The following is a 144,179-nucleotide window of genomic DNA, read 5'->3' as shown; positions in this document are numbered from 1 at the left end:
TAAGAGGATGGAAAAATATACCACGCAAACACTAAGCATAAAAGCTAAAGCACTTGAGGATACAGCAAGTAGGCAGCTATCCGTGAGCCAAGAAGAGAGGCCTCAAACCAAACCTGCCAACACCTTGATCTTGGACTTCCAGCCTCCAGAACTGTGAGAAAATAAATTTCTGTTGCTTAAGCAAAAAAAAAACAACTTAAGATGGTGACAGCAGAGCATTAAATCAAACACAGAATCATCTATGACTGCACAGGTCACACACCCACAAATTGTGTCTGCAAAGCCAGCATACCCACGGAGGCACATGTCCATGAAGGCTACTTGCAAATCATAAAAACCATTCTGCACAAGTCCTGTACATATAATTGGGGGAGAGGGATATTATAATATTCTTCCTATTACTTTGTAGTACTTCTTATGGTATTTCTCTTAGTGTGTTCAAAAATGCTTGAAAAGACCAACTCATGCCATTTTTTGTAATTGTATTGAGGCAACTAAGCTATATATATTTTAAGTATAAACTTGGCGGTTTTCAACATATGAATCCTCCCAAGAAACGACCACCACAATAAAGATAACAAATATTTATATCACGCCCCCCCAAAAGCTCACGTGACTATATTAATGTCAAACAAAGTAGACTTCAAAACAAGGACTATTTCAAGACATAAAAAGAAACAGTTCATAGCAGTAAGAGTCAATTCACAAAGAAATGACAGGGCGGCCGAAGAGCCAGGCGTAGAGCACAAGCAGCTACCAAGAGAGCCTTGGTAGCAGGGAACAAAGACATGGACAGTCCTGGCGACAGGGGCCACCTGTTGGGATACTCACTGGTGCCACTGTTTCTGCTCCCATGGCAACCAGTACACTAGCACTTCTTCCACCCCACCCCACTGTGCATAATCTCTAAGTGTCACTAGTCTCTTCAGATCCATATCTCTCTCAGATTCAAGTCCAGGGCAAGAACATCCAATTGCAAAACCTGCTTCAGATACCCACACATGTGTTGCCAGGGAGTAGAGAGGAAATACGTGTTCCTTCGTTTCTAAAGTAAGAGGCAGAGCCCCATTTATCGCCAAGATTCATACTTTTAGGGATACCCACACACACACAAAAAAGATTCAGATGCTAGTAATTTCAAAAACAGCAAATGATTACCTACAGTAGATATTTCACATCAGAAGGCAATTTGGATATATATCAATAGTTGTACATTATTTTCTTTTAATGTTTGACCAAGTAATAATGTTTTGAGAAGTTATCCTTTCATTGACTATTTATTTAAGTATAGTTGGCATATATTATCGTATTGGTTTCAGGTATATAACATCAGAAATTAGCACCAGGATCTAGGTACCAGAATGTTCAACAAAATATAATTTATGATAATGTAACCCCAGGAAATTATTGTTACATATATCAGGTTCTCAACAGGAAAAGATGACACATTCAAAATAGGGTATTCAAGTGACTACTTACTGAAGTGTATGTAGGGAAACCACAACAGATAGTGTAGTAACAGGGTGAGGGGAGAGAACAGTTACTGGATCTCAGAAGGAGAGAGCCCTGTAGAGTTGACTTGGTAGAAGGACACAGCCAAACTGAGGTGACCCGCCAGGGAGAGTCAAAGGAATAAAATACCTATGCATTATCCCCTCCTTCCTTTCTCTCCCGTTTTCTGCCAGGGCTTCCCATTGACCAAACCCAGCAGGAGCCAGAGGACACAAGAACCCCTTGATATGAGGTCTATGAGGTCAGTCTCCAGAGGCAGAGAAAAAGCTGGAGAAGGGTGGATTAGGGTAGACAGTGCATCTGGGAGGACAAATGGAAGAAAGCATGTTCCAAATGACAAAACCTTCTGCAGGCATTCATTTAAAATTATTCTAAAGAATATTTAATGGCAAGGGGGAAGGTTCCCAATGCCATGATAAGTGGAGAACAGGACCAAAACCACCTAGAAATGATACCAAATTAAAAAAACAAAAAAGCAAACCATGCTAATGTGAGAGGTTGTTTTATTTATTTATATTTAATTTTTATGTGTTTTCTATAATATCTATAAGGAATACATGTTATTTATTTTTGCCATCTGACAAGAAGATGTAGTTAACTAAAATGATATTTCAACTAATAAACCTATTAACAATGATAAGAACCAACGCCCTTATGAAAAAGGAGAAAAAGGTAAAGAGGATGTTTTAATGGATGCACCATATATTTGCATCAACAAGCAATTATTGACTCTTTGCCACGTGCCAGGCCACTCACTATTCCAGGTCCTAGGGACAGAGTGATAGAAGAACTTGTCTTCATGGAGCTTACCTTCACTAAGACAGTGAGCCTTTGGGAGTGTGAAATTGGGAGGGGAAGAGCAGTGGCCGTCCAGTGGCATTCAGTGCAAGTTATCAGTGTTTATGGTGTGTATACACCTCACAGAGACATAAACAGAGTCAGATAAAGGCTGGGAGCAGCTGGCTGGAGTGTGTACTGAGACTCTGCCTTGTGTTGCAAAAAACCATAAGGACTGAAAACATTGTCAGAGTTATTGCTATTCTGGGATCCATCCCAGAAGTGTTACATCTGATCACAGTATGATTAACAGGGAGACCAATTTTACGATAGAGATTCTTACTGAATGAGTACATGACATCTGGGGGAGAAAATGGCAGACAGGATTAAATTCATGTACTTCTCACATAAGAGGTGTTCAATACATGTGATATTGATAAAAACAGCAAATAAAAAAACTAAACCTATTACACTTGTTTTAAAAAAAAAAGGATAGTAAGTATAAATGTTGTCCTAGGATTGAGATGTCTTATAAATGTGATTAGTTACCTGAAACCTTCTTTAACACCATAAATTAGATATATTTTTATACAAATTATAGGCTACAGAACCTTTATGGCAAAAGCATCAGGAAGAAATTAAGCAATGAGTCACAGCCCTGTGTAAAAGCAATCAAGCAGAACCAATTTTCAGGCCTTTGTCAGGGCTGTATTTATGGTATGTGATAGCTGGGTCAGTCCACTTCTCATAAGGGCCATGCGCTAAGTCTTAATTACCATTCCCAAACGCCTGTTAGCAGGAACGGGATCAGAGTGGCATCAAGTGATACTGTGATTATGTTAAAGAGCTGGCGCAGTGAAGGCCTAAGGCAATGAGGGCGAGCTTGGACTTTAATGAAAGAAAAGGGGACGTGGCTGACATCCCTCCTGGGTGCTGCACATCACTTTCAGTCTATAAGTCAAGAAACCAATGACACAAGGGATATGCCTTCAGTGGAAAGGATGCTTAAATAGGCCTATAACCACACAGAGCATAAAACATCACAGGCACCTTTCCTACATTGTATGAGGGTTGTTTTCAATCTGGACTTTACACTGTTAGCAAAAAAATTCCACAAACAATACAGACTTTCATAAAGCAATGCCAGTTGATAAATATTTCTTAGTAGGCTCTAGATTTAAAATAAATAAATAAAAATAAAACATATTTTTAAATATTGAGTGCTATTGCTTGAAATATAGAATAGATATGTTACAACACTGGAGCCAAACCAGCTGAGTTTAAAGTCTATTTAACAGTAGTGGTGCAGCCTTTGGGAAATTATGACCACTCTGTGCCTCGGATTCCTTGTCTAAAAAATGAGAAGAGTAATAGCAGTCTTCATGGGGTTGTGATGAGGACTACATATGAGTGAACATACTTAAAGTTCCTGGCACACAGTAGGCACATTTTAATATTAGCAATTGCTATTATTATTTAAAAGTCATACCCCAGAGAAACCACAAGGCATCAGTATCTCAAAATCTATTTTAGTCTCCCCACCAAAAAGCATTATCTTTTGTATAACTTAGAACATTTTATAAGACCTCAGTTTACAATCAGGTTGAAATTAGCTTTCACCATCTTAAAGGGTCCAATAAATAATAATACTGTGGGCCCATGTCTAATTTTATTTGAGAAAAATAAAGGAAGAATTCTTATAATCAATGAGTTATAGGACTTTCACAATAGATTTTAAGCTGCTCCTATTCATAAGTAATAGAGATAGTAATCTATGATAAAATTTAAGAGACCTTCAAAAATCCATCTGCCTTCAAAATATCTCATACATTTATTCAAAAACATTTATACAAAACTGAAAATGATGTGGCCTTGCCCTTGAGGAAATCATGAACCAGGGCAGACTAATCTACAAAACAAATTATAATATTAAAATAATACATTTGTTAATAAAAAGGACAATATACAAACTGCCTGTTACCATCCATTGGTGCAGTATATCAGGCATTTGAAACTTACAGAACTGCAAGAACAATGAGATTGGGTAGTTATTGTCAAGGTGCATTGATGCTCCTCAGAAATAAACTAGATGCTAAGGGAAATTAACAAGCAATTGAAAACCAAGTGTGAAAGCCAGAGGACCTCTTTAGTAGCACAAAGAAGTCCTTATCTCCTATAGTGCAAGGACAGAGAAAAACCAAGAATAAAGACCAGAATTTAATGGTCCCAGTGACTGAACTTCAAAAGTTAAATGCCCAACAATGGCAAGCCTGCTATGCCAAGGTCAGGGCAAGGTTTCCATACTTAGGAAAACCTAGGACCTGACATGCAATGGAGACATTTAGTAGGGTGCCCCTAACAATTTGGACTCCCTAGAATCCTCTGAACTTTCTGAGCCCACAGAAGTGCCCCATGCCTCTTTGAAGAGCTATCATTCCTCCTTCAACTTTATCCTGGAAGACAATGCAAAGACCTTTCCTCAAGAAGGCAATAGGACCTGCCCCACATCTACTACAGGCCATTAGGCCTATAACTAGGGTTAAATCACAATATAACCCAGCTGCAAATGTGCTGGACCTGATACGAAAAGAAATGGACTATACCTTCAAAAAGCTGCAAACATAGCCCACATGAACCAGCATGTACCAGCATGTACATGGATAGTACATGTGTATGTGGGACTGGGTTCTGAGGGTGCTTAATCAAGGTGACAAGAACATAAACTTAAAATAGGGACATGTTCATTGACTTCGGGGTGGTGTCCCAAGATACTTTAATACCTGGCAAGGGCCCCCAAGAGATAGCACAAGCTTACCATGAAAATGGCTACTAGAAACACACACACACACACACAAAATGATGGTTCTCTCTAAACAACACTGCAATGCAAAACTACCATGGCAAATAGTGGAGGAAGGAGTTTAAAGACTCAGTGAAGCCTGGCCAGCATGGCTCAGTGGTTGAGCACCAACCTATGATCTAGGAGAACACAATTCGATCCTGGTCAGGGCACATGCCAGAGTTGCAGGCTCGATCCCCAGTAGGGGGCGTGCAGGAGGCAGCCGATCAATGACTCTCATCATTGATGTTTCTATGTCTCTCCCTCTCCCTTCCTCTGTCTCTGAAATATATATTAAAAATAAAAATAAAGAAGGAAAACAAGATGGCGGCGTAGGTAGCAGCTGCACCCGCCGCCTCCCACAACCACATCAAAATTACAGCTAAAATACAGAACCACCATCACTCTGAGCCTCCTGAAATCTGGCTGAACAGAAGCCCCACAACCAGGGACCTGAAGCAGCACCGAGACCGGGAGGGAGGAGGGGCAGAGACTCGGGAGGATCGGGGCTGAATCGCAGAGAAGCAGCTGCAGGCGGACACCCCGCACCACGGTTTAAACCCGGGAGGGACATCCCGGCGGTGGGGGTTTCCCGGAGGAGTGAGGGGTCCCAGCCCCACAGCAGGCCCCCAGCCCAGGGCTCCAGGGCCGGGAAGAGACGTCCCCACAACTTTGGGCTGTGAAACCAGCGGGGACTGTGGCTGAGGGTCCTGGAGGCTGCGGGAGCCCCAGCAGCTCCTCTAAAGGGCCCGGCACGGACTCACTCAGACGCTCCCTCTGAGCCCAGCGCCGGGCAGCAGCCTGAAAGGACCCGGGACACTCGGGGAGGAACTAACCTGCCTGAAGTCGGGGCGAGAGGCGGAGGGCGGCTTCCTCCCAGGCAGAAGAGCTGGCATTGCTCCTTTGGCGAGTCCTCCCGGCACACAGCCAGCAGGCAGGCGCCACATTTGAATTGCCAGCGCCTGACTCACCCCTTTGGCCCCGCCCCGTGATCCCGGAGGCCCCGCCTCTCCCCACCTGCAGCTCATCCAGGCCATTTCCAGGGGCTTTTCTATGCAAGTGGCCTCTCGAGCCTCATGCTTAGGCCTTTCCTAAAATCTCTCAAACAAGCAGCATCGTGCCCCATACGGCTTGATAAGTGGCCCCAGGCCTGGCACTAGCGGCAGCCTGCATTGGCTCATAGCTTGGCCTCTCCTGGACACCTCCAAGCCCAGCACAAGTAGCAGCCAACTACGGTTTGCTGTGCAGCTCATGCTGGGTGGCCCTGGGCAAGGCACTGGCACAGGCTGACTTTGCACCTCCCCAGAGGCCCCAGAGACAGTGCAGCTGGTGGTCAGACTTGACCATGCTGGATTACAACCCAACCACAGACACGAGTGACACTCAAGGGGCGCACTTGGTGAACACCAAAGCTCCACTAAAGTAAATCCTGCTCCATAGGGGTGTCTCCAGCACAGCAGCTGTTTGGCTGTGGTTGCAGCTGGTCCTCACATCTGATCATCCTGGGGATCAATTCCTCCCAGGGATACCAACAGCAACCAAGGCTCAACTGCAACAGGACAGTGCACACAGCCCACACAGGGGACCACCTAGAAGGCCCAGCTCAGGTGACTGGGGAGGCTGAGCCACTAGACCCTATAGGACACCTACTACACAAAGCCACTCTACAAATTCCAGGAGACACAGCAGCTCTACCTAACACACAGAAACAAACACCTGGAAGCAGCCAAAATGTGGAGGCAAAGAAACATGTCACAAAGGAAAGAACAGAAGAAATCTCTAGAAGGGGAACTAAATGAAATAGATCCAAGCAAGCTAACAGATACAGAGTTCAGAATTTTGTTTATAAGGATGTTTAAGCAGACTATTAGGGAAATAACTGAGAAAATCAATAACATAATAAAGTACCAATTTGAAATGAAGGCTACAGAAACTGAAATGAAGAATAATTTACAGGGAATCAACAGTAGAGTAGAGGACACTGAGAATCAAATCAGCAATTTGGAATATGAGGAAACAAAAAACACCCAACCAGAAGAGCAAAAAGAAAAAAGAATCCAGAAATATGAAAATAGTATAAGGAGCCTCTGAGACAACTTCAAGAGGCCCAACATTTGTATTATTGGGGTGCCAGAAGGGGAAGAAACAGACCAAGAAATTGAAAACGTATTTGAAAAAATAATTACAGAAAACTTCCCCTACCTGGGGAAAGAAATAGACCTACAAGTCCAGGAAGCACAGAGGGTCCCAAACAAGAGGAACCCAAAGAGGCCCACAGCAAGACACATCATCATTAAAATGCCAAAGGTTAAAGACAAAGAGAGAATCTTAAAAGCAGCAAGAGAAAAGCAGTTAGTTACCTACAAGGGAGCACCCATACGACTGTCAGCTGATTTCTCAAAAGAAACTTTGCAGGCCAGAAGGGAGTGGCAAGAAATATTCAAAGTGTTGAAAAACATGGAACTACAACCAAGGTTGCTCTACCCAGCAAAGCTATCATTTAGAATTGAAGGTCAGATAAAGAGCTTCACAGATAAGAAAAAGCTAAAGGAGTTCATCATCACCAGACCAGCACTACAGGAAAAGTTGAAGGGTCTTCTTTAAGAAGAAGCTAATGAACAAAAGAATCTGACAAACTAAATAGATCCAGAGACATTGATGCATGCAACAGAAGATCATATTTCAGAGGAAAGAGGGAAGGGGGGTGGAGGGTGGGAAGAGATTAACCAAAGAAGTTATATGCATATATGCATAACCCATGGACACAGTTAATAATGAGGTGAAGGCCTGGGGAGAGGATGGGAGCGAAGTGGAGGGGGTCAATTGGGCGGGAAAAAATGGGACACCTGTAATACTCTCAACAATAAAGATAAATTTTTAAAATAAATAAATAAAAAATAAATAAATAAAAATTTTAAAAATAAATACATAAATAAAATAAAAATTAAAAAAGACTCAATGAAGTGGCTAAGCTGGAATGGAGATACTATGTATACCCTGAAGCCTTGCTCAATGATTATATCCATAGAAAGGCCTAGAGGGCCTACTATTTACTGAAACTATAAAGAATGTGCTGGAGAGAGGGACACTTCTCATTGTTGCTTCTCTGTAGGCCAGAGGTGATAGTAAGAGAGCCTGTTATGGGATTTGGCTCCCTAATAGCAATGGGGCTGATGGGGTCCCAAAACAATAGAGGACAAATGGTAGCAGTGAACAGATTATAGCCACTGGATTTCAGTTATGGTAATGAATGGGCAGGGTTGGCATGGCAGTCAAGGAGCTGAACTATAGTTATACAGATGGTTGATAGAACACCAAATACCTAAAGAGAAAATAGGTGGGTACTCAGTTTATGTCAGCAGAAGAAATCAAGGACGGATGACTGGGAGACTGAGTACAGTCAACCTCAGCAAAAGGCATGATCCCTTGTGGAATTTTCAGACCCAGAACCCTGGCTGGAGAAGTTGGTCCCTGGGAGAAAGGACTCTGCAACACCACAGCAAATTTACACTGTAATGATTTTTCTGACTTGTCTCCCAAAGGGACCGTTGACCATTTATTTGGGTAAATATACACTGGGGTAAGGGGAATAGCCAAGACTATGGGACATAGGGTTTCAGTACCTGAGCAGATACCTTGAGGCCTAAAGTATTATCATGGACCCTTGTTAGCATAGCAGTATATGGAGGACAGGAAACAAATGAAGACATAGCCAAGGTCTGGCTTACAATGGGTTCATTGGGCCCACAGATTAACCTGGTGGTCATTTCCCTGGTGCCAAATTTATAGTTAGCAGTTGGCATACCCCAATACAGAAGAGGAGGCTGGGCAGGGAAAGTGGAGATTAGTGCTACTCTTAAAGACCTAAAGGATCAAGGCATAGTTGCCCACATAATAACCCCACTCTGGCTCCTACAGAAACTAGATAGATCCTGGAGGATTAATGTAAACAGGGATCAGCAAACTGTTTCTATAAAGGGCCAGATTGTAAATATTTTAGGCTGTGTGGGCCATAGTCTCTGTCACGACAATTCAACTCACCCCATTGTGCTGTGAAAGTAGCCACAGACAAAATGTGGGAGGGTGTGGCTATGTGTTCCAATAAAACTTTATTTACAAAAATAGGCAGCAGGCTGGATTTGGCCCAGAGGCTATCATTTGCTAACACTTGATGCAGGCTACCACAACCTCTACCAAATAGTAGCCCAACTGGAGCTACTATGTCAGATGTGGTCTCTGCTAGAGCAAATTAACACAGCATCGGGTATATGGTACGTGGCTATTGAGTTGGTGAATGGATCAGAAAAGAGAATCAGAAACAATATGCATTTGTGTGAAATGGACATTATTTATTTACAGTTTCCCCCCAGGACTACGTTAACTCTCTGTACTTTGTCATACTATTATCCAAAAATATCTGGACCATTTGGATATCCCATATTATATTGATCCATCACATTGGTAATATGCTGATTGTACTAGATACCCAAGATGTAGCTATCATGGACTTTGTAAGACATGCACTTTTTGAGGGTGGGAGATAAATTCTATGCAGATTCATAAAGTGGAGTCGTAATTTTAGCAAAAGTTCTAGGGTCTAGTGGCCAGGAGTTTGCTGGACATCCCTTCCAATAATATTTTTTAAAGCATTTCCCCTTGTACTTCCTACCACAAAAAATGAAGAACAACACATGCTGAGTCTTTTTGGATTCTGGAGACAGTATATTCTAGATCTGAAATATCCAGTATGGTAGCCATTAGCCATACAAGGCTACTTAAATTTAAATTTAAACTTAATTAAAATTTAGTTCCTCAGTTGTACCAGCCACATTTCAAGTGCTCAATAGCCACATGTAGCTAGTGGCTACCATATTGATAACACAAGTATAGAATATTTCCACCAGTGCAGAGAGTTCTGTTGGAAGGCACTATATACCTAGAAATAAGAAATGTTGTTTCTATCCATATACTTGGTGATCAAAGAGCAGCCAGCTTTGAATGAAGCCCAGAGCAGGAAAGAGTTCTGTAGCAGGTCCAAGCTGCAGTGAAAGTAGCCTTGGTCCTTAAGCCGTACAACCCAGTAGATGCTATAATATTGGAGGTATCAATGGTGGGCAAAGATTCCTGTGGGAGTTTGTGGCAAGCTTCAGTGAAAGAATAACAATGTAGGTCCCTGGGATTCCAAAGCAAGGTTATGCCATCTGTACTGGAGGTTAGTGGTAAGAGTCAAGTTGGGCTATGAGCCGGGAAGGCGTGCTGTTACAACACTGGTGGGGGCCATGGTCTGGGTTTCTAGGGCAAGGCCATGCTGTCTGCTCTGGAGAATTAGATGCTGTTTGAAAAACAACTCCTGGCATGCTACAGGGCCTGGAAGATCTAGGCTGCCTCTTGGTTCTGCTCATGCTCATTCCCAGATATACCACTTCCATGTTACAATAGACAGCTGGGCCCACTTGGTCTTATGTTTTGTTAGGTCTGATAGGACCCAACTCACAATGGACAAATCCAGATGCAGGGTCACTTGGTGTTTCATGGTAAGGCATTTTTTCTGTGCCAGAATTAGGAATGGTTCCATGATAACAAAGTTCACTGATCATATCCCATTCCACAATAAATAGAGCTGCAGGCCTCATGGAGTATTGGATAAGCCTACTGAAGGTATAGACACAGTGCTATCTCAGCAGCAATACTTTGACAGAATGAGATAGCATCTTCCAAAACACAGTCTAGGCATTGAATAAAATACCACTGTGTGGTACTCTGTCTCTAGTAAAAAGAATACATGGGTCTGAGAACCAGGGGATTAAAGTAGATATAACCTCATTTACCATCACTCCCAATGACCCACTTCAGAAATTTGTATTCTCTGTCCATACAACTTTGTCCTCTCTGAGGATAGAGATCTGGTCCCCAGAGAAGAAACTTCTACCAGAGGACTGGCAAAAGACCCACTGAACTAAGAGCTGTTACCTGGTCACGTGGGGATCCTTGTTTCCAAGGGCCAGAGGCAGAAAAAGGAGTCGCCATCTTAGAGTAATTATCCCTGATCATGAGAATAAAGTAGGGGGCAAGAAGGAATATGGGTGGCATTCAGGTAATTCACTTGGACACCTCTTGGTCCTCCCTTGCCCAATTATGATTGTAAATGAATATATACGACAACCCTTGCCTAAGAAGAGCATGGTTACCAAGGTCTCAGACACCTTAAGATCTAGTTCAAGCCACTAGGTAAGCCACTGAGGCTAGCAGACCTGGTCTGAAGGTGAAAGGAATCTAGGATGGAGATTAGAGGGAGACGATGACTATCAATTGCAGCCCCAAGACCAACTGCTGCAGCAGAAGCCACAGTTTGTCCCACTAACCTCCTTCCTCTAAGTTTTATATCAGCAATAGGGTCCCACTGGTATCCTGGAGGAGCTTCTCCCCAAAAATATATGGAGAAGTGGAGCCAAGGAGACTCTCGACTGTGGTCAACCAGAGATGCGGCACACAGACCCCTCTTTAGGGAAGGACTTGCTGGGCAACTTCAAAGAGAGTGAGGTCTCTTTGAACGTCAGCCTCAGATACAGAATGCTGCCTTGGCCAAGGTCATGTCTTTCACACATCCAGTGACTAAGTGAGACAGGAATACAGAATCAGCCATTTCAGCCCAACATGGAACACCTTGATGGGCAATACTCACTGCAGAGCTCCCCAGTGGGCTGGCCGAGGCTTTGTCAGGCCTGCCCCACAGTTCAACTTCTTTCTCTGCCCAATCCTGCTTCTTCCCTCTTTCTTTCTCAGGAGCTGTTCCCCAATAAACATCTTACATCACAAACTCCATGTTGGTGTTAGTTTCTAAAGAACCCAGCCTGCAACTCTGTGTATGTGTGTGTGTATGTGCGTAGGAGCCCAGGGCAAAGGTACCACCCAGATGAATGTAATAATGCAGGAAAAATACCTTCTCCTTTCCCCTCCAAGAATGTCCTGAGAAATTATTCCTAAGCTAACATGTGCATCATTCCAAAAATCACTTCAGTGGTCAATGACCACCCCAGGCTGCAGGGCCATCAGTGCCAATGGCAAGTGTGCCCACATCACTACAAATCTTTTGGCTAGTGATCAGGTATAACACTGGAGCAACATCATGTGGCAGCAAGAGCAACAGTCAAGAAAATGGGAGGTTTTCTAGTCCTTCCTCCATGGCAGGACAGTACCAAGACTGAGTCCTAAGAGTAAGTAAATACCCTTAGGTTTTTTAAACTTACTGTGTGAGCTAAAGCTCTGAGATGATGATGATGGTGATAATGATGACAACAATGATGATGACGACAATGATGACAATAGATAAAATAGATGAGAGAGAGAGAGAATAAAACAGAGATATTCTTGCCTGGCCAGCATGGCTCAGTGGTTGAGCATCAACCCATGAACCAGGAGGTCATGGTTGGATTCCCTGTCAGGGCACATGCCCAGGTTTTGGACTCGATTCCCAGCAGGGGGCGTTCAAGAGGCAGCCGATCAATGACTCTCTATCATCATTGATGCTTCCATCTCTCTCTCCCTCTCCCTTCCTCTCTGTGAAATAAATAAAAACATATTTTTTAAAAAGAGAGAGATATTCTTGTGTATTGGAGCTACAAGTTAATTTGACTTGAATATTTGAAGTAATGTGAACTCATTTTGTACCTCTAAACTGATGAAACAAAGCATACAGACAACTATTTAATGAAAAAAGCAGATTATAGAAGAGTATGCTTAGTATAAACTCACTATTATGAAATGTATATCAGCATGTTAACAGGAAAAAAGGTCAGGAAATAAAGATGTTGTTAGCAGTGATATGTCACGATGGCAGATTTTTATTGCATAATTTTTCTATCTGTATTATCTGAACTTTCTGTAATGAATTTGTATTTTGGTGAAAAAGCAAAAAGTTAATGTTTTAAATTTACTGAAGTGGTGAGACTGTTTTTCCTCAACAGCTTTAATGTCTTAAAGAGTGGTGTGTGTTCTTTTCCTAAGAAATATAAACTTTTCCCCTATCTTTCATTTTAAATAATTAGAACAGGGCTGCCAGGTTGGAAGCCATTTCAGACGTCAGTCTACAAAGTGGTCTTAAATGGCAGGAAATAAGCCATGGAGCATGTTAATTACCTTCATAACCTTGATTACAGAAAGAAGACATCTCCTTTGTGATTTCTGCTTTTGAGAGGAAGGTATTATGGCCAAGGGCTCAGATGCTCACAGAATTCACCATCCCCTTCCATGAGCATTATTTAAAAGAGGGTATCACACAGAGGAATTGTGCGAATAAACATAGCATCGTACATATGGTCTGTGAGCTCATCTAGGCCAAAGGGCCATCCCTTCTGCAAGATCACCAACAGCTGTCCACACACCGCCAGCTTGAACATCTCTGTCATGGGGAAATCAACCCCTACCGGCAGTCCCACTTGGATATACTATAGGTATCCCAAACACAATGAGTCCAAAACTAAATTCACCACCTTTTCTCTCCAACACAGTATATTTTTATATGTTTTACTGTTGCCCCTGCCCTGACCCCCACTCCTGTTGGCTGTGAGCAGGTCAGTGACCCTATCTCATTTCTCTATAGTATTACCAGTGCCTAGAACAGCACAGATAATATAGTACTCAGTACACATTGTGGAATTACTATTAAATAAATAACAGTTACCCCAATGATTTTCTTTAAAAATCCAGGTCCCTTGGTAAGCTTTTGTCTTTGGTCAGCTTGTCTGTTCAATTTCTGCTGTCCTTCTTTTGATTGTGACCCTGTGCTGTCTTGAAAGCAGTTGGTTTCTGTCAATTCTCATTTGCTAATTACCTCAATGTCCATATCCAAGGTCATCTATTTCAAGGAGCCTATTGGGTGTCAACATTCTACATATAGCCATATTCTTCTGTTAACTCTCCTAATAAGATTTGACAGACAAAGGCATTTTTGAAATTTAAAGGTGAAAGAGTAACAATACAATAACAGCTCAGTAATTTGAACTAAATGCAGGGAAGGTCAGTCTGACAGTGAAAAGTACAAACTGATGATCTATTATGGTGGGAAGAAAAAGAGAAAGGAAAGGCAATCAGAGGCAGAGAGGCAACTGGGCTGAGGCTAGGACACAGGACACCAGGAAAAGGCAACATTAAAAATACGGCTTCTCTGTAGATGTTGCTAAACTATCCAGAAAGATGACAAACAGCTTAAGAAATAGGCGGGAGGAAATGTTGCCCATGTTTTGACCTGACCTGAAGTCATGAGCAAACAGATACAGGGTTCAAGGTTAAGCAGGCATCATGCACTGCAGTGGCGAGGAGAGAGGACTGTCAATCTGCAGTGAGCATCTGCTAGACATCTCAGGTAGGCCGCTGTGCTGAGCCGGGCTCTGGAAGAACCATAAAGTTTGCAGTCATGGGACCTAGGCTGCTCACCTAGGCCCAAACTCCATGAGGACAAATACCATCGCTCAGAAAACCCTGAAAGAACTAAGCAAGGCCTGATGATAGCACATGATGGTGAGATCGAGGTGGTCTATGAAAACCAGGCCTCTGTGAACCAGCAGAAATCACCATGGAAGAAACGGATCGCAAGTGTAGTCGGATGGGCAGGATTTGGTTAGACAGAGAAGAGGGGGAAATAGGTTCAGTGGGACAACAGTGTGAGCACAGCCCAGGGCTGCGGAGGGGTGTGGACTGCTCTGGGGATGGCAGCTGAGGAGCAGGTGGAGGCCCCGTGCAGGGACTGGCAGGAAGGCCAACCAGCTGAGGCAGGAGGGGATCGCTGCGCAGTCACTACATGCCAGGCACTGCTCACAGCACCAGGCAAACAGCTGCGAACAAGACACACAAGGACCCCTGCCCCTAGGACGTATCAGGGACCACACCAGCTACCATTTAGTAGAAGCAGAGATCTTACTGAAAAACTGGTAGTGACATGAAAAGCACGCATGATAAAAAGGGGAGAGGTGCAAATAAATTCATAATACCCACCCTAAAGAAAGGAAAGTTTTGTCCAGCTGACACTGGCCAGGAAGAGGAAAGTGGATATGTAACTGGTAAAAACAACCAGCTCTGCCATTGCCCTTCTTGATAACTCTGAGACAGCTGGCAGGATAGATGAATTCAAGTTAAGGAAAGAAGGTGGTGAGGTGGAGAAGGGCTCCAAGATCATTATGCCACTTTACAGAGACTGCCAATCAAAAGAAATGTGCTACTGACTCTTTTTTTTGAGAAATGCTGACTCATGCCTTAAATTACATTTCTATTTACTTATAAAATAATATGTCAAACATTTGCAAAGCAATCTAGTTTCTAAGAAGAATTTCAGATTGAGTATTTTCTTATTTGCATGGAAAAGCTCTTCATGGGACAAAGTTGAGAATAATATATCTTTAAACATTTTCATTCCTATATATTCCTTCTCTTCTTGCGAAAACAGTCAATGACAGGTTCACCTCAATTTTCGTCTGCAAATATTATTTGAGAGAGCTACCACCAAGTGTAAACATCTTCATTCATTTTCCTTTAAATTGCATCATTTTTTTGAATAAATTACTCAAAGTCAGGAACCTGGACAGGGGACCATATTACTCAGAAAGGAGATAAAATATTGTATGAGAGACTGGCAAGCTGTCATGGCAAATTGGGCATGACCTACCACCCCTACTCTCACCTCAGCCCTTACCATGTACCTTAAGCTTCTGTGACCGAATCATAAGGCTGGAAAACTCAATTTGGTAAGTGTGGGAAGACAGATCTTAATTGAAAAGTTCATTTCTAATGAAATGTGAGGTGGTAAAAGGTTGGGCTGGCAGAGTAGATCATTTGAGTCTGTATTAATAACACCAATTCATTTTAATTCAGTGAAGCACATAATTGGCATCCAGCTTTTCAAGTTCACCACACATTCTGGTGCCTGGAATCCCTAATATTTTAAAAACTTTTCTTATTTGGTAATAGATGTTTTAATAATTTGCATTTTAACAAGAGGTTACTTGTAGCTGACTTATACTAATTATAAATGTGTTGGGTTTTACTAAGCCAGTGGTACCCACCAGCCAGCAACAAATCTTTTTAAGTCTTAACTTGAATTCCCCATATTTATTCTGCAGTCAGCTAAGACTCCAGCAAAGAGATGAATGAGGCCCCTCGAGATTACTGCACCTTAAATAATCAGAGGTGGTCAGCGGGGTCAATTGCTGTTTCAGTTTGTTCCCTAGATACTGCATGTAAATTCATTTACTAGGAGCTTAGAGAAAGCCTTGATAGCATTTGTTTGCCTTTATCTCTGCAGCTTCAGTCATTCTGTGATGCAAAACCCCAAAGGCTGGAACAGAACAGACCATCTCCCTGGGAAGAGAGGGTATTGCAGAAGGGCTCTGTTTATGAGACAAAAGAAAACTTTCCCACATTCACAGAATAGAAGGGAGACAGAATTGTTGGCTTAGTAAAAGGCCTGAGGCCTGAGAGTCCAGAGACATGAGTTTTCTATTCCTCCTTGGCTGAGATAACTAACCAGCCAATCACACCAAGACGAGTTTCTTCTGGGGCCTTGTACTTAAGGTACTGAAGCTTCAAGAACATGTTATGCAGTACTTTACAGCAAGAAATACAACATGGAGTAGCGAAGGAAAAGAGGTAGGAGGGAAAAGCAAGAGGAAGAAGTCCTACCATGAAAGTAAAAATAAGTGAACACGTTACCCATGAAATTCTCGTTACCAGTGCCTTCGTATGAGCTGAGTAAATGGACATGCTTCTGGTTTCATTGACTAACTTTTTAATACCTAATGAATGTTATTGAGGTTATAAAGATAAATAATAGCCACTGCTCTCAATCTTACAAGCGCATAGAAAAAAGACATACACAAAGACCAGTATTAGTAAGCAAATGGTGCAGATAAATGTTCACTCAAACAGAGTTCAATTATCTTGCTGGATTCAGGAAGTAAACCTTAGAACTCAGAGATTTGCGAGCCTGGCCATGCATTAGAATTATAACACAAAGCCTTTTTGAAAATACAGATGCCTGGGTCTTGATCCAAATTTCAGAGGGTAGACCCTTGGAATCTATATTTTAACCAGCCTCCTAGGTCATTCTGATTCAGTCACCCTGGCACCAGAAGTTTCCAATTCTGAAACCAATGTAGCCATTACCATAGCTTCTCCAGTTCTAAAGAAAGAAAAATCCACCTTCATCCCTCCTCTGGACAGAGAAATGAAAAAACCTCCTTAGTCAATCTAGAACCCAGAGTAACTTTATCCCAGTTCACTCCATCCAGTCTTCTGTTTGTCACAGTTTGTTTTCTTTGGGATCGGAAGCAAAAAGAAGAGGGGTCAGATTCTCAACTTTAATGGATGTTTCTGTGTATATGAGGAAGGCTCAGCAGGCAGCACTGTGGAAATGCATTTAGATCACATCTGAGGACAGCTGGAAACAGTTGGGAAGTAAAAGCAGCTGGCGCGGCCCTGAAAACCTGCCGCATAGTGTAGAGGAGAAGATAAAGGAGGAGCTCACCACGGGAGCACACCTCTGCTTGGCAATGATGACAGGACTAGATAGAAATCCTCAGGAGGTTCTCCCCACAAGAACTTCCCTGACTCCCACGTTGGCTGCTGACTGGCACTAACGGAAGTGAGGCTCACAGTCTAGTTCTCCTGCCAGAACACTTATTGACACAGGAAACAGCACATCCTCACTATGTACTTAAGATATATTGTCTCAAGGCTATTCACTTACTTATCCAAACAGAAAGCTGAAGTTCGCAGTCAGTGGCTCCATCTCCCACTTAAAAACTTGTGTGTGGCAATGAATACACACTGAAAATAGTGAGTGACTGTCCCTGGCCTCTGGACTACTGGTAGCCCTGGGGCAGGACTGTTTAGCATCCCACAGTGGGACCAATATGGAAGAAATAAACTGAAAAGTCCTTGGCCCAGCAAATCACGTAGGCAGACAGACATATATCCTAGGTCTGGGTGGTCAAGGGGGTGACAGCCAAGATGGGGAGGAGCCTCAGGGTGACAGGGCACTGTAGATCCAGGGGCATCAAATGGCTTTGCTTTTATTTTCATGTTGTGTAAACTGGAACTCTCTTACATTGCTGGTGGAGATGTGAAATGGTGCTGGTACTGTGGAAAGCAGGTTTGCAGTTCTTTAAAAGCTAAACATAGAATCGCCATATGACCCAGCAAATTCCACTCCTAGGAATAGACCCAAAAGAATTGAAAACAGGTACTCAAACAAATATTTATACACTAATATTCATATTAGCCCTATTTACTAGAGCCAAAAGGTAGAAACAGCCCAAATCCCCATCAACAGACAAATGAAAAACAAAATGCTGGGATCGGGAAGAGAATATTATACAACCATAAAAAGGAATGAAGTACTGATACATGCTACCATGTGAATGAAACCCAAACACATTATGCTAAGTAAAAAATGCCGACACAAAAGGTTACTCACATATTATATGATTCCATTTATATGAAATATTCAGAATAGGTATATCCATAGAGACAGAAAGCAGATTAGTGGTTGCTGGAGGGAGGAAGGATGCAGAATGACTGCTTTATAGGTACGGGCTTTCCTATTGAGGTGATAAAAATGTTTTGGAATTAGATAGAGATCATGGTTGCACAACAGTGTGAATGTACTGTCACTGAATTGTACACTTTAAAATAATTAATTTTATGTTATGTAAATTTTACCTCAATAAAAAAAAAAAAATAACAATCCATATGACCTGAAGGAAACCCAAGTCTGCAAGTTACTGAGTATTGGATGTGACTTGGAAATGAGGACCCAAGGGCCAGGGCCTTTGGGTGAGGGGGAGGGCAGGAGAGCAGAGGGCAGAGTTAAGGAACTGGGGGCTTTCCAGTTCCCAGGAGCCGTGTCTCTGAAACAACACATGGTCTCCACTAGAAAGATGCCTCTGTAGAAAATGACCCAAGCAGCTGACACAATCCCCCAGGGCCGCAATTGGCAGGTGGGGAAGCAGGTAAGATAACATTTCATTAAAGGTGCCAGATGGGGACAAGTATTGTTTTACTGAAGGAAGGTCTACCTTAAGGCCCTTCTGTCTTTTCACTTTTGCTTAAAAGAGTTTTAAGTGAAAGACTGTAGTCTAATCTTGCATTCCAGAATAATTAAGAACTAATCTTCGGAGGGAAATGAATAAACTTTGACTCGTTTGAAAATTTTAAGGTTACTAAAAAGATACACCCCCCCCCCAAAAAAATATGTTTTCCAATACTGATTATTGTTCCTGTTTTCCACATATTAATTAGGTGACTTTGAGCAAATGATGTCACCTCTCTGGACTCTGAAGCTAGATATCACCCAGTCCTACTTCACCAAATTACAGATAAAGAAATCAACCATCTGTGACCCCCTTATAATTCTAACATTCTGCCATAAAATACCCATTCCTTTTGGTTTTGGAGGCATTTTGTTCTAAGGAGACCATTTTAAAATGCAAATGTTCCTGGAAAGGGTTGTTATAATTATGTTTTTGTTTGTCTCAACACAGTTTTCTGACATCCAGTTGAGAGGGATGAATGTAATAGGATAGACAGATGGTAGATTCCCAGAGACAGGAGAGATGTTTGAAAGGACAAGGAATGGAAGAAGAAATATAGATACAGAGAATATGAATTTCCAGTGACTGGCTCTGATTCCATAATTTTACTTATAGCAGGAACAACTAGGAAACATCTCAGAATCAGTCTGACTTTCTGTAAGAAAAGTACCTTCAAGGAGCTTATTACCTTTTTTTAAAGATAGCAAGTAAATGCCTTTCTTCAATATGTGACAAAAACCTTTTTAAAAAATTAATATCCTCTAGAGACTAAGGTTTATAGACAAAAAATCAATGGAACAGAATAGAAAGACCAGAAACATATACACATATATATGGTCACTAATTTAAAATAAAGGTGGCACCACAGAGCAATGGGGAAAAGACAATATTGTCACTAAAGGGTCCTGAGACAATAAAATGTCCATATGGAAAACAATAAAATTTTGACTCCTGCCTCATTCTGTGCAAAACTCAAATCCAGGTAGATTGTAAGTCCAGGTGTGAAAGACCAAACAAACAGCAGAAATTTTTTTTTTTAAATATATCTTTATTGATTTCAGAGAGAGGAAAGGAGAGGGAGAGGGAGAAATAGAAACATCAATGATGAGAGAGTCATTGATCGGCTGCCTCCTGCATACCCCCTACTGGGGATCGAGCCCGCAACCCAGGCATGTGCCCTGACCGGGAATCGAACCCTGATCGCCTGGATCCTAGGTCGATGCTCAACCGCTGAGCCACGCCCGGCCGGGCAAGAAAAATATTTTTAAAGAGAATACAGTATAGCCTGCACAGCGTGGCTCAGCAGTTGAGCATCAGCCTAGGATCCAGGAGATCACGGTTTGATTCCCGGTCAGGGCACATGCCCGGGTTGCCGGCTCGATCCCCAGCAGGGGGCATGCAGGAGGCAGCCGATCAATGACTCTCTCATCATTGATGCTTCTCTCTCCCTCTCTCCCTCCTCCTTCTTCTCTCTGAATCAATAAATATATATTTTTTTTAAATATAAAAATAAAAAGAGAATATACAGTATAGGAGGTTACTGTCCTCCAAGTCCGGAAAAGTTTTCTTAAACAGAACACACAAAAAACACAAAGAGTAAAAAGGAGGAAAGATGGGTGTGATAGATTTGACTATCTTTGAATTAAGAAACTTATGTTCATAAAAAGACACTATGAAAGAATATAAAAGCAAACTGAAGTGTGGGGAAACATATTGGCAACACGTTTTTCAACAAGTGCTTTATTCGGAATATAAAGGAAGTACCTACAAATCAATTTCTTAAAAAGTCGGATAACCAGCAGAAAAATGATCAGGAGATTTGAACAAGCACCTCTGAACAGAGAACGTCCAGATGGCTCAATAAACATACGAAGTAGTGTTCAACTCCAACTTCATTGTTATTGGAGAAATACAAGTGAAACCACTGTGAATACCAGTGTGCCCACCAGAATAGCTAAGTTGTTTAAATGCCAGGTGTTAAAAAGAACGTGGAGCAACAGGATCTCTCAGGTCCTGCAGGCAGGAGTGTCAATTAGAACAATCATCTTGGAAGAGTTTGGCACTAGCGACTAAAGATGGAGACGCACATACTTTCTAATCTGGCAGGTCAGGCCTGGGAATAAATATACCCAACAGAAACGCACTCACAGACACACCGAGAAAGCACATTCACGTCTGATAATAGCAACATTATTCTTAAGAGTCCATGTGGTGATGACCCAAATTGTTCAACAACAATAAAATAGATCAATTACCTATTTATATAATGAAATAATATACATGGAAAATGAGTGTATTGTTTCTACGTTGAACAATTTTATTAACCTCACAGAATATTGAGTGGAGTAAAACAAAGCCCAAAAATGCATATGCTATGAATCCATTTATGTAAAATTCAAAAATAGGCTAATCTAAAGTATGGTGTTAAAAGTCCAGGTGGTAGTTCCCTCTGGGGAGTGGGCAGAGTTAATGACTGAGAGGGGACACAAGAGGAAGGTTTCTGGGGGCTGGCACTGTACTGTTTTCTGAGCTGGGTGGTGATTATATGAATGTTTATTGTGATTCACTAAGCTGTACACTCAGATTTTGTATACTTTTCTATATATGTTTGTCATATTTAACTATAAAAAAATTTAAGTGAATATCATTTAACCCAGCAATTTTATTTCCAAAATTTTAACCTAAAGAAACACATCGATATAAAATATAAACAACATTCATTGCAGTGTCATTGATATGGTAAAAAATTAGAAACAATCTAAAAATTCAACAATAGGGTATTGGTTCAATAAATTAGAATATATCCACACAGTTGATATGATACATCTATTAAAAGCGTTGCTGTAGATCTCTATTTCTTCATGTGGAAGCGTGTCATGTTATATTAAGTGAGGAAAATGTTTCTAGACTAGGATAAGGAATCTAACCCTAATTTTTAAAATATATGCAAAGGAAAATATGGTAAAGGAATCAATATGTCAACAGTTATTATACTATATAGTATAAATTTGGTAATTGTTTTTCTAATTTTCCTACAAACATAGATTACTAAAGTTATAAATAATCATAGCTACTATTTATTGAACACAAGCTGTGTGACAAATATTGAGAAAAATATATAAAACCTGTTTTTCTTATTTAATCTTCACAAAAACCCAGCAGAATAAATATAATTATCTGCATTTTGCAGCTAAGGAGATTAAGGAGAAAAAAGGTACAAGATCAAAGAACAGAAAGTGGTCAAAGTATTTAACCAGGGTCTGTCTGGCTCCCAGCACGCACTCCTTTCCACATCACACAGTGTGGGTGTATCAAGAGTTAGTTTCATAGCCAGGCTTTGAATCCATAGCTCTTCATTCTGTTTTAAAGCAACAATTTCTATAAGACCATAAATTAACACAAATACCAGCTTAGAAGAAAAAAAAGACCTGGATAGATGCTAGCTGTGACGTGACTAGGAAATAACAATAACAACTACCACTTATTAAATGACCTCCGTGTGCTGAGTACTTGTTCCCCCATAAGCCTCGTTATACTGCTGTTGATTGACTGCACTGATGGCCCTAACTCTTCCTCTCTCCTTGTGTCCACATTCTTTGCACACAACTGTGTAGTTCCTCCCGTTCTGACTCAAGGCTTAGCAGCAGAACCTTGGCCAACAGAGTATGAGCAACCGTAAAGCAATCAGAGGCTTGAAAAGTGCCTCTGTGTTTCTGCTTGCGGTTCTTGCTCTCTGCCATCACCGTGAGATTATGCCCAAGCCAGCCTGCTAGAGGATGAAAGATACATGGCACAGTCACTCACCCAAATCATCCCAGATTAAGCCATTTTAGATCAGCCAACACCCAGAAAAGTGATCAACACCAGTCAAGATTGGCGAGCTGCTGGCCAGTATTCATGTGACTCCAGACACATGCCACTGCTGCTCTGTGCCACTGAGGCTTTTTGGCAAAAGCTAACTGATACAAACTCAAGGAGGCAAAGAGTACTATTATGATTCCTAGTTTACGCAGAAGGAAACTGAGGTTCAGAAAAATCACACAGCTAAGTAAGTGGTGGAGCCAGGATTTGAACCCAGGCTTGTCTTAATCCAGAGGAACTGCTTCTAATTGTCATACTATATGCATTGCCTCTACAAATGCATTCCCAGCTCTGATTTTAGATGGAGCTCCAGCAACGTCGTATGCATGTGCACATACGTACATGCAGCCTCCACAGCTGCTCACTGAACATTTAAAACCTGGAAGCAGTATTTCTGGCTAACTCAAATATCTGGGCTATATTTAGCACTTTTAAAAAGCTGACTGATCAAAATTGTTTAAACCAACAATTTTGTGCATGGGGACCCTGGTGTTTTTCTCTCTCTCCTACATTTTTTCTTATGTAGTTCACAGGCATTTAATTTCTCAAAGATGCCTTCAGCGCTGACAGGTATCCCAATATTAATATGTGTGCTTCAAAGATTTATCCTAAAAATGCTGATGACACCAACAGAACATGTAAGATTTGACCTTCACTCACACAATGATTGGCATTGACTATAATTCCTTATGAGATTTCACATAATCAACATTCCGATGTGCGCAGCTAGACTACATAATCAGTTGTTCTGTTTCAAAAATCACCTTGCAGTTGGAGCAAGGAAACAAATTCTCATATTTATGGTCAGAAGAATCAGGAATTTGATATACAGCCAACTTTCAATAGTCAAAGTTAAGGATGTGCAGGAATAATAAGTGAATAAATGATATATCTACCAAAAATCTTGTTTTCTACCCAGAAATCCTCAAGATATAGGGATCAAATAGCAGAGAGCTCCCAAGTGGTTTTGGGCCAGGTGTTGTGAATGCAGATTCTCTCCCCTGTGGGAAAGCATGGAATGTGGACAAGCAATGGGAAGGGGATCTGGAGATATGACTTCCAGTCCCAACCCCACCTCAGACTGATGGGTGTGACAGACATCTTCCTTTGCTTCCCAGATCACTCTCCACACTTGTCCAACCTACTCAGTGCCAGGAGACTGACCAGTGCGAACTTCCTTGCCTCTGGCTTACAGTTGGGTTTGCTGGAGAGGGAGCACCAACAACAAATCAGCAGGATGGAGAAGAAGGAAGCTGAGGTATTTGTTCCCCTGGCTTTCCCCCTGTGGTGTCACAAAGGGGTGGCTGTGCCCCTCCACAAAGGTCTTAGCTACTTTCAGATGGCCCCCTCTGTACATCTCTGCCTATCTCTGTGTTTTGCTAATAGCTTCATGCCTTCGGACCTAGACGTAGTAACAGCCCCACTGATTATAGCTCTAGGATTCTGCACTACCTCTTATGACTTTTCCCTACACCATGTGCAAATCTTTGTAGATATGTCAACTCTTCCTTAAACCTTCCTTGAGTTATCCTGCTTTGAGTGTGCCGGCACTGAGCCACTCTGTGACCCTAGGGAGGCCCTCTCACCCTATGTGTCATCTTCCTAATCTACAGAATAAAGAAAATCTCCCCTTGCATGCACGGTGGGCAGATTTTTCTCTGTAAGATCCTAATGGCAACATCTTTGAAAGGGTTATGTGCTACAGGGTGAGCATAAAGATATTATGATGTCAAGTCGATATCTTAAAGCCTTATTGGGACTGTAAAACAAAAAGGAATTATATGCTAGAAATATGAGTCAGGATGGAAGTATGTGAAGTATTCGACTAAATATAGGGATTAAATATGAAAAAAAAAAACACATGGAAATGATGAGGAGCGTAAATTGGACTTTCTTAGAACTCCTGGCCTTTGTAGTATTGTTCTGATAAGCGAATCAGATGACCTGCCCACCTCCTTGCTTTCTGCTCCTTTTCATTACCATCTCCTACTTGGAATCTACCCAGGAAAGTCTTTGCTTTGTTGAAAATAAAGGTATGTTAAACTTTCTGACATAAAACATAAACATACTCGATGCTGAAAAAGTGAAAACTTCACTCAGGTCAGTGCTTGTTGACACTATGCCCCATACTTCTTCCCGGTACCCTCACCTCACCCAGGGGTCTGGTCCCTAATATTGTGCCCACCTGGCTTTTCACATTATGATGCTAACTCACAGGTAAGTTGTTAACTTTCAATCGTATTTATTTGTTCAGCCTTATTTATTACACATCCACCATGTGCCAGGAACTCTCCCAGGCAGTGGAGAACAAAAAGACAAGGTTCCTTTTCTCTTAAACTTAGAACTTATGGTCTAGTGCCATAGTCCATGGGATATGTAAAATTTTAAAAGAAAATCCTAGAGAGAAGAAATGAAAGCACTGGTATTGATTTATGGTATCCTTTACATGCATGCGCAAACATAAGAAACTATTGAGTGTTCAAAAATAGAATTTCAGACCACTAAATCCAACCCTCATTCGCCCACCCCACTCTCCACACAGAAATTACAAATGAGAAGACAGACTGTGTGACCCTGAACAAACATCACAACCTCTCTGTTCCTTAATAAATGGCAGAACCAGCACTAGAATCCCGGAGAGCTAATCTCTCCTGGTGTTTCCATGCTGCTGTTACCCTTACAGCAGCTGAGTGATCGTCCTCGAAAGGTATCTCCCCTTGGAGCCTTCACACCTGTTTTCTCTTCGAGGCCACCTCTCACTCCACCTTCAAGGCTCACCAGGCCTCTCTCAGAACCTTCAGACGGCCTGGTCCCCTGTCCCGAGCACCTCCAATAAACCACCCTCCCCTGTTAGCATTGCTCACCATTCGCAATTCCTAGTTCCTGACAGTCTTCCCCCACTAGACTCAGGTCTGCAAGGCCCAAACCTGTCTCTTCCCTGTGCCCAGCAGGTGGCAGGCATGTTGAAAGCATCTGTGAACAAACGAAACTCTAATCTATTAAGAAAATCAGTGAGAAAACTGTGTTGTGTTCACAGAATTTTACATGGCAGAAAACTCTTAAGAATGGAACACTTCTACACCTTAATGTTTTAGGGTAAAAATAATAAATTTGATCATGTTTTTGAGTAAGAGAAAATTCAAGGCTACCCTCTCTGGCCTTACTGGGTGAGGAATTGGGTTCTCCTTCCCACTCTTTTCTCTCATTCCCTTTTAGGGTCCTTCTCTTGTGCCAATGGTAATTAACACAAAACAGTCCCTTTCCTTCCCTTCACCCAGAGCAGTGTAGAAACCGCGGCTCCCAGATTAGAAAAAAGCAATTTCCTCCTAGAGTCTAAATGGGAGGAGAATAGACGATTCAAGGGAGGGAGCCTTTTCCCTCCAAAGCCCAAGGACTGCACCGTCCTCGGGGTGGAGAAACGACTGCAGAGAAACACAGATGGCGTGCTGGCAGTTGGATGAATTAATGTGATTGCATCCTGGTAACGTTTCAAGTGAGATATTCATGTAATTCATGCAAATTCAGAAATAATTGAGGTTCATGTTTCTAGGATAAAGTCATGGCATTTTGCTTTTACCTGAATTACCCCCAAAAAGGGTCGTTTTTATTATTCCATATTCAATTATTCATGACCACACACGCATGGATTTTAGAACCGCAAAAGGTCAGCCCTCCTTGCCGCCGCGGCTGTTTTCTCCCGAAGTGGGGAGTGGGCCATGAATATGCGCGCGCACGCCATCCTGATACTTCCCTCGCTGTTCATTAACAGTGCGCTCGCTGTATATTTCAAAGTCAAACAAATAATACCTGTCATGAACATGAATTTTTAATATCTCCTATATTTCATTTTAAATGAAATGTCAAAATGATGGAAAATATTTCCATGGAAGTTTGGAAAGGGCAGCGTCTCGCCAACGCTGCCTTGTGAAATTCGGCACTGGGGCAAAAACGTCGTTAAATCAGTACCACTGCTGCTGGAATCAGATTGGTTTTTTGGTATTTTATTGCCTTTGTCGTTCCTGGGAAATGTCAATGCGAAATCTGTTTGCCGAGTCAATATGCTTTGGGGGACTGATGGGACTGCTGTCCTCTCTTCATCTGGAAATGGAGGCTGTTTGTTTACAGCCCTTTTTCAATTCCCTGCTTTTGGTCTCAAACTGCATTTTATTTGCATGTGATGCTCCTCTTGGCTTCTATGCCCTCTGTCCCTCTTCATCTTTTAAACACTGCTACCCATTTTTAATGGCAGGAAAGTCAATGCGCTCTGACCTCCCTGTTCGCTCCCGCCCCCATCAGAATCCACCTGCACGCTGCAGCCCGGCGTGCGGGCCCTTCACACACCCTCGGGGCAGGTGCGCAGGGCCCGGCGAGGGCGCTCCCCCCAACTCCCCCCCGCGGCAGAGGTCTGTGCGGAGCCCCTGCATTTCCTCTGCCCTAATCACATCACCTAACACGGAAAGGGCGAAGTGCGGTTTATTCTGCGTGAGGAGTCGGTGTGAAAGGTAGGAAGAGATAAATACTACTTAGCAACTAGTCTTTGCAAGGAACTTGACACATGAGCCAGCACGGTCCCTAGAACGTAGCAGTGGCTCTGTAGTGATACAACTCCTGGGAAGGGTAAGTGCTGATGGATGCGCTGGAAGAGTAGATGGATGGGGAGGCGGAGAGGCAGGAACAGGGACGCATGTGGACGGAGAGGAGAGGGCACCCACAGACGGCCGGAGGAAGAAGCAGATGGTAGATAAAGATGATGAAGAAATAAGTCTAAGAGTCCTGTGGCAACAAAGCTACCGGAGGACTGACTGGCCCAAGTTCACTTAGTGAGAACCTGAATGATTAAACATTCATCAACATGAAAAATGAAAATCTTCCACTCTTCTGAAAACAAAGCCTCTCTTTTTTAAAAATTTTTATTTAGTGATTTGAGAGAGAGAATTGTTGTTCTACCTATTGGTGTATGCATTGGTTGCCTCCTGACCAAGGATCAAACCCTCAACCTTGGTGTAGCTGCAACCTTAGCATATCAGGACAACGCTCAAGCCAACTGAGCTACCTGGCCAGGGCAGGCTCCTCTTCATTTAATGATGTGAGGAACAGCTCCATCGGGAGGCAGCTGGCTGCCACCCATGTGCACAGCCCACAGAAACAGATGCCATTCAGCTGGGCAGCAAGGCACAGGGAATGACTGGCTACTCAGTTTCGGAGAGTATGAGAGACAGAATCATGTCCACGGGGCTTCCCAGACATTCCCTTAGGACTTCTTTATAAAGCCCCCCTACCCAATACTAGGTATTGGCAGTATTTTTGACCACTGAACAAACATTTGTTGGATCATTACTCATCCCACCCCCATTTTCTATTAATCATTGATACACATCAAAACTATACACAGTTTCTGATGAGTATTGGATAAACTGTTTCCACACTTACATAATAGAATCTCATGCAAAAGCACAGAGACAGGTGTTCTTGCTAGCTCATACAGCCACTTCAGAAGGAAATGCAAGACTGCCATCTGAATTTCAGAAATTCAGGAGTCCCAATACAATATACATTGACCACCAGAGTCAAAGGATCCTAGACTGGAAACCACTGATTAACTATTATTTCATCTAGAAGCAGGTTGACCCTCTGCTAAACCTGTAGAGTTGGGCCCTCCAATCCCCTATTTCTGTGGTTTTATCCCATTTTGTCATCTCCCCTCCAACCCTTCCTTAGATGTCTAGTATTTCCCCACTATATCAGAAATTAGATCAACCTATTGTTTTCCCTTTTTGATCACATTATTACATTGGACAGATAATACTACAAAATAATACAAGAGATACTCAAATTCTTAAAACTTGGATATAATTGTTTTCTGTATCATATCATTTTTTTCAGTTATAGCAATTATAGATAGTACCTCAGTCTTCAGATGCAAAGAATGTCACATTTGTTTTTCTCACAATTGGTTCACATCCAGTATCATCTTCTAGGAGCTCCCTATTCTCCCTTGGATGGTTCAAGGCCCCAGAGAACTTAACCCATAAAGGTCCTTAACCTCCTCTCTGATAAGGATGGACCCTGATGTCTGTTTCAGCAGACCTTCCTTGCCGCTGTCTTTCTCAGCCTCATAGTAATGCTGTTGAGCTTCCTTCTGTCACTACTGATCCATGTAGCTTTGCTTAAGCAGATCCCAATGCCCCTCCATCCATGATAAGTAATCTGGGCTCTAAGCACCACCATAATTAGTTACCAACCAGTTCAGAGCTCCAGGAGGTCATTGTCTGAGATCCTGCTGCCTTCGGGGCATTACGCCCGTGTGAGGCCACTCACCCATCCACCCTTATGGAACTTGCAACTGCTCCTCCTCTCCCAGGTGTCTTTTCACCCCCTGAAACCAGAGTCCTTCCATTTCCTTAATAAGACTGTGGAAACACAGAGGCCTGTTTACTCCTGTGAGGGTCAAGGGATGAAGAGAGGAAGAGAGGTTGATGGGCAAGGGGGGAATTCCTTCTACCTATCAGTAGACAGAACTTCATACTACAGAAGTGAAAAGCAAAGCACAGGTAAGTTTTTAGCAGGTCAACCTACACACACACAAGGTTTATACATCCTACTACCCCAACTTTATAAAATGTCAAGTGAAATTTTAGTACATTTTTTAAATTATAAAATATATGTTCATAGGGGTACATATATTCTTTCTGATTAGTGTTTCAGGATTCTTAGGATACATTCCTAGAAGTGGAATCACTGGGTCGAAAGGCAGCTCCATTTTTAATTTTTTGAGGAACCCCCATACTGTTTTCCATAGTGGCTGCACCAGTCTGCATTCCCACCAGCAGTGTACTAGGGTTCCCCTTTCTCCACACCCTCGCCAGCAGGAGCTGTTTGTTGATTTGTTGATGGCAGCCATTCTGACAGGCGTGAAGTGATATCTCATTGTGGTTTTAATTTGCATCTCTCTGATGATTAGCGATGTCGAGCATTTTCTCATGTGTCTCTTGGCCATCTGTGTGTCCTCTTTGGAGAAGTGTCTCTTCAGGTCCTTTGCCCATTTCTTAATTGGGTTGCTTGTCTTCCTCTTGCTGAGTAGTCTACGTTCATAGTAGCACAGTTTACAATAGCTAAGATCTGGAAACAGCCCAAGTGCCCATCAGTAGATGAGTGGATAAAAATGCTGTGGGACATTTACATCATGGAATACTACGCAGCTGTAAAGAAGAAGGATCTCGTACCCTTTGGGACAGTATGGATGGACCTGGAGAAAATTATGCTAAGCGAAATAAGCCAGGCAGAGAAAGACAAACATCACATGATCTTGCTTATATGTGGAATCTAAAGAACTTAATAAACTGATGAACAGAATAGATTCAATGACATGGAAGCATAGATCAGAATGACGAATGTCAGAGGGATGGAGGAGGGCAGGTGGGTGGAGGGGGAGAGAGTAACCAAAGAATTTATATGCATATATGCACAACCCAAGGACACGGACAATGGTGGGGAGAGGGACTGGGGAGGGGGATGGGATGGGGTGGAACAGGTCATTGGGGAGAAAAGAGACATCTGTAATATTTTAAACAAAAATAAAATTTAAAAAAATAAAATATATGTTCACTGTAGGGATTTAGAAAATACAGCAAATTCAAATAGCCCTATGTAACTCTTATGATTCAATAAAATAAGAACGCATGGATTCGTATAAAGAAGATCAGCGTGAGGTTTTCCACTGAAGCCATGCTAAGGACCAGATAGCAACAGGACTATGATTCATGTAAAGATTTATAGTCCCTCCTCCATAGTTTCTGATATCCAAACTACAGTCTTTTCTGTAGTTCATTTGGCATCAAAACCTGGCCTGGACTGCTCTGTGGCCATTTACGGTCTCTCTTTATCCTATTCAGGATGAATATCCACACATTGCTGTAGGAGCGCTGGTATATTTATTATGTGCTGCCCCAGACTGTACTGGGGATGATCCGTAGTATGTATTCCAGTCTTTGAGGAACAGCCTTTGCCAGGAGAAAGCAGGGCTAAGAACACTCATTTCTTCAAGATCTTAACCAGGATATTTTGTTTTAATATTGGGTTGTTTCACAAGGCCTAAAACTTAAACCATTAAAATACAAGATTTGTACACTATAAACATTCTTATCTCATCTCCAAACTCCTTACCTCTGGGGAGTCATGGGGATGGAGTGAGATTCAGGGATGGAGAATGATGGGGGCTTGAAAGTCAGAGATGGAGCGAGGGTTAAAGGCATCACTTGATTTTTTTAAGTTCAATAACTCTTTTTTTATGGTCATAAAATAGATGTGAATATCATTATAGCAGCCAAACGACTATATCAAAATGTCATGAACCCCATGAGAGAAAGACAGAAATCTTTATAGCTACTAAAGGAGAAATCATAGCTGCTCCCAGGAGGCCTAAGACCCCTGAGAGATAAATGGCACCCAGAAGTCTGGCCAATGAAACACCGCAAGTCCACAGGTCAGAACAGGAAAGGCACAGGCCTGCTCTGTTTAGATGGCACGACATTGATCCTCACAGGCTCCGTTCCGTTTTGTTTAATGTGAATAGCTTGCCACCATTAAAACTTGGAAGTTTTCACATAAACACTTTGGTATCTGTTTTCTCTTGAAAAATCTACAGACCTGGCAACAGTGGGCCCTCATTTGTGCTTAGCAACAACAGCCTGGAGCTGTTGCACCATTTTAGACAAGCATACCCTCTCCATCCCACCACGGTCCTCGTGTTCTCCCGGGAGCGACACGTGGCCCCTGCCACATTCAGGAGTGAGACACAGGGTTTGGCCACCCCAGGACCTCTGGGACATGCCATGGATTCTGAGACGAACTGGTGACACATGGGGGTTACACTTGACTGTGGACGAGCTGGGGAAATATCTTTCTGTGCAGAGGGCACTGACAGCTTTGCTCCAAAGCACACATTTGAGCAGCAGTGACTAGTAAAATGATCCAGGGAAGTCCCAAAGGGAAGCACTAAGAACTGAGACATCAATGAAGATTTTTGAAGAAGTAAAACAAGACTGGGGAGCAGAGGACACAGGCACTCTCAGCTGAAAAGAACCATAGGGAACAACTAATACAATTACTTTACTAATGAGCAACTTTTTGCTTTTCTCCCAGCCAGACACAAGCATCCCTAATATTTCTCGTATACCTACTAAGAATAGGTGTTTTAGATATGTTGCCTCATTTACTTTGTACAGCATCCCTGGGAAGCAAGTATTATTATGTCCAATTTAGAAATGAAGAAACTGAGCCCTAGAGATTCTAAGTAACTTACTCTTGGACACTAGCTTGTAATTGTTATAGCTAAGACTCAAACTTAGGTTTTTATAACCCCCAAATTAATTCACTTCTCATTACACCAGTAAGCAAAAGTAAATGTTTATCTTTGCCCACCAAGAAAGTAATTACTCAGATAGCTGAAGCATCCTATTTCTTCTCTCCTCTTAATAAAAATTACTCTCGGGATCTGACATAGGCCAGTTATACCTCAGTGTGCATTTAAGTCATTTTGGAGTATTAATGAACACCTGGGAGATCTTTCACTCAAATGAAAAGAGATAAATACTCTAGGGACGAAAGGCACTCCCTGGTACTGCTGAAGTCACAATAATGAATTTTTTTTAATCATTCTTAAGTGTCAGATGAGGTCATCAAGAGGACATGACCACTGATTGACCCACCAGCTGGACCCTGGTCATCAAGGGCTTTTCACTCCCTCCCCTGGTCTCAGAATGTACATTTCTGCCCACTTTTCCCACAGTGGGAGACCTGTTCAGGGCTGCAGCCTTAAGAGAGCAATGTGTTGTTGAGACCGTCTAGATGGTTTATGGGACCAAATTCAGTTAAAGCCTCTATATAAACTTTTAAGATTCTGTCAGGTGGGTGCAGAGATGTTTCAGTACCCAAGGTAAGCCTCGTACGTACGTTCCCTTGCTGATTAAACCTGCCACCACCAATCTGGAATAATCTGCCTCTTTCTTTGGTCTCTCCCTGCTCTCCATGTCCTGGGGCCAGTTTGCAAACTAACATTAAAGTCCTCGCCAAATGTGCAAATATGATCCGGGAGGCATGCTCAGGGGCCGTATGTTTAAGTTTCCTCTGATCAGTCCAGTCACAACCTGCTGGCAAGGAGACAGTTTAGAGAACAATGAAGCATTGATTTTTCAGGCAATGCAAAAATCTCTGGCGTCCAGGTACCTACCGCATGATCTCAGAAAACTCAATTATTAATATGAGTATATGAACATCATTTTGTTGTGATTAGATTTCACTTTAATTTAAATTTTGTTAAAGCCACACGGGAGCAAAGAAGCAGTCTCGTGAAATTAATGAGTCAGTCTCAGTTTTATTTCTCATGTTTGCAAGCCGAGATTATCGGCAAATCTTATCAGTCAGGCGGCAAATTACCAAGAACTCCATTAAAAATGTGTATAGTCATTTTCAGTTTTGAAAGATTCAAGACTATAAATAATTAAATGCATTAGACATCTGTTATTTATGAGCTGAAATGACAGTTTTAATTTAGTTCTTCATTTAGCTGAGCCTGACGTATTGTGACTCTAAAGGAAAACACAGGAAATATCTAAAAATGACATCTTTCAGAGCCTGCGTGACCATAGGTGCAAATCAAAACCTGCTTATTTTCACTTCCCTTCAAGGCCTGTCAAGACACAATCTTCATTCATGACCTTGCGCTGTCTGTCCCTGGAAATTCTGATTGGCTGACAGACCAGGCCTGCATCTGCTAATTACACAGTGCAAATAAGGCAGCTTAGTAGGAGCTGTGGGCATGCTCCCAATTAATTATACATGCGAAACTAAGTCACTGGATCAGATCTACAGACCACTTCAGGGAAATGCCAAAGAATTCAAACCACCTGCCCTTGCCTTTTCCCATTACCAGAGAAGGGTTGTTACTTGGATTTCCCAAAAATGTGCAAAACCTCATGGATTATGGAAAGGAAGAGGCAAAAAACAGATGCAGGAGTCATGACTTGGAAGCCGAGGGACGACATGTTAATAATTAATTAAGAAGCACTACAGTCGCTAGTAAAGTCAGGAAATGAGGCATTGTTTTTGCAAATGTAGGCTCCCTAATCACTCAGCCCAACACACACACCAGCCATGTACCCTGTGCAAGGAACCTTTGGATTCCTGGCTCAGAGGAAATGCGATTACCTGCATCTTGGAGCATTCCAGGACTCCCATGAATCCTGAAATGATCCCAGCCTCAAATGATGGGGAATCACAACACCTTGGCTTCTCTCACAGCTGCTGGAAGGGTGACAGGTCACGTTTCCTGTGCCCAGCCAGCTAATAGGTGTGCCATCTGATTGAGTACATCAATCACTGGCCACAGGCTATCGCTTGGAAATTGCAAGATTTAATGTTTGATAACTGATTCCAATCTATTGACTGATTGATTGATTGATTGATTGATTGACTGATTTGCAATTTGTTGATGTTAAACAATTTGCCTGGTGAATTTTTGTCTGTGTGTTTGTGTTTCATATATACATGGCTTGAAGCACTAGAACTCCTGAGGAAAAAGGACCAGCACAGAATTAAGTGAATTCTGAGCCCTGAAAATTGTTTAATAGTCTAACAAAATAGAAATCAGGGAGCAAACCAATGCATTCCAGGAGAAATGGTGCACATAAGGTAACAACTCCCCTGGCTCCCCACTCCTACATCTTTCCAAATTCCCAGCTGGGACCACTCTACTCTTCCTCGGGCACAGCAGCTAATCCTGTGGTCAGAGAAATCCAGGGACCATTGCACCTCTGGAACTCAGTTGTTGAGCTTGGGAGTGCTCCTGCCCAGACGTTGGATCCCAGACCCGGTGCCAGGAATCCTGCTTGCCTTGCTTCTTATAACAAACACCTGCCTTTTCTCCCAGTGTCCACATTGTCCTCAGAGCTCCTAAACACTTGTCTTCATCACCACCAATTCCTCTAGGAGATGGAATCAGACTTGCTTGACCTTCTATGTTTGTTCCCCAGAAACTAGTGTCCTGTGCTCTAACCCTACTGCCAGTGATGAGCTCAGACTCAGTGATGTGGCCAGCCTGGATGCCTGCCATGACCTTCCTGTGGCTCCCCAGCCAGGACAGCCACCAGTTGCCTCTGCTGAAAATCGCCAGGGTCTGTTTTGTCCATTTTCCTTCTCACCTGTCCCACCCAGCTGGGTCTCCGAGCCTCCAGGATGAGCCATTCTCACGGTGGCATCCCAGACCTGATAACTAGGCAGTTAGCTTTTCCCTCTGCTCCAGCAACAAGCCTGATTGACAGCTTTTCAGGGATTTCTGACTTCCCCAGCTGCTAATCCTGCTCCTCCCCCAGCTCTGTATTCCCCTGCTCAAATTAATGTAGGCAGGAGATGATTTCGCTTGTAATGTGAGGTTAATTACAGAAGTGATAACATTTCTAAATAAAAATGAGCTCCTCAATTTTAAAAATCTAAATTAAAAATAACACCAGAAGGAATCAATTTTGGTTACAAACCACAACCCTGGTTTCTGACTTGTGACTGCTTCTGCCAGCAGAACTTGTCCTTTTCAGCAGGGCCAGCTTCATGCAAGTTCAACCTGAGCAGTCACAGAGCCCTGCCTGCCCTTGGAGCGCCCTGCCTGCTCCGTTTAATTTTCTACTGTTCCTGCCCAGAAATTCCTAATTTTAGCTTTGAAATTGTATTTGGTAAGTGAAACCCAGTGGGACAATGGAGCATGCTAGTGAGCAGAGGCAACATGCTTGATATGCAAGCTCCCCGTAGCTCCTTGCTGCCCCATTAGCAGAGAGGGGTCTCATTGCCCCATGAACCTAGAATTCCTGTGAACCTACGATGCCTCTGCAAGACTCAAAAGGACAAGGTATATGTTACGTCTACAAGTGAGTCTGCAGGGGCTCTGACAGCCCCAAGAGGCCACATTTTCTGTTCAAACCAGAACCTGCTTCGAACACAGAAAGAGTTTTCTAAGAACACCTGAGGAACCCCACCACAGCCTTCCTTACTTGTCACTCAAGTTCCTGCCAGTGACTTCCTACCAATTCTATTGAAGATGGTGACATAAAAGGAAAGGAAAAGCTAGAAGAAGCCATGGTTCCCTTCCTTGCAGTCCTTCCTTCCTCCTCAGTGAGGCAAAGGTGGAGAGTGGTGGTAGAACGTGCGCATAGCAAGAAGTGAAATTAAAGCAGTTATTAGTTTTGTGCCCTGTTTCCCCTCCTCTGGTCAGAACAAAATACATATGCATGCATGCTGCATGAAATACAAGCTGTGTCATTTTGGTGATTCTACACATGCTTTGAACGGTCTTATATTGGCTTTTAAAATTGGCATGACGCAATATAAAGTTCAACAGTAAAATCCATGCTAATCATCTAAAATTTCAATTTGGCTTTTTACTTAGAAAAATTACATAGCAAATAAAAATCACCATGACAAGTTGTAAGAGAGACCATGAGAGAAAGGAAAAAGCTTTATATTTTAGTACTTTTAACATCACTTCTTCCTAGTTTTTGAACAAGGGGCCCCACATTTTCATTCTGCACGAGGTCCCCCAAGTTACATGGCTGGGATCAGGCCAGTAGGGCAAACAGGAAGGCGCTTCCCCGTGCAGCCAGACTGGTGGGCGGACAGCTGCTTCTCCAAGCCTGTGTGCTTGTCTGTCTGCATCTCCTCCTGGAACCCCAGTGCTGTGGCTCCTCTGCCCCAGAGCTGGGTTCCAACACTGACCTGAAAAACTGCCCTTGAGTCCTACACGGCTGACTCTGGTGGGGCACAATTTTAGCTACTGTGCCCTCCCCCTCGGGCCACTCAGGCCTGAGGCCCAAGCCCCACATCGCCTCTTCACCTCTACTCACCAGGATATTCCTGCTCACACGCTTCACTCTGTTCCTCCACATCCTCCAGCTCCCCCGCTTCACTCTGTAGCTCCAGCTCCCCCAACAGCCCTATCTTCCCATCAGCATCCTCTGCCCAAGCAACAGGGTCAGTTCTCGGCCATATGAAGTCCCTTATTGGTTCAACTTCTCTCTTGGGTTTCCTGTCACCAGGGATCTGCCACCAGGAATCAGGCATCACCAGACAACAAATCTTCCAGTGCCTTGGTCTTGGACTCCCAGCCTCCGGGACTATGAGAAATGAATTTTAGTTGCTTATAAGCCACCCAGCCTATGGCATTTTGTGATAGCCGCCCGAACAAATTAAGGCAGGTGGGGAAGTGGGAAGTGTGTAAGCACACAGGTGACCTGGTTCGTGTCATGAAGACACCTGGCCAGCATACTTTGCCTCACCTCTGAAAACCTCTCCAGCCTGAAAAACATTTTAATAAATGAATATGTTAGTAAGACACAAACCCAAACTTATCAGCAACATTCTCAATTATTCCTGTTACTCATTTTTTTAATTTAACCACATATTTATTCACGGAGAGATGTTTCTCAAAGCATAACAATCTCTGAAGTGGGTGAATTGCCCAATCCTGCTCTTTCATTTAAAACACTCTGGTCAAGCCCAGCTGGGCATGGCTCAGTGGTTAAGCGTCGACCTAGGATCCAGGCGATCAGGGTTCGATTCCCGGTCAGGGCACATGCCCGGGTTGCGGGCTGCAGCCGATCAATGGTTCTCTCATCATTGATGTTTCTATCTCTCTCTCTCCCTCTCCCTTCCTCTCTCTGAAATCAATAAAGATATATTTTTAAAAATAAATAAATAAATAAAACACTCTGGTCAAGAACCTTAAGGAGACTGTGAAAGTAGCGTGCCTCCTGTCTTGTCAGCAGGTTCTCAATTTTTCTCTTTATTCCCTTTTCCTCTCCCTCCCTCCCCTATTTTTCTCGTTTCAGCTTTTTCCTTTGCTTTTTCATCTTCTCTGAGCGGTTCTCATCAGGAGGGACTTTTCTAAAGGTGTCTAGTCCAATTCCTTGGCCGATGGCACTGTTCAGTGGCTCTGCTGAAAGTGATGAGCTGCCCATCTCCGGAGAGAATCCAATCGCTTCTCTCCCGTCACCAGGAGCCCCAGATGAGACAACACACAAATTTCCCTGCAGCACCTATGATATAGGCTTCTCTTTCCTCCCTGAGCATAACTGGTTCCCCCCCACTTACAGCACCCCATTTGATAGAGATTTCTGGTGTCCTTTCGTCCCTTTCTTACAACTAAACCTTGTGTCTTTGAAAGGTAGGTAGTTTTCCTCAGTGTCCTCGCCTCTCGTTTTCATGGGGCCGTTGTGGGGATGGTGAGGGTCTTGGCTCTCCCAGCCCTTCCCCAGCGGTCACCCTGTGGATCTGGCCTGATCCCTGGTTACCTCTTAAATTTGGATACCGGCAGAGTCAGGTAGTCGGGCTCAGAAATTGAAAGCAATTGCAAGGAGCAGACCCAAGGCCAGCTTTAGTCGTGGCAGGCAGTTTAAGGGATCAGCACAAAGTTTTTTCTCCCAGAAGCTGTACATCCCGAGTCAGCTCAGCCTGCCCTTGGGAAAGGATCATAGAATGATTCCTTCCCTTTTATGCCTCCAGTTGAAAATGCCAGAGGGAAGGGGGCAGAGGGGTAGTATGGGGTAAAGGGAGCCAAATACATGTAACGGAAAATGCTTTGACTGTGGGTGGTGGGCACACAATGCAGCATACAGATCATGTACCATAGAAATGTACACTTGAAACCTATATGACCCTATTAACCAATGTCACCCCAATCAATGTAATTTAAAATGAAAAATTATCAGAAAAGGCCATAGGAAGGATGCTTGCTTTTCCTGCTGTGCCTTTTTCCTAATTCACAAAACACACACACACATTCCAGATCCACATACTCTCTGTACAGGGTGCCGCAAAAGTAGGTTTATAGCTGTGAGTATGGCAAACACAGAGTTTATTCTTGTATTACTATTTATTAATTATTGTATTATTTTCCATATGAACAAACTGTAAAACCTACTTTTGCTCCATCCTGTATTTACCTTTATAATTTTTCTTCCTCAACTTCCTCTATTCCTTTTCCTTCCCATATCTCTCCTTCCTTCAGACCTCAATAAAATTAAAGTATATGCATCTTCATTAAGTAATTGGTGAAACACCTTCAGATTATTAGTTGTGGTCACTTAACTGTATCAAAGTCCACTCTTGGTTTTTAATAGACTTTATTTTTTAGAGCAGTTTTAGATTCACAGCAAAACTGAGGGAAAGGTACAGAGAGTTTCCATATGCCCCCTACCTACCCCCACACATAGACTCCCCCACTATCAATATCCCCCACCAGAGGGGCACTGATGAACCTACACTGACATACCATTGCCACCCAAAGTCCACAGTTTACATTAGGATTCACATTTGGTGTTATACACTCTGTAGGTTTGAAAAACTATATGGCATATATCTACTATTACAGTATCAGCCAGAGTAGTTTCACTGCCCTTAAATCATCTGTGCCCCACCCGTTCCTCCCTCCCCTTAACCCCTGGCAGCCACGGATCATTTTACTGTCTCCACAAGTTTTGCCTTTTTCAGAATATCACATAGTTGGAATCATGAGGTATGTAGACTTTTCAGATTGGCTTCTTTTTTTAGTAATATGTTTCCTCCATGTATTTTCATGGCTTGATAGCTCGTTTCTTTTTAGCCCTGAGTAGTAGTCCACTGTCTGAATGTACCACAGTTTATTTATCCATTCACCTGCTGAAGGACATCTTGGATGCTTCCAAATTTTGGCAATTTTACGAATAAAGCTGCTATAAACATCTGTGTGCAGGTTTTTGTGTGGACATAAGTTCTTAGTGCCTTTGAGTAAATACCAAGGAGCAGATTGCTGAATCGTATGGTAAGAATATGTTTAGTTTTGTAAGAAACTGCCCAATTGTCTTCCAAAGTGACTGTACCAATTTGCATTCCTACCAGCAATGAATGAGAGCGCCCGGAGCTCCACATCCTCACCGGCATTTGGTGCTGACAGAGTTCTGGAGTTTAATCATTCTGATCCGTCTGTAGCGATATCTCATTATTGCTTTAATTTGCATTTCCCTAATAGCTTTTTATGTGAAGCATCCTTTCTTATGCTTGTCATCTGTATATCTTCTTTGCTGAGGTGTCTGTTCAGATCTTTGGCCTCTTTTTAATTAGATTGTTTGTTTTCTTCTTGCTGAGTTTTAAGAGTTCTTTATATTTTTTGAATTATAGTCCTCTATCAGATATGTCTTCTGCAAATATTTTCAACCTGTTATGGCTTGTCTTTTCAATCTCTTGACAATGTCATTCACAGAGCAGAAATTTTTCATTTTAATAAAGTCCAGTTTATCAATTCTTACATTAATGGATCATGCCCTTCTTATCCCTGATAACTTTCCTTGCTCTAAAGTCTGCTCTGTCATGGATCCACTCCTTAAAAAAAAAAAAAGCACCATGGCCTGACCAGCAAGTCCCACCCTCGGCATTATCAAATGAGCAGTAACCGAGCTGCCTGATCATGGAGAATGACCCGGGCATGTGCACCCCTGATGGCATAACACAGGGAGTCAACTTCAGCTTGTAAACTGCAGAGAATTACACATGATCAACACTGTGGGCAGACCTGAGTCTGTTAACGCACCCTGTCCATTCTTATCTGTAGTAGAGCAAGGATTTTGTGCTCCTGCAACCTCTCCCCGTCTCACGTTATGAAACGTGAAGTCAACTCCTCATGGCGTCGCCCTTTAGTTCCTTCGTGCTAAGGACGTGGTTTACCTGTCTGGACACCAAGACTTCTGGATGTCTGACTCTTCCTGGGAAACACTGAATGAGTGACCAGGCATGGACTCTGGGGTCACAATCATGTTGCAGGACCTGAGACTGGCCTCTGTGTTCCCATCCATAAGATGAGAAAGGAGGGGGAAGCGGGAAATACAAAAGTAAACTTCTTCATAGTTTGTTAGGAAGCCTATATGAGATATAGTACGTCAAGTACCTAAAACAGCCTGGTACTTAGTAAATGCTCATAAAATGGAGGAACTATCTCCCTAAAATTGCTCAGTAATTTGCAAAGGGGAAAGATGGTAACAGTGAAAAAAACCTAAGAGACACTACCTTAACCAAGTAATCAACATTAATATCACCAACAATTTGACATCAGGTGCCTCCTGATACGATGTACTTCTATTGTATTCCTGCTAAAATGCAGAACTGAATCTAATTATGCAGAAACATCAGACAAACCCTAACTGAGGAATGTTCTACAAAATAATTGTCCTGTACTCTTCAAAAATGTCAATGTCACAAAAGGCAAAGAAAGGCCGAGGGACTGTCCCAGACTAAAGAGCTAAAGAGATATGACAACTAAATGCAATGTGTAATCCTGGACCAAAGAAAACAATAGCCATAAAAGACACGATTGGGACAATTGCTGAAATTTGAATATGGGATGTGTATTAGATTATATTGTTATTACAATGTTAAATTTTATGAATTTTATTATTGTGCTGTGGTTATATAAAAGAACATCCTTGTTCTTAGGAAATCCATGCTGAAATATTTAGAGGTAAAAGAGGCATCATGTCTGCAGCTTGCTGTTAAATGATTCAAAAAAAAAAACAACTAATCATTTTATACATGTGGGCAGATTAAGAGAGAGAGAGGGAAAGCTAACATGGCAAAATACTAACAACTTGGTGAAGTAAATACAGGAGTTATTTGTGCAACTTTCTGTTCTGTGTGTTGCAGTTTTTCTCTAGGTTTTAAATTATTTCAAAATAAAAAGGTGTTAAGTGTCAGGGAAGATTATTTCCAGCTAATTGGAAAAAGAAATCAAGGTGCCCTGCCACACTCTCCAGGAGGAGGACCCTTGGGGGAAGAACTTCCCAGGCTGAGTGTAACCCTGCTCCGGGCAGTCCCACCGGCGCAGGGCTCTGACATCTGTGCCGCTGAAGCACCTCCCTGAGCAGCAGGGGCCCTCCAGGCACACACACACACACACACACACACACACACACATGAATACACTGTGCATGCACATGCATGGATGCACACACACAGAGACACACACACAGAAACACAAACATACATTAAGATATACACAAACACACATAAGCACAAACACACAGACACAAACTGAATGTTTGGCAGTTGAACCTTAAGATCTATCTTCTTAAATTTCAGTTTATTTGTTGTTCTGCAACCTGGAGCCTTATAATAGCATCCTAACTGGTCCCCTATTTTCAGTCTTTACCTCCAATTTATCCTTTATACTATCTCCAGAGTACCAGTAAAATATAAATGTGATCACATCATTCACCTGCCTAAAAATCTTCAATGCCTCCCAAATGCTCAACAAATCCCTTCTCCTTACTTTCCTCAAACCATCTCCAACGAGAGCCAGCGGTGTATAGATTTCTCCTAAAAGATTGTAAGTAATTGAAGGGGCATTACATTGCATCGCAGAAAACCATTGTAAATTGAAAAAGATTGCCATTTCTTTTTCTTGAAGCGGAATAATTCAGCTCTTTTATGCTTAACCAGAACTACCTTGGAACACCCAAAGGGTAATTAATTCAGAGTTTCTGTCCTTTATGCAGTGATTGTCACCCTAGCTGTGCGTCTGAATGACCTGAGGCGCTGGAACCACACTCCACACCAGATATGGAATCAGAAGACCCAGGGGTGGGCTTCTCCTGCGGGGCCCTCCCACATCTGCACACCCAAAAGTTCCTATAAATGAGAGGAAAACAGCCTAGCAACCCATCCTTCTCCAGAGCAAGCCGCGGGAATCATGGGGGCTGTGTTTACGCCCGTTTCGGCCCCTCGGCATCAGAAGAACCAGGGTTAAGTGTCCGTCAGGTCCCATTAGGAGACATGGCAGGACCTCAGTAGGAAACATTACAGTTACTCTTTTTTGAGTAGCATATAAAGATTAGGCATTTTATATGTTTTACCTTATTAAACAAATTGTAATAATCCTTCAAGTTAGGTATTATTATCCCCATTTTATAGATGATGAAACTGAGACTCAGGAGAGTAAGTGATGTGCCCCAGGTCACATGCTAGTAAAATATGGTGCCTAAATTTGAACTCAGATCCACCCAACTCCCAAGTCTTTGCTATTTCTACTATTGCCTCCCATTATGCCTGTTTGTTTAGCAGATAGACTCAAAGAAGGCAAACTTTTTGCAATCTCTTTTCTTACATAATTCCCAACTCTTTTGAGCAATTAACAGGTCCTGGCTGCTGCTATGATATCTCCTTAGAACTAACATCAGAAGCAATCCTTGGATGTGGACACTGCTATGGATAACCCCAGGGCCAAGGCTGAGCATCCCAGCCCATCATCCCTGTCTGAACCTGCACTTCACATGACTGAACGACGGAAAGCGTCTGGGATAAATTGCATCCAAACATCTAAGTGAGTAGATCTCAAATAGCAGGGGTTGGTGAGTGCTCTCTGAAATGCCCAAAACCATGTGGAAATTCCTGAGATCTCACACAGAAATTATATGTGCCCCAACCCTTAACTGTGAGTTGAAAAATAAGTAGGCCATGGCTGATGGTGAAGGTAACCTGTTAATGTTAAAGCGTTTGATAAAAATCATTATTCTCAATGTGCTTCAGACAGTTGTCTGTAAACATTTTATCACCTCAGAACTCAACGACACAAGGCCGTGTCTGATGCTGTGAAGGTTGTTGACTCTCAGAGCCTAAACATCAAACAATAAACCTATCCAAAGATTAATTCACACCTGTGGCAAAGCATTTCCTTACACTAAACAGCAGCTTACAGTTCTAAAAACACTAACGTGGGAGGCAAGATGGGGCACTCTACTACAGCCTTCCAACAACCAGTCTTCGATGAAGGTGTGTCTGCATTAGTCATCTATTGCTGCATAACAAATTACCCCAATTTTTAGCAGTTTAAAACACACACATTTATCATCTCACAGTTTCTATAGGTCAGGGATTCTGGAGGGCTTCACTGTGCCCCCGGCTCAGGGTCTCTCAAGGCTCAGCTGGAGGAGGACCATTTCCAGGCTCCCTCACATGGGTGGTGGCAGGATTCAGTTCCTCAAGGGTTGTTGGACTGAGGGCCTCAGTTCTTCACCAACTGCTGACGGGAGGGCTCCCTCAGCTATGTGCTATGTGGGCCTCTCCACCAGGCAATTCACAGCATGGCAGCATGTTTCCCTCCTTGACTGGAATCGAATTGAACCTGAGACCCTTCAGTTAGCAGACTGATGCTCTAACCACTGAGCAAAACTGGCTAGGTCTTTAATTACATTTTATAATTATGTATTTGTTTTGTTTTAATAGGTTTAATCTTTATTGTTGAAAGTATTACAGATGTCCCCTTTTTTCTCCCCATTGGCCCCCTCCACCTGCTCACACCCCCTCCCCAAGCCTTCCCTGCACTATCATTTGTCCATGGGCTATGCATATATGCATATAATCCCTTCACACCCTCCCCCCTTCTCTCTGAAATACGTCTGTTGGATGTTTCAATGTCTCTGGATCTGTTTTGTTCATAAGTTTATCTTGTTCATTAGATTCCACATATGAGTGAGGTCATGTGATCTCACTTGTGTTTCTCTGACTGGCTTATTTCACTTAGCATAATACTCTCCAGGTCCATCCATGCTGTCCCAAAGGTCAAGAGATACCTCTTTCTCACAGCTGCATAGTGTTCCATGGTGTAAATGTCCCACGGCTTTTTTATCCACTCATCTACCGATGGCCACTTGGGCTGTTTCCAGATCTTAGCTATAATTATGTTTTTATTATAGTTATTCATTCTTTTGAATGGCTCCGAAAGAAAAATTCCTGTGGTGTGTTTAAGGTAATGGTATTAAAGTTCGGGGTTATATTGCACAGACTTTGAGTAATTTCTCTTCTCAGATGATCATCTATCTGTTCTTCTTTCAAGGACCAAAGTGTTAATCAGGAAAGTTTTGAGATTAGTCCCGAGGAACTCCCAAGGGCTAAGGAACCTGGGAACTGCCACCCTAAGTGCAGGGTTTTCTTAGAACCTGGAATTTCCCTCTCTAAATATATGTCACCTTCATAACTCCCTGTATTTCTCTAAATTCTGCAAGTCTTCTCCTTTTTTTGTCACTAAACTCCTAGATGCATGTTTTCTCAGGCAAGTTAATAATTAATTTTTTCTCTTAATCTTTATATGTAATACCTTGGAATGTGTCTCCAGGTCTTCCATATTATTTTTATTTTATGGCCAAGAACCTTCTGATGATGAGTAAATGAAACATGCTTGTAACAGTGCCTGACACAAGGCTGTCAATGAGCGTTGGCATTAGTGTGGCCGGGCCAATATTAGCTAGCTAATAGCTACGGAGAACTAACTCTCTGCCAGGCACTGTCAGCCAACGGCCTTTTTGGTAGGAGCCAGATTATCCAGGATCAACTCATTTACCAGGACATTCTGAAGCCATTTAATTGGTATTCAAATTGATGGTCCAGGCTCTTTCTCCTTCACAAAAACAGATGCTAGATGATGCACAGGATGCTGAAATATTCCTGTGGAGGGTGTACTTTGAAAAAGCTCTTGCAATCTCATCATTCCCAGCAGTCTCGCACATAAAATTTTTGATAGCTGACAATTTAACACATCCAACCAGAAACAAATCATCATCGTTAGGCATCACTGATAGGCCATCCACTAAGCAGATGTGTGAGAATTTGTGTTGTAATTACCTACAGAGGAGTTGCCAGCAGCTATTGCCCCAGAAAATTTTTCCAAGCTCACAGGAATATTTTATATCTATTGTCTAATATGCCGGGAATCAAAGGTAATTTCACAGCAGTATTAGCAATCCAACTATCTGTAATAACCTCTTTTGTGCCCTGAGTCTCAAACCAATATTCTTCCCAATTACTCTGAAGTCCTAAAATTTTACTATTCATCTTTAATTGTAACAGTATTTCTGATCCATCAAAACTTGGGAGGGAATATCAAATGGCCCACCTCCCCGCCTCTACCAGTAACATACCCCCCCCCCAAAAAAAACACAGCAATAAAAATCACCCTTGTGTTACCAGTGTATGTAGAATCTTTCATATCCATATCAAAACCTTGGAATGGGATCGACTGTGTTAACTCGTCCAAGGGCAAATAAACCAACCCCTCTCAACACTCCCCACATTTCTCCCCCTCCCCCAACACCCCCAGCAACCCACAACTACCATCCTAGGTTCGAATAACTGCACATTTTCCTTTCAGGCTCCTTTCAGCCCCATCCAACTCCACTCACCCCCCACCCCGGGCTGAATCAAGTCTTCTCTTCCACCATGTTCAAATCAGAAGAGAGATTCTTGAGTCCCTCTGCCTCTCACCCTCCACATCCTCTCACCTTCAACTTGGTCTCAGTTGAACACTCCCCTCCTTCTCCAAGGTCTCCAAGGAAGATCACTGCTCCTCCTACTCACTCCACTCCTAGGATCCAGAAGGAAGGATCCACATGTTCCTTAGTTTACATCACCACCTCCACTTATATCCTCTTAAATCAATTATTCCATCTTCTCCCCTTTCCCATCAGTGCTGTTTACTGACATTCAGAACTATTCCTGCCTTCCTCAGGGACTTTCTGACCTGTCACCACCCATGTAGCCAATATCTCCCTTCACTGTCCTCAGAGATGTGAACAACATCCATGGTCCTTAAACACCCAGTGGCCTTACCCTCTCCGTCAAGCAGCCTCATGTGCTGTGTAAGCATGGACCTGTTTTCCCTCCAAAACATCAAAGTAAGTGCTGTTGTTCTGAAAGTCCCACTGATGGCTGCCTCTCCCCCAGGGTCCCAGGCCCCCTCTCACTGAGCCTGCTCTTTGCCCTCATCACACATTCAGTCCCATTCTCTACTCAACTCGTCCCCTCTGGCCTGGCTCATCCCTAAGCTCATACACTTAACTCTGCTTCCACTAACTCCCCAGGATTTGGCTGCTCTTGACCTTCCACCCACCTGCCTACCACACACCTGGGTGACTCCACATGTAAGAGAATCGGCATGGAAGTGTGATGTCACCAGGCAACATTAGAAAACCCAGGCTTTCAATCATAGCTGGGTTCCCATGAGGGGTCTTCAAGTACCGAGCTGCAGGCCTCTTCTCCACCCCTCAGCTGTACCCAATCATTTTTATTCCCAATCATCCTTGCCCCACCATCTCACTCTCAGAAGATGGCCTCAATTCCTATTTCACTGAGTCGAGCTACTGTTTTAAATTTTTTTCTCTTTTTATTGAGATATCGTTGACATTGTATTCATTTCTGGTGTACAACATGATGATCTGATAAATGTATATATTATAAAATGATTAGCACAGTAAGTTTGTTGGTATCCATATCCATCATCTCACATAATTAGAATTTTTTTCTTGTAATAAGAACTTTTTATTTTTATTTATGGAATTTATATTGGGGATAATATTAGTTAATTAAATTGTATAGGTTTCAGGTACAATTTTATAATACATAATCTGTATATTGTATTGTGTATTTACCACCCAAAGTCAAGTCTCCTTCCATCACTATTTATCCCCGCTACGGCCTCTCCTACGTCTCCCCACCCCCTTTCCTTCTGGCAATCACCATGCTGTTGTTTGTGTCTACAAGTTTTGCTGGGTCTTTTTGTTTAATCCCTTCACCTTTTCACCCAGACCCCCCAAACGCCCCTCCCCTCTGACAGCTGTCAGTCTGTTCTCTGTATCTATGAGTCTGTTTCTGTTTTGTTTGTTAGTTTATTTTGCTCATTAGATTCTACATATAAGTGAAGTCATATGGTACTTGTCTTTCTCTGACTGGCATAGTATTTCACTTAGCATAATACTCTCCAGGTCCATCCATGCTGTCATTAAAGGTAGGATTTCCTTCTTTTTCACAGCTGAGTAGTATTCTGTCGTGTGAATGTCCCACAGCTTTTTTATCCACTCATCTACTGGTGGAAACGTGGGCTGCCTCCAAACCTTGGCTATTGTAAACAACACTGCAATGAACATAAGGGTGCATATACCCTTTTGAATTAGTGTTTCCGGTTTCTTTGGGTGCATTTCCAAAAGTGGAATCGCTAAGTCATAGGCAGCTCCATTTTTAATTTTTTGAGGTAACTCCCTGCTGCTTTCCACAGTGGCTGCACCAGTCTGCATTCCCACCAACAGTGCACCAGGGTTCCCTCTTCTCCACATCCTCGCCAGCACTTGTTTGTTGATTTAGTGATGGCAGCCATTCTGACAGTTGTGAGGTGATGTCTCATTGTGGTTTTAATTTGCAGTTCCGATGATCAGTGATGCTGAGCATCTTTAGAACTTTAAGATCTACTCTTTTAGCAACTTTCAAATATGTGTTGTACTTTTGTTAACTTTAGTCACCATACTGAACATTATATCTCCAGAACTTTTTATCTTTTAACTAAAAGTTTGTACCTTTTGACCACTTTCACTCATTTCCCCCAACCTCCAACCTCCACCTCTGCCAACCACCAATCTGTTCTCTATAAGTTCAGTTTTTCTTTTCTAGATTCCATACATAAGTGAGATCATACAATATTTGTCTTTCTCTGTCTGACTTACTTCACTTAGCATAATACCCTCAAGGTCCATCTATGTTTTTGCAAATGGCAGGATTTCCTTCTTTTTTATAGCTGAATAATATTTATATATATGCATTTGTAATGTACATTTACATGTATATACATATATCTTGCATTTTCTTTATACATTCATCTGTCAATGGACATTTAGGCTGTTTCCATGTCTTGGATATTGTAAATAATGCTGCACTGAACAAGGGGGTGCAGATATCTCTTCAGCATAGTGATTTCATTTCTTCTGGATATATATCCAGAAGCAGAATTGCTGTATCACACGATAGTTCTCTTTTTAATTTTCTGAGGAACCTCCATACTGTTTTCCATAGTGGATGCCCCAATTTACATTCCCACCAACAGTGTACTGGGTTTCCTTTCTCCACGTACTTGCCAACATTTGTTATTATTTTTTCTCTTTTTGATAATAGCCATTCTAACAGGTGAGAAGTAATATCTCATTTGGGGGGGGAGGTAAATTATTATTCCTTCACTATTTACTTTTTTTTTTAAATCCTCACCTGAGGATATGTTCTTATTGATTTTTTTTTTTTTTTAGAGAGAGAAGAAGGGAGAGAAAGAGAGAGAGAAACATGGCTGTAAGAGAGAAGCATTGATCAGTTGCCTCCTGCATGTGTCCTGCCCTGAGATCGAACCCACAACCTTTTGGGGTATGGAGGACGCTCCAGCTGCCTGAGCCAACTGCCAGGGCTCATTCTGATCCTGACTTGCATTTCCCTGATGATTAGTAATGCTGAGCATCTGTATGCCTAAGGAGAGCTACTGTTCATTCCTCCTGTCACCCACTTGCATCTCTCCCCACCCGCCACCTGCGGGATTACTTCCTCGTGCGGTTTTTCCCCAAGACCTTCGCATAGCGTGAGCTGCCCGCCGCGTGCGCCTCACGCCAGCCCCCGCTGGTTGACTTACACGGCAACGGGCAGGTGGCTGCTGCAGGTGCAGGAGAGAGCGCGGACGCAGAGTTCAGGCTTCAGGCAAACAGGCAGCTCAAGTGGCCCTGCCTGTCTCCTCTTGCCACGAGGGCTGCTGCCACGGCAGGTCCTCAGCCGGCGCCGGGCCCAGGCCACCTTGGGAATTTATAATAGAGAGACTTGTTTTGGTGGCTGTTAGATTATCGGGGAAACACTCTGGGTTTATCACGTAGATTTTTAGCTTTTTTTTCTTTGTCATCATTGCTGATCCTTTTGTTGTCTAGGTTTGTGCTAATTAAAAATTTTCCCTTCCTTTACTCTTATTATCTATCCCTCTCAGTTCAATCTTCTTCCTTTTATTTTCTTTTTGAAATGTTTCTCCTTACTCTCTTTGGTAAAGTATTAGCACTCAAAGCTCATTCTTAATTCCTTCATCTTGTACTTAAGCTTCAAGCCCATCTACTTTTATGTCTTCAACATTTTTTTCCATAGGTTTTAGTCTGTTATCCTCTTTACCTTTTATCTCTTTTACTTTGATGTGTTTAACCTTTTACCTTGTTGATCTATGTTATTGTCTCTTTTATCTTAAATTGTATTTATTATCTTGACATTATTTTATTCTTAATTTTTATTTTTTCATTCATACCTTGCTTTAACTTTAATCTCATCTTAGCTTTTTTTTTTTTTTTTTTTTTACTCTTCTCGTTTTCTTTCAATGATTCCATTCTTCTGTTCTCTTTATCTTAAAATCAATTTACCTCTCACAATTATTTTAAGTCTTAGCCTTTTATCTGTATTGGGCTTTTAACATTTTATTGTAATATTTACTCAACTTTTTCTCTTATGAAATCTCAATGTTTTCATTTTAATATCCTCTTAGCCTTCTACTCTGCTTTTATTATTTTAAGTTAAGTTTTCTCTTCTTTCTTTCTTCTACATTTTTATGTATTTTATGACTTGGTTTACAATCACCTGCAGAAGTAGGCGTGAGAAAAATGTCCCACCTCCCTTGGGCAGAGATTGGAAAACTTCTGCGCCACCCGGAGTTCTCTCTGCAGCTGCCCCCTGACCCCCATCTTGTGGGTCCCCAGCCTTTTAAGGAGCTTTGAGAGACCCTCAGGGAACTCTCCCCAAGGCTCACAGTCTCTGAGTGATTGGGGGTGGGGGTGGGCACGACGGGTTTAATAAAGGGCATTACTCCCTGACATCTCATGTTAGCCCATGTTTGGACATGGGGCTGCCCCAAGCTTCATTTTACTCTTACTGAAGATTTTAAAAGAAACAGCCCTATGAAACCAAACAATGGGGGATAATAAATAAATAAATAAGATTTCTATCCTTGAGTTTGGCATCAGGAATAGAAATGGCGACACCAGTTCCTCTCTCGTGTGAACTGCTTGTGTTTTTCTTGTTGCCTTGGCCACTAGACGTCTTAATGCCAAATGTGTGGCCCGGCCCAGGCGAGCTCAGGAACCTGGGGGCAGACCCTGTGCACACTAATCACCCACCCCACGTCATCGTCTCTTTCTCTCAGCTACAGTTTCCTAACTTACTTATTTTATTCTACTTTGTGGTATTACATGTCTTTTTACGCATCCTAAATTTTTTCTGAAATAAGGCCAATTTGAGTTACCACCTGAGGGACCTGAGGCAAGATCACTGTTCTCTATGTACCTCTTCCTCATCTGTGGAATGGGAATAGTGGCATCTACCTCATTGGCACGTGACTGAGATGAATAAATAGAGATAGTGCATGTCAAGCACTTGGTACAGAGTCTTGTACACAACAAATGCTTAACAAATTGTAGCTAAAACCAAGAAAAGGGCTTGAGGAAGAACTGGAACCATGTGACAAACTGAATAAAGGGCCATAGGAATGAGTAGCAATAGGTTGTATTTTGCAAAGTTGGTAGCGACAATATTTCCCATCCCCCCTGCACCTCTGCAGTGTGAACTGACTACTCCCCATCATACTGTGTCCCCACCACCTTGAACCTGGGCTGGCCCAGTGACTGCCTTGACCAACAGAAAACAGAAGTGAATGTGCCCATTCCAGCCACAGCCCTTAACTTTCCTGGCAGCTTTAGGGGACCAATTCACATTAAAAGATGTTACTACCTTTAAACCAATATACTGTGAGAATCCCAAGACATGCGGAAAGGCCCTGGAGAATGAAGCCGTGTGGAGGAAAAGAGGTCAAGGAGCCCCCAGGGCACCCCACAGGAGAGCGAAGGAGCCGTCTTGGAAAGGGATCCCAGCTCCCAGCCACCCAGCTGACACTCAGTCGAGTCCTTCCTAAATTCCTGGCCCACAAAATTGTGAGCAAGGTAAAACGGTTGTTTTAAGTCACATTTGCTTTATGGCAGGAGATAACTGGAATGGAAATGGTAGGTCTTTGTAAAATATATAACCTTATTAGAGCCTCATACCAACTCATTACAGGTAAGTAGAATCAAATTAAACATATTATTTAGTCATATGCTAAAAGTCAACCTCCCAGCGGACGAAGGCCATGTCTGACACTTATTTAGGACTCCTCAATAATTCCTAAATTCTGAGTAGGGCATTTTGTTATAAACGCCATTATGTCCAGCTACTCGGGATATTTTATTCATTCATTCAACAGATGCGTTGAGCACTAACTATGTGTCCAACACTGTTTCAGATGTTGGAGATACAGGAATGAGCATGTCAGATCCAGTCCCTGCTCTCATGCAGCAGGTGCTGATACTTCTCTGTGCTGGTTACCCTTCGTCCCACCCACCAGATCCACTATCCTCCCTTCTCTGTACCCTTGAGGCTGACCTCTGGTCTGCATCACAGAGCTCCTCATGCCCTGGCTTCCTCATTAAACTGCAGAGGACTTACTGAAGGGGCTGTTTAGAAGGTGGGTTCCAACTGGAAGGCACCAAAAGAGCAAGCTACAGGAGGAGAGAAGGGTCAGGGTATTTGCTCCCCAGCTCCCTCCCTGCCTCTTCTACCTTAGTTGCGTTGCTCAGCCTAAGGCCACAGTTCCCACAGAGGGGCCCCTCTTTCAGGTCTCCAGTTCTTCCCAGAACCCTGTAACACTCTCCTCTGCTTGCCCACTCAGGCCAAGGGCTGAGGATGGCTTCCCAGTTTTGCTAGTGCCTGTATGCTTCGCCGTCCCTCTCTGGTTCCCTTGACCCTGCCCTGATCTCTGTCAATAGCCCCATCAATAAATTCTCTACAGTTTCATTGCTTTGGGTTTATCACCTGTCATCAGCCAGGATCATAACTGATACATTCTAATTTCAAACACTCACCTCACTAGAACCTTTATATGGAACACGTCTCTCATTTAAGTCTAAAATAATGTCATCAATATGGCTATTGTGGGCTTACAGAAGTACTGACCACTGAGTTATCAGCTTTACAACAGCTCTGAAACCCAGCACTCAAAGATACAGATAAACGAACCCCAATTATTACTGATAATGCAAAAGATGATGAAAGAGGTCTCATTTCATGTGCTAATCCCAATTAGTTGGAAGATGTTGCCTAAAGTACCATATTGAACAGAATTATAGGGCTAAAACTGGGCCCTGTAGGAATGAGTTCTGGCATCAATTAGTGATGTCTGCTGTGAGCACAGCAGGGGAGCAGCAGCATGTGAAACACATATATCTCATTTCAGGCCATGGCTTAGATGTCACAGCTACATCACTGTATGCCGTTGGTATCGTCCATAAATACCTTTCTAAACAAAAATTAATATATAAAAATCCACAATAGGTAAGTCCTGTACTCTGTACAAATCTGTTTCCATGAGTCAGATTTTTTTTCCCAAGTCACCTAGAGAATCAAGGAACTGAGCTGAACTGAGGCCTATGATCTTGAACCTACCAACGTAGAGCTCTGGCCGAATCAAACTATACCCAACAAATCTGTATTTCTTTGTGGAAACATCATGGTGATTTTTTAAATGTCTTTAGCAATATTACTCTTCATTCAAATTAAATCTCACACAGAACCTTAAACAGATTAAAAGTAGAGTTGTTCTGATTAAAGAATCCCACCTTGCCCTTGACTCCCACCTCAAACATCTTAGCAGATCTCTGAGACTGGAGGGCACAGCTTGAACACTTAGAGAAAACCTCTTAAGGCCCTTGGGTCTCTACATAATTGCAACAGTATGCTATTTTGATGTATTAACTAATTCTTTCCACCTCTAGATTCCCAGTCACCCTGTGAGCCAGCGCCATTCATGCATCCAGACATGAAGTGTCCATTGCCTCAAGGAGGATTCATCCCCTGGAACTACAGAGTCAAAGGGTCAGATGTTTGGCTTTTGTTTTCAAAACGCAAGGTCCAGGTTGAATTAGCCTGACTAATTGTTAGATTATCCTACAGCAAAAACTGAACCAGGAATACTGGTGGCCTCCTCCATCTTTTAGCAACATCATCTAGAACACAAACATTTGAAGGTCAGTGCAGCAGAGGAAAAAAGAGAATGGAGAGCTCACAGTCGTTTTAAATCCCTCAGCCTGCATATTAGTCTGCTCAGGCTTCGATAACAAAATGCCACAGACCAGGTGGCTCAAACAAATTTATTTTGCATAGTTCCAGAGGCTGGAAGTCCAAAAACAAGGTGTCAGCAGGTTTGATTTCTCCTGAGGCCTCTCTCCTTGGCTTATCGGTAGTTGCCTTTTATGTCCACACATGGCCCTTCCTCTGTGCATACATCCCTCGTGTTTCCTCCTCTTCTTATAAGGACGCCAATCATATTAGATTAGGGCTCCACACTTTTAACATCATCTAACTTTAATTACCTCCTTAAAGGCCCTCTCTCCGAATACACATTGGGGATTAGGGCTTCAACATGTGAATTTGGAGGGTTGCACAATTCAGTCCATAACTGCCTGGAACCAATAAGTGCCACTTCCATTCCCATTTTACTGGCTAGAACAATCACATGGCCCCACCTAACTACAAGGGGGGCTGGAAATTTTCATCACCTTGAGCATGTGCCCAAGAAGGAAAGAAAAACCAGATGTGAGTGAGCATAGAAATCTCACAAGGGTAAAACAAGAAGATTCAGAAGATATGTGACTGGGCACAGTCTTCCCCGCTCCTAGAGTAAGTGACAGGGGGGTGGGGGGGGTGATGGAAAGGAAGTGATGAGGGGATTGGAGAGACTATGTCGACAAAAGCACAGGCAATATCCAGAGATGTTGTCCCCATACTTTGCCTACATTCAAGCAACAACCCCAAGCACTGGGAAGATACATGCTCACAGATGGCCCACACCCATTCCATTGGAGCAGGCCCTCTACACCTCCAGAGCTGAGGAGCCCTGCTGATCATCCCTCCCTCTGCCATCTGGGGAGGATTTTTTAGCCAGCACGCTGCCCACTGATCACCCAGAAGGTGTGCTGCCCCAGTGCCCAGACTTAGTATCTGCTTCATTATCTGATTGCCCCAGTGGACCAGCTCCCTCCACACACACTCACATACAACCTGAAGTTCTCAAAGATCCAGAGGCAGAGGATGGGGGTAGTGACGGGGATTGGGGGTACACTGGGGGAGTGGGGAGAACCTTCACCCTCCATTCCCCTCACCTATGGGACAGAATAAAACAGGTCAAGATTCCCTGCCAGCCAGGGCAAAAGTGAATTAACCCCATACATTAAGCAGCACCAGACAAATGCATGTCAAGTCAAGGAACGCCACAGAGCCATCTACTGGTCACAGGTAAAAAGAGAAGTCAGCCAAAAACAATAAACAGGAAAAGTAAAACTACTCAAATTCAGTTTTAATAACTTCACCGTAGAAGCGTGACGGGAAGTTCACCTCATTCCCTTCAATGCAAGAAAATATAAGAGACAGCTGAAGTCAGACACGCCTTCAGTAAATGTGCTTAGGAGATTAGAACTGTAATATACTAGAAGGTCATCTAGCACTCGGTTCTAAGATGCTTTTCAGTTCTCTCAGTTCTGCATGTTCAAACTCTGTAAAAATAAGACACGGATTCATTTTATGAAACCTGAAACCTCCCGGTTTAATTGAGGAGTTTGTGATCCTGCAACTCAGCTGACAAGTGACACACACTCACCACCCTGCTCTTAGGTACACAGTCACTGAAACCCCTTAATGTCGCAAGACTGGTTTTCCTGAATGGTCATGAACATTTTTAACAAAAAAGAGCTCCAAAGACTGGGGGACAGGATCCGGGCATTAAAGGCCTCATTTAAATAGATGCCCACTTGAAAGTGCAATACGGGGTTTAGAAATCAAGCTCTGTCAGCTACAACACCAAGCAGGTGCTGCTTACAAGGAAGCTGATGAGTTTTGTTCAGCCCAATTCCCTCACCTCACCTTCTCAGAATGTGACTCTAATGTAGCCTCTGCTTCCAAGTACAAAACCCAGAAAAGACTCCCCCAGGCAAAGGCTCCGAAGAAACACCTTCGGGTCATTTTCACAGCCTGTGGGCATAATTCCAAAGCCAAGTTCGAGAAGCCTACGGTGAACGCTCCATTTGAGCACAGAATGGCTGACCTTCCATTTAGGGTCAGAAACCGGCTAATCTGTTTCTCAGACTTGCTCAAAAGAAGCTGAGCAGATAGATCAAGTTTAACTAAAAAGATGCCAGAGGCCATCTCTTCAAACGCAAATCTCGGGAGCCGCGGGGACCACCGTGCGCTGAGTACACAGCGCCACCTACAGCACTATTGGTGCAATTCCTCAGAGGGAGTCTGTCTTCACTGCCCTCTTCAAAGGCAGCTTGGGAAGAGCAGAAACAATCTGGGGAAACACTTCGGGTACCTGTACAGGGCAGAAAGCATCTAAGCTAAACTTTAAACTTAGCAGATATCAAGTTTATCTGGGTCTGGAAAAAATGGAAAAGTTTTATAACAGGAAAGAAGTTGGGATGATTGGTTATGGGCTTATCTACTTACTTTCTTGCCTTTAGACTAAGAGCATTAAATTCTGGCACAGTGATTTTTTTTTTTTTTTCCTAAGATCTGTTGCAAGAATTCTCCAGAAAGTAAAATCAATCAGAAATATCAGTTCAGAGCAGTTGACATTGAAATCTGATGTGAGACAGTCAGTCAATCACCTGCCATCTCTGAAATTTAGAAAATAAAACCCTAGTGGAAGGGGCTTTAGAGTAAGTACTCAAACTTACAGAAGCTGGAATTGAGTTCGTGAGCGTAGCTGAGGGCTATGGGAAGGGCTGCTACAGTCATCTTCCCACTAACTCCTGAAAACTCACCATAGTTCCCTCTCTTGAGTCTATCTTCACTGGGTACTTTTATTTATGTTTTAATTCAAATTGATCAAGCATCTACTATGTGGTACAGGGAGAGAAAAGATAGAAGAGGAAAGAACAAATATAAAGATGAGATTTAACTCTAAACCTCAAAAACGTGTGCCCTCGATACTGCCTACCATAATCGTATCGCTTTAATATAACGTGCTCTGGTATACAGATCCATGCTTTCTACTGAATTTTGTTTGTTCAGAGAAGGAAAGGATCACTGGGTCTAGGGCAATCAAGGAAGGCTTCATGAGGAGGGGGAAATCTTACTTCTTCAAATTCAACCTCAAATTATCTGTGGAATTCCTGCCAAGAATGTATGGCCTGAGTCTGGTCATGAGAACACAAGGTCAGCCTTCAAATCTTTCTAGGTCAAACAAGACAGAGAAATACAGAGAAAGTATAACTATTCCAGACTGCAGAAGACTGGGAAGATATGACAACTAAATACAATGTGATCCTGGGCTGGATCCTAGACCAGAAAGGAAAACATGGCATTGTTGGGACAGTTAAACGGGGCCTACAGATTGGATGGAAGCGTATCACTGTCTATTTTTTTTTTTTCATTTGGAAGAATGTGTGCTATTTATTTAGGAAAGTGCCCTTTTGTGGGAAAGGCCTACTGGAGTATTTAGAGGTGTAGGGGTGTCACCAGATTGCTCTTAAATAGTTCAGAAAAAAAGAGCAATAATAATGACTATATATAATAACAAGGAAGGTTTTTATTTTTAATTAACATAACATGGTATACGCAAAGCCACCTGACATCTGGTCAAAGCTCTTTATAAGTTAGCTGTCTCCCCCCAAAAAAGAGGGGGAAATGTTAAGGCTGTGTCTCCACACTCTGTCCAAACTAAAGACGGGCATTGCGCACCCTCACTCCAGCGCCAGGTGGGGCGCGCACCGACGGCAGTGAGGGCCACGGACACTTAGCAACGTGTCGGATAGAGCTTTCTGGATTACAAAGCACTCTGAGTTCATTACCTCATTTCAAACAGTACTCCAGGGAGACAGGCAATTATCATTATTACTGCTGTTTTTTATATTATTATTACGGTTATTATTATGCAGAAATGGCAGTTCAGAGACCTCAGAGTAGGGCTAAGTAAATAATTAAAATGACGTTTTACCTTTTCAGGGGAGAAGCGAGATTGTACTCATAACTTACACACGCACACGCACACACACACACAACCACAAACCTAATATTTGCTAGATCCCAGAGGCATCTCTCAGGATCCAAAGGAAAATGCAATGACCGTGTTCGCAGCCTTCGTGCAGAGTGGGTCCAGCCTGACATTAATGTTCCTGAGACCAGGACCCAAGGCCCTTGATATGCAGCTCCATCTCTCCCTGGTTCCTCCCTCTACACCTTCGCTCCTGCTCTGCACGGACCCTTCTCAACACAGCGCACTTGCCTAAGGCCTTTATTTCCTGAGCTGAAGTTGGAAGAAAGCATCTACAGTGACCAAAAGGGGCACGAATAAAGGAATCAAGAAAATTAAGTCAGGTACTCTATGATCTCATATGTGGAATCTAAAAACACTGACTTTGTAGAAACAGAGTAGAATGGTGATTCCCAGAGCCTGGGGGTTGGGGGCATGGGGAGAGGCTGGTCAAAGAGTGCAGCCTTCCTGTTAGAAGATGAATAAGTTCCGGGGACCTAATGTTCAGCATTGTGATTGTGGCAACAATACTCACCTATATACCTGAGAGTTGCTAAGAGAGTAGATCTAAATGTTCTCACCACAAAGAAGAGATGGTAATTGATGTGACGTGATGGAGGCGGTAGCTAATACTGTGGTAGTGTTCATATTACAATATGTAAGTGTATCACATCAGCACGTTCACCTTAAACTTATACAATGGTATGTGTCGATTATATCTCAATAAAGGTAAAAAAAAAAAGTGTCATTGTTACAAAAGACAATGAAAGACTGTGGAAATGTTCCAGATTAAAGAAATCTAGAGACATGACAAGTAAACACAGTGTCTGACCCTAGACTGGATCCCACACTAGAGGGGAAAATGCTATAAAGGACAACATTAGATCAACTGATACAATTGAACTATGGACAGTAGATTAGATAAAATATTGTATCAGTATAAACTTGTAAGGTTGATAACTATACTGTGATTATATAAGAGACTACCTCTATTGTAGGGTGTAGTTTAGTATTTAGTATAATGTAGTATTTAGAGTTAAAGGCCATGATAAATGTAACTTACTCTTAAATTATTCAGGTAAAAAAGCATACACACATATATAGTATGTACAAATATATGTATATGAATACATGTATGTAAATATATGTATGTGTATATGAATAAGTACACACAAATATTCCATCTATATTTAGAGAGAGGAAGAAAGACAAAGAAAATGAATGATAAAGTAAATGGTAGTAAAATGTTTCAATAGTTAAATATGAGTAAAAGTATAAAGTGCTACTTGTACTATTTTATATTTGCAGCTTTTTGTAAGTTTGAAATTATTTCCAAATAAAAATTTGGGAAAAGAAAAAGAAAGAGATGGCAGTCCTGGCCCCCACTGCTGGGCTCTTGAAGAACCAGTGGACAGAAAAAATTCAAGTATGTCTTCGGCCCTTATCAGTCCCTTTTCTGTGCCCCCACCTTGTTAACAATAGCAATAATTTACACAAAAAATAGCTGATGCTTTAACAGCACTCTTGTGCTCAGCAGGCACTGTTTTAATGCCTTGTGCATATAACCCACTTAATAATGGTTCACACACCTGATCCCATGTGATATCGTGACAATTCTGTAAATGAGAAAAGAGTATACACAAGTAAGCCGGTCACTCTCTGTGAAGAAGGGAGGCCCCCTTGGGCAAGCAGCGGAGGCAGGATTCGCATCTGCCTCTTTCTGCTCCATGTTCCATCCCCTTTCTACCCCCATGTGGTTCCCAAAACTGGGAGAGCACCCGCCTTACCTCAAAAGCTTTTTAAAAACACAGATTCCCAAGTCCTTCCTCCATTTCACTGGTCAGAACCACCAGAGAGGACATCTAGAGAGCTGTTTCTGGGTTTTGGTTGGTTGGTTGCCACCCCTCCCATCCCCCTTAAGCTTCCCCTTGCTCCTGCTCCTAGACATCTGTGCCCCACTGAGCACACCCTCCCAGACCCACACTCCTATTCATTCGGCCTCTGGTCTCCCCTATGGAAACATCAGCATCCAGAGCTGATTTCAGTTGAGAGGTAAAAGGCCCCGTAAGACATGCCAACCTTCTGTAAGCTCCCAAATGATGTCACATATGGTAGGCCCAGAGGATGTTATGTTCACGTCCTCATTGTCTCACCTCCTTCACTAAAATGAGGCCTCTGGTCTGAAAAGCTGTTACTCGGATCTCATGTCAGTAAACAGGCACTCTGTGAACCCTTGGCTGTCACTAGCAGAGGCACAGGAAAGGCAAATGGATATCTGGTGGAATCTATTCCAAAAAGAATGTCTCCTTGTAGGGTGAAAAAGGCCTAATGGAATCAACTTGCCAGCAAATGTCCAGGCTAGCTCCTTGAGAAGTGGTACGACATCAAGGCTTCATCTTTGGTCTCTGCCACGCCCCTCTGGGTGTTCAGCACCGACAGTAGTGGGCCAGCTTCCGACAGAGGGAGCCCATGCAGAGCCTCTGTCCCTGCGACTGTGGCTCCTCCAATCATGGGCCCATTGTGTGAGCACTGGGGCCACCAAGGGCAGAGGATGACAAACATCTACCAGATGAGTCATCTTGTCTACCTGGTGTTGTATTGATGGTCAACACAAAGATCTGCATACTCTGTGCCCACTCCCATATGCTCAGTCATATGTCTCTTCCCCAGACTCCTCGTCCCAAATCCTCCGATGATGTTCCTCCCAGACTCCTAACCAAGTTATTCACCACTGCCCAGCAAACTACCTCAGGCCACGTGTCCCTCCACACAAAATGAACAAACAAGGGCACTACCCACAGCCCCGTCCACTGGGAGGGTATCCCTTGCCACAGTCCTTAAGGCCACTGCTGAGTGGGGCAGTAGTGGGCAGCAGTCCCTTTCCGATCCCTGACCACCAACCCATGCTCTGCTCCCAGTGTCACAGGAATCCCCCACCCCACCCATGAAACCACGATATGAACTGGGGGGGGGGGGGGCGTCAGTGCAGCAGAGGTACGTGTTCTGGGGGTGGGCCACCTGTGCACATACCACAGATTGCCCAGCTTTGGCCCAAACTGATCTACACAGGATCCTCACATAAGAGCTTTTCTTTCCCCACTAGGTTTGGGAATCACAGATACGCAGTTACCCAGCATCAATACCCAGCACAGGTACATAGCAAGGCTTCAGTGTGTAAAGTAGAAACTTGGCCCTCCAGAAGCCTAAAGTCTGACAGGGGGAATCAGGGACGACAAACTCCCTTAAGGAAAGTTTAAAAACCATCACTTTAAATCAATTGATAAGTAGATAGAGTGGTACTTACAACCGGAAATGGCCTATTCCAATGCTAGTTCTCTCCACTGTGAAGAATTAGTGGAATTCAGGCCTGCAGAGCCTTCAGCCAGACCAACAGCTGGGAACAAGGGGAAACTGGCAGAGGGAAGCAGAGAAAGGGGAAGACTGGGGCCTTCGGGTTAGCTTGGGCCGAGGAGAGCAGCTGCTCTAAACTTCAGTGCCACGTGCTCCCAGGCAAGGGAGAGCCCAGGACTGACCTGAGAGGAAGCTCTAGCTAAGTGTGCAAGCTCGCACGCATACACACACCATGTGGCTTCCCAGCCATAAATCACAAAGTCTTCTGGCAGCTGTACAGTTTTAGCCCATATGGTATCGATGACTCACATCCCTGATTGTACAAGAACGCCTAAATTCAAAACTTCTGCCTACTGTCAGTCCAGATGCGGCACAATTTCCAGTGCCAGAAATGCGGTCATCCTACCTACAGCCCATATTCCCAGTGCTGTCCACCTCCTCAAATAAACAAACAAATATATGCAAAGGTGTTGATGTGGGTTTTTACATTTGTCATGATATAATGTGGGTTTTCCCCCCAGGAAAAGCCAGACCCATAGGACAATATAGAGAAAAAGAAGGCGCGCCCTCTTGTGGCTCTGGCCTGACCTTGTCATGAGCCGGGCAAGTTACTTCTAAGTCTGTCCCCCGTAAAACGCGGGTAAAATGCCCTCCCAGGCGGTGACCCTGAAGATTAAAGAACCGGGATGCAAAGCGCCTAGTCGGGCGTCTGCCTCAAAGTACTCGAAACTGTAGCAATTAATATGATTTCTATGACTGTGGCCGAGCCGACTCACCTGAGCAGGACGCTGCGAGGGAAGGGAGAGCGGCGTGGGCGGGGGGAAGGTGGCTGCGGGGACGCGCGGGGCTCCTGCCCTCAGCGCCTGCCTCGCCGATGGTGAATAAGGCTCAGGTGGTAGCACACACAGCTTCGCGCTACTTCAAATCAAGCGCTTCTAGACCCAGTTTGTAAAAAAATCAGAAAGAAGAGAGGAACCGGGCAGGGGCCGGCGCCGTCCCGGGCACGCAGGAGCGCCAGGTGCCCTGCAGGGGGCGCCCGCAGCCCTCCCGCTCCAAGCGCATTAGGCCGCCGGTTCTACCAGAGTCCAGGGAGAGGCCCTGGGCCGCTGAAAGGGCCGTTGTGGGCCGGTGCTGGGGGAAGCCCTGTGTCAGGCATCCTGGAGGAGCTGCAGTTTCCCTTCCGAGTCAGGAGGATGCTCTGCAAGCGCCTGAGAGGACCCTTCCTGAGAGCTCAGGCCCCTGTAGACCCCAAGCTCCTCCAAGGCAGGGACCAGTCTTACCCACCCGAGGGCCCCAGCAGCCAGCCAGGCCTGCTGCATATATATTTGTAGAATGAATCAATAAGATTAACCTTGATAATGGAGAAGACAGGATGTGCCCGCCACCACTACCCTTCCCAGTCCATGTGGCTCTCACAGGGCCCAATCCTCTCCTCCAAGACTGAGCGCATTACTGATTCCAAAAAAGTCACAAACCCAGCTTAGACCATCAAATCTCTTCCCCGATTTTTACCATTTTAACAAGCAGGAAAGAGGGACCGTGGGCTCTAAGAACCAGGTAAGCCTGACCCTCCCTGGGGCCACTTTGTCAATATGTGAACTGGTTTACTTGATGGAAAAAACCAACACCAAGAAAGGCTGAGCAAGGACAAGAGAGGAAGAACCTGAGCCTCTGGATCCAGTCACACCTGATCTCCTACCCAGACTTCTAGAAACATAAGCCTATGAATTGTTTTGGAAAATGAGAAAATTTGAACTAATACATTTCTTTTTCTTTTTACTCCTGAGCAGAAATACAACAGCACTGAATTACAAAAACCCTTGCAAAGCAATCCTGATATCAACAATTTTCCCAAGACACTGTTCCAAATTCTAGTTCTTGCTGTTCATGGGCTAGGTGACCTTTCAGGCCCTGTGACAATGAACACATAGTTCCTAGTCACAAGTGACAGCTCTTTTCTAGATTTATGAATTGGACTCTAGAAAAGTTTCATCTTAACCACAGTCATTCAGATTACTATGTTGTTTTTCCCCAACCCTCCTTCCTTAATAACAACACTGTCTTAATTCAAACCCTCATCCTCTCTTACTGAAGCTAGAGGGCCCTGGCCTTTGTTATTGATGTTTAAGTACCTACAGAATTGTATTTGTACATAAAAACCATTAGAAGGCATTCCTCATTTAGAAGACAACCACTAATTAGTCAGATATAAAGTGGATTAGTAGGATCTAAGGATGGATTTACAAGCTGGACTGTTATGTATTTGGAGAAAGTAAGCTAATAAAATCAGTTTTGCTGGAATGAAAAGGCACCCAATTGAGGTCCTTGATTCTCACTGCCTCCATTAGCTCAGATAAGGAACCAGTAGGGTCGGGGGAGAGCTTTCTGACACAATCTTGTTAAATTACAGAGCATGGCCCCCATCGGACAGTAGGGCATCTACTCTGGCAGGAAGGGCCCTGACTGACCGCCGGGTAGTAAATGAAGTGGGGGCAGAGGCCTGGGGCTCGTCAGCAGGGCATGAATGCCCTTTCCCCACTGATTCCCAATCCCCCCTATGGGGATCAGGTGACCTCTCCCTTTTTAATGACGTCCATCCCCAGGTGCGCTCCTCTCCTCTCCTCTCCACCTCCACCTCTCACCACCTCTCCCTCCAATCTGCTCTTCTCACTTCATTGTTTTGCTTCAGGAGCCAACGGGGCCCTTGGGCCAAAGAGATTGCCAATGTTTTCCATTCCTGCAAGGTCTCCTTTAAACCCACCAAAAGGAAGATTTATTGCTGCTTTAGCCTGAAAGCTGGACGTTCATCAGCTCTAGAAAGACCTCTTAATCCAAGGCTTGGAATATCAAATTTTATATCAAAAGTGTTTTATGGATTTACTCCATGGATGTCACTGAAGTGAAGGAGTCTAAGCAAAACATTTTGGGCAGAGGGCTGTGACTCCACAGGTGGCAGGGTTTTGGGAATCTAACCTGCTGTAGCGCTTCTCTTCCTGCCCAGCATCTTCTCTTCTGCTCCTCTCCCTCCCCATGGGTGTCTCTGTCATCTACCACCGTCACCCACGCCTGGAGGTGGCCCCAGCCTCCATATCCCTCACCACTTACTAGTCAGCCCAAAGCCCTGGGCTTATGTATCCCTGCCCTTCTACACTCACCTCTGTCTCAAGAAGGAAAGTTGGAAACAGACAAGCAGTTGCATTTAGAGTCTGCAGGGGATGGTAGGGGGTGGGCACTTACACCAGATTGAGAGACGGAAGAGAAGCCCTTTCCCCTCCGGTGATGGTGGGCACGTGGGTCTCTAGATATGAGGGTTGCAAGCAGTCACCTGCTTTGATGTGGCAGAAGCTGAGATCAATGGGGCCAGTGTTCCTGCATTTTGTGCAGCCTCCTGATCTGAAAACCGCAGCAGTTTTCTATAATGTTTGTTCCCCCAGCCATATCTAGGGCTCTTATGTGCTTACTTCCCAATATTTCAGGAGTTGGCACGCTTTTCTGTAAAGGGTCAGACAGTAAATATTTTAGGCTTTGAGGGCCACATGCAATCTCTGCCACACAGCTCAACTCTGCTGTTGTAATGCAAAAGCAGCCCTAAACAACACTAAACAAGGAACATGGCTGTGTCCCAATAAAACTTTATTTATAAAAACAGTCAGTGGGCTGAATTTGGCTCGCAGGTCATAGTTTCAGTTCTCCACAACAGTTAATTCCTTTCTGCTTGAACTTTTTATATAGTGGTTTCTGTCATCCTGACTGATACAATATCTTAAATATCCATGAATTTTTCCTTTCCCCTCCTTCCTTAGTGACACTGTGTTAATTCAAGCCCTCATCACCTCTCACTGCAGCTAGTGGGCCCTGGCCTTGGTCATTCCATCTGGAGTCTCCTCAATCCATACCTCACTCACACCGCTACCATCTCCTGTAGTTCCTGTGTAAACTCCCTCAATGTCTCTGCATCCCTTCTAGGTTACCTTGTGCCAGACAGGGTCCCAACGGGAAACAGATAACACAGTCAAGTTAGGATCATGTAAGGTGGGCTTATTTACAAAGATGGCCCAGGTTAGGGGAACCACTTGCAATGTGTGGTCACTTGGTTTGGGTTCCATTGCTAAGCCTCAGGATGGGCGAAGAGAGCAGGCATTAAAGCCCAAAAGGAGAGAGGTATACAGAGCAGGGCTTCTCCCACTATCTATGCTGAAGGACCAGGTTTGGGGATTTTGTTTTTATTTTGTTTAAATTATTTAAAATCTAATTTTTTAATTAAAATTTTTTAATTAAAGAATTTAAAATAAATTATTAGAAAAAATGTAATGACAAAACATAAAATACAAACCCATTTTTTTTAGTATTAGAATCAACAAATAAAATATCTCCTGGTCAAATTGCTAACAAAGTTTCTAAACTCTTACTCTTACTTTGTTCTTACCTCATCAAGGGGCCAAGACAGCTGGCAGGGAGAGAATCAGAGGCATTAACTCCCCAACTTTACTCTCTTCCCTCTCTCCCATCTCTACCAACAAACCCAGCCAGAAACCAGACAACAAGAGAGACCTTGATTGTATCACTTGACTCTTAGATCTAGCCAAACCTGAAGTTGACACCTGAATTTCCCTGTTACAAGTTCCTCTTTTTTGCTTAGGCCATTTTGGGTTGGATTTCTGTCACTTGGAACCAAATATATATATATCTTTATTGATTTCAGAGAGAGGGAGGGAGAGTGAGAGAGAGATAGAAACATCAAAAATGAGAGAGTCATTGATCTGCTACCTCCCACACACCCCCTACTGGGGCTTGAGCCCTCAACCCAGGCATGTGCCCTGACAGGGAATCAAACCACGATCTCCTGGATCATAGGTCAGTGTTCATCTGCTGAGCCACACCAGCAGAGTCAAATGAGTTTTGACTTATACAGGGACTTAGCTCAAACTTCACCTGCTTCTGGATATCGTTCAGATGCCTGATATAAATCAGTGGCATATTCTGAATGCTATGAGCACATACAGTGGGACCTCTATCTTGGCACTTCACATAAGTAATCAAACAGAACTCACTGAGGACAAGTACTTTCTTTCCCCTCTGAACCCCCAGGGTCTTGTGTGGATTAGATGCCCCAAAATGTCTGTGCAGTAATTGATAATTCTTAGAGTCTTTGAACCCCTATAACCAATAGTATATCCAATAATATACATCTATCATATATATTTATATATCCTGGAAAGAGGGGTTGATTAAGATCAAGAGAAATTGAAGACAAAGGATTTCTGCGATCTAAACCAACCCCATCCACCCATAGGACCCCTCCAGTAAAGAAGCCCATCTGTTTCTCTGGGACAGAGACTTGGAAGTAGAATTTTGATTGACTTGAGGCAATTAATAATAGCTTATACGAAGAACAGGGCCTGCTATTTGGTGAGCACATCAGAATACTCACTATAACCCAGTAAGGTAAACACTATTATAATCACCATTTTCTAGATAACACGCTGGGGCCCAGAGGTCACACAGCCAGTGAGAGAGGCAGATCTGGGGTTGAGACCAAGCAGGCTACCCCATGTTGGTTAATCTGTAACAGCAGGAATTTCCCAATCCTGAAAGTCTGTTGAAATGAGGGAGGAAGAGTGGTGATGTCAGTAACAGAATCTACATGCCCTCCAGTTGGAACAAGGATGTTGTTTCTCCCCAAAACGCAGGCATTTCTAGTCTAAGGGGAAGCTGTATTTCTGAGGGCCTCATACTGGAGTTAACGACAATAATGGCTACAGTCTATATGTGCCAAAATGCTTAAAAGCTGTACCTCAATTTATCTGATGCTACGTCAACTCTGTGAAGTAGGTGTTATTACTCATTTACAGGGGAGAAAGTGGTGATTAAAATGCTTGAGTTGCAAGTCAGCGGAAGAGCCAGGACCCTAATCTAGGTCTGTGGCTCCAAATCCTGTTCCATCAGGCTGTCCCTCAGGAAGACCCAAACCCACCCTGGGCCTTTACAGCCCGAGCTCCTGCCTTTCCGCAGCAGGCCCCACTGCAGGCCTGGGAGCGGCCAAGCTGTACCTGCGGATGCACAACCATGCGTGTCTTACTGAACGCAAATATGGAAAGTTATGGCTTACTTCAGGATTGTTCACCCCGTGCTCTACTCGGGAACTTTCTTTTTAAAAATCAACACTGGGACAGAAAACTGCCCAGTATTTCACCATCCATCTTTTTCAACTGGCTCTGTGACCTTTCTACCTATCTGTTGCCAAGTATTAACCTTGACTTTTCCCAGCATATACACAAGCAATCTCCTTAGCCACGTGGCAGTTACCCTAACCAGAGAGACCTGGTTTTCATTAATCCATTCTCTCGTTCCTTCCCTCCCTGAGACAATCACAATGAGCCCATTCTGAACGGAACCTCCATCTGGGGTCAGAGGGCACAAGGCAGGTACTTTGTCGTCAAATCGAACTGGAGTTGTCCCGTGCACTCCTCTTAAATGTTGGATTACAAAGGCCGCCTTCCTCATAAAGTATAATATTCCATTCCTTTGATAATTCTATTCATAAGATTATTGCAGAATTTCGTGAGAAAAGTATCTAGTGCCAATTACATATCAATACCCTAGTAGGCACAGGACGCACATTTGTTACATTAATCAATCAATCAGTGATTTTCTCAGCCAGCTCAAATGATCTGTGCTCACCAAACTCCTCCCTGTCCTCGTCTCTGCAACCAACCACTGGGTCTTCAATGCACATTAAGTATAAAACACAAAACAGTACTTACGGTGTGAGCCTATTGGTTTTCAGGAACTTTATATGAGATATCAGGTCAATAGAGAAAAAGACACCAAAATGTATTACTTGTTATAAATGGGTGATGGATTTGGAGTGATTTTTATTCCTTTTATCTCTGTTCTCTAAATTTTCTACAGAAGATAGACATAAGAAAGAAAAAAAACAAACACTAAAAATGTTTTTAATACCAAAGAAAAATCTACTAAATCCGAAACCCTGTGTTCCCCCTGCTGACTTAAGCCTTGCTTCCCTCCCTGTATTCCAGAGGTCTCTGAGCTGCACCCCAGCTCTGTTTCCATCATGCCTACAGCTCACCCAGGGCTGACGCCACGGTAGGAATTTTAATTCCTGGGAGGGAGCTCTAGGGACAAAGAGCGGGAGTGGAGGAGGGGTTTCCCAAGTCAGCAGTCCTGCCTGGTGTCATTTTGGGACTCTAAGGCATCAGCCACTGACTGAGTCAGAGCCCTCCGGAGGGTGGGACCTGCAGCCTCGCCCCACCCTGCGCACCGCCTTCGGAGAAACCACCCACCCTCATCCCTCTTCCTATAACTGGAGGTGGCCTGAGGCAAGACCTCTCCCTTGGCCAATCCCACATTCCTGGTTAAGGGGGTAAGGTTTTGAAAGCCAAGCTTTTTCTGATATTCGGCATAAACATGTCTGAGCTTCCCCAGCTCAGAGGAATGAAAGCCAGAGACCAATGTACTGGCCAATAGTGCTCACCGCTCCTTCCAGCCTTGGCAATAAGTGAAGCAATTCCCAGAGGCTTGGAGGTTTATTCCGAGCGCATAATCATAAACAGGCCCAGGAGGCTCCAGTTCACTCTTCAAGGGATTTCAAAGTGATCCAACCCAGAGCCTCAGCTATTCCCAGAATGACAGCCCATCCCCTGAAAGGCAGAAACCAGCCTTGCCAGGACTTTTCTCCACATCCAGGAAGAGAGTTCTGGCTGGTTATTCCTGGGCCTTCTTGGACCCCACAGAGGAAGATCACTTGAGGTGAACAGCCCCCAGCCCTCCCTGGTTTCCACGCCTGCTAAGCAAGCAGCCCACCAGGAGCCAGGCTGCAGCCCTCTCAGGCAGGGGCTCTGTAAAGGCATGCGGTTTCTTTGCCAGGATTCAGAGGACAGGGCATGGTAATCACAAGCCCCACATGAAAGCAAACAAGGCGACAAGCCTTCGTTTGTAGCACAGCTCTCCCCTCTGGGGCTGGGGAGGGCAGGGAGTGTGATCACTAGAGCGGTGATATAATCTATTGTCCAAATGGGACATTTTGGAGAATGAAAGGAGATGCTATTAACAGCTATGCCAGGATAGCAGATGTTAAACAGGAAAAACCCCGACAAACCAGGATGCATGCCTGGTGACCCCAGAAAACATCTTCTACTCTTGGAGCCGGGTAGGGGTCTGCTGCTAGGGTGGTACCCTGCTCTTTTCCAGAACATGTGCCACCAAAGAAAGTCCACTTTCCAGATTGAACCAAGGCCTCATTCAGAAGCTCCCTGGGTCCCAGGAAAAGAAGAGAAGCCATAAAAATGCAGGCAGGGCCCTTATCTGTCAGGTTTACCACTGTACCTCCTGAGCCAAGAATTGTGCTTAGAGAGATCCAAGATGGTGTTGGATCAAGTGGAAGCTACACTGATACTCTGCCAGGACCAAACTGGAATTACAACTAAAATAGAGAAAAACCACCCTGAATAATCAACTGCAACTGAAGACGAGCTGCAGAGCACCCTCATAACCAAGGAGGAAAAGTCGAGACCACACACAGACTGGTAGGAAATGCACAGGTCCAAGAGGGCTGGCTGGGCTCCCACATTCAGCAGCTGAAGGTCCGGAGGAATATCTCAGCTGTCGGGGGTTCCCACTGAGGACTCTGGGGCCTAAACCCCAGGATGGGCTTCCTAGCCCAGAGCACAAGAACTGAGAAAGGTTCTCACATAACATCTGGCTATGAAAAGCAGCCAAGTTTGTCTGCCAGGGAGAGGCGGCTGGAAATGCAGGCACCCCCTTAAAGGGCCAACACACAAAGTTTCGTATGCAGCCACTTACCTTGGGTGCCGGTGGAGGGAAAAGCAGAGTGGACTAGAGCAGTGTGAGGAGAATCCAAAGAGGCTGACTCGGGGAACAGATCTCAGAGGGCACCTATCTGGGCCCCAGTGCTGAGTCATTCCCCCATAGGGCAAAGGACATCTTTCTCAGGCAGACATTTACCTTCCAAGCAGTTTTTGCCTGGGGGGGGAGCAATTGCCCCCCCCCTGCTGGAAAACCTCTGGCCCCATCCTGTGGAATTTCTACAGCCTGAGGCTCCTTAAGAGACTGAATAAGAGCCTCTGAGTGCTTTGAGTCTTTGCCTGATTTGCTTCTGGACCCAGGGCTTAGAAAAGCAGACCTTGGTGCACACCTTGGTCCCGTCCAAACACACCCCGCCCCAGCAGAGGAAACCAGAAGCTGTGGAGTATGGAAAACTTTAAACAGGGTACTCAAGGCCAGTCACAAACAGTGTCTGACACTGGCCTGCACCAGAGACCATCCAAAAGACTGGGAGTCCTGGCAGACCTACCTAATACATAGAAACAAATCCAAACAGGCAGCCAAAATGGGGAGGCAAAAAACAAGCCCCAAATGAAAGAACAAAGAATTCTCCAGAAGAGGTAAATGAAATGGAGACAAGCAACCTATCAGATACAGAGTTCACAGTAATGATCATTGAGATGCTCAACAGCATGAAAAAAGACATAGAAACCATGGAGGAAATTAAGAATGACATAGTAGAAATTAAAACAACAGTGGAAGGAATTAACAGCAAATTGAGGGGAAGCTGAGGGTCAGATCAGCAAATTAGAAGAGAGGGTAGGAAAAAAATCACTCAATCAGAGAACCTAAAAGAAAAACAATTAAGAAGCAGGAGGACAGTTTAAGGGAGCTGTGGGACAACATGAAACAACAATATTCATATCATAGAGTGCCAGAGATCTAGAAAGTAAGCAAGGGGTAGAGAACATGTTTGAAGAAATAATGACAGAAAACTTCCCTAACCTGGTCAAGGAAAAACACAAGTTCAGGAGGCACAGAGAGTCCCAAGCAAGAAGAACCCAAAGAGGCCCATGCCCAGACACATCATAATTAATATGCAAAAAATTCAAGACAAAGAGAGAATCTTAAAGGCAGCAAGAGAAAAGCAAGCTGTTACCTAAAAAGGGCACCCATACGGCTATCAGCTGATTTCTCATCAGAAACTCCACAGGCCAGAAGGGAATGGCATGAAGTATTCAAGGTAACGCAAAACAAGGATCTGAAACAAGACCACTCTATACAGCAAGGTTATCATTCAAAATAGATGGTGAAATAAAGAGCTTTCCAGACAAACAAAGGCTAAAGGGATTTATCACCACCAAACCAGCAGTGCAACAAATGTTAAAGGGACTACTGTAATAAGAACTTGAAATACAGAGAATGGGAAACATAGGCATAAAGAAATAAAATGGCAATAGGTAAGTACCTATCAATAATAACCTTAAATATAAATGGATTAACTGCTCTAATCAAAACATAGGGTAGCTGAATGGATAAGAAAACAAGACCCAAATATATGCTGTCTACAAGAGAACCACCTCAGATCAAAAGACACACAAGCTGGGGAAAAAACAACAACTCCTGGAGGACTTTAGAGATCGACAGCATAGTCATAGTAGGGGACTTAAACACCCCACTGAATTTACTGGATAGATCTTCCAGACAAAAAATCAACAAGGAAACAGTGACTCTAAATGACACACTAGATCAGATAGATTTAATTGATATTTACAAAATACTCCACTCCAAAGCTGCAGAATAGGCATTCTCCTCAAGTGCACAAGGGACATTCTCAAAGACAGACCACACATTAGGCCACAAAACAAGTCTCTACAAGTTCAAGAAGACTGAAATCGTATCAAGCATCTTCTCGGATATTTACCAATGGAATACTACGCAGCTGTAAAAATGAAAGACCCCTTACCCTTTGAAACAGCATGGTGGGACCTGGAGAGTATTATGCTAAGCAAAATAAGCCAGTCAGAGAAAGTGTCACATGACCTTACTCATATGTGGAATCTAATGAACAAAATAAACCGATGAACAAAATAGGTCCAGAGACATAGAAGCATGGAACAGACTGCTGAATCTCAGAAGGAAGCTGAGGGTGGGTGGGTGGGGAGAGATTAACATAAGAATTCATATGCATATATGCATAACTCATGGACACAGACAATAGTGGGGTGAAGGCCTGGAGGGAGGGGTACAGGGTGTAGAGGCTCAATGAGGAAAAAAGGGGGGCATTTGTAATACTTTCAATAATAAAGCTAATTTAAAAAAAAAAAAAAAAGACTAGTGCTTGGCAGGTAGTAGGTGCTCAGTAAATATCTGAATGAACAAATGAATCCTGAGCAGTTTCTGAAGTCACCTGAACTCCAGGAAACCAGAGACTTGGCCATCCTAGGTAACATAAAAGGGTTTGAATTTTAAACCACTGTAAAAATCTAAGGCATTGCATAGACTACTATGCAGTTCCCTTTGGCAGTTTATAAATATGAAATGTACAAAGCTTTCAAATACCAGATGAACCGAAACTGTAAACTTCTACAAATAAACTCATTGTGAACACATGATTTTGAAGCCACTGCTGAACTAAACTGGAACAATTTCCAGCAATATTTCCAATGTGAGCTTAATCAAAATTTTCAGGGCCAAAATTGGGACTGAATGAAGCAACTGCTTACCACACACATCAGAATTCCTGTAACTCCATCCTCACTGTGTGTCAGTTCTCTGGGAAGCCGGTGCCGTGACAGAATTAGATTTGCAAGAGACTTCATGGGGGAAAATGTTTGTGATAGCTAAAGGACAAGGCAGAGAGGGCTCTCAGACCATAATAAAGGTGGGACACCTGGGAAAAGAAAAAGCAGAAGGAACACCTCAGACCTGATACAGTTCTAAGAAAGTTTCAGCCAGGGTGATGGAGAACCCTGGAGCCAAAGTTGCCCAGTAGAGGAGTCCCACATCCTACCGCAATGGGCCAGCATCAGTATCCTACCGCATCTGTCACTAGCTGGGAGAGGGTGTGGTCTCAGCACAAAGGTGGTGGCGGAGCAGAGGGGAAGTGGCCGGGCACTCTGTCCACTGCGCTCCAGCAGCAAGAGTTCTAAGCAGCACGTGCTCAGGGCTCTCACACACAGCTTAAAATAACATTCTCCCTGGAATAACTCTTGTTTTCTGTGAATCCAAATAGACTCTGGTGAAATTACTCCAGCTATCCGTTGAATACTCAGAGTAGGTAACAGTAAAGCTATTCTACCACTACCATCTTTTCCTCCCAAGTGCTATAACTTTTCATTCCACTAGTTCAGATTAAAAAAAAATTTCACAGAAACTCAATGACAAGCTTTTAGTTAAAAAATAAAAGTCTATTATTTTGTTTTAGTATTTCCAAACAATCAAGCTCATCCTGGGCAGCCTGCATGGTGCCTGTCCAGAGGTACATGAAGAGGCATTTAGTCCCCCTCATCCATCATCCAGCAGTAAACTCTTTACAGGGTTAGGTCTGGAGTTCTTCACACTGCTCTTGGTCAAGCATTGACTGTGATTTTGGTCCAGAAGCCGTCCAAAGAGAGCAAGGGTTGAGCCATCCTTAACTCATACCCAGATGAAACAACTTCCGCAGAAAGGCTGGTCCTCCCCAGTGACCCCTGCAAGAAATGACACGGAGAAGATATTTGCATCAGAAAAGATGGGGGTGACCACAGTCAGCAGGATGTTGAAAGGAAAGCCAGACCGCTCACACACCATGCTTATCAGCACATAAAGCAATATTTGTCTAGCAAGATAGAAAGATCTATGACTAGGAAGGGACAACCTTCTTCAAGTTCTGGTTTTGACAGTGATAGTTCAGCAACCTGTATGAAACCTCTCCTACATGCACACCACAATCCTCTCTACTGTCATTTGCTTATAAAGTATAGGTCCAGGCTGGTTTCTCAACCTTAGCCCTACTAACATTTTGGACCAGCTATTTCTTTGTTGTTGGGACACTGCCCTGTGCACTGTAGGGTGTTTAGCAGCATCCCTTGACTCTGATCACTAGATGGCAGTAGCATCCTCTCCAGTTGTGACAACCTAATAAGTCTCCAGATATTGCCAAATGTCCCCTGGGGGACTGGCGGGGGAGGGGAGGGCAAAATCACCCTGGTTGAAAACCACTAGAATAGACATCCTGACTTACCTATCTCATAGTGGTTTGGGCAAGTCAAATGAGATTGTCATTGTTTGGAACCAAGAAGAGAAATTATTCATTTTTATTACTCTATTTATTTACTGAATGCCTACTATGTAGCTGTCTTTTAATATGTATGTGATCTCATCAATCTCTGTCCTCCGAGGTTACTTTCATTTGCAGATAAACACAGAGAGTTTAAGCAACTTGCCCTAAGACACACAGCTGGTAAGTGACAAACGCATGCCTCAAACACAGTTCTGACTCCAAAGCTTATGCTGTTCATCACTGTTCTATTTTTCCTGTAACACAATAAAAACTAAAATAAAGTGGCAGATGAAAAAGTACTTAACATGTGAAAATGATTTACCGTTATCATTATTACTATTATTATTATTTATCCAGCAGCAAGAAAAAGCCAGAACATGGAAGAAAGAAGACTTGGTTGTTGCCAATAATGAGGAGAAGAGGCTGCATCCCGGGGGGGGGGGGGGGGGGGGGGGGGGGGGGGGGGGGATGTGCTACAGCTCCCTGCCCTCACCCAGAGCAGCCTCTCTCCCACACGTGCGGCTGAGGTTCACATCCTTCGCAGGCTGCCATCACCAAACCCTGCGAAAGGGCACGGTAAGCTGGCTCCCGTTCACTGGTCCGCTCCAGGTCATGATTTCCCCTGAAGCTGGGAGGCCTTCCTGAAACCCCCACCCTGCACAAGTGGGTGCCATCTGCTGAAAGGTGTGCGTCCCCCAGCAACGCACTTACCGAAGCATCATGTTCCAGTACAGCAAGGGCATCATGTCGGCCTTCATGAGGTACATGGACAGTCTCTCTTTGCTCTGGTCAAAGGGGAAGGTCTCCAGGGGCTGAGCGTTGTAGTCAAACTCGGCAAGAATCACGCGGTTGTAGCCAGTCACCAGTGGACAGGACGTGTAGCCGTCATACTATAATCATACATGAGACCGAGTTGGAAAGTAGCCTTTTTCATGGTGTTATATAGATATTCTAGAATTTATTCTTTACTCTGAGCAGTTGCATTTTTTTTTCCTTTTTTGTATATTCTAATTTTTGTACAGTGAAAAATGGAGATTATATAACAAAAAGTAGTACTACAGGCAAAAACGGAAAGGCCCGTATCGGAGAAACTAATTAAGAAAGTGGCAACACTGTAGGCAAGCACTGTTTTCACCCAGAACGGAAGGTGACGGTTGAGACACCGACTCCTACAAACCTTCTTCACTGGTGGTTCATTCTTCATCGTCAGAGAAATTGTTCCCTCAAGGATTCCTGACTGGGCAGCTGTAAGAGAAATCAAAAAGTCAGAGAAATAAAGCATCTAGGCTTTCCACGAAAACTAATTTGCAGTTAACTTTAATGTGAATGAGTTAAGGCTCCATTCCCCATCCTTCTAAACTGTGACTAGAACACGATTCTTACTATTTGAAGTGCTGGACACCAGAAGGGGTTCTGCAGTTCATCAAAGGCCCACACAGATGCCTCCATATGTTTGAAACTGATGAGCCAGCTCTCTCTAACATGGGGACTGGCAATTTCAAACAAAAGGACTAGAAGCGTGGCCATCCCCCCACCCCACTCCCTCTCCTCCTAGGGTTCTATGAGTGTCAGTTTGGTGTGTTGTGCCCAGTATATCCAGTCTAGATTAATAGCCCCAGGTATATCAATTAGGCAAAACAGTGAACTTTCCTCTGTACTGGACTGCCCTGTCTGAGGTTGGACAAGATATAGACAGACAGACAGACAGACAGATAGATGTTTTTGGGTTTGGGTGACAAGAATGGGAGACTGCCTTTTTTATTATGAAAATTTCCCAACTCAGTCACTCTTACTTCATCCATCCCATCACACATGCCACTTTTTTTTCTGAAGTATTTTTAGAGCAAACATCATAACAATTCACCCATAAATATTTTGGTGTATATATTTAATAAATGAGGAATTTTTAAAACACAAACACAGTAACATGTTTACACTCAAGATACTAGCAATAATTCCTTAATATTATCTAATTATAGTTTGTGTTCAGTTTTGAATAATTAAGACTGCCCTTTTAAATTGGTGGTCACCAGATTGAGGAGGGGTGGGGGGTTGCAGGAATAGGTAAAAGGTGAAAGGGATTAAGGAGTACAAAATGCCAGCTATAAAAATAGTCATGGGTGTACAGCATAGGGAATATAGTCAATAATGTTGTAATAACTGTATGGTGTCTGATGGTTACTAGACGTATTGGGGTGATCACTTCATAAGGTATATAAATGTCTAATTACTATGTTGTACCTGAAACTAATAAAATATTGTATGTCAACTATAATTGAAAAATACATTTTTATTTTTAGAAAAGGCTGCTCTTTTAAAAATACAAGCAGTTTGTGTCTCTAGAGGTGGAAGACTGGATTTACTTTTGGGGAAAGATGGGTTACCTATCTATTGTAAAATGCTCATTGAGAGGTTATTTTGCAATCCTCAAAATCAGGAGTCAGCAAACTTTTTCTGTAAAGCAAAATGTCAGGCCTTGTGGGCCAAGAAGCAAAACCAAAGGTACTATGTAATAAGAGAGAAAACAAAAATTTTATTAACAAAATTCAAAATATAAAAGTATAATAATTTTTTGTACTATAAGTCTACTAATGAGAAGAATGGAATTTTTTTTTTACAAATGAGTAAAAAAGTCAGTGTTCCCTATCATCAAATCGGTGATAAATGTTCATCTGTAGAAACCATCTTCGCCAGCTGTAAAAAACAGGCAGCAAGCTGCATCTGGCCAGCAGGCTGTAGTTTGCTGATCCCCAAAAGAGCAATGAACTTTTTACTGGAATGAAGGGATTCAAAAAAATGACAAATAAATAACTCTGCTTAAAAAATATTAACCAGCCCAGCTGGGCGTGGCTCAGCAATTGAGCATCGACCTATGATCCAGGAGATTGCTGTTGGATTCCTGGTCAGGAGTGCCCGGGTTGTGGGCTCGATCCCCAGTAGGGGGCGTGCAGGAGGCAGCCAAGCAATGATTCTCTCATTGACGTTTCTATCTCTCTCTCTCTCTCCCTCCCTCTCTGAAATCAATAAAGATATGTTTAAAAATATATATATATTAACCAACTCTCTTTGTTGTGGGCAAGGTAACATCTCTAAAAATCATGTTTCCTTTTTGGAAAACTTTGTTCTTCTTTGAGGGCCATAAAGAGTTTAGAATCTGTACTGAGAAAACTTGAAGAGATCCCTGCAGCAGGGCATCAAGACCAAGAGAAAAGGAGAGGAGAAGGCCAGAGGGTGCCACCTGCAGAGAGGTTGGGCCCTTAGACCCAGGAAGCAGTCACACTGTCCAGGTTTAACGTGTGTGTGTGGTAGTGGTGGTGGTGCATGTGAGTTGTGGGGTTTTACCCCCTGTATTATAATCCCCTCTGTTATGCCCAAGCCTTCAGTTAACTTTTGTTAAATGCCACATACTGGTCTTGGCTGTGCTGTATGTAACTCAGGGAGAATCCTGGGGCAGAAAGAAGCAGAGCAAGAGGCATGAGCTGCAGGAAAACCAGACTCAATGTAGCAAGACAGGGTTTCCCTGGCAAGAGCACAATGGTCTGGACTGAGGTAAGACGGCTGGCCGGTGGCAGGTAAAGCCAAGGACAAATCTGTGAAACAAGTGTAAACACTGCTAGGAATACTTAAGAGGACTTGAGAAGGGGAAAAATGCAGGTCCATTTGGAGACAGTTAAGATGATTGTTTCGTAAATGCTAAAGAGAAGAGCAAACAGACTTTCCCACAAGTGAAATGGCACAGAAAGAGCATTTGCTGCAGCACAGTTTGAAATAAACATGGGTTGGAAATAATATAAACATAAGTTAAGTGTGGACTTGTTAAATAAATTCTGGAGCAACCATACAATAGAATACAGACTGTAAAACAAAACAGTATGTAAAAACAGCAGGATGCTCAGGGGAAGCGAAGCTCAGAAGATGGAAGGCAGGGCTGGGAACAAGACTGTTCACTTAGAACTTTTTACTTACCCAAATAGTTCACTTAGAACTATTTGGAACAAGGAGTCAAATGTACATTTGTTTGAAAAAGGCCAAAAGCTGGGCGATATTTGGGCCCCACATACAGCACAGAAATTCACCTATAAACCACAAAGACAAAGAACTCTGTGGAAACCTAGTTTCACCAAGGAAAGAAATTAGCATAACAGGCTACGGAGGTGACGCCGTGGGAGGCACACAGCCTCACGTGTGCAGGATCTTGCCAAAATGTATAACCTGAATCTAATCATAAGAAAAAACTAGGCAATTCTAAATTATGACATATTTTACAAGATAACCAGCCTGGACTCTTCAAGAATGCCGATATCATAAAAATAAAAAAATGTTAGAGGGCCTGCTCTAGAGTAAAGGAAACCAGAGACATGGCAACCAATGTAGTATCTGGTCCTGTTGCTGGAGGAAACCGGGCTCTCCCACGGGATCAGAGAAAAGCATTCCAAGGACCCACACATGGGAGATTGTGGTGTGGCAAGATTTATTTCAGAAGGCTGCCCCTAGGTTCCCAATGTCCCATCTCCATCCATCCCTCCATGAAAAAAGTCCAATCTTATCTTCATCAGGCCAAAACAAAGGCCAGTGTCGACTTTATGTTTCATATTAAAGCTTAGTCCTTTGGAGCCCGTGTGGTCTGCCATGGGCCCCAGTTAGCTACTAGACCTGCATGGTTGCTCAAGCACAGGACGGTCCCCGAGAGCAAGAGAGGGGGTGTGAGAGAGACCAAGAGACCGAGTGAGGCTTCTTTGTTCCCCTAGAGTTTACAGCATCTCAGGCTGGGGAAGGCTAGGAGCTTTTTCAAAATAACCAGTCAACTTCCCAAGCTTTCTAAGGCTTTTGATGGGCCCACCCCCTGACCAATGATCCCTTCCCCAGGTTACCCTGACAGGCCTCTGTGGTCAGGCACCACCGCCTGCACCATTTTGACTTCTGCGCATGTACTTACCTCCCCTGCTTCCCCCATAATCCAGTGGGGAGGGGGGGGGTTAATCCTAGTAGGGCAATGACGCCCCCGGAGTGTGTGTGAAGCTGTAGCTTCCTGGTGAAGCGAACAGGCTCAGTGCCTGTATCCCTTGCTTCCCTTCCCTTTATTAACCTACTCTAACAATCCTTCACTGGTTTATACATTTAAGGGAGGATTGGGCCATAAAAAACATTTTTAGGAAAACCAGAGAAATTCAAGCTGGATTGTATATGAGATGATTTCATAATACAACATTCTATTTCTTGGACAAGATAATGGTCTTGTGGAGGTAGAGAGGAAAGTCCTTTTTCTTAAGAGATGCAGGTTAAAGTATTTGAGGGTGAACTATTATGACGTCAAAACTTACTTTCAAATAACTGGGCAAAAAAATGTACATAGAGTGATAAAGCAAATACCAAGAAATATTAATAATTGGTTAATACCTGAAGAGTATAATGGGAATTCTTTCACATTTTTCATAGGTTTGAGATTTTTTAAATAAAAAGTTGTGGGGAAAATTACTATTAATAGTGGGAAAGACATGCAGTGGGTTTCCTTGAAAGTCTTTCTTAGGTTGGAGTAGTCAGCGAAAGTAACACAACACGAACTGCAGGTGTATAATTCACACAAAACACTGCCATCCCCATCGGCAGGGAGTCTGTGTTTTACAGCATCTGGAGAAGATAGTTCCTGTCTACAGAGGACAGAATCTACAAGACATTTCTCCCCCATCGCTGCTGGTGCAGAACATCGAGGTAAAGAATTTAGTTTTCCAGGCTGACACCTTAATGGTGTCCCAATCAGGGCGTGCTCCACTGTATTTGTCTTACAGAACAATTTTCTGGTCTGCAACCATTCATTAACTTGCACGTGTTTTCTGGGGAAACCAATGCTTCAGGCAGAAGAAAAATAGCCACGCTGCCTGGCATCACAGACGAAGGAGGTCAGGTTTGAGTGTGTGGCACCATGAGAAGCCACAGAATTCCGGAGAGCTGGAAAAGTGGCACCCTCTCTCTAACGCACCCTCCCCTAAAAACCACCCCTCTGACCCAGAAAAGGCAGAAGAGGTCATGCTGCTCCGAATGAAAAGCCCTCAACACATTCTTTCTTCTTTACACAACACTAAGTTCATCGAAAACTTGATTCTGTGTCAGGGAGGTCGAAGTCGTCTTTAACGCACAGGAGCTTCTTCATTATTAATGGGATGCTATTTGGGGCAAATTTTTGTCTCTGTTATGATGGCGCCTTGGGGTGACAACAGTGAAGAGGGGGAGGGGGAGAAAGGTCGCACGCTGCCTTACCTACTGCAGCTGCAGTCTTTGACGTGGGGAGGTTGGTGCAGTCCCCGATCCCAAACACATTTGGGTACTTCGTGTGCTGCAGGGTTTCTTTATTCACATCCACCCAGCCAGCAGCATCCACCACAGGGCTCTTCTTGAGGACATCTGGTGAGCTCATTGGGGGTGTGACATGAAGCATTTCATACTACAGAAGAGGAGAGCATCCAAATTTGTGTTTTTTCCAGGATTCCTACAGCCCCACAAGCTCTCCCCATCTCCCTCACCCGCGCACTGCTGTGGCTGCATGGAACACAGTACAGTTAGTCCTTATATTAATCTACACCTTCTCCAAGATCTTATGGGCTCCCTTGGAGTCCGGTGATAACGTAACTAACCATGCTCTTGGCTACCGTGGTCTCCCCTAGAGTCCACATGATCCCTTTGGCAAAGGCATGAGCGAATCCAAGGTACTGGACGGAGCCTCCCTAACATTCTGAAAGAACCCACTAATGTTTCTCCTGTTTACTGGAACTAAAGCAAAGGGGCCCAGCACATTTCAGTTGCTCTCTTCCCAACCCTCATCTGTCAACTTGTAAAGTCTGGGACTGCAGAGAGGTGCTCAGAGTCCTTGAAACTTGTACAGGCTGTGTGAGGAGCTGGCAAGTGAGCACCGCTCCCAAATGTTAGGTCAACCCTCACTATAAAGGAAGCAGTCAAAACACAACTTAAAATGAAATAAAGAACGGTAAGCATATTGGCTAGCACTCTGGAGGAAAGAGAGGCATGATCTGGTATTGGGTTTACTGAACAGTGTAGGAGGCAGGTGAATTCTGCCCCAAACACCTCTGCCAAGACCACCGTTGGCAGCAGTGCACTGGCCAGTCCCGGTGGACTGGCTCCGGTGCGTTCTGTTTGTTTCTGTACTATTCCGCTTTTTGTAGTTCATCCTTTTTATTCTTTTTATTTAGTTTTAATAAATTCCATCTAGAAATTTCAAATTGATCAAAATGTTCACAAAACATTTCATTAAGGCGAAAACATTAGCAACTTAAGAAAATTCCAACCTTGTGAGGCGAGTAGATGCTACACCAGCCTGGGAATCCTGTGACACAGGAAAGTAAGAAAGTGCTCAAAAATATGATGGGGACATGTCACGAGGACATAGGAACCATCCAAAAGGGCTCCTCAAATCTGGGGCAACTGGAGCACCAAGGTAATTAAGGACAATAATGAATGATAAGCCATTGGGAGAAAAGTCGAAATTTAGGAGCTCAGACCAATAATGAATTAAGAGAGAAGGGAGGGCTTTTGCTGAGAGGATGCCAGGAGTCTGTTGGTAAACATCATTTCGCAACCAGTGCAGTAGAGACTGGGTTAGCAAAAAATCACCAGTGGATTCTAGATCCAGGGGGGATCTTTAATGAGGAGCGGGGTGTTTACATGGTCTTAAAGTGTCTCCCCACAGACTTATTAGTAGCAAGGGAGAAAAAGAATAATTACACAGTGTAGTCATTGGGCTATATCTTGACTGGTCAAAATGAACTTCATCAATGAGGGGCAGATGAACACAGCGTCTTTTCAAGCGTGTTACCCTGCGAGGACACAGCATTGCTTAAGCAGCATTTCAGTCTAAAAAGCATAGCCTGAAACTAACCAGAAGAAAACACAGACAAACCCAAAATGAAGAACAATTCTATTAAAAAATTAAAGTGGTGGTAGGGGGGCTGTATTATTCCAAAATGCCAGTGTCATAGGACACATTCCAGATTAAAGGAAGCTAAAGAGACATCACAATGAGATGAAATACCTGACTGTAGACTGGGTTCTGTCCCGGAGGGAAAAGTACTATAAATGCTGTTGAAAACAGAACTGGAACAGCAATGGTAGGTTAAAACATTGTATCTGTGCTAAATATGCTGAGTTGATAGCTGTACTGTGGTTTTATGTCTGAGAATATATATCCCTATGTTAGGAAATTTACAGTGAAGTATTTAGGGGTAAAGGACTATGATGTCTCTAAACTTATCTTTAAATGTTTCAGGGAGAGGGAGAGACATGAAATGATAAAGCAAATGGGATAAAATACTATATTGAGTAAATCTAGATAAAGTTTATATAGAGGTTCCTATATATATTTTCACACATTTACTATTTTTATTTCTGCAACTTTCTCTAAGTTGAGATCATTTCCAAAAACAAGTTTTTTTAAAATTATGACCTTGAGTCATCAGTAACATTTTAAATATACTCATGAAGAAAAGAAAAGATGTGTGCACTATACTTAGAAAGAGACTGAGTTAAAAAGCGTATAATGTGAAGTTTTGATGTTTAGAAGATTAATCTTTGGTTTCCTTCAAAATTCATGTTTATGGAACCTGTCATTCCTCTAAAAATGCTGAATGAATAAAATACGACTGTGCACTGTTTTCACACTGCTAACAGTTCTTGCCAGAATGATATAAACAAATGAGTCTTCCATGCGTGCTTCTCTGGATGCCTTTTCGTCCTGCTCTTACTCCTCACACGCCTCAGCAAAAATTTCCTAACATAGGGATATATATTCTCAGACATAAAACCATAGTACAGCTATCAACTCAGCATATTTAGCACAGATACAATGTTTTAATCTACCATTGCTGTTCCAGTTCTGTTTTTAATAGCATTTATAGTACTTTTTCCCTCTGGGACAGAACCCAGTCTACAGTCAGGTATTTCATCTCATTGTGATGTCTCTTTAGCTTCCTTTAATCTGGAATGTGTCCTATGACACTGGCATTTTGGAGTACTCCTGTGAGTACTCTTCCCACTCACAGGAGAAGAAGCTGAGGCACACAGGCGAGACCTTTCCACGCCGGGTGCAGCTCCACTAGATCTATCAAGGAGTTTAAGTGCCTCCTGTTATGCACAGGTGAAAGATGTCTAAAGGCAGCCTCTTTGGAGGTGAAAGATGTCCCTGTCATTCTTCAACTACCCACAACCAGGGCTGTTTCTCCCATTCCAAAAATTCAATTGATCACCAGATCCTGCATTTAAGGAAGCCCATCCTGAACTCCAGGCAGTATCTGAAGTTGTGAAATATTTGGCTGCTTCAAGTGACTCAGTGCCAAGAAAAGTAGACATCAGAATCAAAATCTACGTCGTACCAGTAAATAAACCCTCCTCCCTCCCACGGCCACAGCCTCCTATGTCTGTCTCCTCCCCACCCACGTGGGTTCGCCTTCCCCCATCACTGTCCTCAGATGCTCGTTGTAACCAGCCTCCCCTGGCACATGGTGATGACAGACAGGGAAGAAGGAGCCACGATGTCACCCGCATCCATGACACTGTTCTTTCACCTGACAGCTTAACCTCGCTACTCACTGAAATCACTTGGGTCTCTCCAGGTTTGTCCAGGTTCTCAAACACAGCCTCTTGTTTATCAGCTCGGACTTCAATGAGGTTTTGCTTGTAGTTCACAGTGAGGTCCCTCTCCTGGATGATCTCCAACAGGGCATCTGCATACTTCTTCACCCCAAAAATCGCTCCAAGAGCAGTGTTGAAAATGATATTGGCCTTGGATCGCTTCCCTGTCTGAGAAAAAGGAAAGAATAGAAGCCACCAAAACCAAAGCATGACTCCAGCCACCATTTTTTTTTTCAACTGAGACAAGAATTAAACCCTTCGGAAGAGACCTCGCCAGCTTTCTCCATCACTTTGCCCTGGTGGGGTACGGTGCCAACCAATCCACTGCCTCCATCTTATTTTCTGCCAGCAGCACAGCAACTAAATGCACACCTGAGCCAGGGCTGAGGTGGGCACTGCTCAGCTGAAGGCCAGAGGTGAGATTTCTTCCAGGTAAAAACAGCTGGACTGTTTATTCATACGTTCATTCGTTCATTCACTCTGTAAATACTCAAACGGGGTCCTAGAGCTGGCCAGGTACTGTTCTAGGTGCTGGGGGACAGCAGTGATCAAGAAAAAGCTCTGGCGTGCCCTTGGCTCCTATGCTTCAGTGTCCATGTTTCAGAGAGCCTAGCATTCTCCCCAGCACCTAAGATCTTATGGCACCCAAGAGAGAAACTTCTCTCAGGCCACCCCAGGGTTAGGAGAAAAAAGTCCAGCAAAGAGAATTTCCAGGAGGGAAGGAACAGCTAGTCTCTTACTCTTTCCTTTTGTCCAGCTCCTTTTAGGGTTTGCTCACCTGGATCTCACTATTTGCAAGAACTTAGCTGAGCCAGAACCTCAAAGGGTTGTGCCAACTGGAATTCTCATAACCCAGAAAGGTCTTTCTTAGACACAAAAATGATGGCTTGAACTGTCCTTAATTCCCCACCCGTGGGGTCGGTGCTGGTTTGCATGACTCCAGTGGAGGCCTTCCCAGTGCTGGGTTCCAAACGCATATTCAACACCTCTTCAGTCCCGTCAGCCCCTCCCCTTCTCCCCACCTGTCCCTTTACAGACCCACAGGCTGCTTTGAACTCTGCTTTAGTAAACCTAGTGTGACATCCCACAGAAGGCAGGGGCTCAGGAGCAGCTTCCCCAGCTTCACGCGTCGTGTTCTTGGGCTGCGGACACCTGCTCCGGCCCAGAGGGTGTATGAGGAATGCTGAGACGGCTCCCCACCCAAATCTCTCTTTCCACTAAGGTCTGAAGTTCTACATGAATTTTTTTTTTTTGCCTTTAGAATTGGCATTTTGCCTATTATACCTCCAAAAATGTGTATCAAGAGCCAGAAAATATTCATAACCTTAAACTTGAGTGGGGGCAGCTGAGATTTTTATGTATAAAAATGAATAGTGTGTAACTAATTGTCCAACTACATGGAAGTATTTAAGCAGTCTCTAACAAATCTCCCCCGTAGACCTTTATACACACATCAAAAAGTATGTTACAAGGACTATTTAGCAACATGTAATACATCTAAGTTTGTATGTACAGTATGACTGTAGCCATGTTTTTAAAAAACATGCATAGGCCCTGACTGGTGTGGCTCGGTTGGTTGGGCGTCATCCCATGAACTGAAAGGATGAAGGTTTGATTCCTGGTCAGGGCACATGCCCAGGTTTCGGGCTCCATCCCCAGGGTGGGGCGTGCAGGAGGCAGCCAGTCCATGTTCCCTTCTCACATTCATGTTTCTCTCTCTTCCTCTCCCTTTTGCTCGCTCTAAAAAAATCTATTTCTAAAAATCTTAAAAACAAAACATGCTTAGGAAAAAAAAAATGTAAGGTCATGTCAAACTGATGACAGCAGCTGTATTAAAACAACTGGATTATGATTGAATTCTTCCTTTTTTCTATTATACAAACTTCCAGTTATATAATTTTGTACATATGTAACAAAAATTTAGAAATAAAAAAAATATTTTGATATAGATAAAATGGAATTCTGGCAATCATCAAATTAGCAACACCTACTCCCCCTCCCCCACCCTGGCTCTGTCCCTGGAGAGGAAGCATACCTTCCTGAAATAGGCTTCTGATAAGTACATGATCTTCTGTGGGGCTCCAGCACACTTTATCGGAGTATTTGGAAAGGTAAAGATGGCATTGCCCTCCTTGAAGTCCTGCAGAGCTTTCCATGTCTTCTCTACTGTACTAACTGAATAATTGGACCCTATTTTGGGATGGGAAAAACCTTCAGGCAGGCCTTTAATCTGCAACAAAGGACATGAAGAAAACATTTTTTACCATATGATTTCACTTATATGTGGAATCTAAAAAACAAAATAAACAAACAAAGTTGAAACAAACTCATAGACACAGAGAGCAGGCTGGTGGTTGCCAGAAGGGGTGGGGGTTGGAGGACTGGTGAAAGAGGTGAAGGGATTAAGAAGTACAAATTGGAAAAAAAATTTGAAATACAGACCAAAAAAGGCACAAATTGGTAGTTACAAAATAATCTTGGGAATATAAAGTACAGCATAGGGAATATAGTCAATAATATTATAATAACTATGTATGGTGCCAGGTGAGAACTGGAAATATCAAGGGGAACACTATGCAAAGTATATGATTATCTAACCACTAAGCTGTACACCTAAAGCCAATATAAAATAAAATTGAAAGAAAACTGTAAAAATAAAATTTTAACAGAAGTGCAAATGGCTTTCCTTTGCCATTTCTACAACCACTCAAGCATTTCAGTACAATTATTAGCCCCCAGTCCTCACACACAATGCAGCAGGCAGGTAGGTGAAGGATCCGCTAAGCCCAGTGCTACAGCACCCAGAGTCACCTGTCAAGCTGCAGATTGGAGTCAGCCCAGGGGAGCCCCTCCACCTCCCTGGCCTTGAGACCATGATTTAAATACATCTCTTCCTACCATCAGAGTGAGGACAAGAACCCAGGCATACTTCCTTTTTGGAGAACCAGCTGCCTTGGTAGGAAGAAGAGTGATAGGCAGAACCAAGAGCCATGATGTCAATAGTAGCAAACTTAAATTACCCTTCATCAGGTTGTACCAGATCTAACTCTTGGTAATTAAAAGCATGGGTTTGGAAACCCCACAGACCTGGCCTGAGTCCTAGCTTTCCCACTTGTGAGTGCTATGACCCTTGGAAATTAACTAATTATCTATAAGCCAGTGGGTCTCAACGTGTGGTCTTCAGACCTGCTGAAAATGCACATTCTCAGGCCCCACCCCAGGTCTACTGAATCAGAAACTCAGGGCTGAGCCCAGAAATCTGTTTTAACAGGTGATTCAATGGGCACTGAGGCTTGAAAAGCTTATGTTCACCATCTGTAAAAGGGGGTGAAAGTAACAGCTTCGGAGGGTTCTTGGCAAGAGTAAATGAGAGCACACGTGTAAAGTGCTGAGAAAAATGGCATGCACACGGGGATGCTCCGTAAGTATGGTGTATTCCTGCCAGTGAGATAACGGGATACTTGTCTTAAAGGCTAGAAGGTTCACACCTGCCATACAAACTTCTTGGCAATGCGTCAAAACTTTCTTATTAGTATTTCTCCAATATCTTTCATTTTAGCACACTTGCAGAGCAACTTCCTTCTCTGTTTTACACATGGTAGGTGTTCGATAGTATGGATATACCAAAATTGATTCAACAACCGTATTTCATAAGTGAACTTTGTTTGCATTTCCAATTTTGGTTTTTTACTTTTAAAATAATGCTGTGGTTACCAACACCTGCCCCCCCCCAAAAAAAAAAGCAGAAGAAAGTTCACAGCATCCAACGAAAATGGCACAGATTGAGGTAAGAGACTCAAGCACTCGTTTTTCCAGCAAGAGAAGGAAACTCTCAAAAAAAGAGTCATCAAGATGGGCTGGTCCTTCAGAACCTCCCCAGGCTATTCTCCAGATGTAGGGCCACCTCTAGAGTCACTGGACATCTATCCCTCAGGCCTCAAGGAAACAGAGTCCTATGATCTTCTCCATCACACTCAATGTCAAGAGCAACCATCCTCTGATTATTGATCATAGTTCCTGCTACAGTTAACATGACCTCGCATTTCAATGTTTCTGCAGTTTTCACATCTATGCTAACTGGATGTTCGCTGTACTCTGCTGAGGGAGGGAGGGAAATCTTATTGGCCCTTAGACACAGATGAGGAAACCGAAGTAGAGCAAGGTTGAGACACCCACCCTGAATCTTACAGAACTAGCGGCAGAGGCCCCTGACCACTGCCTAGGGCTCCTTCCACAAGACTTCTGTATTTCCTAGTTCCCAAAGCAAAACTACTCAAGAAATAAACAGCTGACCTCTTATTGACTTCATTGTTTTTCTCCGTCTGAAGAAGTTGTTGTTAAGGGAAAAGGTGCCATAAGGTCTGAGACCTGGTCATAAAGGGCAGTTTCTGACCCTCAGCCAATCCAAGTGCTTCTCTGGGGACTCTGAAGCAGAGGGAGGCGGGGGAGATAGAGGAAGAGATGAGGTCTGGACCCCTGCTTTGGCCGCACAGTTATAGGCTGTACGCTGGGAGCTACAGGCTATCCTGTCACATGTACCAGGCCAGGGAGCAGGACACTGTGCTGCTGAGACCCCACGGAGCTGCTGAGAGAAAGGGGCAGAGACTGCTAGGGAGAGAGGCTGCCTGGGGTCCAACAGAACCCAGATCAGAGCTCCAGCTCTCTGAAGACCCATTTCTGACCTAGAGATCCAGACACCTTGATATCCTCATCAAATAAATCCCCCTTTGTTTATAATAACCTGAACAGTTTTCTATTGTCTGCAAAGAGTGCAGGTAATACAGTAGCCTCAGTTTCCTCATCTCTGAAGTGGAGATAACAATACTTAACTCACAAGTAGCTTGTGAGGAATCAACATTAGATTCCTAGCAGGTGCCTGGTGCATACTGGAGACTCCAGGATAACAGCTAGATTTAAATAGTATTGTTTCTTGGTTTGCTGCAAAAGGCTGCTAAGGACTCTTAGCACTGGTCTCTTGAGTCCTCTCAGGCGGCACTGGGGCCCTCAGAGAGACAGTACCATGGAGATGCGCCATCTGTGCTAAGTCAACACTTCTGGAGCTCTTGAGAGAGACAAGGACTCCCAGAAGGTGTAACTGGCACCTTTCTCCACATAGTCTACTCCACAGCTGTCGTTCTGTGAGACTCATGGCCATGCCACCATGACCCAAAAACTCATCACAGCCTTCACGCCAACTCATGGCTTCTTTGAACCTTCAGAGAACATACCCCAGGACACTGTCAACCACCCTCACCCTGGACATGTCATGACTCGAGTTTTTACACAGAGACACACACTTCAAGACCCTTCCTGAGTAGACTCAGATGAGGCCCTCGCATGTGTCACATTCCTGAAGCTGTGACCTGATTGTTACTGCGCTCTATGTGCTCCAACTATTCACCCAGAGTCCCTAACAAACTTCTGGAAATCCCAATAATTACTGACTTACTCCATGATGTTCTAGAAAACTACATTTGAATCTCACAATTGTCAGACGGCATCTGGCTCCCTAGCTCATGGAAAAGGGAGACTGAAGGAACTTCCAGGGTAGTGGTTATGTTGCGCCAGTCACTTCATCCCAAAAACCCAGCCTCCCCACAGCAAAACCCAAACCTCCCTCCAGCTTCTGATAAGCTAACTACTGGTATTCTACCCTTAAAGTCTGCTTAAAAATTCAAAATCTAAATCTTACTTTCAAGGTAAAATTTAACCTGTAATACAGCCAACTCAGTCCTACAGAGAAAGGTAGTTTTCTTGTAAACGTGGAAGAGGCTGCTCTTTTGCATGAATTCCCATTAGGGCATGCACATGCTGAACTATGATTAAAGCTTGGAGCTAGATCATATTATCATTGAAAGAATCTTAGAGAAGACTTTTTTAAAGCCATAAAAAGACTGTTGAAAAATAAATCTAGAAGAGGATTTCTTAGTGCTTTTGGTCAAAATGAATATAAAGACACTCAAGGCAGTGTTTGATCTTGGCATAAACAGCCGAGGGAACACAGAGCAGTTTAAACATACCTTCTCATAGTCCAGCTGGATTCCGAGAGCAATAATAAGATACTTGTAGGAGATCTGCAACACAAAGCAATGCCATTTTAGACCAGGACCCAAACGGTGGAAGTCCAAGGGCTGACTCTGGCCCAGACAAGTGTGGCCAACACAGTGTTCCCATTTTTTGAAGTGAATGACTTGGGGCTGTGGGTGGTAGGCAGGGCATGGGGGGGGGGTACACGCTCCAGTCTGCCATCACACCCACCATTCTCACACCGCTGCTTCGCCAACACTGCGTAACCTGCCTGGCTTCTGAGAGCTTGAGACTCCTAGATTTTTACACAGTGGAGCATGACAGCAAAGAGGTCACAACTTTCTGCGCAGTGCTTGTGTTAACACTTTCTCATGTTGAGGAGGGGGAGAATGACTTTCTAATCTTAAAAACAATCAACTTTCTTTAATATCTATGGGGTAATATGTGAATCCCAAGCAAATCTGCCCTGTCATATGGATGGATCAATTCCATAATTGAGAAACTGCTCTTTTGAGGGTCATTGAAAAGGATGTGATACTTTACATTGAAAAGCATCATGATATTATTTCATGATCTGTTTGGAATTTAAAGGTCCTCTCCTTAAATATGGATATTGTGATTATTCATGCTGAGAACAAAAGTCTCCCTACTTATTGTGATGGAAATGTGGGTTGAGGATCCAGAAGAAGACAAGTTGAAGCCAGAAAAAGTCAGTAAAAAGGGTGTAAGGTAAAAGGGCTTGCCTAGGAAACTGGAGATGGAGAATGATTGCAATGAAGGTCAGAAGCCTAGAGAGGACGTCAGGTGATGGCTGCCTCACGGCTGTACTAAAGAGAAAAGCGCAGCACCCAAGCTGTGCAGATCACAGTTAAAGAAAGGGGGTTCCAGGACGCAAGAGTGCTTGGCTCACGCTAGGGGGTAAGAGGAGCAAGTCACCAAAGAGGTCCTGCTCTGGGATCCAGAAGATCAGCTCCAAGGTCACCTCCACAGTGAGGCCTTCTTATGACTCAGTCGTCCTGCCCCCGGCGCCTCCCAGGAGCTCCCTTAGCACAGAGTACAGGATGCTTTATAGCACCTGTTGAGTTATACAGCAGTAACGCCCTCCCCCACCACATTGAACACTCCTAGAGGACAAAGGCTATGCCTTCCTCCCTATATTCCTAGAATCCAGCAGAGTCACCAAATTAAAGTGGGGAATTCAGTAATGTTTGTTGGAAGATGATGGATGGTTGACTCCAGTTGCTTGTGAAAATACAATTTATCAAAGTGGATAGATAATATATACATCATCATCCATATGGTTTGCTTGTCCTTGAACAGATGGGCTCTGAAATTCCTTGTTCTGTGGGAAAGTGCATTGGGCCCATTAAATGGCTGGTGGAACTGTGTTGAGTCTTCAGGGTATGTGAGATCAGAGGTGGCACAGGCCCCAGGGGTGATGATCTGAAGGTGAAACACTATCAACAAGAAAAGCCTTTGGGACCTAAATAGACACTTCTCCAAAGAGGACATACAAATGGCCAAGAGACATATGAAAAAATGCTCAAAGTCACTAATCATCAGAGAGATGCAAATTAAAACCACAATGAGGTATCACCTCACACCTGCCAGAATGGCTGCCATCAACACATCAACAAATGACATGTGCTGGGGAGGGTGTGGAGAAAAGAGCACCCTAGTGCACTGCTGGTGGGAATGCAGACTGGTGCAGCCACTGTGGAAACCAGTATGGAGTTTCCTCAAAAACTTAAACATTGGAAAAAAAAAAAAAAACTTAAACATTGAACTGCCATTTGACCCAGTAATCCCACTTCTAGGAATATATCCTAAGGAACCTCAAACACTAATCAGAAAGAACTTATGCACCCCTATGTTCATAGCAGCGCAATTTACAATAGCTAAGATCTGGAAGTGCCCATCAGTAGATGAGTAGATTAAAAAAAAGCTGTGGGACATTTATATCATGGAATACTATGCAGCTGTTAAAAAGAAGGACCTCCTACCCTTTGGAACAGCATGGATGGAACCGGAGAGTATTATGCTAAGCAAAATAAGCCAGTCAGAGAAATACAAGTACCACATGACCTCACTTATATGTGGAATATAATGAACAAAATAAACTGATGAACAAAATAGATCCAGAAACACAAAAGCATGGAACAGACTGAGGGATCTCAGAGGGAAGGCAGGGGAGGGGGAGTGCGTGGGGAGAGATTAATCAAAGAACTTATATGCTTCTATGCATAACCCATGGACACAGACATTGGTATGGGGAAGGTCTGGGGGTGGGGTGGATGCGGGGTGGAGGGGATCAATGGGGGAAAAGGGGGACATTTGTAATACTTTCAGCAATAAAGATAAATTTTTAAAAAAATAAAAATAAAATAAAATAAGAAAAGCCTTTGGTTTGTGCGTGACTTGATGGTTCTATTAGAGCACAATATTGACTATTTTTAGGAGCAGTAATAACAGATAAGCTTAAGACCATGAAAAATCATTTAGGGAGAATAAGCCCTAAGGTAACAAAGAACAAGAAGAAAGCCTCAAACCTTTGAATGAGTTCAAGTTTCCATGCCAGATGATCTAAGCCCTAAGGAATTGCAAAAACTTGCAGAAAAGACTTTTGAGCAATTGCAGAGAGCAGTGCAGACCTCTCCAGAAGGCTAAATATGGGGAAATATTTTAATTTTATACAGGGGGTGGGGCAGTAACTAACAACTTAGTAAATAGAATGTTCATCCAGTTCAAAATTCCGGGCTCATCTACTGTAATTTGGAAAAAGAAGAGCATCGACATGGATTCAGATTGCAAACCTGCTTTCAGTCAACAGTTAAGAACTATGCTGGCATGTAGTGGATACTCAATAAATATTTCCTTTTCCTTCTTTTTTCATGGGTTCTTTTAAAAATAATATCAGCAACATTTCTTGAACATCCACTTTATGCAACTGACAAGATGGTATCTCCCATGAGATGTTATATGCAGATTTCAGATATGACCGTAGAATACTTTTCTTTAAAAATCTTGGAAGAAAGTGTCACCAGCTTATATCAGCTTCTTCCCCAGCCCTAAACTAAGACACTACAAGTTCCCTAGGGGTCTAAGCCTGAGAGGCCAAAGCAGGGCTCCGAAGTGAGAACATCTACCAGTGCCTCACATTCTCAAGAGATGAGACAAGTTTATGATCCTTAAACCAGCACAGACCCAACCACAAAGGGCTCTGAGCTATCTCTGAAACGTAAAGGGGCCTGACCAAGGGGGTAGGCACCGCTATGCTGAAGGGGTGATGTGGGTTATAAGACACAGGTCTCCTGGCCCCATGAGCCGGCAGCAGGTTGGCGAGGGAGATGAGCCCCAAAGCTCAATCTTGAGAACGGAGAACAATCTTGTGTTTCATTCAGTCTAATCTCCTGGAGATGCTGGGGGAAATAAGGAAGTTCATCCACCGGGGGAAGTAATATATAAAAATTTTAACTTAAAGTAAATAAAGGTGTATTTTATTAAACAATATATTAAATATTATTTATTTATTTTAGGATATGGGAAGCCTGACTTAACAGTGGATCATGTGAAAAAAAGACCCAGAGGTTTGAACTGACCTCAAGCCCAGCATGAATCAGCACCATGGCAACTGTCGCTACAAAGGCAAATGCTAACCTGGGCTGTATCTGATTGTGGGAGGGAAGGGGCCACGCTATTCTGGGCTGTTCTGTACAGTTGCTTCCCCTTCCAGGCACCTCTTTCATGGAGGAGACAAGGCCAATGATGTCTAAAGCAGGGTAAAGAGGGTAATGAGGGGACTGAAGACCATGGAATATGAGGAAAAGTTGAGAAAACTGGGGACAAGTCCTGAAGAGAAGACTGACACAGACTAAAAGAACCATCTTCGAATAGTTGAAGGGCTTCTCTACAAAAAAGAGAAAAGACATTCTCCCCCACACTACAGGAAGCACAATGAACAAGAAAGATATGAAGGGCAGTAACAGCCCAGGGGCCTGAGAACCCTGGGAGCCGGGAGCAGGCAGGTGCACGTGACGGCCGCACTGCCTGCAGCTGTCCTGGGCTCGGCAGCAGGTGAGACAAGGCGCTCCAGGTGGCTTCTGAGCCTGTGGTCCCACCATCCTGCTCTCATCCCCTCAGCCAAAGGCGCTGGCAGCAGTTTCTGAAAAGCGCTGACCCTTGGGGGGGTGGGAGGAGACTTCTAAATGGTGCGGATCAATTATGAGCCTCAAGCTTCAGCAGCCTGCAATTCTCCTTGGCCCTGGCACAAGCCTCAGTCACGAGTTCCCTGGCAGAGCGCCCCCTAGTGTGACTGGGATGGATACATCCAATACCCCCCTCCTCTGGGAGGCCAGCAGACAGGTAGAGAAGCTGGCAGCTTCACAGGAAAAAGGAGGAAGGTGCCTGCTATTTTAGCACGTAGCAGTATTACTTGTTCAGTAAACATTCAGATGCGAGATACTGTACCAAGCAATAGGGCAAACAGTGGGTGTTCACAAATGCTTGTCTGAGTTGTTGATTTATTAATTCAGCATCACTCAGTCATCCCATCCTCCATTCACCACACACCCTCCCCTCTCATGCCGTATTTAACACACATGCACTTTCTCGCCATGAGGCTGTCCAGGTTGATAATAGCTGTGCATTTCGTACAAGCCCTCAACTAACAAAAGCCAAAGGAGCCCAGTGGTTACCTCCTTGTCGTTGTCTGTGCGGATGCAGTTCTTGTCTGGGTTCAGTTCCGCCACTCTAGCTTTGATCCATTCCACACCAGATGGAATCACACTCGCTGTGGGGCGGCCAGATGAGGACAACTGTTTGGCACCAGCACCCACCAGCGTCCAGATTGGCTGGTAGAAATGTCTCTGAGAAACAAAGTATTTGGGGATTCATTTCGATTTGAGGCTGATCAAAGTGTCAAGGTACATGAGAAAGACTTTCAGTTATTCCGTCCTAACCCTTGGAGTATCACATAGAAAGTCTCTGGGTGAGTCTTCCCCACTACCCCACCTCCCAATGGTGTTTCCTGTTATGTTAAACTCTGATGGGCAGTCGCCTACAAGAATTCTGCCAAGATCATTTTAAAAAGCCATAAACTATCATTAGTGACCATTGTATTATTTATTGCTGATAGTTGATGTGGGGATTAGCATGAACACGTTATATATACATGCATATAAGCACACATTATGGATACATTTATGTGAATAGATATAAAGAAAAATTAAGCCCAGTAGTATAATATGGTTCCTCAGAAGTTTGTGGTGACTGTGGTAAGTTTGAAAAGTTCATAGCCACTCTGGGGATCCTCAAAACTTCATTAACTTCTAACTGTGTTTGCCAAGCCCATGGGGCTTGTAGGGCTGACATTCCCCGTCAGCCCTACTAGCCCGTTCTCCTTTCTCAGAGGTTTTACACCCACAGCCAGGAGGCAACAAATCCTACCCCATTATGCCACAAAATGCCACTATTTTCTGGAGTTCTCTTGCTTCGGATGATCCAGTCTGGATCTAAGTTAATTGTGAAAGTTCTAGATTCAGGGGCTAAGGGCAGCTTGATTTAACTAACAGTCACTGAGAATTCCAGTTGTCTCATGGAGTAGACTGGGGACCAGGAATTCTTAGCATCTCAGCACTGCCCAAACACCTCAAACTGGCTGGACAGAATTGCCAGCATCCACAGAGGGGTGAAGAGAACTGAGGAAGGGCTTTGCAATCTCCCTACAGCCAAAAATGGATGTGATCCCAGAGGATGGGGGCAGAGGTCTCCAGCTGCAAGAGCTGAAGCATTTCAAGTCTATCTTGAACAGAAAGGGAATGAAAATGCAAGCTCAGATGTTTTTTTAAACAACAAGCAAGCATCAGCTCCAGCAACCACTAAATCAGAGACAGAGGGAAAGTGCCAATCACCTGAGCCACTGGCAGCTCCTTCGAGAGACTCCTGTCCTGCAAGATCCTCATAGGGCAAAACAGACATGATTCTGGCCTCCTGAATTGTGCCCGGTGCCTTGTCTCATTACAAAGAGTAGCCCCTGTCCCTGGGTTAGCTACAATAGGCCCCTGACACAGCTCTCAGACCACTGTCATTTATAATGTTGTCCCTGAATTAGTCAGTTTAAAAAGGAAAGTAATAGAGAACACCCTCCAGTCTCCTCTCAGATCCCAGCATACCAGTCTGAGATTGCGGCAAAGCCTGGGCAGCCTCACTCATTCTGGGGAGACTCCTTGGAAAGCAGTGTGCCTTTCTCCCCCTCCCTTCTCCATCAAACAGGCACCAAACCCATTCTGCTCCCCACCCCATCCCCCTCCTTCAGCCCAAGGATACAGTTCCCAACTGGTGCATGCCTGGTTCCTTAGAAAAACCACCAAGAATCTTGAATATTTATCTGTAGTTTTTGGACAATTTTAAAATGTTTTTCATGAAATAGTGCCTTACATACAACACTTCCCAACTTCCCTCCTGGTGTTTGCTACCTTTTTCTGCCTTATAATTTGTTTATAATTCCTTGCACTTAAATTTCTGAAACTCACTGACACCTTCCCAGAGGCCTCCCTGGAACCTTCACTCATCACCCTTTCTCCAGACTGGATCAAAGATAAGAAAGTTTATTTCCCATTGATTTTCCTCTGGACATGAGGGCGGGGCGGTGGGTGGGTTCATGGGTTAAAGTCCTAACCCCGGTACCTAGGAATATGACCTTATTTAGGAATAGGGTCTTTGCAGCTGTCATCAAGTTAAGAGAACTGTGAGAAAATAAGTATCTATTGTTTTAAGACACTCAGTTTGTGGTAATGTGTTAGCACAAGAAACTCATACAGAAGAGAACATAAAAAACCAAGAGATCTGCCCTCTCTCCCTCCCTCCACCTTCTCCAATCCTTTTGGACTGCCTGATTTTTGTGCCCAGAAGGAGAAGCACTAACCAGGGGACAAGCCAGCCCAGTGTCTGACAGTCACCCCCACCCTGACCCCTAGAACACACATGAGCGTGCACACACACACACACACACATGCACTCAGGAGGGGGAGACTCACCTCGCTGGGCTCAACGACGGCCACATTCTCTGCACCCACTCTCCTCTTCATACGGGAGGCCATGGTGATCCCACCACTGCCCCCGCCCAGCACCAGCACCTCATAGTGGCTCTTGGCTGCAAGGCCTGCCCCTGTGTGCAGCTGAAGTGGGCCGGCATGCTGAGCACCCAGCCTGAGGAAGCAGGTAAAGAGCCGGGCACGGGGGCTGGACACCACGGCGACCAGTGGGGTCATCTTCACACTGGATCCGGCTAGAAAGGAACAGGCGAGGCTATGAGGAAGCAAGAGACCACTATGAGGCCAAAGCATTTTCTTTCCGGAGGAAGGGAAGGTGGCATCTGGCCAGCTCCAGCTGATGCCCACCATCTCCCTGCAAAACCACCTCCCAAACTGGCCGTGGTCCCAAAGTCTCCTGACAGCACAAGATTGGTGACTAACAACTGACTAAGCTTCCATTTCTCTCCTTTCTCCTTCTTTCAGGATATCTAGGACTTTGTTTGAACCAGGTAAGCCTCACCTTTTAAGTTCTAATACTCTGTCTGTACCCATCCTTGTCCATCCAAAAATTCTAGGGCATCCTGTGGTGCATCCAGCCGTCCAGGCACATGCCTCATCTCTTTGTTTGGCTTTTCTGTCCATTGTACAAAGATGTACAAGTTCACAAATAAACACCTGTACAAGTCCTTGCCACAGGGCCCCTAAGACCTTGCTGAAACAGAAATGGTCCAGCAAGAAGCCCACCTTCTGCAACTCCAAGTTCACACCAGGAAAACCAGGGCCTTGGCCCCACTCAGAGCCTCCTGGCTCTGCTTGCCCAGGGACATGCAATTCAATCAAATCACAGGCTACAGACACGGAAGCAAAGGCCCTCCACATCTTCGGCAATTTTAACCAAGTGATAAAAGAGCCCTGCCGGGTATGCTATATTTTATGTAAAGAATGTGCACATGCTGTTGACCAGTCTTTTATTACATGCAATCAGTAAACAATCTCCCCTTAATAGTTCCTCCGAGAGACATACCTAACCTTTAGGAAAAGGCGTTTCTGCTTGTGAGGAAATGAAGGCTTCTAAGACACAGGCCTTGGCTTCCCCCACCCACAGAACTGGCCTGATGTCTTAGACACCATCTACTTGTACAACTGGAAGTCCAGACTCCAAATACCTCCCTCTCTGGGCATTACCGTGCCCCAAATTCCACCCTCAAGCTCAGTCCTTTGGGTTCAACACTGCTCCAGGAACCCTGTATTCAAATGCAATGACCCAGCTAGGGGTAACACTTCTAGCTGCTCAGGTCACTAACTTCTTAATGGGAATTATTTCATAATATCATTTTTCCCCAACACTGGAGAAGAAGAAAGCTACACGAGGAAATTAGAGACCGCTGAGAGGGGGAAAGAGCTCTGAAAGGAAGAAGGAAAGGCCCTGGAGGAGGGAGAAATGACAGAAAGTGGACAGGAGGAGCCAGGGTGCTGACTTTAATTAGGATGAACTTTATTCCAGCGTTTTGGCACCCTGACAACTTCCTCAATATTTCAGATCTGGGACTCGACCCAGAGATTTGAGGGCCCACAGAAAGTGAGGCAGGTTCATACATTGTTGCTGCAAGTGTAAAATCTGTATGACCATTCTAGAAAACAACATTTATCATCTTTCGACCCTGTATTTCCAGTTCTGGGACTCAGGGCTAAGGAAATAACCTCTAATACTGAAGAACACAAACCTTTACTAAAATGTAGCTCACATTCATATTACAGGGTCAACCCTCAGTTAACTGGTTTGTGGATTGGATCTGAATACATCCAGGTCACAGAAAATCTCCACACTGGCTGGGCAAAGCACAGGTCCCAGACTGTTTCAACCAAGGTTAATTTATGATTACTTCAATTTAATGGGGGGGGGGGGGGCAGGGAGAAGTCAGGGATAGCAGTCTGGATGTCAACCCTTTGGGGAAAGGTTAAGTAAAATACAGTTGCACAAGATGATCATACAAAGACTATACAAAAGACTATATACGTCCTTCCAAATTATGTTTACAAAGAGCATACAAAATGCTTGTTATGATCAGTACTGTATACAAATTGGAAATACAATATGAGCAATATGCACTCAACTATGTAAGAGAAATGCACTAAAAAGGAGCAAAATGTTAACACTGGGTGAGTGGTTTTCTCTGGGTTTTAGAATAATGGGTAATTTTGATTTTTCTGCTTTTCTGTATTTAATAAAATTTCTACTATATACATATATTAATGTTGCAATAAAATAGGTTTCCTTTTTTATTAGATTTATTGGGGTGACACTGGTTAATAAGATTATATAGGTTTCAAGTGTAATTTCTATGTTATATCATTTGTATATTGCTTTGTGTGCCCACCACCCAAAGTCAGACCATCTTCCATCACCATATATTTAGCCCCCTTTACCCTTTACTATTCCCCCACCCCCTTCCCTCCGGTAACCACCACACTGTTGTCTGTGTCTATTAGTTTCAGTTTTACATCCCACATGTGAGTGAAATCATATGGTTCTTAGCTTTTTCTGGCTGACTTATTTCTCTTAGCACGACATTCTCAAGATAAAATATTTTTATAATAACTAACTTATATTAAGTCCTTTACATAAGGGCTTAACTTGTGAGTTGGCTGCCATTTTCATCCTCATTTTCCAGATGATAAAACTGAGGCAGGGAACAGTTAAATGACTCCTTCAAGGTCATACAGCCCGTAAGTGGTAGACAGTGATTTGAACCCAGACACTCTGGTGCCAGTCCCTTCTTTAAACCACTACACTCTATTATTACTGTGATCTTTATCAACAGCAACAAAACAATGCTAATGTGGCGATGTTAAATGAAGAAGAAAAAAAAGGATGTCTTTTCTACACATCCCAGAAAAAAGGAACCACTTTTCATGGTACTGACACCAAAATATTAGCAATGTTTTTACAAAACTATAATTCATGTTTTCTTCTTTGTGTGTGCTTTTCTCAAGTTTTCTATAATGAATTCTATTGTTTTAAATTTTAAAAATCACTCAATTTTATTTTTATTTTTTATGATTGAAGAGTGGAGGAAATCACCAATTAGGATGTTGCTGTTTGGTAGGAAAGGGAAAAGATATTTTATGGTGAATAGAAAGTTGTCACATCTTGCTTTTCTAAAGACAGAATCACAGCAAAACTCCTCACTTCCCAGTAAAGGGAAACCATTTTTTCATGGTCCTGACCCTATATACTAACCCCATTGAAAGAGTTAAAAAAAAAAAAAGCTAGAAGGAGGCCTAGCTAAGTTTCTATTTTCCTGCCACTCCACCTGAGGTTGGTTAACCTCCAGTTCCCTTGCAGCCTAACACCCCATGGTTCATCTCTTAAAAGAGGAAGTGTTGCTTACACAAATATTTCCCTCATTCAGCCAAGAAGGTAAGTTCTGTTTTATTTTCACAGTTACCCATAGCCCGTTTCTGGAATCAGTATTTACAAACACAAAGTCCCTCTGACCCAGTTTTATCAGTTTCTTTTTTTATATATATAACATTTTAAAATATATATATCTTTATTGATTTCAGAGAGAGGAAAGGAGAGGGAGAGAGACACAGAAACATCAATGATGAGAGAGTCACTGATCAAGCCCACAACCAGGCATGTGCCCTGACCGGGAATTGAACCCCGATGGCCTGGATCCCAGGTCAGTGCTCAACCGCTGAGCCACGCCCGGCCGGGCTTATCAGTTTCATTAATAACAACTGCCAAGCACAATGCCTGGTCTTTTCAAATTTCACTTGTAAAGTATAAACAACTTCAAAAATACACAAAAACGTGAGAGGAAATGTTCCAAGTTTCAAAACTCCTGGAAATCTGAATAACACTCACTGTTAGAGTATAAAGCCATCTAAACACCCATATCAGAAAACCCAGCCCCAGCTGGTCTGGCTCAGTGGTTAGAGCGCTGGCCCACGGACTGAACGGTCTCGGGTTCAACAAGGGCATGAACCTCGATTGCAGGCTTGATCCCCTGCCTGGTCGGGGCACATGCAGGAGGCAACCAACCAGTCGATGTGTCTGTCTCACATCGAGGTTTCTCTCTGTCTCCCCCCTTCCCTTCCACTCTCTAAAAATATTAATGGGAAAAAAATATCCTCGGGCAAGGATTAACAAAAAAGAAAAACAGAACCATAATCTAATGCTATTTGTGGAGAAGGTGGGACGCAATACTATGTCAAAGACTACAAACAACACAAGGCAATAATGCGTAATCATAATCACTTAATATCCACTTTCGAACTGTGGTACAATAAAGATATATTTATAATTTTTTTATCTTTGTCCCCAGTCCTGGCACAAAGCTCCTAAAACCCTTGGAATGTCCTGAGTGAAAAGAGTTATTTGTTAGTCAATAACAAATAAGAATAATAACGAGCTCCTTTTGGCCATAATTGAGTTTATGGTCATGAGGTGACTCAAGATGGGATCCCTAAATAGCTTCAGGATGGGAGCTGATCACCTGAAAGATCAAACTTGTGATTAGAAAGTTAGAGCTTTCAGTCCCACTCCTAGCTTCTGTGAGGAGAGGCAGGCTGGAGACTGAATTCTATAAAAACTCCTGAACAACTAGATTCTGAAAGCTTCCAGGTTGGTGAACACATCGATGTACAGACAGGGTGGGTGTCATCAAACACCTCTGGAGCTGTCTATCCCACCCCACCCCCCAAACCTTGCCCTCTGCATTTCTTCCATTAGACCACTCCAGAGTTGCATTCTTTATAGTAAACTGGTTCATTAGTAAAGTGTTTTCCTGAGTTCCATGTGTCATTCTAGCAACTTATCAAACTTGAGGGGGTATCCTGGGAACCCCCAAATTCATAGTCAGCCAGGAAGAAGTGTGGGTCACCTGGGACCCCATTTGCAGCTGGCATCTATAATAGGGGCAGTGTTGTGGGACTGAGCCCTTTAACCTGTGGGGTCTGAAATAACTTTGGTAGTTAACATCAGAATTGAGCTGAGTTGTTGGACACCAAGTTGGTGTCAGAGAACTGGTTGATGTATAAAAACCCATACATTTGGTGTCAGAGGTGGTGTCTGAAAACATCACTCAGGAAACTACGGAGTTCTGATATTGACCTAAACAAGGTCAAAAAAATTGAAGAAAGCAACAATCACACAATCTTAACCAGAAGTTAAAAAAGAAAAGGGCCAAACTTGACCCTGAAATCAACAAAAAAGAAACAAAAAACCTGTCAACGAAATAACTAAGGAGCATAAATTTAATATGATTTCCTAGTCTCCCTCGAAGGTAGCTTGAAACATATCTACTTGTTAGGTTAAGAAATAAGAATTAACTACCAAAGATACAGAAGAATGCAGCCACTTTACCTCTACATTCTTACAAAATGAAATATACACACACTTTTTTAAAAAATTTCCCCGGCCGGGTGTGGCTCAGCGGTTGAGCATCAACCTAGGATCTAGGCGATTGGGGTTCAATTCCCGGTCAGGGCACAGGCCTGGGTTTCGGCTCAATCCCCAGTAGGGGGCGTGCAGGAGGCAGCCGATCAATGACTCTCTCATCATTGATGTTTCTCTCTCTCTCCCTCTCCTTTGCTCTCTCTGAAATCAATAAAAATATATCTTTTAAAAAAATCAATAAATAAGACAAAAGTAAATTTCCTTTAACAAGAGGCACATACAACACATTTTATAATTAAATAATTTCATGCTTTTAAGTTAGATAAAAATTCAATTCATCCTGTCAACTGAGTGCTCCCTTCAAAGGATCAAAATAAATGCTGTGCTATAGCTGTAGTCTAACTGGAGAAGTAAAAGCCCTGCTGATTGAAAGATGAGGCAGCCTGCTGGGCGGCTCCTACTTACATCACTGGCCAACAGCTCCAGGCCCCGGTCTAGACAAGTCTTTGGGACTCCACAGCTTTCCACAGCCGGCCCTTCCCAGATAGTATAGATCCCCTGGGTCAAAGGCTCCCTAATTTTTTTTTTTTCCCCAGCTGTCACACCAATTTCATTTATTTATTTGGAATTATTTTATTTTTTTCAAACTTTATTGAGGTGGATGTGATTAAAAAAACTCTTTACGTGTACAACGTGATGTTTTGATATACGTATATATTCAGAAATGTTTACCACAATCAAGCTAATTAACATACCCATCACCTCACATAGCTACTTTTTTTTTTGAAAAACAATTAAGATTTACTCTCCTAGCAAATTTCAAGTATACAATACAGTACTGTTAACCACAGTGACTATACTATATGTTAGATCTCCAGAAACTATTCATCCTGCAATATCTGAAAATTTGTACATTATGACCAACATCTCCTCATTTCCCATACCACTTAGCCCCTGGTAACCACCATTCTACTCTCTGCTTTAAAGAGTTGAGCTTTTAAAGACCCTACATATGAGATCATATAGTATTTGTCTTTCTGTGTTTGGCTTATTTCACTTAATATAATCCTCTAGATTCATCCATGTTGTCACAAATGACAAGATTTCCTTCTTTTTAAAGGCTGGATAATATTCCACTGTGTATATCTATCACCTTTTCTTTTATGAATTCATCTGTTGATCGGCACACTTAGATTGTTTTCATATGTTGGCTGTTTGAAACAATGCTGCAGTGAATATGAGAGTGCAGATACGTCTTTGAGATAGCTATTTTATTTCCTTTGGATATATACCCAGAAGTGGGATTGCTGGATCATATGGTAGTTCTAGTTTTACTTTTTGAGGAATATCTATACTGTTTTCTGTAGTGGCTGCACCAACAGTGAAAAGAGTTCCCTTTTGTTCACATTCTTGCCAATACTTATTTTAAGGGCTCCCTAATCTTAAGTCATGTCACACACTACCCACTGGGTGTCAGCTAGGACACCTGGCTTAGTTCAAATAGAGCTGGCCTCTAAGCAAGGATTATTCAGAGCCTTCTTAACGAAAGCTCCATCAGCCAGCAAGGAGTCAGCCTTTCAGCTATTTCTGCTCTTGAGAAAACAGTGGGTCTTTGTATGATACACAGTCATTTTATCCCAGTCCTACACCAACCTGGGCCCTCTTTGCTCTGGATTTTAATAACCACAAGTCTATCCTTTAACATACTATTTTTGTAGGAAACTTCCCAAATCAAACAGGAAAATAGCCAACAAACAGCCTCCCCATTCTTCCTACGCTGTTCCTCCCACCCAACCTCCTTGCCACCTGGCTTCCCTGGGCCAAACTTACTTGGAGCTTTTATGTCCCGATGGTCTGGATCCCTGTGGGATCCAGTCTCTGAGACAGCAGTGAGCCTGGTCTACATAGCATGGGTGTCCAGGTAGTGAGACTCCTGCAAGGCTCCTTCTCCTCCTCTAGTTCGTCACCCTTGGGGTTTCCAGGCCTATCTAATTAAATCAGCCCTATACTGATTTAAGATTAGGGAGCCTTTAACATAAGTATTGGCAAGTATCAACAGCAGTGGCTCTTAACCAAATTACCTTCAGAAGACAGAATTTGTAGAAAAAGGCAGGGAGAAACTGTCATAATAATAATAGCTAGTAAGGGAATGTTCACATCTTCATTTTACAGATGAGAAAATGGAGGCTTAGTGTAAGGTTAGAGAACTTGCCTAAGGTCACATCACTCATTTAGCAGCAGAGTTAATTTCAAATGGACCCCTCTATTGAGATCTCATAATGTTAGACCCCAGAGATAATTCCAGGAAAATGCCTACCAACTGAATTTTATTTCCATTTAAAGTAGCTTGATTAAGCCCCATGGAGTGGGGTGGAAGGGAGTATGTGGTATTAAATTTTAGCCTACTAAGTAAATTGAAAAGAAGAACATCTGGGGTGAAGGGAGTGTGGGGGCAAGGTACAATTATATCAATATAATTTTTTAAATACATACTGGAATTCTTACAGTTGAAACTGAGGCAAGTTGTAAGAAACTAAGAAAATCCCTGGCAAGTGGAATGAGGAAACTGAGACAAGCAGCTGAACAAACAGAAAGACTGAGCAATTAGCAGCCAACTAAGAATCTATCCTTCCCTGACCAAAGATATCTAAGAGTTGGTGGTTTAAATGACCTTAGTCAGGGAGATAGATAGCAAAAAAAATCAGTTAAAGTCAGACTAACCCAAGATAGAGGTGAAACTAACCGGAGAACAAGCCCCCACTGGACACACATAAATTCCCAAGGATAGCTGACGACACCCACAACTCACTGGTAAGTTGGCCCCTGTCCACCCAGACCAGTGCTTTTTGCTTTTCTCACAGCAGCACCTGGCCCCTTTCTTTTTCTCTACCTGAATAAAACTCGCTTTGTTCTCACTCTGATTCAGCCTTGAAATCTTTCCTGGGCAAATCAAGAACCCGGAGGTGACCTGACATGCGAAAAGTCCTGGACCAGGCCTGGGCAGGGCCATCCCCGGACATGGAAAAGGTCTGGGAACAAAATGATTTCTCATTTGCTTCATAATACTACAGGAGGTGAAAATTGGTGGGGAGTGTAGATGGCACACAACTGACCATGAGTTGGTAATTTGAAGCCAACCGATATATAGGCATTCCTTTGGGTAGTCTGTCTATTGTTGCATGTACTGGAAAGTTTCCATAATAAAACAATGAATGAATGAATGAATGAATGAATGAATGAATGAATGAATGAATGAAACAAAAATCAAAAAACGGTGTCAGAGTGGATACTGGCTTTGCTCTTTAGTCACTGAAATGTTAAGGTCTGGGCATATTCCAAGTGAAATACAACTAATAGTAACACAATTATAATGACTTCCCTCTCACGTACATAGAGCTTTACAATTCACAGAACCCACACCAGAGCCCACACTGGAGTATTGATAACACTTTACAAATGGGGAAACTGAGGCTAGGAGAAGAAAGGTGATCTTCCAAAGGTTACACAATGAGTCAGCAGCCCAAATGCCCTTTGGAGCAGCAATGCACGCATTAACAGGAGCTAGCAATTCAGAGGTGAAAAAGCTCCCAGGCTGGACCTTCTCCCAGCTCCTGATCTTCAGACGGCCTCTTTGCTGGGCCAGGCAGGACAGAAGAGTCCTTCTACACCAAGTGGCCCCACTAGCCATCTCCCAGAGAGGCAGGCTTCTAGGCAGAGGCAGGTCTAGGTTTTATGAGCACTGAAGCCTATACAATTTAGGGGCCCAAAATTAAAATTAGAAAATCAAATATAATAGTTAATATTAATTCTGAATGAGAAAATAAATCACAGTAAATATCTGAAGCCTTGGGGATTTGGGACTCTTTCTTCTGAGATCTCTTTTAGGCAGTCTATCAGAAATACAAGCATAGAAATGCTTCCTGGTTACCACCTGGCTACCTCTCCCCTGCTGGAACACACCAGAACTCCATACACCCACAGGAGCCTGTACAAGAGGGAGGCCCTGAAAGAAACTAAATTTGCTTCTGAGTAAATCCACCTCTAGTGCCTACAGCTCTCCTCTAGAGCACTCTGCCCACCCCTCTGGGACTAGCTGAACTAGTAGGTCCCTCCTTCTACCAATTCCAAGCTTTGCCAAACCCCCTCCCACTCCTGTCCAGCATAACATGGCTACTTTGGACAGTCTGAAGCTAGGTCCTGATTCCTATTGTAAAACTAGCTCATCATGGCCCACACTAGACTCCCATGTTCCAGGCCCCAGCTAGGTGCTTGAGGTAAAAATATCATCCCAATTTTACAACTGAAGAAAAGTCAGGCTGCAGGAGACTGGTTATATCCTCAAGGCCACACAGCCAATAAAGGACAAAACTGAGATAGATTCACCTGGAAGGGATGGAAGAGAGGGAGGGAGGGAACCAAAGCAAACATCACTTTCCCTGTTATATGGAGGACACACCTGCGAAATGACTCACATAATTATGGAGGCTGACAAGTCTTAAGCCAGCAGTCAAGCTAGAACAGCACTAATGGCGTGGTTTTAGTCCAAAGGTCAGCAGGCTCACATCCCAAGAAGAGCTGATATTTCAGTTCAATAGAAAAGGCAGGAGAAGAAAACCGATGTTCCAGCTCAAGGCAGTCAGGCCTAAAGAGTTCATGGAAGGGTCTGCCTTTTTGTTCCATTCAGACTGTCAACTGACTGGATGAAGCTATACACGGTGGGGAGGGCAATCTGCTTTATGCAGACTACCAATCCCTCCAGAAACACCCTCATAGACACGCCAGAATATTGTTTGACCAAATGTCTGGGCAAACCAAGCTCAGTCAATTGACAAAAAAAAATTAACCAACATATCCTCTGACTTAAGCTATAAAAAGACAGGTCCAAATCTGGAAAAATCTCAGGAAAGAAACTGTTACTATGACTAATTCATACCACTTTGGGTGCCAAGAAAATGCCAAAGCATTGCTCCATAAATTCTATGGTTCCTTAACACGATCTCATCTTAGTCTGAAGTACATGCAAGTATGCAGTGAGATTCGTGGCATTTTTAATGGCACTGAATTAGACAATCGTTTTTTAGTTTTTAATTTTCAGTATTTTATGATTGACATTTTGGGGCTTTGTTAGTCCTAACAAAACTTCCATTCCCATGCAAATCAAAACTACAATGAGATACCACCTCACACCTGTTAGAATGACTATTATCCACAAGACAAGTAATAACAAGCATTGCAGAAGGTGTGGAGTAAAGGGAGCCCTCGTTCACTGCTGTTGGGAATGTAGACTGGTACAGCCTCTATGGAAAACAGTATGGAAGTTCCTCAAAAAAATTAACAATAGTTGCCATATGACCCCGCAAGCTGCTTTCTGGAAATCTACATGAAAGTCTTGTAAACATTTATTCACAAAGATATATGCACCCCTATGTTCATTGCAGCATTATTCACGGTGGGCAAGACATGGTAACAACCAAAGGGTCCTGCGATAGATAACTGGATAAAGAAGATGTGGTGCATGCACACAATGGAATCCTACCAGCCATAAGAAAACATGAAGTACTGCCATTTGTGGCAACATGGAAAGATCCTGAGAATATCAATATGATCGAAATAAGTCAGACAGAAAAAGTAAAGATCCATATTTCACTCATATGTGGGATATAAAACTGAAAAGCAGCAAATGAACAAACAAACAAAGAAAAGCTCATAGACACGGACAACTGTACAATGAACACCAGAGGAAAAGGTAGGGGGGAGTAAAGGGTAAAGGGGGTCAAATATATGCCGACAGAAGGAGATTTGACTTGGGTGGTAAACATACAATGCAATATACGGATGATGGATTATAGAATTACACACTTGAAATCTATATAATTTTATAAATAAATATCACCCCAATAAAGTTAATTTTTTAAAAAATTTCTAAATAGAAGTTTAAAAAAAGCTGCCCCTCCCAGAACTAGCTAACTCCTAAAGACAGTAAACCACTTGTCTGGGAGCACATCTTTGATAAGTAAACCAGCCAACCCAGAGCCCATACGGGAGCCGCCTCCTCCATCTGGCCTTTACACACCAGAGGTCAATATTCCTCTGCCCTAATCATCCCGGGCCAGACATCAGACAACGAGGGCAGCCCCCACCGCCACCCCAGAGCCCATGAAAATTATTCAAACTAGCCAATCCCAAACCTGGTCAGCCTGTTCCTCCTGCCTCACAGAAACCAGATAGGTTTTTGTCCTTGCTTTCCCAAGTTCTCCTCCTCCTGACCAGCCTGGGTGTCTCCCCAGGTAGCCCTACATGGTGCCCCATGCCTTCTGTTCCTAGGTAGCTGTGAGGAAAAGCATCCTCCCTCGTGGCAGTCATCTCCTGGTGTGTTGGCCTCACCACACCTGATTAAAACAAATCCCAGGTACATTTTAATACACCTACCTTAAAATGCATTCACTGACTGTTCAGATGGAAGATTTTACATGTTTAACATCTTTTTGCCCTGCTCTTCTCCTTACACATCCACTGAACTGTCAGGTGGCATTTTAAAAGCAATTTAATTACATATGCGTGTAGGATGTTATAATTATGTGGGTGAATGGGCCAAATTCTTGCAACCAAATAACACAGCTACAGTATGATTTTTAATGAAATTACTCTGAAAGAATGCAGCACCTTGCCTCCCTCGGTCACACTCGATCACCTGCTGTACTGAAACTTCAGCTTCTCCACCAAGGGAAGTTCTCACCTTGATAAAGGGAAGTGTCACCAGCCAGGAGTACTCAGAAAGGGGTTTACGGAAAGTATCTTCTACAGGATATATATATATGTGCAAATTCAGGTCTGTACCTATACTGACCTCATCTCAATAATACAGTGGCTAAATGTGCAGAACCAAAAATCAGGAAATATACTCTAAGCTATATTTTTATTTACAAATTTACTCCCTACACAGATGCAGATTACATTACGGTTAGTTACACTGCCCCTCCCAGGACTAGCTAACTTCTAAACATTTATTCACAAAGATACATGCTAAATGTGTAAGGATATCATTAAGGAAAGGACAGTTACCGGCAACCCTCAGGGCCACAATTCTACTATATGTAAGACTGTTTCCACAGTGCTCACTGAGTATCTACTACATACAAGGACCCGCGCTGATGCACAGAAATTTCCCACCCCCGTCCTGGCCCCATTCCCAGTCTATTAGGATTAGGTGCTAAGGGAAGGACAGCAGAGCTTCTCCGCTACTAATAATGGAGGTCAAGAGTAAGATGAGCCAAATTCAGGGGAATGTTCTTCTAACATTAGAAGGTCTAATTTAAATATGAGAATGTTAAGGGTTTTTAGATGTTTGCAAGTCTTTCTCTTTCTAGCTTGAGAGAGAATGTGTCCTAGAGCTTTGTTTTCCTCCACAATAGTTTTTTAAATAAAATTCTACCTCCATTCACGTGTACACATCTGACATAAAAAGGTATCCAATAAATCCTTCGATCTATTCATTTATGGTCTGAAAGTTTGTGTCCCCCCAAAAGTCATATGCTGAAATCCTAACCCCCAAAGGTGATGGGATTAGTAGGTGGGGCCTCTGGGAGGTGAGTAGGCCATGAGGATGGCACCCTCGTGAATGGAAGGAGTACTGTGTAAGGAGGGTCCAGAGAGATCCTGAGCCTGTTGTACTATGTGAGGACACGGGAAAGGCATCCGCTATCAACTGGGAAGCAGGCCCTCACCCAACCATGCTGGCACCTTCATCTTGGACTCCCAGCCTCCAGAATTGTGAGAAATAAACTTGTTGTTTTTAAGCCACCCCATCTGTGGTATTTGTTCTAGCAGCCCCAAACTACAATTACTGAGATCCTTCACTGTGCTGGGTGCTGTGCTAGGTACTGGAGGGGAAAAAAAGCACAGTGCCAACTGTTTCCCAGAGATCCTTGCTGATAGGGCGGGAAGGCCCAGGGTAGGTTTGGGCAATGGAAGTTCAACCAGATTTGACTGATGTTGTGAATAGACAAGAAGGAAATATCACAGACCAATTAGAAAGGGTCATGCTCTGGAACTGAAGCTCTATATTGAAAACTCAAAGTGTTGATGCCCAGCCGGGCGTGGCTCAGCGGTTCAGCATCGACCTAGGATCCAGGCGATTGGGGTTCAATTCCCGGTCAGGGCACATGCCCGGGTTGCGGGCTGCAGCCGATCAATGACTCTGATCATTGATGTTTCTATCTCTCTCTCTCCCTCTCCTTTCCTCTCCCTGAAATCAATAAAGATATATTTAAAAAAAAAAAAAGAAAACTCAAAGTGTTGAGAAGTAATAGAACAGAGGGCAGCTTTGAGAAAATGAATCAAGTGTGAGGGAGCCAGTTAGGAGACTAAGGCAGTGGCCCAGGTGGAGTGGTTAGGGCCTGATTAGGTGCTGGCATTAGAAATACAAATAAAGATTCAGATAAGACAGAGGTAGGAAAAAGACAACGATTGGATGAGATGTAGGAAGGGCCCTTGGGAGGAAGTCAGTCAAAAGTTGACATCCAAGCAGCTGAAGAAATAGGAATTGTGTGGGCAGAAGCAGGACAGTGAAGGCCAGGGCCTGTCTGGGTTAGTTTGGGACAGTTAGGTTTGAGGTTTGGAAAGTAGAATCACCGAGAATGAGGATCACATAACTGCAGTCAAGGAGGAAGGCAGCCTAAGGCAGATGTCCACTGGGAAGAGGGAGAAATAAGACTGAAAAGGCTTAAGCAAGCAAAGTTTTGGTTTCAGGGCTTAATCCCAGACAATCATAATCCCACCTAGGGGCCACAAAGTAGCCACCTGCAGGCCAAATGCACACCAGGGCTATGCTTTGTTGGGTTCACGGTGTTCTCTTAAATTTTGAATTAGTGCCAACATTAAAAATTTTGGGTACCTCACCAAAAAAATTGCAGATTTGTGGCTTCTCTGACAACAATGGGCCCACATTTTCACGTCGACACTTGGCCAGAGCTGAGTAGTCACTGCCCACCTGGATCCTGCACGAGGATCTTGTTCACCCCAGCCCTACTTGGCCTGTCATTTATGTCACCTGCTCGGCCCTGGCACCCAGTTTGAGCTTGTGGACCCTGCTAATGGCAGTGAGAGTCCCTGGCAGTTCTTAACAAAGCAGATGTCTTGGCAGACACCCTGGGGAAAGTTGCGAGTATGAACTGGAGCAATTCAGTTGAGTCGAGCATTTTTGAGTGTTTACTGTGTGCCAGGCATTGTGCAAGGCAGGCACTGCCGGGCCTGTGATGAATGAGAAGAGCCTGTCTATTGTATAATGGGAACAACCAGGAGCATGGTCTATTAAGTGGCTGTTTCAGAAATTCAGTCACCAGTGAGGGCTTAAGAGTAGACAACGAGAACAGAGACAAAGGTGTGAATACAAAACACATGCTGAAGGAATTTCTGTGACAAATTAACTCTAGGAGATAAAGAAGGAAAAATGTAAACTCTGACTTTGTTCCAGTGGGTATAATGGAGAGGCTGTAAGCAACGGTATTGGATTACTAAAGTGCAGTAAAGGTCCAAAGCTGGGTGGGAGGAGGGCCTGAAATGGAATGAGTGGCCTGTGAAGGAGTTATGCAGGCTGCACCCTTCCTCTTGGCACACCTCTTAAGTAATGGCAGTGCTATCACTGCCTGTGTGTTCAGGAACTGGATTGCTATTTTGTTAACAAATAAAGAAAATGAAGCTCTAGCCCGGTGGCTCAGGTGGCTGAGTGTTGTCCCATGCACCAGAAGGTTGCAGGTTCAATTCCCAGTCAGAGCACATGCCTAGGTTGCAGGCTTGATCCCCGGTCGGAGTATGTATGGGAAGCAAGTGATCAATGTTTCTCTTTCACATCGATGTGTTTCTCTCCCTTTCCCTCTCCCTCCCTCTCTCCCTCCCTCTCTCTCTCCCCCCCCCCTCCTTTCTCTAAAATCAATAAACATATCCTCAGATGAGAATTTAAAAAAAAAAGGAAGGAAGGGGAACTTAAGAAAGAAAATGAAGCAATCTTCATTTAGTCCTGCAGGGTTCCAAGTTGGAACTCGACCTCCAAAGCTGTTTAAATATTATTAAGTAATTGTTTAAATAGTAAGTTGTGAAGCAAGGCTTTGGTAGTGGACCAGGAGCAAATCACCCAGGAAACAGAAACAATCCTATACAGCTCCCTGATGATTCAGGCTTTAGAGCCACACTGAGGTTCTTTAGTTCCCTAAAGGCAAAATGTAGGACTTTTCTTTAAAGAGTCACTGATTAAGGGTTGCTAATAAGGACTTGGCAATGAAACAGTGGCTTCCTTTGCTGCTAAGAAATTTCCTACAAGTGTCCCTAGCCTACACTCATTCTACAATCAGAAAGCCTTATAATGAGGAGGCACTGACAATTTCACTAAGCCATAAATTTGCTAAGCAGAAAATACAAATTATATTTACAGAAGGAAAATTCTTACATTGTGGCTCCAGAAGCAGTCAACTGGATTATTGCAAATGAAAGTTAAAGGTTTTGACTGAATTATATGCCTTGTTTTTCTGCTTGCTTTACCCAGTGGGAGCTTAACCACTCACATTCTAGTGTATAAAATCATCACAGTTTAGTTCCCCTTCAAATCCATCATTCACAGTTGGCCTCTACTCAAGTATACTGAAGGTTTCCTCTCAAGGTCTGCATATGCTTGTGTATGCCCATCCCCAGATTATACACCACCACAAACTGCAGAGGGAGGCCTGATGTGGAATTCATTTGCGCCCAGTCACATAGCAGGGATCAGTTTGGGCTTTGTCTCCGGAATGTGTTCAATGGTCACAATGAAATCACTCATCAGAATCAGGAGTGCTCGGTGGGATTCCCACTCAGAGCCTCAGATACAAGAATTCTCTAAAGGGTGGGACTTCATTATAAACAGGACTAGCCAACTAGTCAGGCATATTCCTTGAAATTCAGCATGTGAGGTCCTAACACAATGAGAAAAGACTTTTAATTACAAGGTATACATCTGGTGTTTGAAAATGATTGAAGAGATGCCACACTCAATCCTTTAAAGGTTAGGACAGAATGAGGTGTGGGCTAGGTAACAGGTGTGCCAGGTTTCCTAAGCACATGTCTTCCCCTTGTCTAACCAGTTCCCCATCCTGGTGAAGCTTTGTCTCAGGGTGTGGCAGGAATCAGGAGACCCAGGTTCATACCCCAGGTAGTGCCAAGTAAGGCTTGTCCATAACTGTTCAGGGGCATCCTTCCTTCATCAATGGATAAAGGATTGGATTGAATGACTTCAAATGTCTCTTCCTTTTCTAAAACTCTGTGATCCTCTAAATGAGCAGAAAAGGGAACTAGAGGTTCACAAGCAGGTACTCAAATGGGAATACTTGTTCTACTAACAGACTGATCAGAGCTGTGAATCACTGCAGGGAAGAACGGCAAAGGTTCATAACCAGGCCTGCCCCCCGTGTCTCTTCCTCTTCTTATACAGACACCAGTCATATTGGACTAGGGCCCCACCCTTATGATCTCATTTAACTTTAATTACCGTTTTAGGCCCTATCTCCAGTCACATTCTAAGGTACTGGGGGTTAGGGCTTCAGCATATGAATTTTGAGGGGACACAATTTAGTCCATAACCAGTATTTGCCCTCCCAAAGTTATAAACATAGATAGCCCCCATGTGTTCCAAATTTCCTGTTCTTTACCAGGTTCTCTCCCCATCTTCCTGCCCTAGTGTAGCACTTTTACAATGCAAATCACAGGGATGACTAGCTGGACCTACTTTCCTTCTTCATTGCCATTCATATTTGTTGGATTACACAGGCTTTTAAGGTTGGAAATTAAAAAGCAACTAATTGGCTTCAGGCTTCATCTGGGCAGCTTCTAGCAATTTACCCTCACCTATCCCATTTACCAAATCTTCAGGGTCAACAAGGAGTTATGTAGTAGGTGGTAGGGCAGGGAAAGGTGAAAGAAAAAGAAATGTGCATCTCTACCCAGAAATGTTTCATCATGGGTATGTCTCCATTCCACATAAGACATTTCCTGTGTTACAACATCTGGTATTAATAAGCCTAGACACAAGCGAGATGGAAGAGAAACTGTTCTGAAAGGACTCATTTTTATGTTGTCTGGCAGGACACCAGCCACAGGCTCTTACACACAGACAGACCCATGAGCCCTAGTTGACACTGCAAGCACTTCAGCTCCAGATGTACTGTTTATACATTTGTTCAGTCAGGTTAAAAAAAAAAAAAAAAGCCCAAATCTTAAACTAAAACTACCAGCTCTCCCCTTGATGAATTTTGGTTTTTCAGATGTAGCCACAAGCAACCCTCTCCAATCCACATATTTATTCAAAAAATATTTATTGAGTGCATTCCATGTACCAGAATTGGAGATACAATGGTGATGGCCATGAGCCTGCAGTCCAGTGAAGGAGACAAATTCTAATAAATAGTACTTACTTCACCTCTCTGTTAAAGGTGGGCACCTTAAATACGTGGTAAAGTGTGATTAGCTCCACTGTACAATGAAGGAGCAAAGCACAAAGAAGTTCAAAAGCCAAGGTCATACTGCTAGTCAATGGAAGTGTCCAGACCAGACCCATGTCACCTAACCCCCTGAGCAGTGCCCTTTCCACTACCAGGGAATCTTAACTTGGGGCCCATGAACTTGGATGGGGGGAAAAGAACCTTTACATCTTTATTTTTCACTAATCTCTAACTAAAATTTAACACTTTCTTCAGTTTTATATATATATATATATATATATATATATATGTGTGTGTGTGTGTGTGTACACACACACACACACACATATTATACACACACCCCAATTATGTATATATACCCAACAAACCACAGCAATTATTAGCTATGCCTATGACTTTGCAGTAGAAATCACAGGTATTTTCTTATATTACAGGTGTTGCCTATATCTTGAAATACTGTTTATGCTCATAACTACTTAAAAATTATGGTAGCTATTAGATCCACTGCTACATCTTATTTAATGAATTATTTTAAAGGCATATATATTACTACATAATAAATTCTTTTAATATTGCCTTTACAATTCTGTCTTTTGCTTTATACCTTTAAAAGCATTGTCCTAAGAAGGGGTCCTTCGTCTTCCCAGACATGCCAAAGGGGTACACGGCACAAAAATGGGTCAGAACCCAGCTTATAGCAATGGGCAGCCCATACAAATCCAGCGCCTCTGCTCACTGTGTCTTTGAGCAAGAAGGTGTGGGGGGTTTTATAATTGAGAGAGACGTAAACAGGAAAGAAAAGCCGCAACTCCTCCAGAGGCCCTCTCTCTCCTTTGCACCCACTCAGTTGCGCACTTGCCCTAACTGCTGGGGCAGCTGCCGCCCACTCAGGGAGCGCCATCCGTCCCACGCGCCGTGTCGGCGGGTAAGTGTGTCCCTGCTGTGGGCAAGCGGGCAGGCGGGCTGACGTCAACCTCTGGCCCGCTGAGGCAGGGCACCCACCGCGCCGCCAGGTGCTGAGGGACCCAGCCAAGAGGCGGCAGGTGCCCGAAACCCCCACACCCCACGACGGGACTCCGGCTTGTACCCGCCCCTAGCCGCGCAAGCCCTCCGAGCCCCAGGGCCCGACTCCCCCAGAAAAGAGCGCGAGCCCCAAGACCCGGGCTCCCGGCAGCAGAGAGCTGCGCGGACCGGGCGGGGAAGAAAAGTGTGAAGCGCGATGAAACGCGGAGCACAGGTCCGCGGAGCCCCAGCTGCGAGAGCGGAGTCGGGCCCGCAACCAGCCTCGGGGGTGCTTTCCGTCCCCGCCGGGCCCCCCGCCCCCGGCCCAGCGCCGGAGATCGGAGCCGGCGCCTCTTACCGGCGGCGAGCGGAGCCTCCGGCCACAGCGTCGGCGCTGCGAAAGCTGCGGCTCCCCGCCCGGGCTCGTGGCCTGGCCCCCGGCCCCGCCCGCTCGCCCGCCCGGCCCCCGGGGCGGAGGCTGGAGGCGGGGAGAACGAGGTTCCCCGCAGGAAAGGTGCCGAAAGGTCCCGCCGCTGCCCCGCCCGGCCCCGCAGCCCCGGCCCCGAGACCCAGCGCAGCCTGCGCCCGGGCTTTGTGAGCGCACAGAGACGGGCAGAGGCGCCGCCCGCGGGCACACTCGCCCGGCCCCGGCCGCGCCCGGAGCGCCGCCCCGCGCCCTTGGCGGGACCGCAGAGGGCGCGGAGAACACCTGTCGCTTCCCACCGCGCCCTCCGGGAGGCCCCGCGCTGGGCAACTGGGAGGGGCAAAGGGGAGGCGGGCCGTGGGAAGAGGCCCTGCTGTTTGTGTCGGGGCCTCCACGGCGTCCCGCGCTCCTCGCCTGTTCCCACGACCGCTCAGGGAGACCGCGGTGCCCACACGTCACAGATTAGACGGCCGGGGCTCTGCGAAGCGCGACGACTCGCCTTGGCAAGCGCGGGGTAAGGCCGGGTCCGGTGACTTTCAGCCGCTGCCCTTCATAGTGCTGCGTCCTACTTTCCTGGCTGGACTTGCAACTGGCTGCTCTTTCCAGAGGGTACAAAGTGTAAGTGGTTCTCCACAATATCAGATCCAACAGCCCCTTTTAATAATAAATACAGGGTGCCCCAAAAATCTTACTGCAACTTCGGATATGTTACAAGCTTTCCCCCAAAAAAGGCCTTGAAAGTATAATTATTTACATTCTTTTACATTTATTTTGTTTTGTGACATTTGAATAATTTTTTTAAAAATTTGTTACATTCAGCATTTTCTATCTTCAGTCAAAGGAACTAATTGCATCTATGATAAAATCACTATGAACACTCTAGCTACAAGTGCAGACTGTAGATTTTCACTGGCTACTCAGTTCCACCTACAGCACTGCTTCTGTTACATGATTTTCTGAAATGGAGAACTCTGGGAAAGCAGCTCTGAACAGAAAAAGGAACCCTCATTCACTGCTGGTGGGGATGTAAACAGGTACAGCCACTATGGAAAACAGTATGGAGGTTCCTCAAAGAATTAGCAATAGAGTTACCATATGACCCAGCAACCCCCTCTTCTTTTCTGGATATCTACTGGACAAATTTGAAGTTTTATTCACAAAGATATATGGCCAAGGCATGGAAACAACCAGTGTCCTTCAATAGAGGACTGGATAAAGAAGATGTGGTGCTTGTATACAATGGAATTCTACTCAGTCATAAGAAAAGATGAAATACTGCCATTTGTGACAACATGAATGGATCTTGAGAATATTAAGCTAAGTGAAGTAAGTCAGGAAAAGTCAAGAATCATATGATTTCACTCATATGTGGAATATAAAACTGAAACTTATAGACACAGACAACAGTATGGTGGTTACCAGAGGGAAAGGGGATGGGGGGGGGGGTAAAGGGTAAAGAGGATTATATACATGGTGATGGAAGGAGACCTGACTTTGGGTGGTGAACACACAATGCAATATACAGATGATGTATCACAGAATTGCACACTTGAAACCTATATCATTTTATTAACCAACGTCACCCTAATCAATTTAATTTTAAAATTTTCTTAAAATAGCAAAAAATATATATGAAATTATGGTAGAAAAAAAGCAACTCTGAACAAAATAAGTATAATCTTCATTTTTCCAATAGATGAATTCCTGGAAATTTCACCCTTATGCAAAATTGCATATATGTAATTATCTCAGCAAGAATGCAATTTATTTTACAAAAATATATATATTTTTTCATACTTGAATGTTGTGGCCAGAGGTGGAGACACCAGGAATCATGCAGGACTCATGACGATTGTTGTGTGGCACTGTCCACACCGGACAGGATGTTGGCATCCCTGGCTCCCACCATCTAAACGCCAACAGATTATGTTCCAATCATCTTAACAATAAAAAATGCCCCACCCCGCATCCCGGTCGTACAACCCTCCCCATCCCGGTTAAGAAGCCCTGGCTTACATGGGAAGACTGCAGGCAGGAGAATCACAGGAGACATGCGGCTTGCTGGATGGTTTGAAGTTGGTGGGGATGGAAGCAGATTCAGTTAAGAAACATGCCCTGAGCAGATCTCATATGTATTCATTCTATTACCTCACCTAAGACCCCTCCTTCTCCTTTGAAGAGCAGGGACTGCAACATCAGCCAGCCTCCAAGGGAGTTGACTCTCTCACTCATGCAGTGTTCTTTCATCTGATGGACATTCCCTGAGTCCCTGCCTGCTATGTATCAAGCAAGCCCTGTGCCTGCTACATGGTCATATACTGCTGACAAAATCAGACTTGGTCCCTACCCATGAAGGGCTTGCAAAGTTGTAAAAGTGTGCATGGGGAGACGGGAAACTAGGAGAAAGAATGGGAAGAGGGAGTGATGGGAGGAGTTGGCATGAAGAGGAACACACCCCAATTCAACAACATCCTAGAGAATGAAAAGCAAGCCAGCAGAGCTCTGGGCAGATGCACAGGCTAGTGAGCAAGAAGGCTCGGCAACAGGAATTGGGCGAGAATAGGGAATGAAACAGAGAAAGCGGCCCTCTGAAAAACAGAAGGGCAGGTCCAGGAGGAAAAGCATGGCAAAGAAGCTGTTCCTGCAGGCATGCAACTTTTTTTTTAAGATTCTTTATTGATTTTTGAGAGAGAGGAAGGGAAAGGGAGAGAGAGAAACATCGGTGTGAGAAAGAAACATAAATCGGCTGCCTCCTGCATACCCCCCACTTGGGATCAAGTCCTCAACCCAGGCATGTGCCCTGACGGGGAACTGAAATGGCAACCCTTCAGTGCACAGGGATGGTGCCCAACCAACTGAGCCACACAGCCAGGGCAGGTACACAACTTTAAATAGGACCCTATTTTGCCAAATCAGCAAGCCCCATCCCTATCCCTTCCCTGTAGCAAATTCTTCCCTGGGTAGGTAGAGGCGCAGCTCACCCCCGAGCCCTAGCAAACCCTCCCTAGCTCAGAGCAGCCCAGCCAAAGTGACACCAGCTTCTAAGGAGCTGCTGTGAGGCTTGTGGGGGAGCTGGAGATGGGTTCCTTCTACAGAGACCAAGCAGCACACAGTGTTCCTGCCAGACCACCAAGCAGTCCCAGAACCTCAGAGGGGGTGGGCAGACAGAGCAGTATTATGCCAGGTTTTTTCAAAGCAGTCCCCACACCTCCCAAATGTGCCATTTTTCCCACAGCCATCCTACACATCAAATAATAACAAAAATCGCTATTGGGCTATAGAGTAGCTAGAGTTTCCTCATCTGTTGCATACAAGTTGGTTTTTAGACAAGAAGCACTAATGTACAGTGGTACCTCAGTTTTCGAACGTCTCCTTTGACAAACATTTCCATTTACAAATGCCATAAACCCAGAAGTGCGTGCTTCGGCTTGAACATGCCTTGGAAGTCGAACATGCCCCATGGCTTCCACCGAGGGCAGGATCCTGAGGCCCAGCTGTTGGCTGTGGATCCCTCAGTTTTCAAATGTTTCAGAACTCGAACGGTCTTCCGGAAAGGATTGCATTCGAAAACCGAGGGACGACTGTATATGGAGGTGCTTCACAAACTACAAAGGCTCTATATCAATCAGGGTTCTTGGCTGCAAGCAATAAATCAGCTCTGGATAACTTATATAGAAAAGAGACATTAAAGGCTCCCAGGGGTTCATTGAACCATCAAAATGATGGAGCAATGATGGCAGGAAAAGTGGAAAGAAATCAGAACAGCTCTGCAGAATCCAAAAGCAGAAAACACAACATCATCTTTTAGCAGAAGCCTGGCCACCTGCAGAATATTCCCATTGCCTTCACAAATGACTCTTGAAGGAGCAACAAAAATATAAAGGGAGTGAGAATTCAGGTCTTCAGTGGGAGTGTCCATTGACCAAACCTATGCCAAAGGCCAGCATCATGGCCGTCATATCAGGGAGAGAACATACTGGGTCCCTCTGACTTCCACCAGGACGCCTGTGATGCTATTCCCTCCAATGGGGAAAAGGGTGGAATATCAGGCAGCTAAAACAAAAGCAAGATGTCTACTGTACACTGCAAAACTATAAGAACTTACTTTATATATAGTCTTCTACATGCACAAGCAAGGTAATATAATAACGAAAACTCTCAGTCCTACAGCAACAAAGAGCTCTGCTAAACACATGTATAAATATTAAGTGTGCCGAAAAGAGAGGGTGTGGCAGCCAGGCTCAGACTCTCCATCCAGAGGGGTCTCCTAGGAAGCAGGAAAAATCCTGAATCTGTAATCAAGTCTTTTTTCAGAAACTTAGTCTCAAACTTTTTGCCTAAATTTCCTCATCTATAAAAGAGATAAAATCTGTCCTCCTACCCCAAGGATGTGCTGGAAGAATAAACACTATGTCTTTCGGGCCACGAATACCTCAGAATATGTGTGGAATGATGAAGACCAAAGGTTATCTTTGTGTTGTACACTACCACTCTCAAAGAGAAAGTATTAACAGGCCTCAGTTAACTGCATCAGGAAAATGGGCATTTTTTTGGTAAGTACCTACCTCATAGGATCCTTATGAAAATTAAGTGAGTTAATACAAATTGATTGGTACTATACCTGGCATTGAGTAAGTACTCAGTAAATGGCAGGTAATAAGTGGTCATTACTAAAGTAACTACAGAATTATAGTTATTGTTGTTATCTAATGTTCAGGCAGCTGTTATACTAGATACTGAAGAGAAAGAAGTTCAACAAGTCTGCCAGACAAATGGAACAGTATGAATACTGGACCTGGTATATGAATATTTCATCCAGTTTCTCAAAGATGGGAGCTGAGATGTGAAAAGCTAACTACTTCCTGTACAGGCAGATGTACTGCACCGCAAAGTGCCCCTTAGACATAAAACTGAACCTGAGAGTGGGAGCAATACTCCCGAGATGAAGCAAAAAGGGAGGGAGGACCCAATGTATCCTCCAGGGCAAATAAATGCTGCAGGTGTTCCTGGTGGTGCAAATGCACCACAAGGCTGTCCTGGGAAATGCTCCTGCCCAGAAGCCCAGCTATGCAACTTCATAGCCTCCCCGCGCCCCCTTCTGGATAGACTTTTCCTGTGTTTTCAAAACATGAATAGAAAAGAGACAAATGAACTAGTAGAACTGCCACCTGCTCCAGGGGTCAGGAAGGCCTTAAATCCCCACATTGTCCCCAACTCCTGAGTTTTTCATTGAATACTAACCCTTCAGGTGTTTATCAAGTGTGTTATAAATTTACTGGATTTTTAACAGTCTTTCGAGGCAGTCTGTTTTAGCTCATTTTTGGTGCTTATTTCCTATCGAGGAACCATGCTGTTGAACCCAACACACTTTTACTGGGTGAAAGACATAGTGCTAAGCCCTGGGAACAAGAAGATGGACAAGACATACCTGCCCTCAGTGGGTTTATACTGTTCTTGGAGAGACAGTTTGTCACATTATACATCACTTTATTAAAGGGAGTAATAAGTTCCCGGCTGGTGTGTCTCAGTGGTTGAAAGTCTACCCATGAACCTGGAGGTCACAGTTTGATTCGCAGTCAGGGCACATTGCCCAGGTTTCAGGCTAGATCCCCAGTAGGAGGCACATAGGAGGCAGCCGATCTATGACTCTCTCTCATCACTGATGCTTCTATCTCTCTCTCCCTCTCCCTTCCTCTCTCTGAAATCAATAAAAACATATTTTTAAAAAAATAAAATAAAGGGAGTAATAAGAAAAGGAACATAAAATACCAAAGGAACAGAGATTGGGAATGATGGGGCTTGCTGCTAGGATAAAGCAAGTGTGGGAAGGAGTATCTTGAAGGAGCCAACACTGACAAAGAACCAACCATCAGCCCTTCCCACCCAGCTCTTGTTCTGGGTGGTGCAGTACAAAATGGGACCAAGGATCCCAAGGTCATGACCTACTCCCACACCCCCTCCACTTGGATGCTCTGCTCTATGGGACTCCATACCTGTGAATCCAGATAGAAATGTTGGCAGAGGTTCTGCGGGCAGGAAAAGCAGAAAATACTCATTTACAGTCGGCCTCATGGTTATGTGACTCTCCTACCTCCTGTCCTTATAGAGTCTGAAAGAGCTGGACTTCTTAGATAATCAAGAGAATATCACTCTGATCCATTACACTGTTGATATAAAGCTGATTGGACAGGATGAGTAAGGGGGCTAGTATACTACAGGTCTAAGTAAAATGCATGCACTATAGATGATGGGAATTCAACCCTATGAAGAGTCAGAAACAGGCCATTTCATTTACTATCAAGACCTCTGAAATTTTTCTGTTTGCCAGTTGACTCTTCTTTAGCTTTTCCCTGGACTTTTCCTTTTGAAATTCATAAAGGATTGAGCCTGATAAGGTTAAGCAGGCAGAAAATACCCAGACTTTAGAATTACCCGGCCCTTCCAAGACAGGTAGAAGAATGGCTCATTTTGTGACTTGTGAGAGCATAAAAACCACCTCTCATGGCACATATCCTGAAGTGGGTCTTTTGATCTTATATAATAGTCTTTCCAGAATGCCCACTTCCCTCAGCCTCTTTATTCCTTCCTGTACTGTTATCGGAGTGAAGAGAAGGAAGGTTGGGGGGAAGCATCCTAAACTGCAGAGCAGAGCTTCAGCAAAGCCAAAGGGGAGTCCTTGAGCCAAGGTGGCCAGTTGGAAAAGTCCTGTGTCTCCCAGGAGGGGGCCACTGGCTAGGAGCAGCCTGTAGAAAGCATGCCTCAGTGCAAACGCATACATATCTCAGAGCACCACTGCCAAGCCCTTGGTCAATTACGGTCCCTGTAGTTAGAGGAGTGTGAGACACATTCTCATTACCACGACAGGAGCTCAGAACAAAGTATAAAATTAAAACAGCCTTGCAGGAAGATCAAAGAGTTCTGGGCTGTTATAAGACAACCTGTGTATAGCACCTGGCATGAAACAGATGCTCGACAGAACTGGGGCTCTGGATTTTAGGCTTGGAAATGAGCTAGAAGTAGCTCTGGGATTAGAAACCAGCCAGAGATGAGAATACTCTAAGCAATTGGACAAAACAAGGCGAAAAAAACAGCAAGCGATGAGAACAGGTGTGTGTGGCTGATAGCAGGGCTGCATCTGGGTGCTGGTCACTGCTATTTCCCTCCTTGAATTCCTGGATTAGCAGGCATGGAAATAAACTCCTAAAGTAGCATCCTTATTAAATTAGATAATGCATATTAAAACACTTTGAAAAATAAAACATGCCAGAGAAATCTAAAAGACAACAATAATGTTAGATGCTTATAGTTGTAATAAATAGAGGTTTGTTAAGGTTATCTCATAAATGGAGCAAGGAGAGGATGGAAGGATGGTATTGTGAAATATTTGTGGAAAACAGGAATCTTAGTCCAGTAATTAAATCCCATAGGAACCTAAGAAAAGCCCACCACCCAGGTGGCAAAGAGCCTTATAGAAGAAAATTGCTCAGGAACTAGCATCTTGGGGGTCCTGATGACTTTGTCTCCTTTCAGAAGCAGAAGTTCATGGATCCCTACTCCTGCCCACAACACTCAGGTTCTCTATTTGCTTCTGTGTGTTTTCTCACTTCTCCTTCAGTTACTAAAGGGCTGATTCTCTCTGAGTGAGTATTCTAATACCTCTTCCCAAGACAGTACTTAACTAAGCCACTGAGATTCCCTACAGTCCCCATGCAGGCAGAGTTTTTCCTGCCAGGCTAATTTTTCACCAATTAGACCGTAGATTGACTTCCCTGGGCCAGGTGCTCAACCCACATCCTACCAGCTAAGACCTAATGTGAATAAAAACAACTCCGGGGCCTTTGCCCTCGGCAGAATCTTTGGCCTGCAATATTTTTCTTAGACCATGGCCAATGATAGATGGCATGGTTGGAGAAGAAAAATAAATGAATGAAAGTAAAAAACCACAAGCCCAACATCAAACAGACTCAAAACGTTAGGAAAGTGTAGTTTTAAACCTTATCAAATGTTCCACACAAATCACTTTCAAACATATCACTGTTTAAACCAAAGTTCAGACCATACAGAAAATCCTGACTTACCTAAAAAACGATATATAGTAGTTGAAGACGTCTAGACCAAACTACATCAAACTAATGAAGACAATACCAGAATCTGTAGAACTGGGGGGACAGAGTACCACCAGATGGCAGCGCTGTCCCGTCTATGCTTTATCAGGTTGTGTGCTCAGCTGCTGAGCTTCCTCTACAACTACACAACTCTTCCTTGACGCTACTGTATTTTAGAGGCCTGAACAGCACCTAGTTGATAGCGGTGTAAATCTAAACAGTAGGTGTGGCATCTATTTTTCTACAGTCCAGTATTAGCATTATTTCTGAGCTCACTTGATTCCCAAGATCTTGAGACTGGCTATCATTATTTTTTTAGTCGAACTGAATATGTCATTAGGCAAGGAAGCAGCGGCTTGGACTGTCCAACAATTACAAGCTCCCAAGCCATGTTTGAATTGCAGGAATTTAATCTTTTTATTATAGTATTCCTTATCTAGCATTTGTGTAATCACTTTTTTATTATAACTATTTTTAATATCTGTAGATCTCTCACCTATTATTTAATTTGACCTCAACTATGATGGTTAATTTTTTGTGGCAACTTGGCTAGACCATGGTACCTATATATTTGGTCAAATACCACTCTAAACTTCTTTTTCAGATGAGACTAACATTTAAATCAGTAGAATTTCAGTAAAGATTACCCTCCACAATGTGGATAGACCTCAATCAATTAGTTGAAAGCCTGAATAGAAAAAGCCCAAGGTCGCTGAGGAAGAAGGAATTCTGCCTCCAGACTGCCTGTGAACTCAAGGGGGCACATCAACTCTTCCCTGGGTCACCAACCTGCCAGCCTGCCCTAAAGATTCTGAAATTGTCAGCCCCCACAATCAGGTGAGCCAATTGCTTAATCAATCTTTTCTCTCTCTCCCCCCACCCCTCCCTCCCTCCCTCCCTCTCCCTCCCTCCCTCCCTCTCTCTCTCTCTCACACACACACACCCTACTGGTTCTGCTTCTCTGGAGAACCCTGATTAACGCACCAACAAGAGGCCAGGCACTGCTGCATTGTGGAATAACAAGATGATTAAGAAACAGCTTGATCTTGAGAGACATGTGAGCACACTACTGTAAATGCTAAGGCAAACGTAGTATTAAGTACTATGAGAACACAAGAAAAAGAACTTTGGGAGGTGGTTTGGAAAACCTAAGTGACAACTGAGTTGTAAAAAAATGCATACGTGTCCAACAGGAAGACATTACAGGATAAAGGGTCCTAATCAGTGGGAACCCTGTGAGGAAAAACACACATGCACAAAGGGGCAAAATAAGCACCCACCCACCCCCACGTGGATGTGGCTTCGGGATGCTGCTGTATAACATCCAACATTTCTTAAGCTCTTATTGTTTTTTAAGGGCTTTTATATGGCTATCATAACACCTCAAAACCTCATGAAGCCAGAAACACTTACCCCAACTTTATGGTTTAGGAAACCTAAGTACACAGGGTTTAAGCAAGTCCGAGGCCCCAGTCACACAGGAATATAAACCCGCAGTCTGGCTTCAGAGTCCAGTCCTAACCACATTACTAGGGCCGAATATCCTCTACAGATTTTAAACTTGATGATCGAAGCAGAGGCCAGGAAGCTTCAAGTCTATGTCCATGTTTGCGTTGCCTAGTACTCCCTGCACAGTGCTCACTGCAGTTTTGACAGTCTTCTCCAAAGTCCTAACGAAAGCAGGCCTAGCCCAGGAGAGCGGCACCCACACGCGCTCAGTTATTTTCAGCCCCATCCTTAGCCAGGCTGGAGCACTGCAGGCCTCCTGAAGCACATTAGGAATGCATTTCTGATCTAAACCAGAATGAAGTGACAGTAGGGGACAATCTTATCCTAAAAATAGGTGAATTTCATTAATTATTCTTTACGTGCCTATAAACCTCCCTTATTCGTGGTAAGCAAAAGATACACTACCTTTCCCTTCTACTTCAGTCTTGCCTTTCCTTTTCTCTTTCTCAGTTGCCACCCCCATTCCACCCCAAATTTTACCTCTCCCCTCTTGGACTGCCCTGCCTGCACTGTGTATCTTTGGAATTTCTGTTTCCCATGTTTTTTAAACTAGTCATAACTGTCTCCCTTGACTTCTTCATTCTCATAGGCTCTGAAAATAAACTTAGTCCCACCCAAATGGCCTCATGCACACGAAAGAGCCAAAACAGTACGAATAAGCTAGCAACAGAATAAATCTTAAACATCTGACCAATCAGGACAAAAATAATACCTGAACAAATATACAATACAGAAACTATCTTCTCCAAATGGGAAAACTTAGAAACTAAGTAAGTTTTTAAAATATGTGCATGGTCCAGTTTGGAGGTTTAATCACTGAGTCACTGCTTTGGAGAAAATCATATATATGTGTGAATCTAATAAAAACTAGCCCCAATCCTGGAAAACACATATATACAAAATTCTATGAAATATTTATGAAAGTTCATGTCCCCTCCAAAGGCCATCCTCAGAAGTCCCTCCTCAGGGGTCCACGGACTCCCAAGTTAAAAAAAAAAAAAATTACCTAAAATATTCTATTAGTTGGAATTCTCCATTATCTATAGGCTATAGATGCAGGGATCCTTATGAAGCACTTTCTACCAAACCACTAAAAGTAGTAGCTATTATTTTTATTCTCAAATTAAAACTTTATAAAGTTGGGTTATTTTAACTAGAATCTTTTCACAACACTTTCTACCACTTTTCTGAAAAAGATTTCAGGAGTCAACTAGTCATTCTGTGACACAAATTTCTGAGAACATTAAAAGGAAGGTGACAGGGGAGGAAAGCAAAGAGTGAAATGGTCGAAGTAATGTCCATAAAGGAAAGTGTATAGTGCTGTGTACACAATAGTGCTTGAGCAAAGACACTGGATAATTCAGAGGCTTTTTATAATTAAATGCGTAAAAAGTAGACCTCATTTTACAAGCTCAAAATCAGACAAATGCATGAGGGTGTATAACTGTCACATTTATAAACTATATCTACCCAAAAACTCACTGAGGACACAACCCATGTTACAGTCCACACATGCACATCTGCATGACGCCTCCTCCACAGTAAACCCAAAATCAACTCCCATCATCTCAGTTCAGTACATGGGAAACAGTTTCAAAACAAAGGCAATATTTTTCAACCAAAAAAACAAAGGCAATTTTTTTCAACCCAAGTACCAATTCATTATTTGTGCAAAAATACTGCAAGAGAGTTCTGTTCAGGTTTAGTCAGTAAGATATGTTTCTGTGCTACTGAAATACAGCTAAAGTTTTCCATTTTAATTACCCAGGTAACAGTACTTCTGATTTACAATTGACCTAAATATAGTAGATGCTATTTTTTAAAATTGCATTTTTTAAAATCTTCAAAAGTTTAAGAATACAATTCTAAAAGCATATGCGCCTTGTCATTCATTCAATAAACATGATTTATTTTAATACAGGTCACAAAAGTTCAATTAATTAACCAGATTTCTTTATTTCCTGCCTGTCTCCTTCAGTCTTAAACCTAACTTTATATCAAAAGCAGCAGTTCAGAATTTATTTCATAAGGTTAATCCCACAAGTTACTGGGTGGGATTTTTAAACTACGTCACTCTTTATAAATATGAATCACTAAAAAAGTAGATCAGTATGAAGAACTCTTTAAAATTTGCATGGGCTCCGCCTTAGAACTAATGAGTAAGAATCTTCCTGAATGTTGGGTGTTTCTTTCCCAGGTGAATGATGATATGCAGTCAAGTGTGGGAGCCTCTGACCTAGACCACTAGGCCAGTGGTTCTCAACTTTTAAGGTGCATGGAATCACTTGAGGAAACTATTTTTGATTGACAGTGGTGCAGGAACCAGCATTTAAATAATCATTGCAGCTGGTCCACAAGCCACTCTGAGAAAAAATGCACAGCTTTGTCAGATTATAAATGAGTACATTCAGCAATCCAAGCAACACTGTCCTGTGAGCACTAATGAATCCTGCCCTAGGCAGTTTTAGCTAGTATTTGAGGGCAACTGGTAGCGTTTTCAAATAAAATGTATTCTTAAACATAAGGTCAAAGTCAAGTGATCTGTGAGATGGTCATTCATTCATTAAAGAAGGAAAAGGCCTTCAAACAAACTATTTAAACCTTTAAAAGGACAAGTTCTTAGCCCGCAACTTAAATCTAATGCCTTCTCCATCATTAATTATCCTGATATATGACCAGAGGTATTGATTCCGGCTTATCAAAAATGTAATGTAGATTATAAAAGATATACATTCTAATCACACACCTTTACAGATTCTGTATAGTCTCTGTGTAACAGACTGGAGACCAGCTGGATATTAAAGAATACTAAAACAGTAAATAATATACTCTCAATTTTAAGCAATGAAACTTCATATTTTCCTCACATAAGTTTCTACTTATAGTACTGGGGGGAGGACATTTAGAAAACACTAACAGTATCATGCTGTCTCTTTTGTGAAGAAGCTATTTACCAATTTTCCACAATTCTTGTCATTATCTATAAAATTGATAGTTATCCATCATTTTACTTTAAGAATTTTTTAAAAGCATAAAAAAGGTAACCACATGTAGGACCACACAGCAAATCAGAAGATAGAACTAGTGATTAGACCTTCCATATGGAAAGTTGAGCTATCTTATCAGCTTGGCAACTGTATCTCAGAGTGCGACTACTCTTACTAAGTATTATAAATATTTAAGCATATTTGAGTGTGTGGCAGCTCTACCACCATCCCTGCCAAACTTTAGGAATAAGTACAATCTACTGTGAACCCAGAAGCTACATAAGAACTAAATAGCAACAGCGCTAGGAAGCAGACAGAGCGCATGGTTAGTGAAATCTACCTGGCATCTTAATCACTCGCCTGTATCTAAGATGCTATTATTTACTGTGTACACACCTTTCTATCATGTTCTTCACAAAGGCTTATGCCACCTCTTTTCCAGATTAAACAGGTGGCATTTCTTCTTAACCAAGCAATGAAAAGGCAATGGCCAAACACCAGCATTGTCTTCCAAAAGAGGCAAGTCATTTCATAAAATAAGAAACTGAACTTAATTCCACAGTTATTAAGAAGCTAAAACACCAATACTAATTTTAACCACTAAAGTCTAGACTATTAAAAACCATCAAACCATTTTTCAGTTCATAAATGATTCAAGGTCAAAATAATGAATTTCTAAATTAAGCAAAACAGAAGTTGAAAAATTACCCATAAATATCCAACCAAGTACCATTTTGTCTTTTACTTAGGGGGGGCAAAAAAAACCTTCTTAAATGGCTAAAATGAACATAGAGACAGCACTCCTGGGGTAAGGATTTCAAATCAGGACACAATGGTATAAGGCACTACCTTAACTTCAGTCTACACTTAAGTCGTCCTAAATCCAGAGAACGTGGGAACAGGGGAAGGAAGAACACACAGACACATTCAACTGTTCATGTCCTTTTCGCCGGTTTGGCAGTCAGCTGCTTTTCTCTTTCAAATTCCTTCTCTCGCTGCTGCTCCCTTTCCAGCTCTTCTTTTTGCCTCTTCTGCTGCAGTTTAAGTGCTCTTTTCTAGGCCACAAATGCAAAAACCAAGAGAACAATCAAGGCTTACAGTTTAAAGGCAACAGTGCTTTGATTTGAGGTGATCGTTACATACTAATAAATTTCATATTTAACTTTTATATTCATTCTGGGTAATTTAAGGTCTCCTTGGAACAAAGAAAAAATTGTTACTCTATTAAATGAGAATTGCAGTGACATATTCAGAGCATATGAGCTACTAGCCCAAACTATTTAGTAAAAAAGTCCAGAGTGGGGTTCAAAAGGATGTTTTAAAATAAAACAATAAAAAAGAAAACAATGTACCATGAATTGAGTATATTATTATATATGGATATATAAGAAGTCAGAAAATGAATACTGAATAGACAAACCTCTACTTTTATAAAGGATGTAAAAGAACTTGCCAACTCACTTTTAATTTTGATGTCTTTTCGTGAAGCATCAACATTTCTTTTCTTATGTTCACCAACTTGGCATGATAGTGTTTAGCTTCTGCGAACTTGACATGGAAAAGTAAATGAACAGTGAAGTGAAAATAAACTGAACATTACAGTTCATTCTTCCTAAATTAGTCAAGTTTTTTAAAGCCTTAATTGCCTCTACAATTTAATTCCCAAATTTAAATTTTATTTAAACCATAAGTAGGATTTTGAAAACACCTGATTCAGTTCAGATTGATAAAAAAGTTACTAAACATAAAATAGACATTTACATTGTACACAGATAACACTTTGCTTTAAAAACATGCAATATAATCCTAAAATTCTGGTAAGACTACCCAATAATGCAATCAGTTTCATTTGAGAAAAGCAAAACACTCTCTACTGCCATTACAAGGGAGAGACCAAGCCAGGACACATAGGATAGTTTAAGTGTCTTCCCATCAGGAAAAGACAAACTGTATCCAGAGAGCCCTGAGAAGGCTGTGGGCTCTAAAGTCAGACCAAGCAGAATAACCTCTGTAAAGACACTTGTCTTCCCAAGGAGTTAGAGGTGTAGACTTTCCATGCCAGCCAGAGAGGGCAGAAAAGGAAAAAAAGCACCTCGTGCTCAGGCAAGGTAACAGAGAAGACCAGGTTGACAAAAATGAGAGACGTGTCAGTAGAGAGAATAGCAGCCTTCATGCAGCTACACATAAAGTCATAGTTTGGTGAGCTCTAGAGCTTACAGGCCCTCTCTCTCTAGACCTTCCAGTTTTCAGTTTCTAAGTGATAATCAGAACCACTCTGGGGCTGAGACAAGCAAAAGAGGAAGGCTTAGTTTCTGTCCCTTCAGACAGAAGCAACAGTATTACACCTGCCTGGTTCATTTACCGTGCATTCATTCAACAAATATGACTAAGTCAGTATAGCTTTGCCCACCTCCTTCAACAGAAGTGAGGAACTACAGCGCAGAAGCCTTTGTATTTACTACTACAGGCCTCTGCCTAATGCTAGAGAAGATGGACTTTCTTTTTGATTGTTATAAAAGGAAAACACTAGTAAGCCACACTTGTCCAATGAAAAGTCCATTTACTGAGGTACGTGTGAAAGTCCAGAAAATCACGCAAACCAAGCTATTTGTAATGTTTATGGTGAAGAGAAAGGTAGTCCTAAGTTCCTTATTTTTGTCAATTCTAGTTTCTTAAAATAAAGAGTATCAGTTCCTTCTCATCAAAAAGCTATAGAGCTTCTGATGAAATTCAACTACTGTCATTTACACTGAAAACTTTAAAGGGTCCATAAAGGAACTACAAAGGGTCTGTTTCAGCATTAATCTGGTGTAACGTTATGAAAATGCCATACAATTAATAAAATAAGAATTTTAAAAACCATGTATTTGATCAAAAGAGATGTACCTTCCTTAAGGGGAAAAACAGTATCCCAAAAGTTTCTTACTTTCAGTTCTCTTTTACAAAAATAAAGAACTTTTCCAGACTTTCATAAATAAGTTCTATTTCCTATCACAAGTTCAACATTTGAAAGATAACAATTCAAGACAAGGGAAGGTCCAGTAAAGTAAATCAAAGTTTCCTATTAAAAGACAAATTCAAACCTTTAAAAAAGTAGAGGGAAATATCCCAAACATACACAAGTACAAAGCTGGTAGGATAAACCTACCTATTTCTAAAATAAGATGTCATTATGCCATGTCAATTAAATCATACTTACCAGAGCATTAATATCCAACATAGAATGACATTCTTTAAATTTTGAAATCTCTTGTTCCAGTGTGTCTAACAATACAACTTGGTTCTGTCTGAAACAGAAACACACAGCCAAAATAAGCATTGCATACCGTAAGTGTGGTTCATTAAAAGGAACCACATTAATCTTGGCTAATGGTAAAGGTAGAAATTAAATTAGAAATTGACTGATTCTCCAAGGTTTATTTGGTGTAGCATAATCATTTCCAAAATAATATTCCAAAGTCACATTCTGGTAACTAAATGTGTTTTTTATTCTTGCCTCAATTTCAGATTCCAGTAACTAAAATCACCAAATCATTTAAAATTACTTTATTACTTTTTTTTTGGCAACTTTCTGTATTATCCCCCAAAAAGTTTTGAGGTAATACAGACTCGCCCGAGAAACTCAATGTTTTATATATACTAAAATTGTAAGAGTACCACAAAGGAATTAAGGAGCAGTGACCTTTTAGAGCTGGGGAAATGCAGGATTGAGGGATGACGAGCCTAACAGGACAAAAAGGAAGCAAGATGAAAAAGAGGCTACGAATCGCAAGATCTCCCTACCTATAATCAGTTGTGCGATCTTACAAATTTAGCTTACTTCTCTGGGCCTAAATTTCTTCATTTATAAAGCGAGAAGCTTAGACCAGATAATTTCGAAGGTTCCTCATAAAAATTCTGATTCAAAACCTTCTACTAAGAAAGGAGCCACTTTCCTAATATACCTCTCTAGATCAATCAATACTAGGATCACGGGAATGTGACACTGAGGGGTTACCTAATTAAATATTTTAAAGAATACCACTGACAAAAAAATATATGACACAATTTGCTTGCAAAACTATGCTAAACAGAGAACAATGATGAGAAAAAGAAATAACAATGAAGAGACCAAAGGTCAGTTACAGCACCTCCACCATCCAGCACTGAGTCTGTCACACCCCACAGGTCATAGGTTTGTCCCCTCAGCTCTGACTGGCAACCACAGAAAGCGAAATACAAAATGCGTGAGAGGAGAACCCAGCAAATCAATGATCCAAGATAAGCAGGAAAGCAAATCCAAAATCAACAAAACCAAAAGTTGGTTCTTCAAAAGAGCAATAAAATCGATAAACCTCTAGCCAGACTAACAAAGAAAAAGAGAAGGTACAAATTACTAACATAATTTATGGAAGAGGAGTCATCACTACTGATCCCATGGACATTAAAAAGATAATAAAAGCCTGGCCAGGCGTGGCTCAGGGGTTGAGCATCTACCTAGGATCCAGGAGACTGCAGTTCGATTCCCGGAGGCTATGGATCAATGACGACTCTCTCATCATTGATGTCTCTCTCTCTCCCCCTTCCTCTCTCTGAAATCAATAAAGATTTCTTTTTAAAGACAATAAAGGAATACTTTCAACGACTCTATGTCTGCAAATTTGATAACTTAGATGAAAATGACTACTTCCTTGAAAGACGCAAACTACCAAAACTCACACAAGGAGAAACAGATCATCTTAGTAGGCCTATATTGAACGGGGAATGGCACCAGATGTTAGCTGTTGGTCCTTGAGTTTGGCTAAGAAAGAACTCAGAGCCAAGAACTCAAATACAAGCAGAAGTTTATTTAGAAAGTCACAGAGGTAGAAGTGACCTATAGAAGGGAGCCAGCTGGGCTGCGCAGACTCAGGAAACAAGTTACAGAGGCAAAAGAAGGGCCCGAAGAGCTTAGGTGACAGAAAGCAAAGGTATTCTTGAGGGAAGATGGGGGTGGGGAAAGGCGCAGGCTTGCTCAAGAGACGGTGCAAACTGGGTCCTTTGTCTTATGGGTTTTTATGTGTTTCCTAAAGGCAAGAATCTTAGCGGAGGTCTCAGGGGAGGATCTCAGTAGAATATTCATCAGCTCTACAGGTGTGTCCTTTCAGGGCTGTGGTCTCCACTAATTGATCAGCACTAGGGTAGAGGGTCATTAGTCATTGCAGCTGATCCTGATGTCAGCCACTACATGGTTTTGCTGCTTTTCTGGGCGTGGAGCTGAATACAACTAAGGCCTAGATATTATCTCTAATTTGACCAAAACTCTATGTCTGTAGTCAACAAACCCGTGACTTTGTTCCTGATGTTGCACGTCAGAACCTCATTATCCTGAGGGCTTGATGCTCAAGAGTGGGGTTGTGCAAGGGCCTGTATGGGAGTTCTATGAAGCTATTCTCCCACTCCCTTGTTCCTCCTCTAAGGGGGTCTGCCACATGACTAGAGACATGCCAGGGGAGGAAAGGTCAGGGGAGGTTCCAAACCACATGACCTGCAATATGAAAGGTCAGGGGGTCCAAACTGCAAGACCAGTGATATGCTAGGGGAGGAAATTCGGTCACCCTGGGGGAGAGGTCCCACCCTATAATACTTGTTTTTCCCATTGCTAGGCACCCGGAGCTTTCTGCCCTGGTGACCTTCTGTACCTAGCCTATCATTCCTACTCTGCTCATGTCTGTCTAACTGCCTACTACATCATATTTATTAGAGAAATTGAATTAATAAGTGATAACCTCCCAGAAATGAATGCACCAGGACCAGACAACTTCACTGGTGACTTCTGCCAAACATTTAAGAAATTATGCCAATTTTCCACAATCTCTTCCAAAAAAACAGAAGTAGAGGGAACATTTCCTATGAGGCCAACATTACTCTAAAACCAAAACCAGATAAAGACATTACAAGAAAGGAAAACCTAAAGACCACTGTATTTCATGAGCATAGATGCAAAAATCCTCAACAAGATACTGGCAATCAAATTTGACAGTGTATAAAAATAATTATATACCACAATCAAGTGAGATTTATTCTAAGTATGCAGAGCTGGTTCAATATTTGAAAAGAAGAAAGCTAAGGAAGAAAAATAAAGTATTTGATGAAGTCCAACACCATTCATTATTAAAAACACTCTCAACAACTAGGGAGAGGAAGTTCCTCAACCTGTTAAAGAACATCTAAAAAACTATAGCTAACATCACACTTGTGATAAGAAGCCAAATGTTTTCTCTCTAAGATCAGGAGCAAGGAAAAGATGTCCATTCTCACTACTCCTCTTCTGTCACAATGCAAGTCCTAGCTAATGCAGTAAGAAAAGGAAAGGAAATAAAAGGTACACAGATGAGAAAGGAGGAAATAAAACTATTTTTGTTCACAGATGACATGAATGCCTATGTGGAAAATCCCAAACAATCAACAGAAAATCTCCTGGAACTATTATGTCAGGATAGCAAGGTCTCAGGATGCAAGGTTAATATACAAAAGTCAGTTGCTTTCCTATATACCAGTAGTAAACAATAACCCCTCAGATGAAATACTTTGGTATAAATCTAACAAAATATGTACAGGATCTATATCTATATCTATATGTAAAAACTGCAAGACTCTCAAGAAAGAAATTTTATTTATTTAATTTATTGATTTTTTTTTTTTTTTCTTTTTGAGAGAGTGGGGAAGGGGGAGAGAGAGAAAAGAGAAATATCAATTTCCACTTACGCATTCACTGGTTGATTCTTGTATGTGCCCTGACTGGCAATCAAACCCGCAACCTTGGTGTATTAAGATGACACTCTAACCAACTGAGCTACTCAGCCAGGGCCTCAAGAAAGAAATTTTTAAAAAGATATAAATAATGGAGAGATATGCCAAGCACATGGAATTAAAGTCTCAATATTAAGGCCCCGGCCAGGTAGTTCAGTTGGTTGGAGAGTCATCCTGACGCACCAGGGTTGCCGTTTGATCCCTGGTGAGGGCACACATAACAATCAACCAATGAATGCATAAATAAGTGGAACAACAAATCGATGTTTTTCTCCCTCTCTCTCAATTTTTCAAAAGTCTTAACATTAAGGTATCAATTCCTCCCAACTTGATCTATAGATTCAATGCAATCCCAATTTAAATCCCAGTAAATTATTTTATAGGTACAATAAACTGATTCTAAAATTAACATGCAAAGGCAAAAACCTATAATAGCCAATGCACACTAAAGAACAAAGTTGGAAGACTTACACTACCCAATTTCAAGACTTATAAAACTGCAGAAATCATGACAGCATGGTACTGGTGAAAGAACACACTGATCAATGGAACAGTATACAAAGCTCTTAGACAAAACCATACTAAGATAATCAACTGCTCTTTTTAACAAAAGAGCTAAGGCAATGCAGTGGAGAAAGGATAGTCTATTCAACAAGTGGTAAGAGAACAACTGGACGTGTATGTGCAAAGGCATTAACCTAGACACAGACCTTATACCTTTCATAAGAACTAACTCAAAATGGATGATAGGTCTAAAACTCTGAAACTTGTAGAAGAAAACACAGGAGAAAATCTAGGTGACCTTGATATGGTGGTGAATTTTTACATGCAATACCAAAAGTATAATCCATTAAAGAAAAAACACTGATAAGTCATGCTCTGCAAAAGTCATTGTTAAGAGAATGAAAAGATAAGCCAAATACTTGGAGAAAATATTCACTAAACACATAAAGACTTGTATCAAAAGTATACAAAGTAACCCAGCAGGCGCTGAGCATCAACCTATGATCCAGGAGATCATTGTTACATTCCTGGTCCGGGCACATGCCCAGGTTGCAGGCATGATCCCCACCATGGGGATCGTGCAGGAGGCAGCCGATCAATGACTCTCATCATTGATGTTTCTCTCTCTCTCTCCTTCTCCCTTCCACTCTCTGAAATCAATAAAAAAAATTTGTGTGTGTGTACAGTATACAAAGTAGTCTTAAAACACAATAAGAAAATAAAGAGTCCAATTTAAAAATGGACAAAACAGGAAAAAGAACGAAATCTTACCATTTGCAACAAGGATGAACCTACAGGGTATTATGCTAAGTGCAATAAGTCACACAGAGAAAGACAAATACCATATGATTTCACTTACATGTAGAATCTAAAGAATAAACAAACAAAACAGAAACAGACTCACAGATAGAACAAACTGATGGTTGCCAGATGGGAGGGGGGTTAGGGAGCTGGGTAAAAAAGTGAAGGAATTAAGAAGTACAAATTGGTAGTAACAAAACAGCCACAGATACGTAAATGAAAGCACAGAAAATATACTCAATAATATTGTAATAACTGTGTATGGTGTCAGGTGGGTACTAGACTTATAGGAGGGATCACTTCATAAATTATATAAATGTCTAACCACTATACCGTACACCTGAAATTAATATTGAATGTCAACTGTAATTAAGAAATAAAGAGAGAGAGAGAAAATAGTCACAGAGATGTAAAGTACAGCATAGGGAATAGAGTCAATAATATTGTAATAGTTATGTATGGTGTCAGATGAGTACTAGATTTATTGGGGTGATCAATTTATAAGGTATATAAATGTCTAATCACTATGTTGTACACCTAAAGCTAATGTAATGTTGTATCAACTGTAATTTAAAAATAAATTTTTAAAGAGATAAACATAATGTCCTGTAAACAAAACAAACAAAAAAATGTAAAAAAAAATTTAACAGATGAGCTAAATCAACATCGGTTGTATAATCATGAACTTGTCTGATCTCTGTCCCAGGTTCCAGGCATGTCTATTCTGCAACGCTTGGAATTTCCCAAAGATAGGAGTATCTTTGTTATTCATGAGCCCCTTGGATCACACCTGAGTTTATGCTATTGCAGTGACCTATGGTGGCCCCTAGAGCTTCAAGATGGGGCTGGTCATGACAGAAACATCAATCATGTGGTCAGAGGGTTAGATTTTTGAGCAATGTGATATCAGCCCATTCTCCAAAGAAGGGAAGGGGGCTAGAGACTGAGCTCAATTACATGGCCAATGATTCAATCAATTATGCCTACTTAATGAAACCCCATTAAAAACTCTGGGCACCAAAGCGCAGCAGAGCTTCCTGGTTGGTGAATATATCTGGGTAGGTGATGTGCCCTAATTTCACTAGGAGAGGGCACAGAAGCTCTGTATTTGGGATGCCCTCAGACCTTGCCTATGTGTTTCTTCACTTGGCTGGTCCTGATCTGTATTCTTTATAACAAAACCATAATTGTAACTACAGTCCTTCTTGATCCATAAGTCTAGACACTTTAGAAGAAGTTTCCAGAGAATATTTAGCTGCAATATAGGGGGCAAAATAATTGAATTTCCTTTCCCTTGAAGTTTTGTATAATCTGTGGTAATTCTGCTGGGCATGAATGCGAAGCCCTGATGCAATATCTAAAGAATGATCCTGAGAAAAAAAAGCTATTTCCATGGAGAGTCCAAGTCTGTATTATCTCACGGGAGCTCCAGTGAGATTACTCACAATTGCACCTCTCTGGCTACTTTTGGGGATTGGGATTCCAGAACCTCTTTTTTTCTTTCTTTCCAGTGTTTTTAAAACAACAAATACATATAAAAGACTATTCATAACCTTTCTTATATATACAGCTAAACTTTGTTCTTGGTCTTCCTGATCCATTGTTAGCTACAAAGTAAACTTAATTTCTGTCTACCACTACCTTTACCTTCCCTTCTGCAGGCCTGTTTCTATAATGGTAAAGTGGCTTAATGAAGATTAAACAGTTTGATGAGAGAGCCGGGACTAGGGCCTAGGAGCCTCTTAGTCTTCTGCATCTTTATTACTAGTGAAACTTGTGGAGAGATGGATGAAAGAGATAGCTACTGGAAAACATTTCTCTTTTTCCCTTCTTTGAAATTTGCTTATATTTCCTTAACACTCAAGATGTATAACTGCTTATTTATCATATTCAATTGTTAATTCCAACGCTACCTGTGTGATCTTTTTCAAGCTACTTAACCTCTCTGAACTTAATTTTCTTCCACTGTAAACAGGGATAATCTTAGATACTTCAAGTAGGTGCCAGGATTGAGATATGGTATATAAAGTGGTGAGCATGTAGTACATATAGTAATAAACTAGCTGATTTTACCATCATCACCATCATCATTGTATGTATGCCTAGGAAGTGGGGATATTCAAAACACTAAATTTTAGCCAATGTCCTCACCAATTAAACTCTGCAATTAATCCATGACTCCCAGCTTCCTGTTAGTAAGGTGTTATCCAGATGTTTTGCTTACAGTTTCTTACTTTCTTTCAGTCTGTCATACTTCATCCAAACTCCCCAGCAAAATCTTTTTTATTTTTTTGCCACAAGAATTGGTTGGTGTTAAAATGCAAGGCATAACACACACTAGGGGTAAAAAAAAACTCACTCAGAACTAGCAGAAAACCAGAATTTGCCAACTCCCTAACTACAGTATTTGTACCACATGTAGTAAAATATAGTACCACTTTTAGACTCATTTATCACCTTCAAATCCAAGGATTATAACATTACTTATTAATATTTACAAAATGGACATGGTTGTTGATTATTTCTCTCCTTTTGCCCTAATAAAGCCTTTTGAGATAAGTTTTCAAAGTGTAGGTCTAGAGAAGCAGCAGCCCAGAGCTATTTTAGAGATGAGCATCACAAAAAGAAAAATAGGCCATCCAGAGAGGTCCTGACCCTTCAGGAAGTAGAAACTCAGTCTGCTGTTTCTGGGTACCAGGGAGCTGATAAAGTCGAGTCTATATCTTTGAATAGTGACTCCACTCTACAGGTTCCATTCTTCTTTATCCTGTTCCTCTCTTAACGGTTCCTCCAATCCTTTATTTAGCTAGTAGAGTCTGAAATGGACCTTCTAAAAAAAGATACTTAAAGATTCCTGGCAACTCATGAACCAGCCATTGAATACAAATGTGACTCTTACGGAAGCAATTTTGCAACCTACTCAGAAACAGGTATATATCCATCCAGCAACATTCCCAATAGGCAATACTTTCATAAAATAATGCTAAGACACCAAAACTAATCAAAGTCTAGATAAGATTGAAGGGTACTTCTTAGAAGCCAAACACTCTAGAAGTATTCATTTCACTTTTTATATTTAGATTACTATGAACTCCTCCATTCCCATTTGCTATCACTAAAGATATAGAAATACTCAATTGTATAAAATGTTACAAAATAATATACCTCAACACAGTATATACTTATGCAGTAAATGATGACTCTACCAGAGGGGAATGAGTGCATCTCCTGAAACATTACAAAATATTATACCTTAATACAGTATATACTTATACAGTAAATAACTACACCAGAGGGGAAATGAGTGCATCTCAAAGTTTTGTTAGCTCACGTGAGTTCCTGGAGGGCTTGTTTTGATCTCTGCAGATCTGGCAGGTAGTGAGAAAGCAATCCTTCTGCCAGTTGCTCCACAGCTTTATCTTCTACAGTCAAGTCCTCTATTAACCCTTCATCTGGAGAAGTGTCACTTAAACCTGTTGCCAAGCAAAAATCAAATTTAGGAAGCTTTTAAGTTGACACAAGGATAAGAGAGTAGTAGGGAGGCAGGGAAGGAGGCTGGCAGTGGGGTTCAGAGCACATACACAGAGCAGTACAGGGATCCTTCCTTTCTCATCTTTTTTCCTTCCTTTCTCTTCTTTTTTTTAACTTACCTTCTGAGCATCCTCTAAAAAATGGATTATGAGCACTCAAAACATGTTTTTAAACTACTAGTATAACATAAAGTCTAGATTAAAAGAATATTAATGTATGCACAATTCTGTATGTTTATGTATTTTTTATGTCAGAGGATTTACAGATGTCAATGGATTATTAAAGGAGTCTGAGACCTAAAAGTGGGAAATAGTCACTGAATGAAAGCAAGAAATTCTTCTTTTCAAGAGCATGTAGATATATATATATGTATATATATGTGTATGTGTGTATATATGTATGTTTTAAACACAATTCCTAAAAATATTTTCTTTCCTTTCTATGGAAGTAAAAATATGGGTCAACATTTATTTTTCATATAGCTTGATATATTATTTACACGTAAACAGGGGGGCTGTTTTGTCATTTGTTAGGAGGAGAGAAATTTCCTATGAATTTCTCCTCTCTTGAGATCAACACCTTAATTTACTATAGAAAATAATGTATAATGTTTTGTGTGTAAATCTAGATGTGATGCCAAGAATTCTGCGTCACACTTTTCCTTTGAATAGTAGCAGTGTAAGCATTGTGACAGGCATTCAGAAATGTCTAAAATGAATACCTATCAATCACACAGCTTTCAAGAAACTGTCTTTGCATACCCATGCATAAACCCTGTTTTTATCACAGATGAAATATTACTTGTATTCCTGGAGGGCTTGTTTTGATCTCTGCAGATCTGGCAGGTAGTGAGAAAGCAATCCTTCTGCCAGTTGCTCCACAGCTCTTCTACAACTCTTCTCTTAAATATATATATATTTTATATATCTTTTCAAATTAACATATATAGACCTACTACATTTTTTTTAAGTGAACAGAATTCTAACATAGTTTAACCAGTTTTGTAATGTTTTGGACTGAATGTTTGCATCCCTGCCAAAATTCATGCTGAAGGCCTAACCTTCAATGCAATGGTATTTGGTGATGGGGTCTTTGGGAAGCAATCAGGTTTAAATGAGGTCATGAGGATGGGGGCCCCCATGATGAGCTTCTTGTCCTTAAAAGAAGAAAAACCAGAATTCTCTCCCTCCACCATGCGAAGACACAGTGAGAAAGGCAGCCGTCTGCAAGATCAGAAGACAGTCCTCACCAAGAACCTAATCTACCAGCACCCTGATCTAAGACTTTCCAGCCTCCAGATCTGTGAAGAATAAATGTCTGTTGTTTAAGCCACCCAGCCTATGGTACTTTGTTATAGCAGCCCGAGTAGACTAAAGAAACCTATGGATGACTACTTAGGATATTTTCACTATTTGCTATTTCAAACAATGTTGCAGAGAGCTTTCTTGCTTGTCTTTGCATATTCCTGTCACTGTTTTTATAGGACAAATTCTCAGAAATAGACTGATGGGACAAAAGATTTATGCATTTCTAATAGACACTGCAAGAGTGCCTTCCTAAGAGATGGCACCAATTTACACATACCAACAATCTGAGAGCTGCTATTTCCAAATGTGTAAGCAGGTGTGAAGACAGGAGTGGAAGGGATACCATACGGGAAAAGGAAGCAGCATGAGGCAAGGTGGGAATATAAATTGCTCTGGACAGAGAAGGTAGTTGGAGCATGGGACACAGGCAGTAGTGAGCTCCAACATCCATGTGGCCAGCCTAGGAGGACCCTTGAGTGACAAGCTAACAGGTTGGGCTCTTTTAGTAAGTAGTTAGGAGCCAATTAAGGCTTCCCAGCAAGGATATGTCATGATTGGAGCTTTATCCTGGAGCACTGATGTGACAGCAGCGGGACAGTTGGGGGGGAAGAGTAAGAGACCAGGCAGACTAGCATTACAACTGCTGCTGTAAGGGTGAAAATACAAAGAGGAGTTGGAACTGTATAGCAGAATCCCGTAGATCAAACAGAGGTAGGAGGCAAGTGAGAGGAAAGATATAATAAAGTTTCAAGTGAGAGTGCTTGGCACCATTAATAGGATCAGAGATCTACTTTTATTTATGTGCATGCTACATGTGAGATTAGTGCAAAAGAATCATGTCAAAGTATCCACCAAGCAGATGAAGGAGCAAGCTGAGGGGCCAAGCTGCACATATATACAAGGAAGTCCTATTTATAGAAGCGACTAATGAAGGTGGGAAGAGAGGGAGATCGTTGAGGAAAAGCATGACCAAGAAAGGACTGAGCACTGTGTTGGGGTTACCGCTATGTTTCTCAAACAAGAGGTCAAAGGAAAGATACATCCAAAGCCCTGCAGCCTTTCTTATCTAGGGTTCTCACTGGAACCACAGAGCACGAAACTGCTTTGAGTGACTACTTTCTCAGTCCTCCCAAGGACAGTGCAGAGAGTACCATTCTGGGTGCACAGCAAGTCAACCCAGTCCATTCAATGGATGCTTTAGGGCGTCAGGGCTTACATCTCTCTCGGAACTCGGGTACAGAGGGGCTGCGGGAGGAAGAGGGATGCGGTAATGCCAAGAAGGAAGACAGCATTTCATGAGGGAATGGTTAACAATACTGGGTGCATTAAGTCTATAAATTACAAAGTGACCATCCCGACAAACTCATTCTTGACCACTAACCTGTAACAAATAGCCCACAAAGAGCTGGAGTCGCGTAAACGCAGAATGACTTCACCTTCAGCTGCCTCCAACCGCTTCCCCCGGGCAGGCCTCGTTTCCCACCCGCTGGCAGGGCGGAGGGAGGGCCGGCGCGGTTCCCACCTCCGCGCCGCTCGGGGCCGCAGCCGCCTAAGGCAGCAGCCACCTCCCGGGGGCGGCCCGGGACGCCCTCCCGGCCGCCCGCCCCGCCCACAGCACGTACCCGGCGCCGGCTCCCGGGCCCCCGGGCCGTCGGGTGGCCCGGCCAGGACCCCGTCCGACGGCGGCGGCCCGGGGACACTCATGTCCCTCCCGCTGGGAACAGGGAAGGGGCCGTTAAGTAGATGATCAGATACAGTAAAGAGGGACCGAACGCGTCCTGCGCCCAGCCCGACTGCTGCAGCGGTCGCACCCGGAAGTAACGGAAGCGGAAGTAGGCGGGCTCGGGGCACGTGACCGCGGGTCGGCACCGCCCCCAGCGCCGTCCGCCTCCACAGTCTCCTCCACGGTCTCCACCCCAGTCGCTCCAAGGACTCGGCGCTGACGTTGAAGTCGGGTTGAGGTTGCGGGGTCTGTAGAGTCCGATGTGGGGGGCTCGCTGCAGGTCGACTGATGGGGGCGGGGACTGCGGGCGGGAAGGAGAGAAGCGGGCGGGGACGGGAAGGGGCCGCTCCGGGTGGCTCTCGCGGGAGTTTTGTATCGAAGTGGCCGACAGTCGGGCGTAGTGCGCCGCGACCGGCGCAGCTTTTCAGTTTTGCATCGGCCCGAAGGCAACACCTCAAGGCCCAGGACTGCGTGGCTCAGTGGCTGCGCGTGGGCCCATGAACCAGGAGGTCAGGTGGGTT

General features: G+C 43.1%; 2 protein-coding genes across 5 annotated transcripts; both read right to left on the bottom strand.

The window, feature by feature from the left end:
- Positions 1 to 71,906: 71,906 nt before the first annotated feature.
- SQOR (sulfide quinone oxidoreductase) lies at positions 71,907 to 130,001 on the bottom strand. 3 transcript variants are annotated; one of them, XM_081160065.1, is made up of 10 exons: positions 129,871 to 130,001; positions 97,130 to 97,380; positions 94,790 to 94,960; positions 90,089 to 90,142; positions 86,104 to 86,298; positions 84,027 to 84,236; positions 80,688 to 80,871; positions 75,610 to 75,677; positions 75,144 to 75,322; positions 71,907 to 73,860 (listed from the first exon to the last, which is right to left on the bottom strand). In XM_081160065.1, exons 2-10 carry the CDS (start codon positions 97,361 to 97,363, stop codon positions 73,803 to 73,805), a joined length of 1,353 nt encoding a protein of 450 aa, XP_081016191.1. In that variant the 5' UTR covers positions 97,364 to 97,380; positions 129,871 to 130,001; the 3' UTR covers positions 71,907 to 73,802. The 3 variants fall into 3 exon arrangements, with proteins under 3 accessions (XP_081016191.1, XP_081016190.1, XP_081016189.1); XM_081160064.1 differs by lacking the exon at positions 129,871 to 130,001 and adding an exon at positions 116,355 to 116,590; XM_081160063.1 differs by lacking the exon at positions 129,871 to 130,001 and adding an exon at positions 116,355 to 116,409 and having other exon boundaries at positions 97,130 to 97,400.
- Positions 127,391 to 143,850, bottom strand: BLOC1S6 (biogenesis of lysosomal organelles complex 1 subunit 6). 2 transcript variants are annotated; one of them, XM_081160095.1, is made up of 6 exons: positions 143,558 to 143,850; positions 143,317 to 143,340; positions 140,429 to 140,570; positions 132,221 to 132,308; positions 130,483 to 130,569; positions 127,391 to 130,076 (listed from the first exon to the last, which is right to left on the bottom strand). In XM_081160095.1, the coding sequence occupies exons 1-6, from the start codon at positions 143,637 to 143,639 to the stop codon at positions 129,957 to 129,959; spliced, it is 543 nt and encodes a 180-aa protein (XP_081016221.1). In that variant the 5' UTR covers positions 143,640 to 143,850; the 3' UTR covers positions 127,391 to 129,956. The 2 variants fall into 2 exon arrangements, with proteins under 2 accessions (XP_081016221.1, XP_081016220.1); XM_081160094.1 differs by lacking the exon at positions 143,317 to 143,340 and having other exon boundaries at positions 143,558 to 143,753.
- Between the last annotated feature and the right edge of the window lie 329 nt (positions 143,851 to 144,179).

The sequence above is a fragment of the Miniopterus schreibersii genome (assembly GCF_964146895.1).
Source record: "Miniopterus schreibersii genome assembly, chromosome: 1".
NCBI lineage: Eukaryota > Metazoa > Chordata > Mammalia > Chiroptera > Miniopteridae > Miniopterus > Miniopterus schreibersii.
This window is presented reverse-complemented; position numbering and strand designations above follow the sequence as displayed.

Bases quoted from the DNA above. Each gene is read 5' to 3' on its own strand.
- BLOC1S6 (XM_081160095.1), bottom strand. From the start codon at position 143,639: ATGAGTGTCCCCGGGCCGCCGCCGTCGGACGGGGTCCTGGCCGGGCCA. The intron at 143,341-143,557 runs GTACGTGCTGTG...ACGCGACTCCAG, and splicing joins GGCCCGGGAGCCGGCGCCGG to CTCTTTGTGGGCTATTTGTT. The intron at 132,309-140,428 runs GTGAGCTAACAA...TTTCTGTTTCAG, and splicing joins CAAGCCCTCCAGGAACTCAC to ACAGAACCAAGTTGTATTGT.
- SQOR (XM_081160065.1), bottom strand. From the start codon at position 97,363: ATGACCCCACTGGTCGCCGTGGTGTCCAGCCCCCGTGCCCGGCTCTTT. The intron at 84,237-86,103 runs GTATGCTTCCTC...CCTTTTTCTCAG, and splicing joins CAGAAGCCTATTTCAGGAAG to ACAGGGAAGCGATCCAAGGC. The intron at 75,323-75,609 runs GTTTGTAGGAGT...GTATGATTATAG, and splicing joins ATGAACCACCAGTGAAGAAG to TATGACGGCTACACGTCCTG.